Here is a 144,179-nt window from a genome sequence, read left to right on the forward strand (position 1 = left end):
GCTTTACTACTGACGTAACCTCTTTGAGCCTTATATTTCTCACTTGTAGAATGTGAATACAAATATTTCCTTATAGGGTTGATGGGAGTATGAAATTGAGACAAAATGTATAATGTACTTAGTGTGACTGGCACATGATGGCTCAGGAAGTGATGATTACTATTATTGCTGTTATTTTACAATGGCCTCTGTGAAGTTTTTTCCAGATGTATTTGAATCTCTTAGTGCATACTTTTCAGATTTATTTGAACCCCTTAGTGTGTGCTTCTCTGTTGGCACTTCACCTAGGCACAGAATACTTGCTTAGTAATTATTATTTCGTTAATTTTGATAAATCCTTAAGGACAGCAACTCTCTTGGTATCCCCTGTGCAACTTATACCTAGCATCTTGCCTTGTGAGAGAAAAAAGTAATTGGTAAATTTGTGACTGAAATTGATAAATAATAGATCATATTCAGTCTGAGTTCTTCTGTTCTTCTGTTGGCAGCAAGCTGATAAACAAATTTCCAGTCCAGGTTATATGAGCTTCAGCTTCTCCTACAGTATCACTTTTACTTGTTTATTTTTTAATTGCTGATACAGATGCATCCATAATAAATATTTGGTTTTTGTGATGCTGAAACACAGTCCCAATTACAAGGCAACTTAGAAGTTAAAACTGAAACTGAAATACAAACAGCTTAACACCAGAAGGAAGCAAAACTATGTATGTCTTTTTGCAACAGCAGTTCTGCAATTGTTTTTATACACTGTAACAACAAAGGTACCAACTTCCTTATTTCACAAATTTAAGTTTGGTTTATATATTTTATTGACATGGTTACTCAACGTCCACATCATTCCATCTGCATCTTCTTCCTACAAACAGTTTTTATTCTACTATTTAGTTATTTCTCCTTTTTTTGTTTCCTATTTCAGAATCAAATTTATTTTACTTGCAAAGTCAGTGGAATATGGTTTGGAACCAGTAGGGCCTCTAACTTAAGCCCAGCACCTGTCAAAGAGAAGTGCAGTATCATTGCTAAGACTTGAACAGTTTATCTCTCAGAATCTTCAATTCCTTTGAATTTCTCAGCTGTTAGTGTAATCTGTTTTATGTGTTTGTTGTAGACTTCCATTATGGATAGATTTCCAAAATAATTCGGGTAGTCAACTGGTATTTTAGCATTCTGGTAACTAACGTGTTTAAAAATCTAAGTCTCTTTTTCATGCAAAGGAGACTGATTTTTGCTTTCAAAAGCATAGGCAGGAAACCTTAGGTTCAAAGGTAGTGAATAATGATGAGCAAATTGCTAGTGATGATACAGCTGCAGCTTCCATAGTGTATTTGTTTGGCTCAGGTACTCTAGAAATGAGAATTCTTAGAATTACATAGCAGAAGTGATATGTTGCCTGGATACCACACTACCAGAGGAATAAAAATGTAGTCAGAGTAAGGGGTTTTATATTTTACAATGAGACAGTGTTAGTGTAAGAAGCATTCCAAATACACCAGTTCTCTTAAACCCATAGCAGACATTTATATGTTAATTCCTCAATGTCTCATTTCCCACCTTTTTTTAAAGGAAGACAATACTCAGGCTAAAACTTTCACCCAAGGATAAAGTCCTGGGGACTTTACAAGAATTTTGTTTTTTGTACTATGTGACGACACGATTGTGAGAATTAAATATAGGAGTGAAAAACCAGAGAAATGGGGCAAAATCCCAGATTAGTCTTTCCTCTTTAAGCATCGGCTTCCCATTTTAGAAACATGCTTTCATCACCACATTCAGCATTAACTTTTTTCTTTCCTCTAACCTGCTCTTCTTTTAAAAAGTATTCTGGGCCGGGCGCAGTGGCTCACACCTGTAATCCTAGCAATTTGTGGGGCCGAGGTGGGTGGATCACCTGAGGTCAGGAGTTTGAGACCAGCCTGGTCAACATGGCGAAACCCCATCTCTACTAAAAATACAAAAATTAGCTGTACATGGTGGCGCACACCTATAATCCCAGCTACTTGGGGGGCTGAGGAAGGAGAATCGCTTGAACCCAGGAGGTGGAGGTCGCAGTGAGCCGAGATGCGCCACTGCACTCCAGCCTGCGTGATGAGAGCAAGACTGCAGCTCAAAAAAAAAAGTATTATGGGCCAGGTGCAGTGGCTCACATCTGTATTCCCAGCACCTTGGGAGGCCAAGGGTGGGCAGGTCACTTGAGGTCAGGAGCTTGAGACAAGCCTGGCCAACATGGAGAAACCCTGTCTCTATCAGAACTCCAAAAATTAGCTGGGTGTGATGGCGGGCACCTGTAATCCCAGCTACTCAGGAGGACAAGGCAGGAGAATCGCTTGAACCCGAGAGGCGGAGGCTGCAGTGAGCTGAGATGGTGCCACTGCACTCCAGCCTGGGCAACAGAGTGAGACTTCACCTCAAAAAAAAAAAAAAAAGTTTTCTACTTTCCCAGAGATGATCAGTTGACATTTGTGCTAGAGTCCTTGAATGGCTGATTCAGCATTTGTGGTATAGGTATTAAGAGTAGTCAAAACTATTAAAAAGGCAAGTTATTGTATTGGAGGCTGCTGTTTTCTTTATTTCTGAAACATCTTTCCTCTCCCATTCATCAGCTCTTCAGCAGCTATCCTGGTGAGTTATTTTTGCTAAATCTTTCCAAGATACAACTAAAATGTTAGCAGGCACTAGCTCAGCCCTCTCCTGCCACCCACTAATTATTCTCATCTCTTCCCTAAATATTAGTACCCTTTTCTTCCAGCCCAGAGCTAGACTTCTGGAGGCTGAGCCTGGGAAAATACTGAATTTCTCTCATTTTTCACTTTTAGGAGGGAATGATTATGGCATATACTTGCAGTGCCATTAGAAGCATTGGCAATCCCTGATCTTTTTGATAATTTAAGGCTTAGAATCATCAAAAGTTCCAGGTTCACATCCTTCTCAAATGGAAGAAATGGAGGAAGTTCCAAGTGTGGTACAATACTGAACTTCCTTTTATCCTTTCTTGATTTTTTTTTTTTTTTTTTTTTTTTTGAGTTGGAGTCTTGCTCTGTCACCCAGGCTGGAGTGCAATGGCACAATCTTGGCTCACTGCAAACTCCACCTGCTGGATTTTCCTACAGGTGCCTGGCACCATGCCCGGCTACCTTCCTTGACATATTAAGAGAAAACTGATCTAATCTCCCTTTCTAGTCCACCCAGTCTTGCAATTCTGGTTTCACATGTTCTCAGAAAGAAAAGACTATAATGGTATATTGGGTAATCTTTCAGCATTCCTAGATCCCTTTTTCTCTAGAAGAATTCTTTCTAAGGACGTTGATAAATGACATGTTGTATTTTCTCCTTCCAGAAATATCTAGCAGGAAAGTCCTTAGAGGCATCTGATTTGAGGGGAAATCCACAATTGCTCCATTATATATTTCTAATGTTTGTCACCAATCCTCATAACATCATGAAGATGGAAAGCTGTTCACAATCCTTTGTCACAAATTTTCATCTCCTTTCATAGTTATTTTGGGCTCAATACAAGTAGTGAGATTAGTATAGAGTGGGAGAAACTCATTTACTCTTCTCCATCTCCCACTATTTCAACTCCTCTTGAAATTAATATCCAAACCTTATGACAAACGAAGTTAAGTCAGAATAAAAGACACATGTTTCCTTTTTTGGAGTTTCTTAGAAGTGGTTAGCTCAGTACATGGTGCAGACAGGTGTAATAAGGCTGTGGGTTCTGCTTGACTGTCTGAATAATTGCAATAATCCAATAAGTTTGCAGAAATGCATAGAAAATTTACAAACAGCATCCCATTTCCTCTTGAAAATTGTGAATCAAAGCACTGATACAAAATATCCCACATGAAAAGTTTTAGGTATATTCACCTCACCTTTCCCCAACCTTCTCACCACAGGTCCTGGTCAACAAATAGATTTGGACTCCTGCTTTCCCTTACTCTGGTCTAAAGGCACAATAAGATGCCTTTTTGGAGATGAATCAGCTTACATCCTTTTGTTTGTTTGGTATCGTAGAGGGAAAGTGCTCATCTGAATCTCTTCCGTGCAATGCTCACTGCTACTTAAATGACCTCTCATCTGGTTCGAGGGGGTTGTGTGGCTGGTGACTTGAGCTCCAATAACTAGGAGAGTCCAAAGGTCCTGACTCCTAGGAAAGCGTGGGAGTCAAGTCCATTGTAATTCAGACCGTTTGGAAGGCTCTGCTCTGGCTGGGGATCATGCTGGGTGTGGTTTCTGCTTTGGTCAGAGTAGCATGGTGGACTTTCTTTGGTTCAGAACCTCTCACCTCTGGCCCCACTAGGCTGTATGCCTGGGTGGCCAGCCCTGGCTGGGGTGCTGCGTCAGTTGACAGTGTCCGCTGGCTGCGTGAGGCACTATTTGCTGTGGAGCGAGTGGAGGAAGAACCAGAGCGTGAGCTCCGAGAGCCTGAGGAAGAGGAGCTGGGTTTCACAAGACGGGCTTTCGGAGCTTCAGCATCTTCTCTGAAGAGAAAAAACAGCAAAGATAAACTTTAACACTGGCAGATGTGTGATTGCTTCCACTATGATTGCCTCCTTCTGAGGTTTCCCAAGCTGTAAACCTCAGATAATACCATCGGAAGGCAACCATTTAGGGACAGAGGTACTTCCTTGTATCTTAAGACTTAATGCTTGGCTCACGCAAATGTATATTTTGTTAGCCCACAGGTCAACTCTATTATACTGGGAGGATAGGATCTTACCATTGAGATGGTCTAGACAGCACTCCTCCTGATTTAGGGTTTGTCTGCATAAACCCTTTCATGACCATGCCCATTCTTCGTTGTATGCCCATTATGAGTAGAAGTGAATCAGAAGTAATACTTTTTTTTTTTGAGACATGCTCTTTCTCTGTCACCCAGGCAGGAGTACAGAGGTGCAATCATGGCTCACTGTAGTCTCAAACTCCTGGGCTAAAGTCATCCTCCTGTCTCAGCCTCCTGAGTAGCTGGGACTACAGGCATGGGCCACCATGCCTGGTTATTTATTTATTTATTTTTCTTAAGTAAAGATGGAGTCTAACTATGTTGACCAGGCTGGTTTCAAACTCCTGGCCTCAAGTAATCCTTCCTCCTCGGCCTCCCAAAGTGCTGGGATTACAGGCATGAGCTACCACGCCCAGCCTAATTTAACTTTTATTTTTTATTTATTTATTTATTTTTTGAGACGGAGTCTCACTCTGTCGCCCAGACTGGAGTGCAGTGGCGCAATCTCAGCTCACTGCAAGCTCCGCCTCCCGGGTTCACGCCATTCTCCTGCCTCAGCCTCTCCGAGTAGCTGGGACTACAGGCGCCCGCCACCACGCCCGGCTAATTTTTTTGTATTTTTAGTAGAGACGGGGTTTCACCGTGGTCTCGATCTCCTGACCTCGTGATCCGCCCGCCTCAGCCTCCCAAAGTGCAGGGATTACAAGCGTGAGCCACTGCGCCCGGCCTAATTTAACTTTTAAGTGTTTGTTGAGGATAAGATACTTTCACAATAAAGTCCAGGTAAGCCATACCCTCTGTCCCTAGGCTGGAACTTCCTACCTACCAGGATAATCCTTTTAACAGATATATGGTTAAGAGAAAACTGGGAACATTTATGTTGGCTGGTCACTAAAGTGCTGGCCCTAAAACAGAAGCCCCGTAAAAGTGGGGATTTGGGAGGTTTACCGAATTTCATTAGGTCGCTCTTCTTCCTCGTATCTTTCTTTGTCTTTCCTTCGGATTAGCAGCCACACCAAGAGGAAAATCAGCAGGGCTCCAGCCACTATGCCTGTCACTGCTCCTGCAACCATGCCGATGCTTTGTACATCTATTTTCTCAGAAGCAAAAGCACAGGTAAAACCAAACATAAGCTAGGAAATACGTTATTAACTCGTTATTAACTCAAAAAACATAAGTTCTGGACAGAATGAGCATTTCCAGGTGTTTTTTTTTTTTTTTTTTTTGAGACGGAGTTTCACTCTTGTTGCCTAGGCTGGGGTGCAATGGCGCGATCTCGGCTCATCACAACCTCCACCTCCTGGGTTCAAGTGATTCTCCTGCCTCAACCTCTTGAGTAGCTGGGATCAGAGGCGTGCGCCACCACACCCAGCTAATTTTGTATTTTTAGTAGAAATGGGATTTCTCTATGTTGGTCAGGCTGGTTGCAAACGCCCGACCTCAGGTGATCCACCCGTCTCAGCCTCCCAAAGTCCTGGGATTGCAGGCGTGAGCCACTGCACCGACCTCCAGGTCTTTATATCTATCTTCCTGAGTAGTTCTGCATTACCCTCTCTTATTGTATGACCAACCCTCTTGATATATTTGCAGTTGTAGTTAGTGAATCACAGACTTCGCCAGCCAGTGGCCAGGGTTATTTTTGGTTGGTTTTTTTTTTTTTTTTTTTTTTTGAGATGGAGTCTTGCTCTGTCCCCCAGACTGGAGTGCAGTGACGCGATCTCGGCTCACTGCAAGCTCCGCTTCCAGGGTTCATGCCATTCTCCTGCCTCAGCCTCCCTAGTAGCTGGGACTACAGGCGCCCGCCACCAGGCCTGGCTATTTTTTTTTTTTTTTGTATTTTTAGTAGAGACGGGGTTTCACCGTGCACTCCAGCCTGGGTGACAGAGTGAGACTCTGTCTCAAAAAGAAAACAGGGTGGGGGTTAGGAAAATGTTAAAAGTGGTCCAAAGAGCATTTGAGAATTTAGAGACAATTTAACAAAGATGTTATGGAGACAATTTAACAAAGATGTTATGGAGACAATTTAACAAAGATTAATATCCATGCCCTGCCTCCTTTTATCTTTCAACTTGGTTTATCCTGCCTTTTTTCAAGACTCAATCTCTAGATGATAAGCCTGGCATACTATTTATTGCACCAAATAAATTTTAACACTGCAAACATGGCTTGCGGATATAGGATTTGGTTCAAAAGTCTGAAGTTACTAAATTGATTAAGGAGAAATAATAATAATAGTTAATGTTATTGAACACCCACTGTATGTCAAGCCCTGTTCCTAGGCAGTTGTAAGTAAATGTGTTCATTTACTAACTTTTCAGAAAAACTCTAAGAGGCCAGGTGCCGTTGCGCACGTCTGTAATCCCAGAACTCTGGGAGGTGAGGAAGGGTGGATCGCCTAAGTCCAGGAGTTCGAGACCAGCCTGGCCAATGTGGCAAAACCCTGTCTCTACAAAAATACAAAAATTAGCCAGGTGTGGTGGCATGTGCTTGTAATTCCAGCTACTCAGGAAGCTGAGGCAGGAGAGTCGCTTGAACCCGGGAGGCAGAGCCTGCAGTGAGCCAAGATTGCACCACTGCACTCCAGCCTGGGCGACAGAGCAAGACCAGAAAAAAAAAAAAAAAAGGAAAAAAAGAAAAACTGTATGAGATAGTTAACTGTTATTCTCCTTTATAGATTGGGAAATATGCCTAAGGTACTACAGAGTTAGTGGTAGCTGTGATTGAAATCCAGGCAGTTATGTGACTCCACAGCTGATGCTCTTAGTCGCCTACTACTGTCTCTCATCTGTACTTGAAGTAAATTGAATTCTTGATTATAACACGTGTACACATGTGTGTGTGCACGAGCACATGCACATACGCACTCACAAACACTCCGTGGAGGGGAGAAACCTCATCTACTTGCCTAGAATGGTAGGTGGCATGTAACTAGCTGCATGGTTTTGTTTGTTTTTGTTTTTAGGCATGGTGTTTATTTAGTACTCTCCTGCATATAGTGAATTTCTTTAGGGGGCTGGCTAATTCATATGTTTGTAAATACAGAGTCAACCGGTGTTTTTTTGTTTTTTTTTTGGTTGGAGTCTCGCCCTGTTGTCCAGGCTGGAGTGCAATGGCACCATCTTGGCTCACTGCAACCTCCACGTCTCAGGCTAAAGTGATTCTCCTGCCTCAGCCTCCTGAGTAGCTGGGATTACAGGCACGCATCAGCACACCTGGCTAATTTTTTGTATCTTTTAGTAGAGATAGGGTTTCACCATGTTGGCCAGGCTGGTCTTGAACTCCTGACCTCGTGATCTGCCTGCCTCGGCCTCCCAAAGTGCTGGGATTACAGGTGTGAGCCGCCACGCAGGGCTGATTTTGTTGTTGTTGTTGTTGTTGTTGTTATTGTTTTGAGAGGGAGTCTCAGTTCGTCACCCAGACTGGAGTGCAGTGGCGTGATCTTGTCTCACTGCAACCTCCGCCTCCCAGGTTCAGGAGATTTTCCTGCCTCAGCCTCCTGAGTAGCTGAGATTACAGGCGCCCACCACCACACCCAGCTAATTTTTGTATTTTAGTAGAAACGGGGTTTCACCATGTTAGCCAGGCTGGTCTCAAACTCCTGACCTCAACCGATCTGCCCACCTGGGCCTCCCAAAGTGCTGGGATTATAGGTGTGAGCCACTGTGCCTGGCCAGTCAATTGTTGAGTGGTCTTTGCAACTACTGAATTTATTTTGGTGATAGCCATATCCTTCTGGAGATAAAGATTTTGACCTTGACCTTACTCATAATTAGAATGTCTTAACATTGATCTACAATGCAAAAACAAAACAATGAAACTAAAACCTCTTTCGATGCTTACACTGTACAGTTACTCGCACCACACAGCTTTCCTTCCCCGCTTCGTTGCCTGCTGTGCACTGGTAGAGTCCAGAGTAGGACATGGTAAGATTCTGCAGCAGAACTCGCCCAGGGTGGTTGTAGTCTGCGCAAGCAGAAAGAACGACTGTAAATCCCTTTAGTGATGGTATCTATATTTATTGTTTACTTTATTGTATCACTGACCTGAGATTCTGTAATGCTATTTGATAAGAATGAAATGATAGAAAAGATATCCTTTGGGAACATGAGAAGAAAGGTAAACATTTTTTTTAAGTTGTAGCACATCCTCAAAAGATACAAAAGATTGTGAACATTTAAGGGATACTAAACATAATATTTAGATACAGTGGATTTATGTAGTACATTTCTTCCAATCTCTTTTACTACTTTTACATGTCATTTGAGGAAAGGAAAGACAGATTTTCTGTTCTAGTTAATAGATTTTAAAAATGGAAGTTCAGGAGGTTCAGCAGGGTATTTCAGGTCACATAGTGAGTTGCTGACAAAGCTGATTTAGAGCTCGTGGATAGAGGACTGTTTTGTTGGCTCAATAGATTGGTAGGAAGATGACTTACCAATCCTAGATTTGGGAGGCAGACGTTCATCCTCTCCCTCTTTCTCTCGGATTCGCTGCCAGTAATACACAATGGGCTCTGTGCCAGAGGATGATTCACACTGCAAAGTCAGGTCACTTCCTTCTGTCAGCTCTCCTTCCAACTCACACTTGGGCTTGGATGGTCTCACTGGCAACAGCAACAACAAGCAAAAGTGTAGTGATTCAAAGATCCCCAAACACCAGATTCAATGGAAAAATTATGTCCTATTGAGTTGCTTCTCCAGCCATCCGTTCTGGTCAACTTTTGAGTGGGGATTCAACTAGCCTTGCTTTACACTACCCCCAGAAAAACATCCACCTCCATCCCCTAAGCACACATATCCCCAACTCCAGTGGTGCTGTTTTAATTTTGGGGGCAGAGGCTGCCTCATTACTTCTCAAAGAAGACATTATTATTGGACATTTTAGGAAAGTTGAGCATGGTTTTACTGATACAGAAGTGTATTAATTTGGAAGCAATTAAGTAGAACTTAGTAGCTCTTGCTGTCAAAAAACAAGTGAATTTGAATCATATCTGAGAGACTTAAATATGAAGATGCCACTTAAATATTAGAGAATATGTTTTGTAATGGACAACTGTGGAAAATTGCTCTTTTATTTTCATCTTTTATTGTGGCTATAATACAGAAGATACACATTTCTTTCCAGGGAACTGGACGAGGTGATCTCTGAATGTATAATACAAAGTACTGAACATGATGTTTTGTACCACTGTGATGCATATGGCCATCCCTCTTAGATACCTTAGAAATAAGCTGTAGACATTCACTTTGGCATCCTGTCTTACCTAAGACTTTTAAGATGACATGGCTCCACACGTAGCGCCCTGAATTCTTAACCTTACAGGTGTACCGGCCCTCATCACTGGGCTTTAGAGGTTCAATCTGCAAGGAGGCGTCTCCTGCCAGGAAATTGGAAGCAAAGGCCACTCGGCCCTTCTGTTCCTCAGTCAGGTTATTGTAGACATGACGACTGGAGTAAGTGATCACCTGTGGGATAGACCAAGGCAGAGTCAAGTAGTGTAACTCTCAGCCTGCCTTTCCTGATGGTATGAAGACGAGGAAAGGGAGTACTCCCAGTGGCATAAAGTAGTCAAGCCTGGGGCTAAGAGTCCAAGAGACCTCTGTTCTAAATAAAAGTTAAAAGTACAGTACACTTGCGCCTAGGCCTTGCCTCTCCTTCCAAAAATAATAACACTTCATATTTGTGTAGCATTTTTAGTTATAAAGTATTATTAAATGCTCAGAACCACCCCATCTTACAGGTAAGGAATTTGAAGTTTGAGTTACATACTGAAGTTCACACAGCTAAGTCAAGGAAAGGAGGAAAATGTACAAGTGTAGAGTTATGCATATATTAAGCATAGACTTGGAAAAGAAACCTCGGGACCCCTCGGGAAGCCAAAGGGAAGGTCGAGCTTGGAACTATGTCTGGCAAACCTGCCTCACATTCTTTTTTTTTTTTTTTTTTTTAAGTATTTGAGAGACTTCTATGAGACAGGACTGTTTACTTGATTTTATTTATTTATTTATTTATTTTTGAGACAGTCTCGCTCTGTCGCCCAGGCTGGAGTGCAGTGGTGCAATCTTGGCTCACTGTAACCTCCACTTCCCGGGTTCAAGTAGTTCTCCTGCCTTAGCCTCCTGAGTAGCTGGGATTACAGGTGTACACCACCATGCCCGGCTAACTTTTGTATTATTGGTAGAGACGGTTTCGCCATGTTGGCCAGGCTGGTCTTGAACTCCTGACCTCAGGTGATCCACTCTCCTTGGCCTCCCAAAGTGCTGAGATTACAGGCATGAGCCACCACGCCTGGCCTGCCTTCCATTCTATTCCTGAGTAAGAAATAAGATAGCTACAAAGATGAAAAAAAAAAAGCTTACAGTACTCCTGCACAATTTGCCCACAAGGAGACTGCTTGTGGAGAAAGGACAGACAGAACTCACAATTATCCCTTTGCACACATGAGATAAATGCATATCTGATTGCTTCCTTTACCCTATTTCACTAAGCCGGACTAATTTTGTTTGTTTGTTTGTTTTTTTGAGACGGAGTCTCACTCTTGTCGCCCAGTCTGGAGTACAATGGTGCGATCCTGGCTCACTGCAACCTCTGCCTCCTGGGTTCAAGCAATTCTTCTGCCTCAGTCTCCTGAGTAGCTGGGATTACAGATGCATGCCACCACGCCTTACTCATTTTTGTATTTTTAGTAGAGCTGGGCTTTCACGCATCTTGGCCAGGCTGGTCTTGAACTCCCGACCTCAGATGATCTGCCTGCCTCAGCCTCCCAAAGTGCTGAGATTACAGGCGTGAGCCACTGCGCCTGGCCCTAATTTTTTATTTTAGTAGAGATGGGGTTTCACCATTCTGGCCAGGCTGGTCTCAAAGTCCTGACCTCAGGTGATCCACCCTCCTCGGCTTCCCAAAGTGCTGGGATTACAGGTGTGAGCCACCGCGCCTGGCAGATCTCTTCTTTGGTTCAAGTGATTTATAATCAAGTGAGATTAACAAGGAAAGACATACAAACAGAAAAAAAGAAACGATTTATTTGAAATAGTATCAAGGAGAGTGTCCCAGAAAAGTTAGTGGCATTTGAGCTAGGCTTTGAGAGGCAAGGAGAAAAGGCCTGGAGGGAGCATTCCAGATACACAAAAGGGCACTAAAAAGGGCATGCAAGCATATGGGCATCTCCCAGGCACATTTCAGCTGCAGCTGTTCCAAATTGTTTCACTCAAGCCCTCAACCCTGCCCTCGATCACGTGATGCTCCACAGCTCCTCAGATCCTTTACTGAGAAGGTTCTCTCAGTCAGATAAAACCTATGAACTCTGACCCAGAAAAAACTCCTATTATTTTGCAGATAATTCCATGGGGTTCCTAGCACTCAAGGGAAAGCCCTCTGCGTTAGGCACAGACGGGGAAGAGCTAGGATCACAGCCCTTCTCCTGGATGTAGTACTTGTTTGTTCTAAATGTTTGTGGGGGCCAGATGCATGGTGGCTCACGCCTGTAATCCAAGCACTTTGGCAGACCAAGGCTGGTGGTTTGCTTGAGCCCAAGAGGTTCAGGCTATAGTGAGCCGAGACTGCACCACTGCACTCCAGCCTGGGTGATAGAGTGAGACCCTGTCTCAACAAATAAAATTTTAAAAAAGAAAAAAAAAATGTAACTGGGTGTGGTGGCTCACACCTGTAATCCCAACATTTTGGGACACCAAGGCGGGCAGATCACTTGAGGTCAGGAGTTCGAGACCAGCCTGGCCAACATGGTGAAACCCCGTCTCTACTAAAAAATACAAAAATTAGGTGGTCTGGCACGGTGGCTCACGCCTGTAATCCCAGTCCTTTGGGAGGCTGAGATGGGCAGATCACCTGAGGTCGGGAGTTTGAGACCAGCCTGACCAACACGATGAAACCCTATCTCTACTAAAAATACAAAATTAGCCGGGCATGGTGGCGCATGCCTATAATCCCAGCTACTCGGGAGGCTGAGAAGCAGGAGAATTGCTTGAACCCGGGAGGCAGAGGTTGCGGTGAGCCGAGATCGTGGCATTGCACAGCAGCCTGGGCAACAAGAGCGAAACTCCATCTCAACAAAAAAAAAAAGAAAAAATGAAAAAAATTAGGTGTAGTGGTATGTGCCTGTAATTCCAGCTACTCAGGAGGCTGAGACAGCAGAATCACTTGAACCTTGGAGGCAGAGATTGCAGTGAGTGGAGATTATGCCACTGCACTCCAGCCTGGGCAACATAAGACTGTCTCAAAAAAATAAAATGAAATAAATAAATATTTGTGGCTGGGCGCGGTGGCTCACGCCTGTAATCCCAGTACTTTGGGAGGCCGAGGTGGCTGGATCACGAGGTCAAGAGATCGAGACCATCCTGGCCAACATGGTGAAACCCAGTCTCTACTAAAAATACAAAAATTAGCTGGGTGTGGTGGCACATGCCTGTAGTCCCAGCTACTAAAGAGGCTGAGGCAGAAGAATCGCGGGAACCCAGGAGGCAGAGGTTCCCGTGAGCCGAGATCACGCCACTGCACTCCAGCCTAGGGACAGAGTGAGACTCTGTCTCAAAACAAGACAAAACAAAACAAAAAAATGTTTATAGGGTATTGTTGGCCCCACATTCTGTTGTACTCCATAGGAAGGGTAGGTTTTGTTTCTTTTTTTTTTTTTCTTTGAGACGGAGTTTTACTCTTTTTGCCCAGGCTGGGGTGCAATGGCGTGATCTTGGCTCACCACAACCTCCACCTCCCGGGTTCAAGTGATTCTCCTGCCTCAGCCTCTCGAGCAGCTGGGATTACAGGCATGTGCCACCACGCCTGGCTAATTTTGTATTTTTAGTAGAGATGGGGTTTCTCCATGTTGGTCAGGCTGGTCTCGAACTCCTGACTTCAGGTAATCTGCCTGCCTGGGCCTCCCAAAGTTCTGGGATTACAGGTGTGAGCCACCATGCCCAGCTGGAAGGGTAGGTTTCTTGGCAGGTGGTAGAGCTGCCTTAGTAATGCAAAATTGCTGGGATAGTTGGAAAAGAAGGAAATGCGTTCACAACAGGAAAAAACTGGAAGCTCTAGAGTTTGTCTCCATTCAAAGACTGAAAGTAAGGGGGCCTTACACCTGGAGATAAGGCAGGTAAGCTTGGAACACTTAATAGGTGCTCTATTAATGTTTCTCTTTCTTTCTGATTTGTCCATATTTCCCCCAGATGCATAATCACCTACAATGAAGTCAGTTTGTACTTTCTAGGAGAATGAAGAGAGGCAAAACCTAGAAGACAGTGAAGCACTGGGTAATTTTTAGGAACTTTGGGGTTTTGTGGGCTTTGAGAGGTGGGTGACCTTTTTGGCCTGAGGGCTTTGGAATTTCTTTCTTGTTTATTTTATTTATTTATTTTTGAGATGGAGTTTCACTCTTGTTGCCCAGGCTGGAGTGCAGTGGCGTAATCTCCACTCATTGCAACCTCCACCTCCTGGGTTCAAGCAATTCTCCTGTCTCAGCGTCCCAAGTAGCTGGGATTACAGGCATGCACCACCACACCAGCTAATTTTGTATTTTTAGTAGAGACGGGGTTTTACCATGTTGATCAGGCTGGTCTCGAACTCCTGACCTCAGGTGATCCACCCGCCTCAGCTTCCCAAAGTGCTGGGATTCCAGGCGTGAGCCATCGCGCCCAGCTGCTTGTTTATTTTAGTATTTGGGTTAGCATCCAGAGATGCCTTTGTCTTGAAATGTATATTTGAGTTTGAAGAATCTTAGTAGCCGTGGTCCAAAGTAGAATCAGGCTGCTTTGGACTGCTAGAAGAACAGTACAGCAAGCACTTTCAAACTATTTTCAACAGACTCACATTAAGAAATACATTTTTCTGGCCCGGGGCTCATGCCTGTAATCCCAGCACTTTGGGAGGCCAAGGCAGGCAGATCACTTGAGGCCAGGAGTTCCAGACCAGCCTGGCCAACATGGTGAAGCCCTGTCTCTACTAAAATTACAAAAATTAGCCAGGCATGGTGGCGCACGCCTGTAGTCCAGCTACTCAGGTGGCTGAGGCAGGAGAATTGCTTGAGCCCAGGAGACAAAGTTTGCAGTGAACCAAGATCATGCCACTGCACTTTAGTCAGAAAAAAAGGAACACATTTTTCTTCATGACACAGCGTACACATATATAACTGAAACATAAGTTTCATGAGTATATGTGCAGTATGCTCTGATATTGTCTAGTCGATGTTAAAAGAAAACAAAATTACCGGGCACAGTGGCTCATGCCTGTAATCCCAGCACTTTGGGAGGCTGAGGCGGGCGGATCACAAGGTCAGGAGATCAAGACCATCCTGGCTAACACGGTGAAACCCCGTCTCTACTAAAAATACAAAAAATTAGCCAAAAAATTAGCCGGGCATGGTGGCGGGAGCCTGTAGTCCCAGCTACTCGGGAGGCTGAGGCAGGAGAATGGTGTGAACCCAGGAGGCGGAGCTTGCAGTGAGCCGAGATCACGCCACTGCACTCCAGCCTGGGCGACAGAGCGAGACTCTGTCTCAAAAAAAAAAAAGAAAAAGAGAAGAAAACAAGGCTGGGCACAGTGGCTCACGCCTGTAATCCCAGCATTTTGGGAGGCCAAGGTGGGCAGATCACCTGAGGTTGGGAGTTCGAGACCAGCTTGACCAACATGGAGAAACCCGTCTCTATTAAAAATACAAAATTAGCCAGGCATGGTGGTGCATGCCTGTAATCCCAGCTACTCGGGAGGCTTAGGCAGGAGAACCCGGGAGGCGGAGGTTGCAGTGATCCAAGATGGCGCCATTGCACTCCAGCCTGGGCAACAAGAGCGAAACTCTGTCTCAAAAAAAAACAACAAAACAAACAAAATTTCTTATCATTTAGGATCCACTAACTGGTTGTGATACAGATTTTGAAAAAACGCTAGGCCGGGCAGGGTGGCTTATGCCTGTAATCTCAGCACTTTGGGAGGCCAAGGCGGGTGGATCACGAGGTCAGGAGATCGAGACCAGCCTGGCCAACATTGTGTAACCCCCGTCTCTACTAAAAAAAAAAAGAAAAAAAAAAAAAATTAGCTGCGCCTGTACTCCCAGGTACTCAGGAGGTGGAGGTTGCGGTGAGCCAAGATTGTGTCACTGCACTCCAGCCTGGCAACAGAGCGAGACTCCGTCTCAAAAAAAAAAAAAAAAGAAAAAACACTGTGCCAGGCTGCAGTGATTGGGATTGCTGGCTGGGAAGTCAAATGATCTCCAAACGGAAGCCTCTCCACTGACAGCTGTGTGCCTGGCTCTCATCACTTATCCTTTCTAAGCCTTAAGATCCTGAACTATAAAAGGGGGCTGTGTTACTTCATAGGATTTTTGTGGGAATGAGATAGTAAGCACTCAAGTAGTAGCATTATCATTTTTATTAGCCTGGTTCTGGGTTCAGGAAGGCCCCTAAGGTTTTAAAAGTTGTTCGGCCCAATACCCAAAGAGTACTAATCATTCTGTTCCCGGAAAGAGCCGGGTCCGGTTGCATTTTCTCATGGCCCAATAACGAGAAGCAGACAAACTAGGAAAGAAGGGAATTTATCACTGTAACCGGATACAGGGAGAAGGTAGGAGATAATTCCACCAGACCAACTCAAAAGTGTACAATTTTCTTCGTGCTTATATAGGTTGGGGTTATGTGCCTATGTGCAGTATAGCATTTGCCTAAGTCTATAGGTAACTAATTTTGTTTCAACTAGAAGGTCAGTGGCCAAAAAAAATGCTTGCTAAGTCTGATTAAGCTGTTAGGGTCCCAGTTTCTTCAAGGCCTATCTACTGTGGTACTGGAGTGATTCATTCATTCATTCTTTCTTTTTTTTTTTGAGACAGAGTTTCATTCTGTCACCCAGGCTGGAGTGCAGTGCCACGATCTTGGCTCACTGCAACCTTTGCCTCCTGCGTTCAAGCGATTCTCATACCTCAGCCTCCCGTGTAGCTAGGACTACAGGCGCATGCCAGCACGTCCATCTAATTTTTGTAGTTTTAGTAGAGACGGGGTTTCGCCAGGTTGGCCAGGCTGGTCTCAAACCCCTGACCTTAAGTGACCTGCCCACCTCAGTCTCCCAAAGTGCTGGGATTACAGGCGTGAGCCACCGTGCCCATCTGGAGTGATTATTCCTATCTTATCTCATTTACAGCTTGGTCTGAAGAGCTGCCTTAGACTTTCCAATAAATCTATTCGAACAACTGCCTTTGTTACCTTGATTCGTCTCAGATTTTGACAACCCAAGACGGGTCCTGGCACTAGGAAAGTGAGACTGTCTCCGTTATTTTGACTTGCTCCAGGATAGGGAGAAGCCCATGCATGTCTCCTACTGACCATGTGTTTATATTTCTAGCTTTGATGTCTGGGCACCGATTTCCCTAGGTTTAATTATTTGCTCAGTGTTAAGGCAGTGCTGTGGAAATTTGTCTGTGTAACTGGAGTGCTGTGCAGGCCTGTCTGTGTGACTGTCATGCAGGCCCATCTGTTTGATTGTTAGGGAGAAATGGCCTGCCACAACTCCACACATTTGTATAGCAAAACTCCCCTGGCTGAAAATCTGTTTCCCATCACCTGTGCACACTGATGAAGGCTTGGCCTTCGGAATGTTACACCTATGCCCGTGCAGTCTGGACCATACCTCATTTTTGACTCCTGCCCTCACATCTCTGAATCTTGTTGTCCCCAAACCTGATGTTTCTTGACTCTGAATAGTGTCTTCTGATAGATCTCAGCTTTGATTATGCAGTTTTTTCTTTCTGAAATGCCTTTTCCTCTTCTATTTTTGCCTCAACAACACCTATATAAGGCCTCAAGGTCAAGCTCAAGGACCACTTTCTGTATATAGTTTTCTCGACTCCCCAGATAGGATGGTGACTCCCTGCTTCAACCTGTGGTGTTTGGGGCATACTGCTACCATAGTGCACAGTACATTCAGGTAGGTCTGACTCCATCTGCTTTTCCTCACTTTCCCTAAAATCTTGTCTCCACACACACACGCACACAAAGACACACACTTTTTTTTTTTTTTTTTTTTTTTTTTTTGAGATGGAGCCTAGCTCTGTCGCCCAGGTTGGAGTGCAGTGGCGCAATCTTGGCTCACTGCAACCTCCACCTCCCGGGTTCAAGTGATTCTTCTGCCTCAGCCTCTCGAGTAGCTGGGACTACAGGCACATACCACCATGCCTGGCTAATTTTTGTATTTTTAGTAGAGACTGGGTTTCACCATATTGGCCAGGCTGGTCTTGAACTCTTGACCTTGTGATCCACCCGCCTTGGCCTCCCAAAGTGCTGGGATTACAGGCGTGAGCCACTGTGCCCGGCCACATTTTTTTTTTTTCCTTTTTTGAGACAGAGACTCGCTCTTTTGCCCAGGCTGGAGTACAGTGACGTGATCTCAGATCTCAGCTCCCTGCAACCTTCGCCTCCTGGGTTCAAGTGATTCTTCTGCCTCAGCCTCCCAAGTAGCTGGAACTACATGTGTGTGCCACCATGCCTGGCTAATTTTTTTGTATTTTTAGTAGAGATGGGGTTTCACCATATTGGTCAAGCTGCTCTCGAGCTCCTGACCTTGTGATCTGCCCACCTCGGCCTCCCAAAGTGCTGAGATTACAGGTGTGAGCCACTGTGCCCGGCTTGACACACACTTTTTTTTTTTTTTTTTGAGATGTTGTCTCATGCTGTCGCCCAGGCTGGAGTGCAATGGTGTGATCTCTGCTCACTGCAACCTCCTCTTCCTGGGTTCAAGCGATTCTCCTGCCTCAGCCTCCTGAGTAGCTGGGACTACAGGCACCTGCCATCACTCCTGGCTAATTTTTGTATTTTTAGTAGAGACGGGGTTTCACCGTGTTGGTCAGGTTGGTCTCAAACTCCTGACCTTGTGATCCGCCAGCCTCATCCTCCCAAAGTGCTGGAATTACAGGTGTGAACTACCACGCCCGGCCATCACACACCTATTTTTAAGAGACAGATCTCACTGTGTTGCCCAGGCCGAGACTGTTTCAATATTTAATGAAGAAAAAAGGGATAACATACAGGCAAGCATCTGACATCTTTGGAAAGGTGAAATTATACAATTGCAAGATAGTCTTTTTTGCGGGGTGAGTATGGAGCTCACTCTGTCACCCAGGCTGGAGGGCAGTGGTGCGATCTCGGCTCACTGTGACCTCTGCCTCACAGGTTCAAGCAATTCTCCTGCCTGTCTCCCAAGTAGCTGGGATTACAGGTGCCTACCACCATGCCTGGCTAATTTTTTTGTGTTTTTAGTCGAGACAGGGTTTCACCATGTTGGCCAGGCCGGTTTTGAACTCTTGACCTCAAATGATCTGCCCATCTCAGCCTCCCAAAGTGCAGGATTACAGGTGTGAGCCACTGCACCTGGCCTATTTTGTTTTTTATCCTAAGAAATGTAGTGTTGAGACTAAGCAGTTCATCAGGGTGTGATGGGAGAAAAATGAGCATCAATTTAGTCCTTTTGCAAACAAATAGAAAAATTAAAAATATGAATTTCAGTGGTTTGGGGCTGTTTGTATTATGTCATTCCTGGTGGACCTGGAACACTTTGTTAGGACTTGTATAGAACAAATGGAGCAGCTCAACTTTCTGGCAGTCATTCTGCTGTGCCATCGCCTGCAGAGCAATCGTAAAACTGCTCTGAATGGAGATGGATGCAGATCTCTCTAGATGTTTTAGATCAGGATTTTTCTGCCATTCGGTGTTTTCTCGGAGAAGAAGCCTACATAGCACATATTACACTTTCACATTATTTATGAAGGTAATACAGCTAGTGGTTCTCAGACCAGGCACTGAGGTCAGGGTGCCTAATTTGTTTTTTGTTCATTTGTTTCGAGATGGTCTCCTTCTGTTACCCAGGCTGGAGTGCAGTGGCACCATCTCTGCTCACTGCTGCCTCGACTTCCCATGCTCCAGCCATTCTCCCACCTTAGCCTCATAAGTGGCTGAGATTATAGGCCTGCGCCACCATGCCCAGCTAATTTTTGTAATTTTAGTAGAGGTGGGGTTTCACCATGTTGCCCAGGCTGGTCTTGAACTCCTGAGCTCAAGTGGAACTCCCTCCTGGGCCTCCCAAAGTGCTGGGATTACAGGCATGAGCCACTGTGCCCGCCCGGCCCAGCCCAGGGTGCCTAATTTGAAAATGCAAATTAGGTGACCTTAGGCAATTTGTTCACTATGTTTGTGTGTTTTCACACATGTGGGCATACCTCAGCTCCTTATTTGTAAAATGGACCCATTAATCCTAGTTATGAGTATTACATTAACAAATTTTAAAAATTGTTTTAGAAATGGGGGTTCTCACTCTGTTGCTCAGGCCATCTGGAACTCCTGGTCTCAAGTAGTCCTCCCACCTTAGCCTCCCGAGTAGCTGGGACTACAGGCACAAGCTACTGCAACTGGCACATATTAAATTACATGAGATAATACATGCTAAACAGATTTGCACCTGGCATATTTATTGGTTTCTTTGTTCCTACCTTTCTACCTACCTCTCCCCCTCCTTTCTTAAAAAAAAATTATTTAAGAGATAGAGTCTCACTGTGTCACCCAGGCTGGTCTCAAACTCCTGGGTTCAAGCAATCCACCCACCTCAGCCTCCTGAGTAGCTGAGATTGCAGACACTAGCCACTGTGCCAGGTTCTTTGTAAAAAATTAAATGTCTTTTCACTATAACCTCTAAGAAGGCAAGGACTATGATGTTTTCTTCACTATTGTATCCTGGAACCTAGCATGGCATACAGTAAGTGCTAAATAAATTCGTGTAATCTGAATGATTGAATAAATGGACATCCTTGCTTCACAGTATCAACTAAAGACAAGTAGGGAATTGTGACTGCTTAAAGCCTTATCAAGGGCTTTTTGAAATCAATAATTAACATCCTAATCCTTATATTCATTTGGCTATATAACCAAGCAAGTCCTTTTTTCTTTAATTCAAATGAAAATATTTGGGTGAAAGTTAGATGTGTGAAACTGTTAATGAGAAAATTATCCAGTGAAACTTTTTTTTTTGAGACAGTCTTGCTCTATGGCCCAGGCTGGAGTGCAATGGCTCGATCTCAGCTCCAAGCTATTCTCCTGCCTCAGCCTCCCGAGTAGCTGGGATTACGGGCAGATGCCACCAGGCTTGGCTTATATTTTTGTATTTTTAGTAGAGACAGAGTTTCACCATGTTGCCCAGCCTGGTCTTGAACTCCTAACCTCAGGTTATCCACCCACCTCGGCCTCCCAAAGTGCTGGGATTACAGGCGCGAGCCACCGCACCTGGCCGAAACTTGTTAAAGATACTAAAACAGACTATTCAAGAGGGGCCACGGTAATAGGTATGAAGACCACTGTGCGTCAGAGATTGGGCTTGACTGATTCCAGCAAGGACAAGGGGAGTTTATAACCAAGGAGCAGGGTGGGGGTCATGAAATTACTAAGAGGGAACATCAGGGCTGAGGGGGTTTCTGGTTGAACCTGCTTGATAGGATTATTATTATAGGCAGGACAGGGTGATAAGATACCAAGAGTGGAGCATTTTCACTAACCTGACTTAGCAGCATTCTTGCTCAAAATGTGTTCTACGAGGGCAGAAAGGGAAGTCCAAGATTAGCTCTAGTCAGAAAGACCTCAGGAACCTGCCTCAAGTGTGATCAAAGAAGAGAATCTATCAGAGTCATTCTTGGATTTTTATTACAGGAACAGGGGCTGTAATAAACATGAACATCACTTCATTCAGAACTGACAGTATCAAATCTAGGCTGACCAAGAAGCTGTTAAAATAAACATACTCAAGGGTCGGGCACAGTGGCTCACGCCTGTAATCCCAGCACTTTGGGAGGCCGAGGCAGGCGGAACACCTGAGGTCAGGAGTTCGAGACCAGCATGGCGACACTCTATCTCTACTAAAAAAACAAAAATTAGCTGGGCGTGGTGGTGGATGCCTGTAATCCCAGCTACTCCAGAGGCTGAGGTGCGAGAATCGCTTGAACCCAGGAGGCGGAGGTGGCAGTGAGCTGAGATGGTGCCACAGCACTCCAGCCTGGGCGACAGAGTGAGACTTCATCTCAAACAACAACAACAAAAATTAGCCGGGCGTAGTGGTGCACGTCTGTAATCCCAGCTGCTCAGGAGGCTGAAGTGGGAGAATCGCTTGAACCCTGTGAGTGGAGGTTGCAGTGAGCTAAGATCGAGCCATTGCACTCCAGCCTGGACAACAGAGTGAGACTCTGTCTCAAAATAAAAAAAAAATCAATAAACCTACTCAGGTTAAAGTGACCTCGCTCTACAGAGAACAGATAGTATCTTAGGATGTTGCTGTATGAGAACAAAATGACAAGCAATATCAATATAATGAGGTGATGTAGACAGCTATTTAAGCAAGTTAAACTACAACAGTGATCCTGAAATCTGTTTTCAGTGAAAATCTTAGCTCTTCCCAACATAAACCATGTTATAAAATTAGTGGTATAGACAGAGAAGAGGAAAGGACAACTTTTTTCTTTCTTTTGCTTTTGTTTTGTTTTTGTTTTTTTAGAGACAGTGTCTGGCTCTTTTGCCCAGGCTGGAGTACAGTGGTGTGATCTCAGCTCACTGCGGCCTTGACCTCCTGGGCTCAAGCGATCCTTCTGCACTCAGGCAATCCTCCTGCACTCAAGCAATCCTCCTGCTTCAGGCCTCCTGAGAAGCTGGGACTATGGGCATGTGTCATCATATCTGGCTAATTAAAAAAAATTTTTTTGGTACAGAGGGAGTCTCACTTTGTTGCCCAGGCTGGTCTTGAACTCCTGGGCTCAAGCAGTTCACCCCACTCAGGCTCCCAAAGTGTTGGGATTACAGGTGTGAGTCACTGCACCCGGCCTGACAACTTCTTATTTATTTAGAGACAGGGTCTTGATATGTTGCCCAGGCTCAAGTACAGTGGCTATTCACAGGTGTGATCATAGCTCACTGCAGCCTTGCACTCCTGGGCTCAAGTGATCCTCCCACCTCAGCCTCCCAAGTGGCTGACACTCCAGGTATGTGCCACCACATCTGGCTAATTTTTCTTTCTTTCTTTTTTTTTGAGATGGAGTCTTGCCGTGTCACCCAGGCTGGAGTAGAGTGGCATGATCTCAGCTCACTGCAACCTCCGCCTCCTGGGTTTAAGTGATTCTCCTGCCTCAGCCTCCCAAGTAGCTGGGATTACAGGCATAGGCCACCACACCCGGCTATTATTAGTAGAGACAAGGTTTCACCATGTTGGCCAGGCTGGTCTCGAACTCCTGACCTCAGGTGATCCACCTGCCTTGGCCTCCCAAAATGCTGAGATTATAGGTGTGAGCCACCGCACCCAGCAATACTCTTTCTTCTCTGTAGTTTTGTATCTAAAGTCTTTCAAGTAAAAGCCAGATGAAAAAGGAATTCCAGCTCTTTCAGAGCCAACAAGAAAGACTGGAAGACTGAAGAAAGGCAAATGCAGGAGGACAAGAAGGAGGAGGGACTCCAGCCAGGTGTCTACTTACCACTTTTTGGTTCCCTTCATTATCGGTGAGCAGCCATTCAATATCCAGAGTGTCTTTTTCTGGAAGCCCCAGTTGATGGTGGCAGGGCAAAGTGACCTTTTCCTCTGCCACTCTCCTGATCTCAGTGTGAGTCCCCAAGGTTCCAACATAGTAGGAAACTGGAAGAAGAAAATCTTTAATGAGTAATGCAGAGACTGGATGGCAATGTGTGGGGAACAAATATGACAACAAAGAATTATGGGATGTTCCCATGGGCAAGGGCATGTCGAGGGGTTGCAAGAGTCCTAGACCAGGAGTACTAGAAGTCTGGTCTCACACTGGCTCCTCTGTTAACTGAATTCATCACGTCTTCTTTAACCACCCCAAATTACATCCTACTAGTGCCTGTCTTTCTTACCTTACTTGGTCTTTATGAACAATGAAATTGCTCATGTTAACTTTTTTTTTTGAGATGGATTTTCACTCTTGTCGCCCAGGCTGGAGTGCAATAGCATGATCTCGGCTCACTGCAACCTCTGCCTCCTGAGTTCAAGTGATTCTCCTGCCTTAGCCTCCCGAGTAGCTGGAATTACAGGCTCTTGCCACCACACCCAGCTAATTTTTGTATTTTTAGTAGAGACGGGGTTTCACTATGTTGGCCAGGCTGGTCTCGAGCTCCTAACTTCAGGTGATCCACCCGCCTTGGCCTTCCAAAGTGCTGGGATTATAAGCATGAGCCACCGTGCTCGGCCTGTTTGTTTGTTTGTTTGTTTGTTTGTTTTTAGAGAGATTGGGTGTCTCTCTGTTGCCCAGGCTGGAGTGCAGTGGTGCAATCATGGCTTATTGCACCCTCCACCTCACCAATTCAAGCGATCCTCCCACCTCAGCCTCCAGAGAAGCTGAGACTATAGGCACATGCCACCATGCTGGCTAATTTTTTTTTTTTTTGAGATGGAGTCTCGCTCTGTCATCCAGGCTGGAGTGCAGTGGCGCAATCACTGCAACCTCCTCCCCCCAGGTTCAAGCGATTCTCCTGCCTCAGCCTCCCAAGTAGCTGGGATTACAGGCGTGCTGTAATTTTTGTACTTTTTAGTAGAGATGGGGTTTCACCATCTTGGCCAGGCTAGTCTTGAACTCTTGACCTCACGATCCACCCTCCTCAGCCTCCCAAAGTGCTGGGATTACAGGCGTGAGCCACCATGTCTGGCCATGCCAGCTAATTTTTTGTAGAGATGGGGTCTTGCTCTGTTATTATGCCAGGTCCCAGGTTACTTCTGGGCTGAAGTGATTCTCCAACCTTGGTCTCACAAAGTGCTGGAATTGCAGGCATGAGCCACCATGCCTGGAAACAACTGTGTTTTTTGATCTTTCTGTCTTCTATTAGCAGAGGCTTCCGAGAAGATGATACTCATGGAAACTGCACTAAGTTGCCCAGAAACTCATGTTCTTAAGTTATAGAGTCATAGCCTTTTGAAGCTGGAGAAAACCTTAGAGATGAACCTTCTTACTTTCTTTAAGTCTAGTAACAGTTGTTGCTGACCAGTAGCATGTATTTAGAAGGATGAAAAGATAATTACACAAATAGTGTAGTATAAAGGGAAATTATTGATGATCAAAGGGCTATGCAAATTTAGAGGAGAGAAATTATAGGCAATTAATTATAGGGTTCAGGAAAAGCTGAAATCCTTCCAGGTTGTGTAAATATTAGAAACAGAGTATGTAAATCATCTAGTATAGTGTTTAGCACTGAGTGACTCTGAATAAAAGGCAATTTATTTTATTATGGAGAAGGTGACATTTGATATGGAGCTTGGAAAATGGAATTCATGTGGATAGAATAGAGGAGGAGGAAAGGTGTTAAGATGTTGGGGGAGATGACGGGATCAAAGGCACAGGATGGGAGAGGCGGTGGGGGCAGATATTCAGTGAATGGTAATAGTTCAGCTTGGCTGGTGTGAAGAAGAAATGTGGAAAAATAAAACAAATTACGCTGGAAAAGTGAAGCAGTTGATGGGATAAAAATCCTTTCTTGCCGCAGTGAGCACAGTGACATGATCTCTTGCTTAAGGAAGAGATAATTTAGGAGTTGTGTGTTGAATGCATAGGAAAAAGGGAAATATTGAGACATACATTTGTGAAAATGCTATTAAATTTTTCCAAGTAAGAGATATTGCCCTAGGATAGTGGTGAAGGTAGTAAAAAACAGATGATGGATTTGCGAGGTAATGTGAATAGTCAAAACTACGGAATACAGCAACTGACTGGATCTAAGAGGAGAAAGAAAAAGGATTCAAAAGCAAAGATTGGGCCGGGCACGGTGGCTCACGCCTGTAATCCCAGCACTTTGGGAGGCCGAGGAGGGCAGATCACCTGAGGTCAGGAGTTTGAGACCAGCCTGGCCAACCATGGCCAACATGGTGAAACCCCATCTCTACTAAAAATACAACATTTAGCTGGGCCTGTGTGTGGGTGCCTGTAATCCCAGCTACTACAGAGGCTGAGGCTGGAGAATCGCTTGAACCCAGGAGGCAGAGGTTGCAGTGAGCCGAGATCGCACCATTGCACTCTAGCCTGGGTGACAGAGCGAGACTCCCTCTCAGAAAAAAAAAGCAAGGATTGTTTTCAAGCTTGCATGACTGGTAGGATGGTGATCACAGTAGCAGTGATGGGGAAGCCAGGAGTACGATGTATTTTATTTGGGGGTGAGCTGGGGAGGGTAGGCACTGAGTTTAGATTCAAGTCCATTGTGATGCAGGCATCTGTCCAACAGGCATCCCTGTGTTCTTTCCCCAACCACGGGGCCTCCCTTTCCACTGCTGATGCTCACACAGCTCCGCAAATAGTGTCCACCCTCAGTTGTTGTGTTAGAGGAAGTCACAGCCCTGCTTTGCTTTACTTCTTCATTTTTCGTTTCTCTTGTGCCTCTAAATGAAGCTCTTGGAAATACTTCTGTTCCATCCGTTATGCCTGGGCTAAACTGTCTCAGGTCCCTTAATTTCTCTGCTTATTCCCAAAAACACTTTTTTTCCTCCCACTGAGACAGGAAGTCAGGGGTTGGCATCCTCCCCAAAATAGGCTTCAATACCAGGTCACGGGCTGGGTTCCAGGTTGCTCCTTAGAGCCTTCCTAGAGACAGGTTACTACCCTCCTCCCCCACCGCCTGCCCCCTGGCCCCCAACCTCTCTGTGAGTGCAGAAATACCTTGGGGAACAAGTGGGCTCTTACAAGGAGTTCCTGCCTCCCTTAGAGACACATATTCTTGTATTCTCCCAAGTTCTATCTTCCATTCTCTGTAGTTTCCTGTCAGATGGTTTCAAAATATGAAACAGCCTTTTTCTTTTCTTTCGAGATGGAGTCTCACTCTGTCACCCAGGCTGGAGTGCAGTGGCATCTCAGCTCACTGCAACCTCTGCCTCCCAGGTTCAAGGGATTGTCCTGTCTCAGTCTCTGGAGTAGCTGAGATTATAGGCGTGTGCCACACCGGCTGATTTTTTTGTATTTTTAGTAGAGACGGGGCTTCACCATGTTAGCCAGGCTGGTCTCGAACTTCTGAGCTCAGGTGATCCGCCTGCCTAGGCCTCCCAAAGTGCTGGGATTACAGGCGTGAGCCACCAAACCCAGCCTCCCTGTTTATTTTCTAATTCTCTAATTCCCTGTTTATTTACCAAAATTGGTTAGCGGCCAATCTGTGGGAAGGAAAGGGGCTTCCGGTATTCTTGCTTTCAGGGAAATGAGATGAGGAAGAATGGAGCAGGGGAGATTGTGCTTCATTCTACAGCAAGGCTGCTTGGGCTGAGACTGCAGGGGAGGAGCCCTCAGAGGCATCTGAAACGGCCTTTGCAAGTGTTATATCAATGGGAAAATTATAACAGTAAGCTAAACTAACCCACCCTGAATCTTCCCTTTCCCTTAATTATTCCTGGGCTATTGGGCCAAGCTAACTTTGGAAGACATTTAGCTTATAGTTTAAATGATAATAGGCCTTGCCCAAAACTCAACCGATTTTGCAAAGCTAATGGGAGGCCATCAGGCTGGGAAGGAGAGGAGACTAAATCCTGGTAAAGTACAGGCCTAAGCCATTGTCAGCCATTACTCCAGAGGTTATAAGATATGCAACTTCCAGGCCAGGTGCGGTGGCTCATGCCTGTAATCCCAGCACTTTGGGAGGCCAAGGTGGGTGGATTGCTTGAATCCAGGAGTTTTGAGACCAGCCTGGGCAACATGGCCAAACCCTATCTCCACTAAAAATGCAAAAATTAGCCAGGCATGGCAGCCCAGCCTGTAGTCCCAGCTACTTGGGAGGCTGAGGTGGGAGGATCACCTGAGCTTGGAAAGTCGAGGCTGTTGTGAGCCATGATTGCACCACTGCACTCCAGCATGGGTGACAGAGTAAGACCCTGTCTCTAAAAAAAGAAATATATATATGCAAATTCCCTAGTTATTCCTGCAAATAACACTATTGTAGAACCTAAGATTGGCCCTTTGAGCTATCTTTCCAGGTTTTTTTTTTTGTTGTTGTTGTTGTTTTAGATGGAGTGTCTCTCTGTCGCCAGGCTGGAGAGTGCAGTGGCACAATCTTGGCTCAGTGCAACCTCTGACTCCCTGGTTCAAGTGATTCTCCTACCTCAGCCTCCTGAGTAGCTGGGGCTACAGGCATGTGCCACCACTCCCAGCTTTTTGTATTTTTAGTAGAGACAGGGTTTCACCATGTTGGCCAAGATGGTCTCGATCTCCTGACCTCGTGATCCGCCCACCTCGGCCTCCCAAAGTGGTGGGATTACAGGTGAGAGCCACCGTGCCCGGCCAGGTTTTTTTTTTTTTTTTTTTTTGAGATAGTCTTGCTCTGTCACCCAGGCTGGAGTGCAGTGGCGTGATCTCCTCTCACTGCAACCTCCGCCTCCCAGGTTCCAGTGATTCTCCTGCCTCAGCCTCCCAAGTAGCACTTTTTTTTTTTTTGTATTTTTAGTAGAGACAGGATTTCACCATGTTGATCAGGCTGGTCTCGAACTCTTGGCCTCAAGTCATCCACCCGCCTCAGCCTCCCAAAGGGCTGGGATTACAGGTATGAGCTACCACACCCAGCCTCCTCCTGCCCAATTTTATGTGGCTTCCAGGATGTCTGGTTCTCCCATTATCCTGTAAGCTCCTTGAGATCAAGTACCATTCATTGCTGCCTTCTCCTACTACTCAGCCCAGGGTCGCACACTGCAGGTGTTCAATTAATATTTGTCGAATTTATTTGAGTGTAACTCACATGTTCATTTTTACCAATGAGCAAACTAAGACCCAGGGGTAAAAGAGACAGCCCAAGGTCCTACAACTCATTTAGCGGCAGAAATAACCCATATAATAACCCATCCTCCCAGAATTACTATAAAGCAGCTTTAGAATAGCTGGGAAATTGTTTGCACTGTACTAAGCTAAGCTTTGTTAAGAAGGAACTTTGTAAGAAGGAGCTCTGGCTTAACCCTGATCACTTTCCACCGGACACAAAAATGCTCAAATGAAACCAGTGCCCTACATTCCAGTCACAGCTAGAGAACCCAACACCAATTTAGTGCATACAATAGATACTTAAACATTCAATAACGAATGCCAAGAGCCAGCTATGAAAGTTGCCAATTTAAGCCACTAGAGGGAATCAAAGGCTCAGATTCGGCTGATGTCCCAAAAAAACCGGAACATTGTGGTGGGTGGTGTGCTTTGACAGTCAGCCAAGTCCTATTTATATCATATCCAGAATTAAATACAGCAGTGCAGGGAGGACCCCCTCTGTGAATACAAATGGCTTTATCAAGGCAGGGAGCCACGAGATCAGGGCGCATACACTTCTAGTCTTCCTTGAACTTCAGTTCGTTAGACTCCAGGAGGCCACTGAGATTTCTACAGATTTCTAAGGTCCTTCTCCTTCTGTCCTTTTTTTCTTTCTTTCTTTTTTTTTTTTTTTTACATTAAAGCTTTTACATTTTTTTACATTGCTCAAAGGATCTTCTGTACTTTTTTTTTTTCTTTTTTAAACCCACCTAAGCAGAGAGGGGCCTGGGTTCTGTCTCTCTTTTTTTTTGAGACAGAGTCTCACTCTGTTGCCCAGGCTGGGGTGCAGTCACGCAATCTCGGCTCACTGCAACCTCTGCCTCCCAGGTTCAAGTGAAGTTTGTGCCTCAGCCTCCTGAGTAGCGGAGATTACAGGCGTACACCACCATGCCTGGCTAATTTTTGTATTTTTAGTAGAGACGGGATTTCACTGTGTTGGCCAGGCTGGTTTCAAACTCCTGACCTCAGCTGATCAGCCCACTTCGGCCTCCCAAAGTGCTGGGATTACAGGCCTGAGCCACCATGCCTGGCTTTCTTTTTTTTTTTTTTAATCCAGATTCTCCCTCTGTAGCCCAGGCTGGAGTGCAGTGCTGCGATCTCGGGTTCATGAGTAACTGGGATTACAGGGTTGCACCACCTACTGAGCTATTTTTTTTAGTAGAGATGGGGTTTCTCCATGTTGACCAGGCTGGTCTCAAACTCCTGGCCTCAAGTGATCTGCCCGCCTCAGCCTCCCAAAGTCTAGGATTACGGGCATGAGACACCGCACCCAGTCCTGGGTTCTATTTTTTTTTTTCCCCAGACAGAGTCTCGCCCTGTCACTCAGGCTGGAGTGCAGTGGTGTCATCTCAGCTCACTGTGACCTCCACCTCCCAGGTTCAAACAATTCTCCTGCCTCAGCCTTTCAAGTAGCTGGGATTACAGGCAGGCACCACCATGCTCAGCTAATTTTTTGTATCTTTAGTAGAGACGGGGTTTCACCATGTTGGCCAGGCTGGTCTCGAATTCCTGACCCCTTATGATCCACCTGCCTCAGCCTCCCAAAGTGCTGGGATTACAGGTGTAAGCCACAATGTCCAGCCTCTGTCTTTAACTCCAAGGCTTAGCAGTGCTCATGGGGGCTGCTGAGCTTGTGTCTGCCATCTGATGGGTGAGAGGAAAGGGGCAGTCCGACCATCCTGTGGCTAGCCTTGGATTGTGTGGGCACTGGAAGATTCATCTTTGTTAGGAAAGAATTTAGAGATCATCAGTTTAACTTATGAGAAAATTGCACCCCAGAGAATTGAGATGTCACGTCACAAAACTAATTAGTGACAGAACTGCAAGTGAGGGAATAGTCTCTGCTAGGATTCTGTTGCAGCATTTACCTATGGGAAGAGGTGCTGAGTGGTGGCAGTGGTAAGGACTGCCTCCTTAGGCACAGGCAGAATGCCTTCACAGAAGCTGCAAGCTCTCCCTAAGTGGGAGCTTTTGCATGCACCTCAGGCACTTATCAAAGGACCTCTGGGAGCTGCAGAGAATTACCTTCTGAGCCTTAGTGTTTCCAGCCGCAAAATGGGAATTAAAGAAGACACAGAGGAAAGCAGCTAGCACCGTGAAAGCACATAGGAGTCTCCCACTAAAATGTTAGTTCTCTTCCCCTGCTCATCTCTGCTAGAAGGGACTTTTTCTCACATGACTGCTGCCTACACTCAGTTAAGAGTAAAGTTTTATCCTCTAGAAGGTATTTACATTTATTTCTTTTCCTTCTTTCCTTCCTTCCTTCCTTTCTCTCTCTTTCTTTTTTCTTTTCTTTCTTTTTTTTTTTTTTCGAGATGGAGTCTTGCTCTGTCGCCCCGGCTGGAGTGCAGTGGCACAATCTTGGCTCACCACAACCTCCGCCTCCCGGGTTCAAGCGATTCTCCTGCCTCAGCCACGTGAATAGCTGGGATTACAGGCATGTGCCACCACACCTGGTTAATTTTGTATTTTTAGTAGAGATGGGGTTTTGCCATGTTCGTCAGGTTTGTCTTGGACTCCTGACCTCAGGTGATCTGCCTGTCTTGGACTCCCAAAGTGCTGGGATTACAGGTGTGAGCCACCGTGCCAAGCCATATTTACATTTTCTTATAGATTCTCCTGAACCTTAAGACCCCTTCAAAGAGATGGGCAGGAGTAACTGTGGTTTTTGTTTGTTTTTTGTTTTTTTTTTTTTGAGACAGTCTTGCTCTGTCACCCAGGCTGGAGTACAGTGGCGCAATCTCAGCTGACTGCAACCTCCGCCTCCCGAGTTCCAGCAATTCTTGTGCCTCAGCCTCCCGAGTAGCTGGGATTACAGGCCCACGCCACCACACCTGGCTAATTTTTGTATTTTTAGTAGAGATGGGGTTTCACCATGTTGGCCAGGCTGGTCTCGAACTCCTGACCTCAGTGATCCACCCACCTCAGCCTTCCGAAGTGCTGGAATTACAGCTGTGAGCCACCATGCCCTGCTATTATGGGATTTTATTGTGATTTTATTCTATTTTTTTTTTTTTTTTAGCTTATCAGCTGTTGTTAGTGTATTTTATGTGTGGCCCAAGATAATTATTCTTCTTCCAGTGTGGCTCAGGGAAGCAAAAAGATTGGACACTCTTGAACAGTTTATTAAATTTGTATGCCTTTTCTTCTATTAATCTGCTTCTTGTCAGTGCTTTTCAATGAACCTTCAGCGGGCAGACGGGAAGTTTTCCCTTGACCCTGGCTACATATATAATTCTGTAGGAGGTGTGTGTGTGTGTGTGTGTGTGTGTGTGTGTGTGTGTGCGCGCGCGCATGCGTGAGTGCCTGCCTTCCAGACTGTTTATGGAACACTGTGTGCAGTTCAAGACACAGCATGATGCAATAGAAAGAGCATGAGCTTTGGAGTCTGAGAGGTCTGGACTTGAGTAGTGGCTGTAAGACCAATTAATTCCCTGATTGCTCCGAGTTGTTTACTTTTCTGTCAAAGGAAAATAAAAACATCAACTTTGGAAGTTATTGTAAGCATTATATATAATGTATGAAAGTGTCTAGCACTGGCACATGGTATGTAGCACACACTCAGCAAATGGCAACTACTATTAATAATTGTACTTGTGGCCGGGTGCGGTGGCTCACGCCTGTAATCCCAGCACTTTGGGAGGTCGAGGCGGGTGGATCACGAGGTCAGGAGATCGAGACCATCCTGGCTAACACAGTGAAACCCTGTCTCTACTAAAAATACAAAAAATTAGCCCAGTGAGGTGGTGGGCACCTATAGTCCCAGCTACTCGGGAGGCTGAGGCAGGAGAATGGCGTGAACCTGGGAGGTGGAGCTTGCAGTGAGCCAGATTGAGCCACTGCACTCCAGCCTGGGCGACAGAGCGAGACTCTGTCTCAAAAAATAATAATAATAATAATAATAATAATAATAATAACAATTGTACTTGCTGCATTTTTTTTTTTTTTTTGAGACAGGGTCTCAGATGCTCTTTCTGCCAGGCTGGAGTGCAGTGGCACAATCATAACTCACTGCAGCCTCAACTTCCTGGGCTCAAGTGATCCTCCCACCTCAGCCTCCCAAGTAGCTGGGACTATAGGCTTTCACCACCATGCCTGGCTAATTAAATTTTTTTTTTTTTTTAATTTAGACAGAGTCTTACTCTGTCACCCTGGCTGGAGTGCAGTGGCGTGATCTCAGCTCACCGAAACCTCTGCCTCCCGGGTTCAAGCGATTCTCCTGCCTCAGTCTCGTGAATAGCTGGGATTACAGGCGCATGCCACCACATCTGGCAAATTTTTGTATTTTTAGTAGAGATAGGCTTTCACCGTGTTGGCCAGGCTGGTCTCAAAGTCCTGACCTCAGGTGATCCTCCCACTTCGGCCTCCCAAAGTGCTGGGATTACAGGCGCGAGCCACCGCGCCTGGCTAAATTTTTTTTTTTTTTTAGAGACAGGGTTTCACTATGTTGCCCAGGCTGGCCTCAGGCTCCTGAGCTCAAGCAGTCCTCCCGCCTTGGCCTCTGAAAGTGCTGGGATCACAGGCATGAGCCACCACTTTGTTGCATTTTGAAAGACAGGGAAAACCAGAAAACATACCACATGGACAAACCAGGATTGTGAAAAGTTTGGAAGTCACTTTGCTTCATGACTGTTAGCATTTGGCTATATTTGCTCACTTTTGCGTGCTCTCTCCTATTTTTTTTGTTGTACCAGTTGAAATCAAGTTGTGGATGGCATGACACCAAGTCTAAATGTTTCGGTGCACATCTCCTAAAAATAAGCATGTTATTCCTCACAACAACAACATTAGCACACCTAAGAAAATTGATAATATTGTAAGAAGGTCGTTCCTGACAAGCGATTAAGGAAGACTGCAGTGAGTAAGGATGGAGGTAGTTCTGGAGAGACAGGCATGTTTTTCCCACACAGAGGGAGGGAAAAGAATTCTAGGCGGAGGGAGCACCCAGAAGCTAATAGCACCACCTGTCCTCTCCGATCAGCTCCCCCTAGCCTCCCTTGTCATGAACTAGTGAAGTTCCTCTGCCATTTGCTTTCCCAATCCCACACCCAGCCCAACCCCAGAACCTCTCCAGTCCACTCCTTTCATGAGAGTCTTCAGAAGAAGAAGACCATATTTACTATGAGCTGCTAAATCCCTGACATTTTACTGTCTTTTTAAATACAAACATATATTTGGTACTTAAACAGTTTAAAGCCTAAAGCCAAAGGAATGAAGCTTGCCAGTTATCAGTGGAATTTCAGACATCTGGGAATCAATACGGTGCCTAGTTATTTCCTCCCACCCCTCCAAAGAGGATATTTGTTCCTAGAGTCTTTAAAATTAGTGGTGTGGATACAAGGACCCAGGTGACAGCCTGAGCTTTGGGCTTCAGTCAGGGGGGCCGGATATTGAGCTTCTACCTCCTTCCCAGCCTGTGGGTTGGTTTTAGGGGAGGAGAATGATGGGGAAAGGGAGTGAGGGAAAAGGGAGAAGGTGAGGGAAAGGAAGGGAAGAGGAAGGGAAGTGGGGGATGGGAGAAGGAAAAAGGAGGAGAGTGGGAGGGAGGAGAAGGAGGAAAAGGGAGAACCTGACAGTGATGGAAGATAGTTGGAGAAGTTTTCAGATTAAACACAAACTGATTAAAAATGGTCAACTTGGCTGGGTGCGGTGGCTCACGCCTGTAATCCCAGCACTTTGGGAGGCTGAGGCGGGCAGATGACCTGAGGTCGGGAGTTCAAGACTAGCCTGACTAGCATGGAGAAGGAGAAACCCTGTCTCTACTAAAAATACAAAATTAGCAGGTTGTGGTGGCGCATGCCTATAAATCCCAGCTACTCAGGAGGCTGAGGCAGGAGAATCGCTTGAACCTGGGAGGCGGAGGTTGCAGTGAGCCAAGATCGCGCCATTGTATTCCAGCCTGGGCAACAAGAGTGAAACTGTCTCAAACAAACAAACAAAAAAACGGTGGAGTTGCCTCTCTTCCCCTCTGTGAAAAACTGTCTCAATAGGAACTTTGCAAGTGTTTATCCACATTAAAAAACTGCACTGAGCTTTTCACCTATCCGGCAAGGATGGTGCTAAGAATACAAAGGTGATGATAGTCTCTCCTACTCCTTCAAATCCTTCGAAGGAGGATCGTTGATACCTGATCTTAATTTAACAATGAACAATTAACTGATTCAACTGCATGATCTCTGTGAGCCTGTGACTCAAATGTTATCATTTGTTATCAATCTGAGCCCGTGAGAGCTAATGTTATTCTCTTTTAGAGAAGAGAAAGCTGAGGATGACCACACAGCTGAGGCCACACTGCCAATAGTCCACCTCTAGTTTTTATTATTTTTCCTTCCCCACACCAATGTCTTTTCCTTGAAACTGGCAGATTGGAAACACAGAGATCATGTTTGTAAATGTAGATGGCACAGAGCTAGGTAGCAGAGCTAGTCTGGTTGGACACACCTGAGGTACATAGTTATCCTGCTGGCTGGGATTCCGACCCAAAGCAAGAAGAAATTGAATGGAGGCAAATGTTAAAAGTTTCAGTGAGACACAAGTCCAGGGTAGGAAAGACCTGGAGGACCTGGGCAACTAAGAGATTTATTGACCACCAGTATGATGTGGCTGCATTTATAGAGGTTTTATGTTCCAAACACGGGAGTAACATCTCCATCGTACTTTATACTAGCCAACCTAGCATATCCAGAGCAACTGTGTTCAGTTTTAGATGCTGAAAACTGGGAGGGACATTGACAAAAAGGGGCATTCGGGGAGTCATGACCGGCAAATGATAGGGTCAGAAAAATATATGAGGAACAGCTAATGCAGTTATAGGTGAATAAATTATGAAGATGGAAAACCAAGGAGCAGCATTGTAGCTACCTTCCATCATTTAAAAGGCCACAAAACAAGTAATAGGTTTACTGCATTTTGTTCCTTTGGTCAGAATTACGGAATCAATATGGTGCCTAGTTATTTACTTCCACCCCTCCGAAGGGGATATTTCTTCCTGGAGTCCTCGAAATAAGTGGTGTTGCCCATGTGATGGCTCACGCCTGTAATCCCAGCACTTTGGGAGGCTGAGGTGGGCAGATCACAAGGAGAGGAGTTCGAGACCAGCCTGCCCAACATGGTGAAACCCCGTCTCTACTAAAAACACAAAAATTAGCTGGCCGTGTTGGCAGGTGCCTGTAATTCCAGCTACTTGGGAGGCTGAGATGGGAGAATCACTTGAACCTGGGAGGTGGAAGTTGCAGTGAGCCCTGATTGCGCCACTGCACTCCAGCCTGGGTGACAGAGCGAGAATCTGCCAGAAAAAAAAAAAAAAAAAAAATAGCCAGGTGTGGTAACTCATGCTTATAATCCCAGCTACTAGGGAGGTTTAGACAGGAGAATTGCTGGAACTCAGGAAGTGCAGGCTGTAGCGAGCCAAGATCACGACATGGCACTCCAGCCTGAGCAACAGACCGAAACTTCTCAAAGAAAAAAAAAATGGTGTTGGTACAAAGACCACGGTGACAGCCTGAGCTGTGAGTATCAGTCAAGGGGGCCGGGTATTGAGCTTCTACTTCCTTCCCAGTCTGTGGGTTAGTTTTAGAGGAGGAGAAAGATGAGAGAGGAGTGAGAGAAAAGGGAGAAGTTGAGAGAAAGGAAAGAAAGGGCTTATGCCATTTGGGCTTAATATGTTGACTGACTCTGTAACAGCCCTGTCTGATAAGAGAAAGAGCTCTACTGTTTAGTGAATTTTCCATTACTGGAGTCATTCGAATGAGGGTGTGTGAGGAGTTGTAAAGGGATCCTTATATGTGGATGTTAAACCCAATATTTAATGTCTTTTCTAACTATAATATTCTATGAACTACTAATAATTATGAGTGCTTAGTATATTCAAGGCCCTGTCTTAGTTGAATGTGATGCAAATATAAAATACAAGTGTACACTACTGTCAGTGTATTTTGTCACCATCAGTGAGCACTTACACAATTTATACAAAAGGTCTAGTTTTGTGCCATTGTGTGTATGGTTTTTGCTTGTGTGTGCCTCAGCTGGAGTGCAGTGGCGCGATCTGGGCTCACTGCAACTTCTACCTCCCGGGTTCAAGTGCCTCAGCCTTCCGAGTAGCTGGGATTACAGATACACGCCACCACATCCAGCTAATTTTTGTGTTTTTAGTAGAGACACAGTTCACCATGTTGGCCAGGCTGGCATGGAACTCCTGACCTCAGGTGATCCGCCCACCTCAGCCTCCCAAAGTGCTGGGATTACAGGTGTGAGCCACCATGCCCAGCCACAGTTTTGTTCCATTATTAACATGACTTTTCAAGACTGCTGAAGGGACTTTTCAAGATTGTTGAAGGGCTCTTTCAAAGAACTGAAAAGAACTGGCCCATCCAACTGCAGTGTGTCTTTCCTTTCTGTTGCTATTTTAATCCACAAGGGGGCAGAATTTACTTAGGGAGGATTAGCCAGGCCTCACCTTTAAGGTAGTTATTCTTAGTAACAAGGATTATAATGGACTAAGAATTACAGACTACTTTGGATTTAAGCTTATAAGCACTTTGCTGCCATTTGTGGTTATGTGCTAAATTTCCAACCATGTGCATTGAATGTTCAAAGGCCCATGGAAAAAACGAAAATCTTAGAAAATATGGTTAGGCATTTGAGAGGAACTTTTCCCAGGAAATAGTAACATACCCTATTTTAATAACTTAAGATCACTGTTTTAACTTATTCCAACTGAAGCGGATGTTTACATTGTTTGTCTAAGACCAAAAAAGACTTATTTATTTTATTTATTTATTTATTTAGAGATGGGGTTTCACCATTTTGGCCAGGCTGGTCTTGAACTCTGGGTCTCAAGTGATCCCCCCCGGCTCAGAAAAACTTATTTTAATTGTGGAATTTATTATGAAACGAATCAATTCGTCAAATGTGGTCAACTATGGCCTCTAGATAGTTAACAAGAATAGGCAACAAGGGAAGGAACAAGTCTGCCCCAGTGGTTTCAGGGAGATTAAGGAATTGGCAAAATAACTCTTAAGGCTCTTTCAATCTTGAAGTTTAGTTTTTGTTCTAGGCCAGTAAATTACGGAATCCTGGAATGCTCTGACTCTATGTAATGTAGAATCTCAAGCTTGGGCAGGCCCACAGAAGGTCATCTAGGTCACTATCTTGCCTTCAGACCCTATCTAGGTCACTTTTTCTCTTTTTTTTTTTTTTTTTGAGACAGAGTTTTGCTCTTGTTGCCCAGGCTGGAGTGCAGTGGTGTGATCTTGGCTCACTGCAACCTCCGCCTCCCGGGTTGAAGTGATTCTCCTGCCTCAGCCTCCCGAGTAGCTGGGATTACAGGCGCCCGCTACTACGCTTGGCTAATTTTGTGTTTTCAGTAGAGATTGGGTTTCACTATGTTGATTAGGCTGGTCTGGAACTCCTGACCTCAGGTGATCCCCCCACCTCGGCCTCTCAAAGTGCTGGGATTGCAGGCGTGAGCCACCGTGCTTGGCCATCTGCAGGCCAATTTCATATTCAAAACTAGTCAGCTGAAATGTATCAAGTTATTTACATTCTCTTATTGTCACTGGGGATCTGAAATCACGGCAAAACGGTTCCAAGATGTTGACAGGTCTGTTAGAACCCAATTTTTTTTTTTTTTTTTTGAGACGGAGTGTCACTCTGTCGCCCAGACTGGAGTGTAGTGGTGCAATCTTGGCTCACTGCAAGCTCCGCCTCCCGGGTTCACGCCATTCTGCCTCAGCCTCCTGTGTGGCTGGGACTACAGGTGCCCGCCACCACGCCCGACTAATTTTTTGTATTTTTAGTAGAGACGGGGTTTCACCGTGTTAGGCAGGATGGTTTCGATCTCCTGACCTTGTGATCTGCCTGCCTCGGCCTCCCAAAGTGCTGGGATTACAGGCGTGAGCCACCACACCCGCCCAATACCCAATTTTTAATTATTGTATATCATAACATATTCAGGGATACTGATGCTACAACATTTTCTTAAACACCCCTTATGCTTCCAGTTGTGGGTGCCACAAATTAGCAGGTACATTGACAAAATAGTTGGCACCCAGAGGTGAGTAACCTGGAGTGCATATTTGTTCAATAAATATAAGCAGCACCTGTTACCATCCTAGGTGCTGCCAGGGATACAGAGATGAATGACATTGTCTTTTGTGTATCAAGAGATCACAATCAAATAGAGACACAAAACAGGCACCCAGTTCAAGGCAGTGTACGATAATGAGTATTGTGTAAGAGTCAAGCTGTTTTAGGAATTTAGAGGAGGAAGATCACTAACGTGATCAGGGATGGCTTCATAGTAAAAGAAATGTTTATCCCAGACCTTGAAGAGTAGGTTAGAATTTTAGCAGCTATACATTGCAGGCAATGACCTTCCAGGCTGAATGGCAGCCCTAGTGATTAGCAAACCAGTTGCCAAGCTGACTTCCGCGACTGGCAGATTGGAACATCACTGTGGACCCTTCGTCCTGATAGGTTCTCAAAGTCTGGTGGTGGGAAGGAGGATGGTCAGTAATAAAACATACTGCGCCTGGAAGCTGCACCGCTGTTCTACAGACTGGGGGTTGACTATTAGGGAGTAATGTTTTGTGTTGATTTCTCCAGTAATAATTGTCAGGATAAGGATAACAATCTGGTCCACAAAGATCACTCCACCACTCAGAAATACAGCAGGTACCTCTCTGAATTCTGTCCTTGATAATATGCTATATATGTTCCATGCATGTATTCATGTTTACACAGGCAGAAACACACATACACACAACTGTTTGAAGACCCTGGCAAGAATGCCTGTGCCAGTACACAGATCAGGCAAGAATATGTGCCTTTGATTCCGAGACTCTCAGAGATCCGGATCCCACGCTAACCTATTTCATTGACATGTCTATTTATAGTCGCTGCCACATTCCAAATGTGAAGTCGCTTTCTAAATCTAAATCTTTTATTACCTTCGTCAGAGAGATTCGAACAGAGGCAGAGGGGGCGGGAATTAAAAATAGACACAGACTTACTATGAAAAAGAAAATAATCGATTGTTAGGGATCCATGGCCAGGAAGAATTGAGATTATGTTGATAATTAAAATCCACTGACAAATCCTCAATTCAGCCTTTAGTTTTATCCTGCCCCTTCCACTTTCCTATCAAAGCTAATAACAAAGAGAGAAGATGACTGGTTTGAACTTCATCCCTGCTCCTCTCATTCACTCTCCCTAGGGAAGGGCAGAAGAGCCATGAAACAAACAAATAATTGAAGGAGCCGCATTTTCTTTCCCTCCCTCCCTCCCTCCCTCCCATCCTTCCTTCCTTTTTTTTTTTTTTTGAGATGGGGGTCTCACTGTGTTGCCCAGGCTGGCCTTGAACTCCTGGGCTCAAGCAATTCTTCCTCCTTGGCCTTCCAAAGGGCAAGGATTACAGGCATAAGACACCACTCCCAGCCCTGCATTTTCTACTCACAGGAAAATCACGTCCTACATGATAAAAATCACAGATAGTACAAATTTGGCAACCTATAATTTTTAAAACGCCCAAATGTAGCACTTCTTAATAATAGTAATTTTTGAGGACTTATTATGTGCAAAGCATTGGTACTTGATTTATATTCATTTCCATTTCTTCATCTTCTCAATAATCTTGTGAAGTAAGCACTATTATATTCATTCTACAGACAGATACTGAAATGCAGAAAGATTAACTTGCCCAAGAGCACACAGATCATGAGGAATTCAGCCACTATTCTAATCCAGCCATTTAACTCTAAGACCTATACCCTGAACAGTATATTGGACTGCTACCCAGTATAGGTAACTAACACAAATTTTTTGCTCTGGATTCCCCTTAAAGCTTTCATCATCATGTTTTCTACTCTTGGTCATATACAAAAAAGTACATATTGAGACAGGGTCTCGCTCTGTTGCCCAGGCTGAAGTGCAGTCGTGTGATCATAGCTCACTGCAGCCTCAATCTCCTAGGCTCAAGCGATCCTCCTGCCTCAGCCTCCTGAGCATCTGGAACTACAAGTGTGCACCAGCACACCTGGCTAATTTAAATTTTTTTTTTGATAGAGACAAGGTCTTGCTGTGTTGTCCAGGCTGGTCTCCAACTCCTGGGCTCAAGCGATCCTCTTTCCTAGGCTCTCAAAGTGCTGGGATTACAGGTATGAGCCACGGCACCTGGCCTAGAAATGTTTTTCAATTTATTTTTCTTTACTTAGACTCACATTTTTTACATATATATAAACTCGCAGTCTTCTTTACTGTTATTTGGAATAGATTAAATATTATGATTAAACAATGGCATTTTAGAGTAGGCTTTCAGAAACTACATGTGATTAATGTAATGCCGATGAGAAACAAGTAGATACAAAAGAGTACATTCTATAGGATTCCATTCTATATGACTGCAAGGTACAGAAACAGAAAAAAAAAAATCTGTGCTTTTAGAAGTCTAGATAGTGGTTACTCCTGGAGTAAGCAGTAGTGAATAGACGGGAACATGGTGGGGCCTTCCAAGGTGCCAGTTCTATTTCTTGATTTGGGTGCTTGTTACTTGGGTGTGACCATTTCATGAAATTTGTTGAGCTCTACATTTATGACAGCTGCATTCTTCTGTATGTATATTATACTTTATATTATCTATTGCTGCATACCAAATTGTCCCAAAACTTAGCAGCTTGAAACAATAAACGTGTTATCTTACTGTTTCTGTGGGTCAGGAATCTGAGCATGGCTTAGCTGGGTGGCTCTGACTCAGGGTCTCTCATGAAATACAAACTGTTGGATGGGGTTGGAGTCTCATCTGAAGGCTCACATGAGGTGGAGGGAGATTTACTTCTAAGCTCGCTCATGAGGTTGTTAGCAGGTTTCAATCCTCACCACATGGACCTCTCCACAAGGCTGCCTCACCACATGGCAGCTGGCTTCCCCCAGGGTAGGTGATGCAAAAAAGAGCACAAGATGAGACATCTCAGAGGAGACATCTAATCTCTGCTGCCATATTCTACTTGTTATAAGCAATTCAATAATTCCAGCCCACACTCAAGGAGAGAGGAATATTAAGAGGCAGGAATCATTAGGTGCAATCTTAAAGGCTGCCTACCACACACTTTAATAAAGACTTAAAGGCCTGGTGTGGAGGCTCATGCCTGTAATCCCAGCATTTTGGGAGGCTGAGACAGGCGGATCACCTGAGATCAGGAGTTTGAGAGCAGCCTGGCCAACATGATGAAATCCTGTCTCTACTAAAAATACAAAATATTAGCCAGGCATGGTGGCAGGCATCTGTAATCCCAGCTACTCGGGAGACTGAGGCAGGAGAATCACTTGAACCTGGGAGGTGGAGGTCACATTGAGCCGAGATCACACCACTGCATGCCAGGCTGGGTGACAGAGTGAAACTCCATCTCAAAAATAAATAAATAAATAAAGCCTTAAAAATTATCCATACGTGTCCTCTGCCTCCCCACTCACAATAACAATCATTGTCTTCTTATAGAATTAAAAATGCTTTCACAATTCACTAGTTTTTTGGCAACCACAACATCTCGTAAGAGTAGGTTATGACATGAATTCTTCTTTCTGTTTTACAGAAATGTGATAAGCTTGATATGACCACTTTTATGTTTGCAAAGCACTTTTCAGATTTCACAATTCTTTTTCGTACATATTTTGAGTTTTATTATGCAGAATAAGTGAGAATTGTAGTTTAGTGTTATTTCCCTATGACAAATTCCAGGAAAATATGTTATCAGGGTGGCATGAACAGCCTATAGTTTATTTTATTTATAGAGGATAAAAGGTCTCAGCCAGGCACAGTAGCTCACGCCTGTAATCCCAGCCCTTTGGGAGGCCAAGGTGAGTGTATCACCTGAGGTTAGGAGTTTGAGACCAGCCTGGCCAACATGGTGAAACCCCATCTCTACTAAAAATACAAAAATTAGCCAGGCGTAGTGGTGGGCACCACCCTGAATACTCTGAAATATTATCTGATAATACTCTGAAAATTGTAAAATGCATATACCAGTCACTGTGCACTAAGGGATAGATATATAATTTCATTTAATCAGAACAATCTGACAAAGCAAAATTTTGCCTCATTTTACAGGGCAAAATCTGAGACTCAGAAAGGCCTATTTGCTAAGATCTAAGAGATAATAATTGGTAGAGCCAAAATTTCAACTAAGTTTGACTTGAGACTTTTTTTATTTTTATTTTTTATTTATTTATTAATTTTTAGCTAGAGTCTTGCTCTGCTGCCCAGGCTGGAGTGTAGTGGTACAATCTCAGCTCACTGCAGCCTCTGCCTCCTGAGTTCAAGCAATTCTCCTGCTTCAGCCTCCCAAGTAGCTGGGATTACAGACACTCGCCACCATGCCTGGCTAATTTTTGTATTTTCAGTAGAGACGGGGTTTCACCATGTTGGCCAGGCTGGTCTCGAATTCCTAACCTCAGGTGATCCACTTGCCTTGGCCTCCCAAAGCGCTGGGATTACAGGCGTGAGCCACCATGCCTGGCTGAGACCTTTTATCCGCTATAAATAAAATAAACTATAATGCTGTTCATGCCACCCTGATAATAAATTTTCCTGTAATTTGTCATAGGGCAATTTTTATAAAAGCTGTACCATCCTGATCTTAGCGGGAAAAAAGGAATTATCTTCAAAGATTATGGCAGGTAGAACATGAAAGGCAGTAATTCACTCTCTTTATGGCATTTGTGTACAGCACTAAAGAATGTGGCAGTCTTTCTCCAAGACACTGATGCTACTCACCTATGATCATTGGGGAGAAATCTTTGGAATATATTCTTATGAATGTGTTCATGGAAAGCTGACCATATGCATCATACCATTCATTTAATATACACTTTTTAAGTAGCTTTAAAACAACCAGTGTATAAGTTCTCAAAGACTGCAATAAACTTTTTTTTTCTTTTTTGAGATGGACTCTCTCTCTGTTGCCCAGGCTAGAGTGCAGTAGCACAATCTTGGCTCAGTGCAACCTCCGCCTCCGGAGTTCAAGTGATTCTCCTATCTCAGCCTCCCAAGTAGCTGGGATTACAGGCATGCACCACTATGCCTGGCTAATTTTTTTTTTTTTTTTTTTTTTTTGTATTTTTAACAGAGACAAGGTTTCACCATGTTGGCCAGGCTAGTCTCGAACTCCTGATCTCAGGTGATCTTCCTGCCTCGGCCTCCCAAAGTGCTGGGATTACAGGCATAAGCCACCACACCCAGCCAAGACTGCAATAAACTTTAATCTGCTTCTTACATCAAATGTGTGAGCAGAACTATAATCAAACTTAGCTCATGCTTGACAAAGAAAATATTGTAGCTTCTTTTCTCCCAGAGACAGATCAGGGCAATTAAAAATCTGGAGCTCGATCTGTATGCAACTAAATAATGGTATGCAGATAAATGGGCTAACCTAGACTTCCACTTTTCTCATTAAAGTGGCAAGAATAGACCTGGCATGGCAGTTTGGCTCCTATACCCAGTTTATATCCCAGAAGAAAATGTCGCGTCTCAGCAAGGGAGGATTTGTAATGCCAAGTCATTTCCCCTAACTTTACTTTCTTCCTGTCCCTCACACCCAAATGACTCAAATGGCTGCCTCACACTCATGTACTCATTCATTCACTCATGTATTTGCTCAAATGACCTAATTACGAGTCTTGAGTTTGTCTTGCCAGGGGATTGTCTTCCAGGTGATCTTTGCATTTTCTTTCTTTCTTTCTTTTTTTTTGAGATGGAGTTTCACTCTTGTTGCCCAGGCTGGAGTGCAATGGCACGATCTTGGCTCACTGCAAACTCCACCTCCTGGTTCAAGCAATTCCCCTGCCTCAGCCTCCCAAGTAGCTGGGATTACAGGCATGCGCCACCACACCCGGCTAATTTTGTATTTTTAGTAGAGACAGGGTTTCTCCATGTTGGTCAGACTGGTCTCAAACTCCGGACCTCAGGTGATCTGCCTGCCTTGGCCTCCCAAAGTACTGGGATTACAGGAATGAGTCACCGTGGCTGGCTGATCTTTGCGTTTTCATCAGAGCATCAAACCAGTTCTGGCTGACTGCCTTTCCTATAGACCTGGTGTTCTTCATGCTTACAGGGGGTAACAAAGAACAAGAAATCACCCAAGTACTTTAATATCTAAGATGGGCAGTTCACAAATCTAATTAATTATTAGCATCCCTTAAAAAGCTTTTAAAAACTTTTTTGAATAATGTAATGTAAGCATATGGTAAACATTCAAACAGAACAAACTAGTATACAATGAAAAGTAAGTCTCTCTCACACGTGGCCCTCAGTTTCCCTCCTACCAGTTCATATGCATTTTATGTCTCACATTATTTTTTTTTTTGAGACTGAGTCTGGCTCTGTCGCACAGACTGGAGTACAGTGGCGCAGTCTCTGCTCACAGCAATCTCTGCCTCCTGGATTCAAGCGATTCTGCTGTCTCAGCCTCCCCAGTAGCTGGGATTAGAGGCGCACACCACCAAGCCCGGCTAATTTTTGTATTTTTATTAGAGACAAGGTTTCACCATGTTGGCTAGGCTGGTCTCGAACTCCTGACCTCAGGTGACCCACCCACCCTGGCCTCCCAAAGTGCTGGAATTACAGGTGTGAGCCACACGCCTGGCCTAGGGTCTTATCTTTATTCCTGGAGTTGTAAAATTTTACTATGATGGGTTTTGGTATAAGACTTTTTCCCATTCACTTATTTTGATGTGCCTTTTAATCTAAAGACTCATTTAAATGTCAGGAAATGTTGTACTATTTAAAAATAATTCTGCTGAGTTCAGTGACTCACACCTCTAATCCCAGTGCTTTGGGAGGCAAAGGCATAAGGATTGCTGGAGCTCAGGAGATTGAGACTAACCTGGGCAACATAGTGAGACCCCATCTCCACAAAAATAAAAAAGTAATGATAAATAAAAATACAAATAATTCATATCATTTTCTCTTCTTTTTCATATACTCATCTTTCAGATGTCGGACCTCCTGGACTGATCCTCTATTTTTTTAGATCTTTTCTCTCATGTTGTTTGGTTGAGTTGTTCCAAGAGTTTGTCAAGGGATCTCTTGGATGGCCTTATAAGATAATTGTTAAAATCAGCAATTCAAATACCAGAAAAATTATTTTCTAGTTCTACAAGCTTGGGCAAGTTCTTTATCCTCTCAGTTTTCTTATCTATAAAATGGAGGAAATAATTGTATTCAATTATTTGATGATTAAATGACGATTATTAAAGCACGTTATGAGAATTGAGTTAGTTTTAATACATGTCTGAAACATAGTCAATGTTCAATAAATATTGCTATTATTGTTGTTATTATTATTCTATTCTTGTTTGATGGATACAGTGTCTTCCATTGTGTCTCTCAGAATATTAATCACAGGGTTCCTTGCATAGTCTTTGTTTCTATTTGCTTTTCTCTTACTTTTCTCAAAAGTCTTATGTTATATTGAGAGATACTAAAAAGCTGTTTGGGGCTGGGTGTGGTGGCTCACACTTGTAATCCCAGCACTTTGGGAGGCCAAGGTGGGCGGATCATGAGGTCAGGCGATCGAGACTATCCTTGGTAACATGGTGAAACCCCGTCTCTACTAAAACTACAAAAAATTAGCTGGGCGTGGTGGCGGGCGCCTGTAGTCCCAGGTACGCAGGAGGCTGAGGCAAGAGAATGACGTGAACCCGGAGGCGAAGCTTGCAGTGAGCCAAGATCCCGCCACTGCACTCCGGCCTGGGCGACACAGAGCGACACTCCGTCTCAAAAAAAAAAAAAAAAAAAAAAAAAAATGCCGTTTGGAAATGCTGTGAATGAGAGGACTGGTACAGTGGGCTTCTTTGTAGGCTGCTTGATTGTGGGATTCCCAATGTCAGTGTCTGTAGACCTTTTTTCTGAAGCTGTTGAATTACTCCAGAGAAAAATGCGTTTTTTTTTTTTTTTTTTTTTTTTTTTGAGATAGAGTCTTGTTCTGTCATCCAGGCTAGAGTGCAGTGGCACAATCTCGGGTCACTGCAACCTCCGCCTCCCAGGTTCAAGCAATTCTCCTGCCTCAGCCTCCTGAGTATCTGGGATTACAGGCATGTGCCACCATGACCGGCTAATTTTTGTATTTTTAGTAGAGACGGGGTTTCACCACGTTGGCCAGGCTGGTCTGGAATTCCTGGCCTCAAGTGATCTGCCCGCCTTGGCCTCCCAAAGTGCTGGGATTACAGGCGTGAGCCACCTCACCTGGCCAGAGAAAAATTTTAAAATCACATATCTGTCAGTGGGAGGTGGGTAATGGCTGCCAATGTTCTCTGAGTTGGGTGGGTTTAGTGGGTCAGGAGTATACCTATATAGGTTCCAGTCCTTAAGCCTTTTAATAAACTGGCTTTTAAGCACTAGGGTTTCAGCCACTGTGTTTTGGTAAGTCCGTTACCTCTCTTCCACCTGCTTTCATCAGCCAAACATTTGTTGACATTTCTCTTTCACCTTTATTTCCTCCCCCATTTTCAGCCACCTGAGTAGCTGGTACTGATTACAGGCATGTGCCCTTGCGTCCAGCTAATTTTTGTATTTTTTGTAGACATGGGGTTTTGCCATGTTGCCAGGCTAGTCTTGAACTCCTGGACTCAAGCAATCCGCCTGTCTACGGCCTCCCAAACTGCTGGGATTGGGAGCCACTGTGTCTGGCGCTTTACATTCACTTTAGTGGATTTTAGGGAGGAAACAGAGAAAAATACATGTGTTCAATCTACCACATTACCTAAAATATCAGTAAGTGATTTAGGGGGCAGATACTGTCTTCTAGACTATAGACATTTTCTCTGCTCCATTTTTATTTTTTAATTTTTTTAGAAATGGGGTCTTGCTATGTTGCCCAGGCTGGTCTTAAACTCTTGGGTTCAAGAGACCCTCCCAAGCTTTCCTAGTACCGGGATTATAGGCGTGAGCCACCGTGCCAGGTGCTCTGCTCCATTTTTGAGAGCAACAAAATATTTAATTTGCTCTATGGCTTTTTATCCTCCCACTTCCCCTGTTCAACAGATAGTCATCGTTGGCAGGGTTGTGTCTGTCGACTGCGATACTGACTGTGATATTGTTTCTCTAACCCTGGGACAGATAGGACAGTCCTCCGGGAAACAGAACAGCTTGTCTGTGTACTCAGGAAGCTCATGTGGGATACACGGTGGCCACACTCCTACTGGAAAGCTTTTCTGTTGCAACACCCTCTGCTCAGCATGATAGAAAAGGAGAAAAAGCTTCTATTTCCCAATAGGCTCTATCTTATCCCAAGAACCTTATCTGGGAAAAAGGTAGCAGAGAAATGTGAAAGCAAGTTTCATCAGGAATGAGGAAATTGCCACTCATTTTGCTAATTTTGACCTATGAAACCCAAAGAGAAAACGCGTGTGAGATTTTGTTTTCATGTCTTGTGTTTTTCTTGCTTTCCCCCTCTCTTCCTCCCTGTCTTCCCTTCTTTCCTTCTTCCTTTCTTTCTACTCACCAGGCATGTTGTATTTAAGCTATTTTGGTTCAGACTAAGGGAAATGAATCAAGGCTTTCGGAACAAATTAAAGAAGTACAGAAATGCTCAGGATGAAGCTATCATGTCCAATAGAAACGAAGGCCTGCTCTGCCCAAAATAGCTCATTCTTGTACCCTCATCCCTTTTGCTGTGTTGGCAGCTTAGAAACCCTACCAGACACTGAGTCCTTCTTAGAAAAAATATTTGTTTAAATCTTTCGTTTTCTCTGTGGTCTTTAAAAGCCACTAAGCCACTCTGGTTTCTAGTCCAGGAACAGCTTTTCTGGGCATATCATATTGGCCTCCAGCTGTGACCCTTCTAGGGGCGTGAACTCTGCAGAATTCTAGCAGAGATCTGAAGATTTTTTTCTTTTCTTTCTTCTTTCTTTTTTTTTTTTTTTTTTGAGACAGAATCTTGCTCTGTCACCCAGGTTGGATCACACTACTGTGTGATCTTGGCTCACTGCAGCCTCCACCTCCTGAGTTCAAGCCATTCTTGTGCCTCAGCCTCCCAAGTAGCTGGGATTACAGGCATGTGCCACCACACTGGCTAATTTTTCAATTTTTGTAGAGACAGTACTTCACCATGTTGGCTAGGCTGGTCTTGAACTGCTGGCCTCAAGTGATCTGCCCACCTCAGCCTCCCAAAGTGCTGGGATTACAAGAATAATCCCACTGTGCCTGGCCAAGGTTTTTGTACATGAGAAATTTGTGGCAAGTCCCATGAGGAAGTGCAGCGTACACACAGGCAGATTTCTTTGCCTGTTAGTTCCTGTGTCAATCAGGGAAACTGCAATGTGACCATGTATTATGTACAGCATTGTACAGAGATTTTGTGGAACATGTAAGAATAGACACAATCCATACACAATTCCTGACTCCTGTCCTCATGTAGCATCCAGTGTAGTTGTAAGGCATGTGAAAAAAATAGCAAATACTTTAAGACAGCACAAAATTGACACTACCTCTAATGCTGTGGCAGCTCAGAGGAGATGGCGACCCATAAATGATGAAAATCAGTGCAGGAAATGAGACATGAGTGACAAATGGAGGGAAAATGCAAAGGAGAAAGGCAGGAACGAGTTCTGGATGATTGGGTGGCAGTGAACTCATTACTCAGGGTTAGATTGCAAGGGAGAGAGAAAAGGAGCAGTGAGGAGAGAGCAATTCATTTGAGGGGAGACTTAGGAGAAGGAAACTTCTAGGTAAATATTATCGGAATTGGCCTACAGAGAACAGCCCTATTATATTTTTTTGGTTGTTATTTTTAGTTTAACAACAAGTGTCTGCTTTTATCTATAATTTTCTTTTTCTTTCTTTTTTTGTAGAGATGGGGGGGTCTTGCTATGTTCCCTAGGCTGGTCTCGAACTCCTGGCCTCAAGTGATCCTCTTGCTTTGGCCTCCCAAAGTGTTGGGATTACAGGCATGAACTACCATGCACAGCTTACGGTTTTCCCAGTTGAGTGGTTTGCTAATCTTTGAGATTAATCCAGAGGCAAGTAGAGATCTATTTCACCCCTACCCCACAAAACCCTTCTTAAATATCCAGGATTTTTGGTGGGCTGTGGTGTCACAGGTGAGTGAATTGAAATCATTAGGGAGTTGGATGTATTTCACTCAGCTTGCAGGACTATCTGGCAGCAGAGACTAGAAGGGCCAAATCCTACTCCTCTGGATTTTGCCTCTGCAATAATCCAACAGCCATCTGCTCATATCACTTTTTAGAATAACTGGTCATTTAATGTCATTCATTCATTTAATAAATACTTATTGAGCACTTGCTATATGTCAGTCACCATCTGCAGTGCTGGGCATACAGCAGTGGACAAAACAGATATTCTCCTTTTGTCCTTCTCAGAAATGTGTACATATCCCTGATGGTCTTGGGCAGTGAGACAGAAACATATAGCATTCTAAAATAATTATGTAATCAATATTTTCTTGGAGTGTCAGTTTACTAAATAAGTAATTGAAAACACTGCTCTGTATTTAAATATATATATGGAGTGGAATACAAAATTTATATGCATTTCTTTTTTGAGACAGGGTCTGGCTGTGTCACCCAGGCTGGAGGAGTGCAGTGGTGAGATCTCGGTTCACTGCAACCTTTGCCTCCCAAGCTCAAGTGATCCTCCCACCTTAGCCTCCCAAGTAGCTGGGACAATAGGTGTGCACTACCATGCCTAGCTAATTTTCTGTATTTTTAGCAGAGACAGGGTTTCACCATGTTGCCCAGATGGGTCTTGAACTCCTGAGCTCAGGCAATCTGCCTGCCTTGGCCTCCCAAAGTGATGGGATCATGAGCAAGAGCCACCACACCTGGCCTTATATGCATTTTCAAGCTAAAGCGAGACTTTAAAGAAACGCCAGGCTTTGGCAGGTTGTTCTGGGCTATGCCTCAAATCTCCGAGGTCCACATTCACACTCCTCTGCCTTTAGGAGCACTCATGGAGAAGTTTGCAAAGCGCTGCCCTAGTTAACCTCGAGTGGCCTTACCACTGCCTACAAGATAAAGAGGAGACTCCTGCACGAACACTCAAGGTTCTTCAGGATGTGAACTGGGGCCACATTCCCCAGCACTCACTCTCCTTGCTTGCTTTCTTTTCTTTCTTTTTTTTTTTTTGAGACAGAGTCTTGCCCTGTTGCCCAGCCTGGAGTGCAGTGGCATGATCTCAGCTCACTGCAACCTCTGCCTCCCGGTTTCAAGTGATTCTCCTGCCTCAGCCTCCCAAGTAGCTGTGATTACAGGCATGTGCCACCACGCCTGGCTAATTTTTTTGTATTTTTAGTGGAGACGGAGTTTCGCCGTGTTGGCCAGGCTGGTCTCAAACTCCTGACCTCATGTGATCCGCCCGCCTTGGCCTCCCAAAGTGCTTGGATTACAGGCGTGAGCCACTGCGCCCAGCCCATTTTCTTTGCTTTCTGCTCTCTCTTCCCACAGCAGGAGCACATAGGAATGACCCACTGGGCAACGTGCTGGGCTAGAGTATAACAAAGACACCTTCCTAGCCACACCCACCATGTGCTGCTCACGCTGCTTATTGCCTCACCTTCCCTGCTTAGAAAATCTTTTCCTCTCTTCCAAGAGGCCAGCCTGAATATATTGCTTTGCCTGAATAGCATGAATTTCTTTTTTATCCATTTTCCTATAATACTCTGTAGACACTTCTATAGTAGATCTTACATTTTGTCATGCCTATATAGTGTCTCATCTTTTCTCCTACTGCATGTTAAATTCCCCAGGCAGGGCCATTCTTTTCAATTCTTCTTTGTATTTACACAATGCTTGTCACCAAATAGGCCCTCAATGGATGTAAGCCGAATTAATTAAGTTTTCAGAGAGACATGCAAATTCTCTGGGAAGTTCATCTGAAAATATTAAGTAATGTATTAATTAATTTATCGATATATTAATCAACTATTTACCAGTCCTATTTTTTGTAGAGACGGGAGTCTCAGTGTGTTGCCCAGGCTGGTCTTGAACTCCTGGGCTCAAGAATGCTCCGGCATCAGCGTTTCAGTGTGTGAGGATTAAAGGTGTGAGCCACTGCACCTGGTCTCCTGCCTTTCTACTCTTTTTTTTTTTTTTTTTTTTGAGACGGAGTCTCGCTCTGTCGCCCAGGCTGGAGTGCAGTGGCGCAATCTCGGCTTACTGCAAGCTCCGCCTCCCGGGTTCACGCCATTCTCCTGCCTTTCTACTCTTGAGCTAAGTTTATGAAGACAGTAATAAGAAAACAGAACTAGGCTGGGTGCAGTGGCTCACGCCTGTAATCCCAGCACTTTGGGAGGCCGAGGCGGGCGGATCACAAGGTCAGGAGATCGAGACCATCCTGGCTAACACGGTGAAACCCCATCTCTACTAAAAATACAAAAAATTAGCCAGGCATGGTGGCGGGCGCCTGTAGTCCCAGCTACTTGGGAGACTCAGGCAGGAGAATGGCGTAAACCTGGGAGGCGGAGCTTGCAGTGAGCCGAGATGGTGCTACTGCACTCCAGCCTGGGCAAGAGTGTGAGACTCCGTCTTAAGAAAAAAAAAAAGAAAGAAAACAGAACTAGTCTATTCCCTCATGACACTTATAATTGTATGAAAAAGACTCATAGTAATAAGAGAGAGATAATTATAAGAATTTAATTATATTAAATGTGATAAGTTAAATATAATTAAGTGTATAAATGTGATAAATGCTATAAAGGAAAAGTACAGGAAACTACGAACATATAATTCCATCTTTAAATAATTTCTTTTTTTTCTTTTCTTTCTTTTTGTTTTGAGACAGAGTCTCTCTCTGTCACCCAGGCTGGAGTGCAGTGGCGTGATCTCAGCTCACTGCAACCTGCGCCTCCTGGATTCAAGTGATTCTCCTGCCTCAGCCTCCTGAGTAGCTGTGATTACAAGTATGTACCATCACGCCCAGCTAATTTTTTTTTTTTTTTTTGAGACGGAGTCTCACTCTGTTGCCCAGGCTGGAGTGCAGTGGCGCAATCTCAGCTCACTGCAAGCTCAGCCTCCCGGGTTCACGCCATTCTGCCTCAGCCTCTCCGAGTAGCTGGGACTACAGGCGCCCGCCACTACGCCCGACTAATTTTTTTGTATTTTTAGTAGAGACGGGGTTTCACCGTAGTCTTGATCTCCTGACCTCGTGATCCGCCCGCCTCGGCCTCCAAAAGTGATGGGATTACAAGCGTGAGCCACTGTGCCTGGCCATGCCCAGCTAATTTTTGTATCTTTAGTAGAGATGAGGTTTCACCATGTTGGCCAGACTGGTCTCAAACTCCTAACCTCAAGTGATCCACCCACCTCGGCCTCCCGAAGTACTGGGATTACAGGCGTGAGCCACGGCACCCAGCCCACCTGTTTTTATAATGGCTTCTTTTCCATATTAGTAATTAAGACTTACTGTGTGGAGGGAGGGAGGACTAAAAGGGGCAGTTTGTTTCACATTTAAAAGCCAGAACTAAACCTTTCGGAGAGGAGAAATGATAGTGATTCTACCCAAACTCTTTGAGAAAGTAGAAAAGGAGCACTTCCTTTTCATTTTATCAGCATTACTCCGATCCCAACACCCAGATAAAGATATCACATACACACAAGAGAAAATCACAGACCAATACCACTCATGAACTTACATGCAATCATCCCTTAACAAAATCAAATCAAGTAATAGACATAAAGAGTAATGTGGCTGGGCACGGTGGCTCATACCTGTAATTCTAGCACTTTGGGAGGCCAAGGTGGGCGGATTACCTGAGGTCAGGAGTTCAAGACCAGCCTGGCCAACACGGCGAAACCCTGTCTCTACTGAAAATACAAAAAAATTAGCCACGCATGGTGGTGTGAGCCTGTAATCCCAGACTCAGGAGGCTGAGGCAGGAGAATCACTTGAACCAGGGAGGCAGAGGTTGCAGTAAGCCAAGATCGCGCCATTGCACTCCAGCCTAGCGACAGAATGAGACTCTGTCTCAAAAAAAAGTAATGCATCAGACCAAGTAGGTTTTATCCTCAGAATATAAGGTCGGTTTAACAATAAAAAATCAATTAATCATAGTAATTCCCCATATTTATAGGATGAAGGAGAAAAGCAGTATCATTTCAGGAGATGATGAATGAAGAAAAAGACTAACAAATTCAATACCATTCATGATAAAAAAAGAAACAACAACAAAAAAAAAAACAACAAAAAAAAACAAAACTCAGCCAACCAGGAAGAAAGGGGACTTCTTTAAAAAAACAAAAACAAAGTAGGACTACAAGGCCGGCATGGTGGCTCGGGCCTGTAATCCTGGCATGGTGGCCCAGGCCTGTAATTCCGAGGTCGGAGGATCGCTCGAGCCCAGGAGTTTGAGACCAGCCTGAGCAACATAGCAAGATCTTGCCTCTACCAAAAATAAAAAGTAGCCAGATGTGGTGGCACATGCCTGTAGTCTCACCTACTTGGGAGGCTGATGTGAGATTTTCGCTTGAGCCTAGGAGGTAGAGGCTGCAGTGAGCTATGATCATGTCACTGCATTCTAGCCTGAGCAACATGGTGAGACCGTGTCTCAAAAAAAAAAAGACTGCAAGTTAAAAAGTGAAAAATAATTAAAAGTTTAATCATCAGTATATGTCAAACAACTAATTTGACCTTTTTTTCAAATTGAATATTAAAATATAGAAAGGTGGGAAGAATTTTATGAAACTTTTATACTAATAGCTACTTATATTGAACACTTGCTAAGAGCTCTGTGAACATTATCTTTTTTAATCCTTACACAGCCCCATACAATAGATATGATTTTTATTCCCATCTTATAGATGATGAAACTGAGGCTTAGGGAAGTCAAAGAAATTGACTGCAGAAATACAGCCAATAATTAGCACAGCCAGTGTTAAACTGAAGATCTGTCTGCTTTAAAATTTGTGCTTCTAGATATTGTTGAGGGCCAGGAGCAGTAGCTCATACTTGTAATTCCAGCACTTTGGGAGGTCGAGGCAGGTGGATCACCTGAGGTCAGGTTGGAGACCACACTGGCCAACATGGTGAAACCCCATCTCTAGCAAAACACAAAAATACAAAAAATTAGCTTGGTATGGTGGCGGATGCCTGTAATCCCAGCTACTCAGGAGGCTGAGGCAGGAGAATTGCTTGAATCCGGGAGGCGGAGGTTGCAGTGAGCCGAGATTGTACCATTGCACTCCAGCCTGGGCAATGAGTGAAACTCCGTCTTAATAGACATATATATATAAAATATATAATATATTATATAAAATATAAAATAAGATATATAAAATTATATATTATATAAAAATAAATTATATATATAATATATAATTAATTTCAACAATTTCAAATATATTCTAATTCAAAATTGAATATTCAATTTCAAAAATAATTGAAAATGTTATAATTATATAATATATTGTGATTATATAATATATAATAAATAATATATTTATATAATATATAATAAATAGTATTATATTTATATAATATATTATATAATATATAGCTCAGTATATAAACTATATATAAATATATTTACATAAAATAATATTATATATTATATATTTTATATACACAGTTCAGTACCACTTCTCATTTGACCACTTTATCTTATACATTAGGCAGCTAAGTGACAAGCCACACTGATGCAAGTTAATGGCAAAGTTGGGACTGGAACCCAGGCCTTCTGACTTCTGACACCTTGGTGCTTTCAGAAACGGTGTTTCACATCTAATCCACCTACTCCTTCCATTTTATCAAAACGCACTTTTTTTTTTTTTCCTGGAGGCTCCAGACCTGAGAAACTAGAGAAATAAATATAAGTTACAGAGCCAGGGATCAAATTTTGTCTCCCGCTCTGTTTAGCATTCAAAACCACTAAGCCACAGAGAAGACTCTGCCCACACTCAGAAAAGAGCATGTTAAAGCAGGATTGAGTGGAAACCTCTCTTCATAGGAATGCAGATGGTGAGAAAGAGTAAAAATATTCAAGGGAAAAGGAGGTAAAGAAAATTAGTGTTGGGGCTGGAGAACACTGTATGGTATTCATCTTTCAGAAATTTGAAACTCTGGGAACTGTACATGGGAGTCCAAGGGATGTAACTGCCCCGAGAGGCCTCAAACTGGCCCTTTTGTGGACGAAGATCACTTCCCATCATTGTCACTCAGAGTCACCGTGGTCTGGTAGAGCTCCCTGGGAGGCACTGGGAAATGGCCCCAGGGCCATCAGGGCTTTGCCCTGCTTTCTGGGCAGGGTTTGGCAAAATTAAGAAGGAAGAAAAATTATTTATCGTCCACCCAGTGCAAATTAAGAAAAATGGTATGAAATCTGGATGGTTTTTAAGCAAGTCAGGAGGGAGAAGAAAAATTTTATCACCCTTCCTTTGACACAAGCTGATGGCCCGTAAGTGATGGCCTCACCCAGATGGACAGAAGCCCACCTTCCCTGGCAGGCACCCACTGGGAACTGCATCGTTCCTGCCTCCTGCACATGCCAGGGAACGGACAGCAGGCATTCTGGGAGGGTGAGGGTTGAGCTGTGGAAAAGGGTTGGGGAAAAAAAAGTAGTTCAGGAGTCAGAAAATAGTTCACAAATTTAAAACTCCATTCAGAGTTGCTTCTAAACACCATCATAGCAAAAAGTGTGGTAAGTTCTTTGTTTTCCTTCCCCAAATGGAATTCTTTTTTTTTTCTTTTTCTTTCTTTTTTGGAGATAGAGTCTCACTCTGTCGCCCAGGCTGGAGTGCGGTGGCACTATCTCAGCTTGCTGCAACCGCTGCCTCCCGGGTTCAAATGATTCTCCTGCCTCAGCCTCCCAAGTAGCTGGGATTACAGGTGTGCACCACCATGCCTGGCTAATTTTTGTATTTTTAGTAAAGACAGGTGTTCACCATGTTGGCCAGGCTGGTCTTGAATTCCTGACCTCAAGTGATCCACCCACCTTGGGCTCTTAAAGTGCTGGGATTACAGGCGTGAGCCACTGTGCCCAGCCAGATTTCAAAAATAATATCTGTCATTCCAAAATAGTACTTAGGTGATCATTTTTCTTTCCCCCCAAATAGTATGACTGTTTAGTTTTAGATCTTTTTCTCATCCCTCAAATATAAAGAGCCTAGAAATTTCTCTTGCTCCATCAGTTCCACTGAGAAATATTTCCTGGTAGCCACAAAGATTAGAAAAAAATACAGAAAAAAAAGAAAAAATATAGAAAGAATATTTTGACAAAGAAATATTTTGACTCTTGGAGGGAATTTCTAACTCTTCTTACTTTAATTTTATATATTTAAGATTAGAAGCAAAACAAAACAAACAAACGAACAATAACCAAAAATAAGCCCCAAACTAACCTTTTCCAAACTCTTAAATACTGGGTTTCAAAACACAGTGTGGAAGATGGTTACTTGAGTGGGTTTGGGTCACATTCGGGTCCTGACTCTGCCCTTAATCTGTCTTTCCTTCTTTTTTCTTTTCTTTTCTTTTTTTTTTTTTTGAAATGGAGTTTCGCTCTTGTTGCCCAGGCTGGAGTGCAATGGTGTGATCTCGGTTCACTGCAACCCGTCTCCCGGGTTTGAGTGATTCTCCTGCCTCAGCCTCCCGAGTAGCTGGGATTACAGGTATGCACCACCATGCCCGGCTAATTTTTGTATTTTTAGTAGAGATGTGGTTTCACCATGTTGGCCAGGCTGGTTTTGAACTCCTAACCTCAGGCAATCCACCTGCCTTAGCCTCCCAAAGTGCTGGGATTACAGGCGTGAGCCACTGCACCCGACCAAGATCCTTAATTTTTCTAAACCTACTTTTATCATCTATAAAATGAGCTATCTTTTCACATGGCTCTCATAAGGATTAAATGTAATCTTGTTTAAAGCACATTGTATAAAATCTATCTTAGCTATTATAGTAAGAAGTACGAAAGTGAAGGAAAGTAGTAATCTTTGCAGGGGGGCCTATGTGTAAGAAACCTCTCAGGAAGGAGCGGAACTGAATCAAGTGCTGAGGCAGGACCTCTGTTCCACAAATAGCATTTTTTTTCTTTTTAGCAAATTGCAGAAGGATATGATTCCTAACTTCCTGCAGGCTGATTCAGTGCCATGCCAGGGCACACGGCCGGTGAGTGGGCAGCTGTCCTATTAAGGACTCAGCAAAGGAATGATTACTTTGGGGAACTGTCAAATATGGAAAGCTATTCAGAAGGTCCACATGGAGATGGCTGTTTCCTAAATCACAGTTTCCCCAATGTTTTCTATTCCTCTGTGCTCTGAGGTGATAACTGTTTCCTTTTTCTTCTCTTATTTTTGTCTCTCTCATTTTATTTTATTTTATTTTATTCTATTTTTGAGACAGAGTCTTGCTCTGTTGCCCAGGGCTGGGGTGCAGTGGTGCAATCTTGGCTCACAGCAACCTCTGCCTCTCGGGTTCAAGTGATTCTCCTGCCTCAGCCTTCTGAGTAGCTTAGATTACAGGCGCCTGCCACCACACCCAGCTAATTTTTGTATTTTTAGTAGAGATGGGGTTTCACCATGTCGGCCAGGCTGGTCTCGAACTCCTGACCTCAAGTGATTCACCCACCTCAGCCTCCCAAAGTGCTGGGATTACAGGCGTGAGACACTGCGCCTGGCCCTGTTTTTTATTTTATTTTTATATTTTTTTTGAGACAGGGTCTCACTCTGTGGCCCAGGCTGGAGGGCAGTGGTGTGATCTCCACTCACTGCAACCTCCACCTCCCAGGCTCAAGTGATTCTCCCACCTCAGCCTCGCAAGTAGGCGTGCACCACCACGCCCAGCTAATTTTTGTATTTTTTGGTAGAGGCAGGGTTTCACCACGTTGGCCAGGCTGGTCTCAAATTACTGACCTCAAGCGATCCACCTGCCTCAGCCTCCCAAAGGCTGGGGTTATAGGGATGTGTCACTGTGCCTGGCCTCTGAGATTATAACTGTCCACCACGGAATTCTAGAGTTGTTGGGATGACCTGGAGATATGTTCAGGGAAAGATGGGAAGTTTGCAATGACATCAGTATAGAATCCACAGGCTCTAATGACTGGAAATGAGGCTGGAAAGGGGTAATGGAGCAAAATCAGAAGTTCACATGAACACAGACTCCTTGACCGGGCTCTAGTCAAGCTCCTCTGGGTCCTCCTTTTGACTAGGCCCAACCTTTGGCTCTGTCTAGGTCTGCTTACTCCAGTTTTATCAAGAATCCTACTGAGAGAGTTTAGTGGAATCCTCCTCTCGGTCTGACCACCATCAACATCTTCTTACCCTTGCTTACTTTCAGCAGAAATCTTGCTAAGTCAGTTTAGCAAAGAGTTACCCTACTTCCTAGTGATTTTCCATCCATTGATTCCCCTACCTTGTTTCTTGGCTATAAATCTCCTCTTTCCCTTATTGTCCCTGGATTTGAGCCCCATCTCTAGCCCATACTACAAAACCCCATTGTAGTAGCCACTACTATGATGGGGTTCAGAACATCCTACCCCAAAATACGACACGTTGGCATATTGAGTATTTTAAGCCGAAGAAATCTGAGAAAGAGCAGGTGTAGGAAGGACTGTCTGACCTTCCCCTCAAGAAGGTCATAAGCCCCTGATATGAGAGGCAACCTCCCTATGCCCAGAGGAAGGAGTGTCCTTGTCTGTGAAGACAGGAGCACTGAGACGACTCTGAGTGGGCAGGCCTTGCTGGCTCCCCCAGCTTATTACCCTTAGATCATACCCTTTTCCCATGATTTTTTATTCTTCATCAAACCTAGTAAAAACCTATCTATTTTTCTGGGGCTTCATTTCCTTATGAAGGCTCTCATGTCACATAAGACTTATATTAAATAAATTTGTAGGCAGTGGCTCATGTCTATAATCCCAGCACTTTGGGAGGCCAAGGTGGGCGGACCACTTGAGGCCAGGAGTTCAAGACCAGCCTGGCCAACACGGTGAAACACTGTCTCTACTAAAAATACAAAAATTGGCCAGGCATGGTGGCACACAACTGTAATCCCAGCTACTCGGGAGGCTGAGGCACGAGAATCACTGGAACCTGGGAGGGGGAGGTTGCAGTGAGCCAAGATCTCGCCACTGCACTCCAGCCTGGGCGACAGTGAGACTCTGTCTTAAAAAAAAAAAAAAAAAAAAAAGTATGCTTTTCTCTTATTAATCTGTCTTTTGTTACAGAGCCCCAGCAAAGGACCAAAAAGGGTAGAAGGAAAAGATTTTTTCCCTCTCCTACACTCCCCTTGAATAGTGTATTTCTTACCATCTTTAACAAGTATTATGATTCATTTTTTTTTTCACAATAGCATACTAAGAAGATTAAAATTTGTCCCTGGTGCTTAGGCAAAGGGGAGCCACTGGGGTTTTTAAGCAAGGGCATTTCATGTTCATATTTGCACTCTAGACTGGGTGCGGTGGCTCACACCTGTAATCCCAGCACTTTGGGAGGCTGAGGCGCGGGTGGGGGGTCACGTGAGGTCAGGAGTTCGAGACCAGCCTGACCAACATGGTGAAACCCCATTTCTACTAAAAATACAAAAAAGTAGCCCAGCATGGTGGTGCATGCTTGTAGTCCCAGCTACTCAGGAGGCGGAGGCACAAGAATCGCTTGAATCCAGGAGGTGGAGGTTACAGTGAACTGAGATTGTGCCACTGCACTCCAGCCTGGGCAACAGAGTGAGACTCTGTCTCAAAAAAAAAAAAAAAAATTGCTCTCTAGCATGTGAGCTTGTCAGTGTGCCAGCACACCGTCAGGAGAGTGCTTGCCTTCATGGATACCAGCTGTCAGAAATCCAAGAGCAGCGATAAACAAATTGACTGGTTTTGAAAATTTTTTTCCTTATTTACTTCAAGAACAACAAAATAGGCCGGGCGTGGTGGCTCATGCCTGTAATCCCAGCACTTTGGGAGGCTGAGGCAGGTGGACCACCTGAGGTCAGGAGTTCGAGACCAGCCTGGCCAACATGGTGAAACCCCGTCTCTACTAAAAATACAAAAATTAGCCGGGCATGGTGGTGGGTGCCTGTAATCCCAGCTACTTGTGAGGCTGAGGCAGCAGAATGGCTTGAACCCAGGAGGCAGAGGTTGCAGTGAGCCGAGATCATGCCATTGCACTCCAGCCTGGGTGATAGAACAAGACTCCGTCACAAAAGAAAAAAAAAAAAACCTGAGAAAATTGTCAAATATCTTTGCAGTGTTTGTGCTGTTCTCAAAAGTTAGAAAAAAGAAGGTGGGGGGAGGGAACCCTGAGTTATAGAGCCTATATACCATATGTATATGCATATATGGTCAAAGCTAAGGACTGACAATGTCCCAAGAGGGAACAGTGAAAAACAAAGTCCTGAATGAGGTGTCTGTCATAGATATTTCAGGAGTCCAGGCTAGGAATTGGGTTGATTAAGGTAAGATGATTGCCTGTAGGTTTGCATTTCCACTGTAGTATTTCTATTTTTTTCACAATGAAGAACATTTTATTTACATAAAAAGAATAATATTTCACTAGGCAATAAATCCAGCATATTTCTTTTCTCTCCATATCTACATCCAATGGTGATATTTTATAGGCTAATTTCTAAACAGACGCAAATTTTTGCAAAAATGATGAAAGCCATGTTTTGCTCAGGAATACTATCGTCGCAGATACTAGCTTGCCTGGCTTCAGATGGCAAAATGCTAAGTTGTGAATTCAGTATTTTCCAGCTAGTTGTTTCTCCTTGCCCTACAGACTGGCAGCATGTACTGTTGAGAGACCCCTTATTGCTGCCACTTCTCTTCTCATAGTTGAATCCACTGTGAGAGAATATTCACGTCCTTAAGATGCAAGTTCGAGCAAAAAGCCTCCTACAAATCCACCGGATATCACAATGTGCTGCTGCTTGATAAATTCTATTGCTTCTTCAATTAAATTGCTAATTTCAGGTGCTGCTTTGTTCGCTCGTTTCTTCATCTGCGTTTTTGCTTTGTTTACATCTTTTTCAACTCTCTTCCAGTTAATCTGCACATAGCCACTATGACTAGCAATCTGACGGCAAGAAAGTCACCACCTACTGCAGTTGCTGCAAGTTTTCAAACTTTCTGGAACAAAAATGCTGCAAACCAGCCAGGAACGCCACCCATTACAATCTGGGTCGCTACTGCGTATTTTTCCACCATAGATCCCAAACTGTGGCCAAACACTGGATTCCACCACTGGTGTCTTTGTGCATACTCAGTTAAATCCAACACTTCGTAAGAGTCGTCATCACTTTCATATTCTTGGGGAGCAGGGTTCAGGTCGCCATGATACCGCTGGTGGCCAGTTCTAGGGTGGTCCCCCCCCCGCCGCGCCCTCCTCTCCCTGGAGCTTTAAGGGCCGCTCTAGGCCAAGATGGAAGTCTATGGTCTCTCCAGTGTAATATTTCATGGCTGGAACCTGGGTTATTACTTTTAAGTAATTTTTTTTTTTTTGAGACTGAGTCTTGGTCTGTCGCCCAGGCTGCAGTGCAGTGGCGCCATCTTGGCTCACTGTAATCTCCGCCTCCCAGGTTCAAGCGATTCCTGCCTCAACCTCCCAAGTAGCTGGGATGACAGGCACATGCCACCACGCCTGGCTAGTTTTTGCATTTTTAGTAGAGACGGGGGTTTTACCACGTTGGCCAGGTTGGTCTCAAACTCCTGAACTCACGGGATCCGCCTGCCTCGGCCTCCCAAGTGCTGAGATTGCAGGTGTGAGCCACGACGCCCTGTCACCTTTAATTTTGTGAAAGTTTAACTTTAGTAATTTACCATAAATGGAATCTTACTTATGGGGCTGGCTAATGGCATTTAGTTTTAGATGTGACAGGCTGCCAACATAGGCAAACAAGGTTTGTCCTCATTCCAAACTGGGTACGTAAACCTCCCATGTCCAGTTTCCCGAGCCCCATATGTTTCCATTCCACCCTTCTCCTCTAGGAAACCAAATTAACCTTCCACAATGGAAAGAATGCTGACTTTTCCTTGCAGACCTTTCTTTTTTTTCTTTTCTTCTTTTTTTTTTTTTTTTTTTTTGAGACAAGAGTCTCCCTCTGTTGCCCAGGCTGGAGTGCAGTGGCGCGATCTCGGCTCACTGCAAGTTCCGCCTCACGGGTTCAGGCCATTCTCCTGCCTCAGCCTCCCGAGTAGCTGGGACTACAGGCGCACGCCACCACGCCCGGCTAATTTTTTGTATTTTTAGTAGACCTTTCTTAAAGCTCAAAAGTGGTATCAAATTCAGAGGACTCCCATTTAGAAGGAGGAAGGCGGAGATGCGGAAGGGAAAGAGGAGCAAAGGCTGGTGGAGCCGACAGGGTCCCAGAGGGGAGATGGCCATCTCCTAAGAATAAACAGTTTCACCAGAGGCCGAGCTTGGACCATCTGCTCGCTGTTTGCTTTGGACGGCGCTGGCCAAGAGGTCTCAGGGTTAGGCTGTCCCCAGAGATGAGAGCTCCCCCAAGCAGGCTGCAGGCTGCCTGCAGCCTGTCGCCTGGGGCTGCCCTGATATTTCCGGAATTTTATAGAAAGGGGAAGGCTGAGCCTAAAACTTCTCTCGAAGGCGGCCACCCTGCTGGGCCCAGCTCCTCGCAAACAAAGAAGTCAGTTGGGCGCCCCGAAGCTGCTGGGCTTCTGAGTGGCGGAAGGCGCCAGGCTCGGTGATTAAAACCACATGTGCTGGAGGTTTCAAGAGCAGCGACCCAGACACCAGGGGACTGGTTGCGGCTGCTTTTTACGTCTCCTTTGTCCTTGGGGTTTCCAAAGTCAGATCCTCTAAGAGCCCTAGACCACCAGTATCCCAGCAGAAAGAGTAGTAATTTTATTTTTTTTTTTAATTTGACGAAATAGCATTTCTCCCCTCCCTCTCCCAAACCATAAAATGACCAGAAACCCACAGGGCCCGGGGCTGCCTCCCGGCGGCTTGCGAATTAAGCAGGGGCAGAAGTTCTGTCCTGGGCTTCTCCAGCTCTGTCCCTGATTCCCTCGGATGAGACAGCAAGGAGGGATGAAGTTGATTTGTGAGGGGTGAGGCAAATTCATTAAACTAGTATAAGATACACATGCACTCTTTTTAAATTTAAAACTTTAAAAAGTTACAGGACTAAGACATAAATATATTCTCATTATAAAACGCATGGAAACACTGCAAGGCCTTCCTTGACCTATTCCCATCAAGCCTCCTCCCCACCCCCAAGTAATTCCTGTTATGAATTTTATGAAGAACCTTCTGGATCTTTCTCTAGTGCTTATGTGTATGTATGTGTACATATAGAAATATGAAACTTTATCTTACATTTAGCAACAGCAGTATTTATGGTATGTATTGTTTGCAATTATTGCACTTTTCTGGAGGTTTTTAAAATTTTTTCCTGCTGGTTACAAAGATCTACTTTCTGATAGCAGCATATCAGCAATTTGGATGTAGAGTCCAAATCTGGTAACATACTCCCTGCTCCCCCACCCCCCGCCCTGCCACCATTTGGTGTGGTCTGGAGCTAAGAATAATTCTTATTTATTTATTTGAGATGAAGTCTTGCTCTGTCATCCAAGCTGGAGCGCAATGGCATGATCTCGGCTCACTGCAACCTCTGCCTCCTGGGTTCAAGCAATTTTCCTGTCTCAGCCTCCTGAGTAGCTGGGATTACAGGTGTGCACCAGCACGCCCAGCTAATTTTTTGTATTTTTAGTAGAGACAGGGTTTCACTATGTTGGCCAGGCTGGCCTCGAACTCCTGACCTAAGGTGATCCACCCGCCACGGCCCCCCAAAGTTCTGGTATTACAAGGCATGAGCCACTGCGCCTGGACTCTTCTAACATTTTTAAATGGGTGAAAAAAATTTAAAAAAAGGTACTGTTTTCTGACACATATGTTGTATAAAATTTAAATTCCATATATATAAATAAATTCTACTGGAACACTGCTACACCCATTCATTTATGTATTGTGTATGGCGGCTTTCACACTACAGCAGCAGCATTGAGTATTTGTGACTGAAATCATCTGACTTATAAAGCCTGAAATATTTACTTTCTGGTCCTTTGCAGAAAAGCTTTACAAACCTCTGAGCTACAGGAATAGTTTTCAACTCAATAGGAACCTCCTATTGAGTTGAAAACTATTCCTGTAGCTCAGAGGTTTGTATGTGAGATGTTCAAAAGGTTATTGGGCTGTCAGATGTCAAAAATAAAACAGAAGAAACAGGACTGGCCAGTGAGTTAGGGGCCTGCGTTCTGCAGCTGGTTCTGCTATTTAGAAACCTGGGTGGCCTTCAGCAATCAATTCTGTCTCTTTAGGGCTCAGTTTCCACATCTGCAATACAAAGGAGTTGGGCTGGATCTCTAAGCTTTGGTGGTAACATTTTAAGATTCTAAAATGGATGGTAGAAGGGCCAGGCGCTGTGGCTCATGCCTGTAATCCCAGCACTTTGGGAGGCTGAAGCAGGTGGATCACAAGGTCAGGAGTTAGAGACCAGCCTGCCCAACATGGTGAAATCTCGTCTCTACTAAAAATTAGCTGGGCATGGTGGCGCACACCTGTAGTTCCAGCTACTCGGGAGGCTGAGGCAGAAGAATTGTTTGAACCTGGCAGGTGGAGGTTGCAGTGAGCCGAGATTGTGCTACTGCACTCCAGACTGGGCGACAGAGCCAGACGCAGTCTCAAAATAAAATAAAATAAATAAAATAAAATAAAATGGATGGTAGAGAAGTACATAATAGATGCTGTCTGTCTGATGGCAATAAAAGGGTATTCAACTGGCTGTCCCCCAATTCATGTAAGTGTAAATAGTTCGGCCATTAAGATTCAGAATAGGCACTGACTCAATGGTTGGAATATTATGGTTTGTTGTTTAGACGTGTGAAGTACAGGAATAACTGCTAGAATGAGAATGGAGAATACAAGGGCCAGTACGCCTCCTAGTTTGTTAGGGATGGATCGTAAGATTGCATAGGCATACAGGAAGTACCACTCTGGCCTAATGTGGGATGGGGCGTTGAGGGGGTTGGCTAAAGCGCAGTTATCTGGGTCGCTCAGGAGGTCAGGTGAAAATAGTAGTAGGGTTACTAGGAGGAGGAGGAGAAAAATTAAACCTAAAATATCTTTGGTTGTATAGTAGGGGTGAAAGGTAATTTTGTCAGGGTCTGAAGAAACCCCTGAAAGGTTATTAGATCTTGTTTCATGCAGGAATAAAAGGTGAACAGGAATGAAAGGTGAAATGTAAAAGGGATTCTTATATTTGTTGCTAATGGAGATCAGTAAGTCAGAAGATAAGTTATCATTAGTTGGTGGAGGGAATCTTCCTCCAGATTACGATGTGGGGTGGTGTCCTGGTGTTTCTATTGTTCTTCCACCTGCCTCCATCTTATACCTCCCCTCTACCCCCCAACCCTCACAATCCCACACACAACCTTTGCCCAAAGCTTTCCTCTCTTCCTCTCTGCCAACTCTAGGCCAGGGATCCTCAACCTCAGCACTACTGACTTTTCTGGCCAGGTAATTCCTTGCTGTGGGAGCGTTTCGTGCATTGTGGGATGTATAGCAGCATCCAGTGTACAGTGGCCTCTACTCCCTACATGCTAGTTGCACCTATCCATACCCCCGATATGATTTAGATTTTTTGTAGCTCAGAGGTTTGTATGTGAGATGTTCAAAAGGTTATTGGGCTGTCAGATGTTAAAAATAAAACAAATCTCATGCTGAAATATGACCTCTAATGTTGGAGGTGGGCTAGTAGGAGATGTTTGGGTCTTGGGGGTGGATCCCTCATGGACATCTTGGTTCCCTCCCTATGGTAGTGAGTTCTGGATCGTCCGTTAGTTAATGTGAGAGTGAGTTATTTAAAGGAGCCTGGCATCCCTCACCTCTTGCTCCCTCTTTTGCCATGTGATATGCGGGCTCCCCCTTTGCCTTCCACCATGATTGCAAGCTTCCCGAGGCCCTCATTAGAAGCAGATGCCTAGCACTGGCTTCATGTACAGCCCAGAGCCATGAGCCAATAAACATCTTTTCTTTGTACATTATCCAATCTCAGGCATTCCTTTTTTTTTTTTTTTTTTGAGACGGAGTCTCACTCTGTTGCTCAGGCTGGAGTGCAGTGGCGCCATCTTGGCTCACTACAAGCTCCGCCTCCTGGGTTCACGCCATTCTCCTGCCTCAGCCTCCCGAGTAGCTGGGACTACAGGCACCCGCCACCTCGCCCGGCTAATTTTTTGTATTTTTAGTAGAGACCGGGTTTCACCATTTTAGCCAGTTTGGTCTCAATCTCCTGACCTCGTGATCTGCCCGCCTCGGCCTCCCAAAGTGCTGGGATTACAGGCGTGAGCCACCGCACCCGGCCAGGCATTCCTTTATAGCAATGCAAAATAGACTAACACAACCCTTCCTCCTTCCTTGTGTTGTGACAATCAAAAATGTTTTCAGATATTGTCAAATGTTTCCTGGGAAACAAAATTGGCCTCACCTGAGAACCACTGCTCTAAACCTAGGTCTCTTTCTAAGCCCAAATCAAGTTATCTGATTCTGGTTCAGAATGGGCTCCACTATCTGTGAAATGCTAAGGTGTTTAGTGTATATAGTAACTTTTTACTTAACTATATGAACTTAATTAATTTATTATTTTTAATAATGTTTATGAAGCCTCATTTGTACCTGCCTGACATTTAAAGTGAGAAGCTAGTCAATTGCGTGCATGGCCCAGGTTCTAGTCATTACTAAGAAATATATATTTGCAAGACTTCTTCACCAACTTACTTCCTCTGTTATATTTCATAAAGACTGAGGTCTAGGGTGTGTCTGACGCCTCAGCTTCTAGAAACATCAGCCTCTTTTAGAGGAGCACATTGAATGCTACTTCTACCCTGTCATGGGTATATCCTTACAGAGCATTCAGTCATTGCTTTTCAAGACAGGAATTAGAATCTGTTTTCTGTTTAGTCAAACCATGGGCTCAAGAAAGGAGAGATGGGCTGGGATGTGGTGAGGGGTGGGCAAAATATCAAAGGCCCTGAATTTTCAGGAAGTGGGTGTCTAAATTACCACCAGAGGAGATGGTTGTAAAGTATATGCCACATGTTCATCTGCAGAGCCCACAGAGCCATGCTAAGAAAGTGTTTACCGAATCTAGGAAGAGGCAGGAAAGAATTCTTCCCTAGAGCCTTCGGAGGAAACACAACTCTGCTATACCTTGATTTCAGATGTCTGGCCTCCAGAACTGTGACAGGATATATTTCTGTTGTTTGAGGCCACTCAGGTTGTGGTGATTTCCTGCAGCAGCCCTGGGAAACTGATACATTTTTATATCTGAAGATCCAGGGATTTCTGGCTTTAGGCATGGTTAAATTCAGGTGCTTATACATATCATGTCATCAGAAATATACCAGTGCTACCCAGGTCGGTCCTAGCCCGAGGTCAACTTTCAATAGCGAATAAAGGTGCCAGGATGCTGTCATAGCAACCCAGAAAGGGGGTAGAAAGGGTCTAAATGGGGAAAGCCTTAAGGATGAGACCCCTAACTTGATCATTACACATTCTATGAATGTAACAAAAACTTACGTGTGCCCTATAAATGTTTAAAATATTTTACCTCAATTAGAAAGAAAGGACCCGGAAAAAAAAGAACGTGATGTTTAGCTTCCCGAATTCTTAATACTTTTCCTGCGTGCATAAGAACGGGATTTACTCAGTGTAGAAAGGGCATGGGCCATTTTCGGCACTAACCAGGAAGATATTTCTCTCCCTATGGAACACATAAATTCCTGGAAAACAGACTGTCTGTTACCTGACTTTGTAGCTGTCACAATACTTACTTATTCAAACAAACTGATTGAGGAGCCCCTGATTGCAGTTCTATCCTGGGGGAATAAAAGAATAGTAGTTCAAGTGACTCGAGGCCACCTGGACGTTTTCATAGAAACATTACGAGGAGTACCAAGTCAGCCTGGGGTTTCGGGGTCTTTCCATCTTCTTTTTTTTTTTGAGATGGAGTCTCGCTTCATCACCGAGGCTAGAGTGCAGTGGTGCTATCTCGGCTCACTGCAACCTCTGCCTTTTGGGTTCAAGTGAGTCTTATGCCTCAGCCTCTCGAGTAGCTGGGATTACAGGCATATGCCACCACCCCAGCACATTAGAGATGGGGTTTCACCATGTTGTCCAGGCTGGTCTTGAACTCCTGGCCTCAAGTGATCTGCCCACCTTGGCCTCCCAAAGTGCTGGGATTACAGGCGTGAGCCACTGTGCCTGGCCTGGGTCTTTCCATCTTATCTCACCACTTTTCTGATACTGCCAGACTTGTTCATTCAACAGGTGTTTTGATGGCTCCTGCCACATGCCAGTCAGTGATGTGAGAATGGCAGCAGGAAGGAGGACCAGCACGCTGTCCGTGAGCTTATGAGAAAGGACTCCTGGACCACTACCAGGGCAGGGCCATGGAGAGGGAACCATTGGTTTCTACCTAGAAACCTATTCTGTGGAACAAGTTATTTCAGATCATCTTTGCCATTTCCCTGGCAGTTCTCTATGATAAAGTCCACATATGGAAAAGGCTGTTACCTGAAGTGACCTGGTATTCAGTCCTGGCTTTGAGTCTCTGGATCTTAGAGAGATGTCTTTCAGGATGGATTTACCTGACAGCTCTTGGAGCTGTCCTGGGGACAGCTCCTGTAAAGCCACTGGCACTTGTCCTTAAGGTCTTAGCCTCTGCTATTTATGCTCACTCATTCACCTGCCCACTCATTCATTCATTCCAAAGGTATTTATTAAGCGTCTAACTACAGAAGCATTTTGCTGTGTATCAGGTATACAAAAATGAATACAATGCTGTACTGCCACTTTTCCAGTGGAGGAACTCATACTCTAGCGGGGGAGACAATATATGAATACGTGATTACAGGGTAATTTACTAAATGCCTGTGAAAGACATGTGGGAACAGAGCTGCACCTTCTTCATGTTCCTACTTAGCAAAGGCAGGGAAGAATTTGATCAATTAATTCCTGCTGAGATATGAAGTATGATAGGAACCAAATGCATTACCCTTCCAGGGTCCTTTTTGCTTATTTCATAGCATGTTCGTTTTTAGCATGTTTACTATCCAAGCCAACATCAAGTTGTTGGTAGGGTTGGTTTCCTCTAAGGCATTTTTCTAGTTCTAGTACCACTCCCCTAATTCCAGCTTTTATCACTTCACTCCTGTTCTAATCTTGAATAGCTCCCTGCCTCCTTCCTCTTCCCTCTCCAGAGCATTCTTCACAAGCCTGTCAGATAATTTGCCTATAGCACAGTTCTGATTGCAGCCCTCGAATCTGCTGGTTAAGCAATTTAAACTCTCTTCCCCTCAATTTCCTATAATAATCATTATAGAATGATTCAAATAATGCCCTGATGCTTTCACTGAGCATTTGTAGTGATGAAAATGAGATCGTTTATGAAAAATCTTAATAATTATAAGGAGCCATACACATATATTATTACTGTTATGTTCACTGCCCAGCTAAAAAGTATTTGTGGTGGCCGGGCGTGGTGGCTCATGCCTGTAATCCCAGCACTTTGGGAGGCTAAGATGTGTGGATCATGAGGTCAAGAGATCAATACCATCCTGGCCAACATGGTAAAACCCCGTCTCTACTAAAAATACAAAAATGTAGCTGGGCATGTTGGTGGGTGCCTGTAATTCCAGCTACTCAGGAGGCTGAGGCAGGAGAATCACTTGAACCCAGGAGGTAGAGGTTGCAGTGAGCCGAGATCGTGCCACTGCACGCCAGCCTGGATGACAGAGTGAGACTCCGTCTCAAAATAAATAAATAAATAAATAAATAATAAATAAAATAAAAGGTAAGGAGAGAGGCCTTAGAGGAAACCAACCCTACCAAAAACTTGATCTCAGACTTCCAGCTTCCGGAATTGTGAGAAAATACATTTCTGTTGTTTCAGTCACCCAGTCTGTGGTACTTTGTTTTGGCACCCCCAGGGAAAAAAATACACCCCTCAAGGACAGGTAACTTTTGATTTAGGTAATTTTAGCTCTATATAGTTAAATATTTGCCGAGGACCGTGCCACTGTTTCCCTTTGGATCCACATTGCCCCCTGTATCCATTCCTATTTATATCATGCATGTCCCAAACATACTCAGGAGGGCCTGGTGCAGGATCTTGAGCACAGAGGTTGTGTGAGCAATATCTGGAGGGAGAGAAGGATGTTGGATAAAGTGGTTCAGCCACTGGCAGATACAAATTGCCCTCAAAGGAAGCTCATTGAACGTTTATTCTTTTTTTCTAAAGGTTTCCTTAGGAAACAACATCTCTTGCCATGGAACACATCTGGCTGGGCGAGTACAGAGCAGTGACATTAAATGTAATTGACATTATAGCATCTCTCTGGACCACGCTGATGGAACTCCCAAGGTTTCAGGGCCTGTGTTGCAGCAAGGCTGACATTCAAGCTTGCCAGTCGTCTGGAACACTGAACTCTTCTCCTCTCCCCCAGGCACAGAACAGCTTCCAGCATTGGAGCAAATACAAGTTTCAGATATTTTCTCTTCAAGACGGAGAGCCCAATAGAAAACTTTTATCTCATCTTTTTCTCTGAATTTCCTTTTCTCTCTTGCCAGCTTCTCTCCTTTGCATCCTATTACCATGACCGTATTTGTCCCTAAAGATTTACCTCTTCCACCTAAAATTTTGGCCCATGTATGGAAAAGACAAAATCCTCTTTCCTTGTGCCCCTTAATAAGGCTGAGGTGGGCTGCAGCCTTCAAAAGGAACTCTACTATGAACTAAAGGGAGGGACTCCCCCAAACACACACACATAAAGAGCATACAAATGTTGTGAAGTATTGGTTTTTAAACAACAGGCTCACTTAACTTACTTATAGGCACTAATTATTTCCATTGCATAGCCGGAGGGATTCCCTTTTAATGCTTTTTAATTTTAATATTTTTTTTTCTCAGATGGGGACTCACTTTGTCCCCCAGGCTGGAGTGCAGTGGCACGATCTCAGCTCACTCCAGCCTCGACCTCCTGAGTTCATGTGATCCTCCCACCTCAGCCTTCTTACTAGCTGGAACTACAGGTGCGTGCCACCATGCCTTGCTTTTTTTTTTTTTTTTAAGAGATGGGGTTTCACCATGTTGGCCAGACTGGTCTCGAACTCTTGAGCTCAAGCGATTCACCCGCCTCAACCTCCCAAAGTGCTAGGATTACAGACGTGAGCCACCTCTCCCGGCCTCCTTTTTAATTCTTAGGCTTTTCTTCCTTTGGTTCTTTTTTGTTCCCTTTTACAGAAGGTGTTGGGATTGGACACCTATCATAATGCTGACCTTCCAGCCAGTAAATGAGGTCGATGGCTCACACCAGGATGAGTATGGAGCCCTCATACTTCTCAGCTCTTGCTCTCCATGACAAGACAGAGTCAACGCCAAACCATGCCCTCTCTCACCCCCTCCTCCATGCAGGTAGGCTCAAGGATGACTTCCTTGCACCTTACTCTGACTTGACTCTTACTCGTCAATGAGAAGCTGGTATGGACCAGAAAACCTGAACATGCAAAACTTGCCCCCTATCCTATAGCTCTGCTAAATAGCTTTAGAACCTATAGGCACATTGGCTGGGGAGACAGCCCAGCATGGAGGCCACCTAGGCAGTGGCCTGTTCTGTGGTGTTGATAAGCCACATTTAGGGGTGTGGAGGGCTTGCCCACTTGTGTTAGTCACGCAAGTACGGCCTTGAAAAAGTAGATATTTTATTCTGAAGTTTTATACTGTTTGGCTAGAAGGGATTTAAACCTCTAATGTCAGATATCATGACATAAGAGATATCATGACATGGCATGTCATGTCAAATAAATAAGGTGACTACTTAGGATAGGGAATGATCACTGATTTGGAGTCAGGAGGTCCAGGATTGAGCCCTAGTTTTATCAGAAGCTAATCTGAATGACCTTGGATAAATTCCCCTCATTTTTCTGGGTCCCTAAAATAATAACTGCTTTACTTTTCACTGAAATGATTATAATTCATTGTGAAGGCCCAGATTTTCACTCACTGATCAGATGTTCTGATGGGCAGTTATACATGCTTTTGATGAATATAATGGGAAATGAAATATGTAGTTACTGTAATGTTTTGGTGGTCAGAACTATTTCAAAATATGGGGCTCATTGGGAGGAAAATAACAGAAAGAGCCTTGGTGGTTAAAAAGTTACGGACTACTAGAATAGATGATACAGAAATTGCTTTGTTTTTTGAGACAGGGTCTCATTCTGTTGCCTGGGTTGTAGTGCAGTGGTACGATCTGAGCTCACTGCAGCCTCGATCTTCTGGGCTCAAGTGATCCTCCTGCCTTAGCCTCCTGAGTTGCTGGGACTACAGGCATGTGCCACCATGCCCAGCTAACTTTAAAATTTTTTTTGTAGAGATATGGTCTCAAACTCCCCAGGCTGCTCTCAAACTCCTGAACTGAAGGAATCCTCCTGCCTCGGCCTCCCAAAGTGCTGAGATTATGGGCATGAGCCACCATGCTAGGCCTCAGAAGACCTTTCTAACTCTGGCATTCTAGAATTCTTGACTTGTATTACCATTGCACAAGGGAAGTGGTGAAGCCTGGGCAAGTGCTGAAGGTGGGAACAGCGAGGTGGTGAGAGACTAGGGAAGGCAGGGGAGGGAAAGAGTGTTTACCAGATGATTGCTAGTTGTGACACAGCAAATTCGTTCTCTCATTTGCTACTCACATCCATCCTATGAGGAAGGTATTATTATTTTAATGATGGAGAAACCGGCTCAGAGGGGTTCGTTTTGCATAGCTTACAAGTGGTAGAGCTAGAATTTTACTTTAGTCCCAGGTCTACTGGTTTTCAAAGCATACATTCTTTTTCTGATACCATAATGTCTTTTCATCCAGAGATGTGATAGCCAGCCTCCAAGATGGTCCTCAGGGACTCTTGCCTCCTGGTATTCATGTCCTTGTACGGTCCCTATATCGAATAAGACCGAGCTTTGTAACCAGTAGGATTTTGCAGAAATGATAGTGTGTGACTTCTGAGACTCAGTCATAAAACATATTATGGCTTCTCCTTTGCTCTCTTGAATTGCTCTCTGCGGGAAGCCAGGTACCATGACATGAGAATGACAAAGCAGCCCAAGGAGAGGCCCACATGGGGAGGAACTGAGGCTTCCTGCCAACAACCAAAACCTGTAAATATACCATCTTAGGAACTGTGATAGAATGAGTGTTTATGTCCCCCCAAAAATTCATATGTTGAAGTTCTAACCCTCAATGTGGCTATATTTGGAGATGGGGCCACTAAGGAAGTAATTAAGGTTAAATGGGTGGGGCCCTGATCCAATAAGATTAGTGTCCTTATGAGAAGAGACACCAGAGAGTTATCTCTCTCTCTCTCTCTCTCTCCCCTCACACGCAGGCACTGAGGAAAGGCCGTGTGAGGATGTAACAAGAAGGCAACCATCCACAAGCCAGGAAGACAGACCTCACCTGACACTGAATTTGTCAGCACCTTGCTCATGAATTTTAGCTTCCAGAAAATAAATGTCTGTTATTTAAGTCACCCAGGCTGTGTCATTTTATGACAGCCTGAGCATACAGGCTAAAACAGAAGCAGATCCTTTAGCCCCAACCAAGTCTTCAGAGGACTGTAGCCCAACCTCGGCTGCAAACTCAAGCCAGGACCGCCTAGCTAAGCTGCTTCCGAATTCCTGATTCATAGAAACTGTGAAATGATAAATGTTTGTTGTTTTACGCCATTAAGTGGTGGTCAGGGGGATTTTTTCTGTAGTAATAGATAACTGATGGAAGAAGTGAGGGAGAGGGTCTTTTGTCCCAAGGCATTAAAGCTCATTGCCATTTTGTACAGCTGGCATAAGGAAGCGTCATTTGTGAGTCTTTACCTGTGGTATGGAGATGCTTTCTTCTTTCAGCTATAGAAAATGGTGGAGAAATGTGAGGGAGAGATGCCCAGCTTTGCTCCATCCCACAGATAAAAACCCCACAAATGTGCTTCCTTCTTCCCAGAAAGCTTTGCTAAGCTTCCCCAGCAGCAGTGCACATGGCTGCAGGGAAAACCTCCATGGATATCAATCACTGCTTGGACACTTTCTTTCCAGGACTCTGCCTTTTACTTTGCTAAGCAATTATTTTGGTTAAGATTTCTATTCAGTGGCTGAGGCTTGTGACCAAAATAACATTTAACAGCATTAGGAACAGAAACACTGAGGGATACATTTACTTCCAGGAAAACAGAGGAATCCCAGAGGTTAAAACCCTAGGGCCAATTTATCAGCTGGCTCTGAATTCCAAAACAAAACTCAGAGGCACTTGGAGAGGTGACCAGCACAGAGTAGCCACAACAGGGTGGAATATTCTGAGTAGTTTTAGGACATTAGATGTAACCTTTAGTCATCCCAGTCCAGGAGAATACTTGAGTGTCAGAGCCAGGATATCTTAGAAGTCACCCAGGACAACCTGTTTATGTCACGAATAAAGAAGAAATGAGGGCCTGGCACGCTGGCTCACGCCTGTAATCCCAGCATTTTGGGAGGCTGAGGTGGGTGGATCACTTGAGGTCAGGAATTTGAAACCTGCCTGGCCAATGTGGAGAAACCCTATCTCTACTAAAAATACAAAATTATCCAGGTGTGGTGGCACATGCCTGTAATCCAGCTACTTGGGAGGCTGAGGCAGGAGAATCACTTGAACCCGGGAGGCAGAGGTTGCAGTGAGTCGAGATCGCGCCATTGCACTCCAGCCTGGGCAACAAGAGCGAAACTCTGTCTCAGAAAAACCCCCAAAATTAGCTGGGCATGGTGGTAGGTGCCTATAATCCCAGCTACTCGGGAGGCTGAGGCAGGACAATCACCTGAACCCTGGGTGGGGCGGGGGGGCAGAGTTTGCAGTGAGCCAAGATCTTGCCACTTCACTGTAACCTGGGTAAAAGAATGAAACTGTCTCAAAACAAAAAAGAGGTAGTGAAGGCCCAGAGTGGTGTTACCAGCCTGGGTTCACATCATGTAAGTAACGGAGCAGAGACCAGGACTCTGGTCTTTGGGTGTTAGGTGCAAGTGGTTCCATTGCCCTTCAGCACTGGGGAGAGAGTGGGGGGCCATTTTCTTCTTCTAAGTGATATTTTGGAACCAACCCAGTACTGCCCCATTGCCCTCCCCACAGCCATTTCTTTATTACATTATTTTTTTCCTGCTGCTTCCAACCCATTCTGTTCTACACAAAACTCCCAGTTTCGCTCTCCCAGGCTTTTACACACATTACTCGATCTACCGGAAAAGTACTCTACACTGCTTCACTCAGACTCCGACACCCAGCAAGCCTTTGTCAGGGCAGGAAGATGCAAAGTGCCCCTATTGCACAGTTAGGCTAGGGCTTTAATATTGGCCACTGGTCTACACTGGGATCTTAGGCAAGTCACGTACTGCCTCTCAGCCTCTAAGTGCCCTTCCAATTATAGTCTGCCATCCCATCAATCAGCGGAAGCAATCCTTTTTAATGAGTTACCCAGCTAACTCTCAATGCGTCTAGATAATAGAATGCTGCAATCTTAATAAAACGCTTCTCTCCTGGAGAAGGCTGTTCAATGGCTAGAACAGTGGTGGCGAATTCAGGATTGGTGGAAGGTTTGAGTGTCAGTCTCCTCCAATGCTAGAAATCAGTCTTGGGGACTCCAGGGACTGTGCTGCTCTGGCCTAATGCCTTTGCAGCCCTGGGTGGACCTGCCCTCCTCTCTGGGCCCCACTGTCTCCCCCTTTAAAAGGGCACTCTTCGTTGTTTTCCCACATGTGTCATGCTGTTGGGTGTATTATTTTAGTTTTGCAGTAGACAACAAAGCCAGGAGACGATCCGATTATTTACAGTCTCTAAAATCAGGGTTAGTTCAACTGTTGTCCTTATGCTGTGCTGAGTTAAACACAGGGGCTTTGGAACTAGACAGACCTGGGTTTGAAATCTGATTTGTCACTTCTTGGCTGTTGAACTTGGGCAAGTTTCTTCATCCCTGTGAGCCCCAGGTTGTTTTCATTTACAAAGGGTGGTACTAGTGATACACAGCACACAAGGTAGTGATTACTAAGATTGAATAATATAATTGCATCGAGGGTTTCGACGTGTGGCATAGAGAGAATATTCAGTGAATATTAGCTATGATCATTGCTATTATATGTCTAATGCATGAACCCCTTTCTATGTGCCAGGGATTGTGCTAGGCACTTGGGAGTCAAATATAAGTCAGACCTCCCTTAAGCAGTTCACGAAGTCGTTGCTATCCAGGCCTAGTTCTAAGACATTTAGAAAATGTGAGAAAAGCCAAAGATCTGTCAAAGCATTAAAGATATCATTGTGCTTAAAATTGATGTGTGTATGTTATCTAAAAAATACTCAAAACGGTGTTTGGAAAGCCCAGCAAAAACCCAGTCTCTCCTGGAAATGGTTTAACAGTTACTTTCAGTGAGAAGGTAAATATCAGCCTTCCAGAATGTGCTCATAGTAGATTATGGAATTAGCCCATGCGGGAGCCTGCAGGCTACTAAGACGGAACTGCGCTTGGCCCGGCGATGGGGCAAGCCTGCATGTGACAGGAAGGAGGAGGAAGAAACAGGTGTGGTGGGTGAGGAGGATACAGTGTGTCTTCTCAGGTCTCCTGTGGGCAGGCAGCCCAGGGTACCCTCCAGGCAGCGTCTGAGTGTGGGCAGCGTCTGAATGAGAACATGAGAACCTGTCACTTGCTGGTTGGAGTCAAGGAATGCATAAAATTGGTGTGCTGTGTCAGTTTTAATTTATGTTAGCCTTACTGTTTCAATCTTGGCATAATTATCTCACACTTAACAGAATAAGGGAGGGGCAACTGACACGTACAAGGCAGTGAGGTGGCAGGAGGCCCAGGGGGCACACAGGAAGGGTGGTTTTTGGAGGATGGCTGTGGCGCCTTGAGTCTGCAGGGATGTGTAGGTGTTTTCCGTAATTCTCTGCCAATCCTCTCAGTCAATAAATAGTTGTTGCTTTAAAAAATTATTTTCAATTTCTAGCCAAAAGGAAGAACAATGAGAAATGTATCAATTTTTTTTGTTTACATCTACCACATTGGTTTGTTTTTAAGACCTCCTGCCTGATGATGATGATAATTTTACTTTTGTAGCAAGCTGTTAAATGCTCGGAGAACCACAAAACAGATCCTGCTGGTAAGAATTTGTTTCAATAATCCCGGCTGGGTGCGGTGGCCCACGCCTGTAATCCCAGCAGTTTGGGAGGCTGAGGCGGGAGGATCACTGGAGGTCAGGAGTTTGAGACCAGCCTGGCCAACATGGTGAAACCGTCTCTACTAAAAAATGCAAAAATTAGCCTGTCATGGTGTCACATGCCTGTAGTCTCAGCTACTTGGGAGGCTGAAGCAGGAGAATCGCTTGAACCTGGGAGGCAAACGTTGCAGTGAGCCAAGATTGCACCACTGCATTCCAGCCTGGGCAACAGAGCGAGACTCTGTCTCAAAAAAAAAAAAAAAAAAAAAAAAAAAGAAAAAGAATTTATTTCAATAATCCAATTATACCCTGAAGTTTTTCCTGAGAAGATAAATAGATACGGACATTTTCAGAAGGACAGTGCTTAGAAGCATGTTTTGCTGCATGTCTTCACTGCACTTTTTAATGATTTCCTAAATGCCGGCTCACATGGATGCAGTTAATTTCAAGGGAAAATCAGAGAGTACAGCAGATATGCAACGAGAAACTTGGGAAAGGAGCTGAATTATGCAGAATTATTTGGATTGGCTCAAGTTGGAGACAAGTCTCTGACTGACTTATTTTCTAAGATGTATAATAGCTTGGTCCGATTTCCATTCTCTTCCTTTTGGAGCCTCTTCCTCTATAAACATCTCAGGCATGAATTCTTCAAAGAAGTTGACAAGGGGGAGGGGTGCGTGACTCATGCCTGTAATCCCAGCACTTTGGGAGGCCGAGGCGGGTGGATCACCTGAGGTCAGGAGTTCAAGACCAGCCTGGCTAACCTGGTGAAACCCCATCTCTACTAAAAATACAAAAATTAGCCGGGCGTGTTGGTGCATGCCTGTAATCCCAGCTACTCAGGAGGCTGAGGCAGGAGAATTGCTTGAACCCGGGAGGTGGAGGTTGCAGTGAGCCAAGATCACACCACTGCACTCCATCCTAGGTGACAGAGTGAGACCCTGTTTTGGAAAAAAAAAAAAAGGTGACGAGAAACTTGCCTTCCTATTTATTGATTGAAACAGGCAGCATTAGATTTCCTTGGCCTTCCTTTGACAGCAGCACTGGAAAGGGACAGGAAAGGCAATTACTTGTCCAAAGGTGTGTACTAGGTATGTACCGGGTGCCTACTAGATGCCCAGCCCTGGGCCTAGCCCTGGGTTCTGCCTAGTGAGATTTGTAAGAGCAGTGCTTTAAGACTTGGTTTCTAATCACAAGTTACTTATAATCTATTTGAGAGGGTAGAACTAAGATAGATGGAGCAAATAATTTAACCTGTTAAATATTTATCAAGCCCTTACCATGCACTAAACCAGTCATGCTCAGCCTGCATGTGAGAAGCACTGATGTTTTTTTTCTTTAAATGCAGAATGGGTTTGGGTGTGGTGGCTCATGCCTGTAATCCCAGCACTTTAGGAGGCCAAGGTGTGTGGATTGCTTGAGCCCAGGAGTTCGAGACCAGCCTAGGCAACATGGTGAAACCCCATCTCTAAAAAAAGAAAAAAATACAAAGAATTAGCCAAGCGTGGTGGCAATGTTCCTGCAGTCCCAGCTACTTGGGAGGCTGAGATGGGAGGATTTCTTGAGCCCGGGAGAGAAAGGTTGCAGTGAGCCAAGATTGTGCCACAGCATTCCAGCCTGGCAACGGAGCAAGATTCTGTCTCAAAAAATATAAATAAAAAAACAAGCAAATAAACAAAAATAAATACAGAATGGCTGGGCGTCACCTCTCAGAACAGCAGTCTCCCAAGAGTAGTTTTTGGACCAGCATCATCATCATCTGGTCACGTATTACACATGCAGACTCTTGGACCTAAACTCCCTGGGGTTGGATTCCAGCAATCTGTGTCTTCACAGGCCCTGCAGGTGCTAACGATGCACTGGCTCTCAAATTGGAGAACCACTTGATTCAGTAGGCCTCATGTACAATGTGAGGCTTTGAGCTCCTGAATACCTGCACAGAGAACCTTTATGTGCAGCTAGGATTGAGAACCCCTGTGCTGGCAACAGCAAAGATGCAGAGATGCAGAGAACATGGCCCCAACATGAAGGAGCTCACAGTTTACTGGACGATGTTAAACCAAATGCCACTGAGTGCCACAGAACAGCTCAGTCTAAGGGGAAGTTCCTGGAGGACACAGAGCTCATTTTAGAGTTGAGCAGGAGTCTAAAGAGCTACAGGAAGATTTCTCAGAGGGATAGATGAGCAGAAGGGCCGAGGCAGGAGAAAGTGGGAAGAACAGACAGCGACTCAGCTTTGAAGAAAGCATCCATTTATTCATTTAACAAACATTTCCTGAGAGTCTACTCTTCAGCTGATTATTTATGATTTATAGCACACTAGTTTCCAAAAAGGATTTGAGGTGGTTTATAATGTTAAAACACATCCAAAACAGGAATATGTATAATGTATAATGCATGTATAATGCAAATAGAACAGAGACCCATTAAGAAGAACTGGGAAATAAATCTTTCGGGCACCTGGGATGAATTAATTGAGGGCTTGCTGGGAGCAAGACACCGTCAGAGGTGCTATGGGGTTTGCTGAGAGAGATGAAGGAGCTTATAGTCCACAAGGGAAGATAAAAGTGTACATAAATGGCCAGGTGTGGTGGCTCACGCCTATAATCCCAGCACTTTGGGAGGCCAAGGTGGACAGATTGCTTGAGCTCAGGAGTTTGAGAACAGCCTGGGCAACATGACAAAACCTTGTCTCTAAAAGAAAAAATACCAAAAAAAGTAGCCAGGCATGGTGGCAAGTGCCTATAGTCCCAGCTACTTGGGAGGCTGAGGCAGGAGGATCACTTGAGCCCGGGAGGCTCAAAAGCTGCCTGTGAGTCAAGATGGCACCACTGCACTCCAGCCTGGGTGACAGAGTGAGACCCTGTCTCAAAAAAGAGAGAGAGAGAAGAAAACCAAAAAACAAAAAATCGACATAAATAACCATATTTAGGCAAAGAGCCATGGCAGATTCAAGGCAGGAGAGATCATTCCCAGCTAGGAAAGTGGGTACCTATACCTTGAAGAAGGGAGAGGGTTTGGGGGCTGAAGGAAGGAGTGATTAGGGCTACAGTTGGAAGCAGGAAGAAGAGTCAGGGGAAAGAAGGGTATCTACAAATTCCCTAAGCAAAGAGGCAAGGGAGACAAAGAACAGGATAAATCAGTGGGAATCCTGAGAGTTCCCAGTGAAAATGCCACGGCTAGATCTTAGAGGGTCTTCACTTCATTTGGAGAAATTTGTGTCTTGTTTGCTAGTCAGTGAGGAGTGACTGAAGATGTTTCAGCAAGGAATTAACACGGGGAAGTTATACTTTAGAAAGATTAGTTTAGCAGACACATGTATCATGGAGCAGAAAGACAGGCTACAGGTAGGGAGACCACTCAGGAGGCTGAAGCCTGGTCTAGACTCCAGAGGAGAAGTAAGCATGGCCTGAGCTGGAGATAGCAGGAGCAAGAGAAAGGAAGAGAGTTGAAAGAGGCGCTATGGAGCTGTAATCTATGGCTTGCTGTTCAAAGCGTGGCCTGGGGACCAGCGGCAGCAGCAGCACCTGGGAGCTTGTTAGAAAAGTAGAACCTAGAGCCCCACCCAGATCCCTACTGAATCAGAATCTGCATTTTGCCAAGAGCCTTCAGCAAAAGGGGAGAACCACTGGCCACTAGGGCCTGGCAACTTACTAAGTGTAGGGAGTAGGAGAGGGAGAAGGTCCTAAGGTAATGTCAGATCTTGCGAGGACTGGATCATAGGGGTTAGAGGTAGAGTCAGAATTAATTTGCATGGAGGCTGAGAGGACCAGACTAATGACCAGCTTATGGATTCTGAGGCCCACAGCTAGAGGGAGATGTTGGGAGCTAGAGTGTCTCTGCTTAAAGTTCAATCTTTACTGCAAATCATTGTACAGTGGAGCCACTTAATCACATCATCTACAGGTTCCCTCTGTAAAATGGAACAATGACAATAGTGCCCACATTTTGTTTTATTAAAAAAATCCAAATTAATTGACCAACTGTTTATTTTCCAATAGTGATGATAGTGATATTAACAACAACATGGCCTACCATTTATTTATCAGTGTTTGCTCTGTTCCAGGGGAAGTACTAAATAATTTGCTTCTATGAAAATCATTAGTAGTGCCTACCAAAAATTGTCCTTATCTGTTATATTTACCCCCCTTTGTATCATATAATTTATCTATTTCTTTGTCTGTTTGCCTTAATAGACTCCCCTTGGATTTCCTGATACCTAATATAGGGCCTCACAATTAGTAGGAACTCATTGATTTAGTTATTTTTATTTTTATTTTATTTTTTAAGAGGAAGTCTTGCTCTGTCGCCAAGGCTGGAGTGCAGTGGCCCACTCTCAGCTCACTGCAACTTCTGCCTCCCGGGTTCAAGCAATTCTCCCACCCTAGCCTCCCCAGTAGCTGGGATTACAGGCACGTGCCACCACACCTAGCTAGTTTTTGTATTTTTAGTAGAGACAGGGTTTCATCATGTTGGCCAGGCTGGTCTCGAATTCCTGACCTCAGCTGATTGACCCATGTTGGCCTCCCAAAGTGCTGGGATTAAAGATGTGAGCCACTGTGCCTGGTTTGATTTTTTTTTTTTTAATGAATGAAAAACCAATCAAGTGAGAGTAGCTATCTGTATAGCACTTTAAACACTGTGACACTTTAGCACACAGCATTGTACTTGTTTATACATCTGTCTCATATAGGAAGAGATGAGCTTATCCATTTTCCTGTTCCCAGTCTGAATCTAGTGTCAGCCTCAGTAAAGTAAGTGCTCAAAACATTTAGATGAATAAATGAGTTTGTAGTTTGCACTAACAGGTTTTTAAAACATGATAATACACTCCTAAAGTTAGTAAAAGTGACCTTAAAATCATTGGAATTGAAACTAACCAAACAATGTTATAACATAATCAAGTATATTCTAATATGTCCAAGAAAGAAAGGATGTCATAACAGAAGGGTCACGATCTCTACAAAGTAGAAAAAGGACTGTAAAAATGCGATTTTGACAGTATCATTCTACATTGTGCATGGGACAGGCTATGCTTGTGATAAAAATAGACACCTCTTCAGACCAGAGACAACTTTTCCAGTTTTTACCAGCCTGATGGAAGGATCCTAATATCCACCATAGCATCTTCTGATCTCTCAGCTGCCCTCTGACGACAAGGCATCCCCCAGGAGGCAGTGTTCCAAACAAGTAGCTAACCTTGGTATAAACAGGCTGCTACAAACAGCCTGAAATTAGGGAGAAGTTTGAATCCCAGCTCCACCATATGGTAAGCCTAAAATCTTGAGCAATTTACTTGACCTATTACAACTTTAGTTTCATTCATAAGGATGAAACTAATAGTTATGACATTAAAACAACAAAATAGTGTATATGAAGTCCATGATCCAGTATCTGGTACCTACCGCATAATATTAATACTCTAGCCCTGTTCCTGACCATCCCTTCCCTCCATGCCCAGATGTTCCTCTCATAGTTAACAAGGACATTATTATTTTTCTGCATTCTGGCAGGTGCACAAAGGCCCATGGTGTCCATGGTGACCATCTTAAAGTACTGATTCCCTAGGCCTTAGCAGCTCGCCACTAAAAGCTTTCCTCTTTTTAGCATCATTATTTTCAGTTTCCTGACTTGCAAGAAATTCACCGAGCTAGCTTCAAAAGCAGTGTTCTTTGTACCCAGCCCAAAGACTGTAGGGACCTTTCCCAAACCCTCCCTTAATCTTTCATCAGCCTAGGGACTAAGAGAGCACAGGGTCAAGCCAGGACAAGTGAGACCTAGTGCCCTCTCCCCAGGAAGATACCATGGGAAGCAAGGTGATGTAGAGAGGCCGGACTTGCCACAGTCAGCAACCAGATTGGACTGTCAACACTGTCAAGCCATCTTTCATTTTCCCAAGTTCTATTAAGGTTTTCTACTTCCAGTATGCTTAAAACAGTCTTAAATTTCAAGAGCAAATTTTAAAATTCAACGGGCATAAGATCTGAATTCTCTACTACAAAGCCATATGGACTCATCCTACATCAAAATGCCACTAAAAATTCATGATTTGCAGCCACAATCCTTCCATTCATTCCACCTTCCAACCTCCTTTCCGCATCGTGAGGCTTCTTACCTCACAGGCCTGAAGGGGGAGAAGTCGAGCCCAAGTTCTGGGACACTAGTAGTGTTTGGATGTAGGGAGGTTTCTAGTAGTTACTGTGGGCATCCCTACATCCAGGTGCTTCTTCTCCAGCTTTATCTATTTCACCAAGCCCCAGGGCCACAACCTCTTCAGCGGGATTGACTATAAATGGTCATGGGGGAAGCAGTCAGAATGCCAAGAGCTGCAAGCCTGACAGAGCTTGTGTATCAGCCTGACAGCTTCAATAGCCCAGAGTCTGCTGCGTGGAATCCCAAACAGCCTTGTATCTTCCTCCCTAACCACAGACAGCCTGCCTGCCTCCTGGGCATTGTTTAAACAAGATGAGAGCAGGCCGTGTTTGGACTAGAAGGCCCGTGACCCTTCCGCAGTGTGGGAGAACAGGTCAGCAAGACGTGGTGCAGCCTGAACGTCAGCTGCTCTCTTGCTTTTAGGTCTTCCTGACTTTCAGAAACTGGGGGCCATAAGAGTCCCACCATCTCAAAAGTCTGCTGCCAATAGGAGGAAATAGTTCAGGTTCTGTTGCATGGCAGGGTGACTACAGTTGACAATAGTGTATTGTATATTTCAAAATAGAAGAGAGGATTTTGAATGTTCTCACCACAAGGACACGATACATGTTTGGGGTGATGAAAATGCTTATCACCCTGATTTGATCATTACATATCATATACATGCATTGAAACATCTCATTGCACTCCATAAATATGTACAATTATTATGTGTCAATTAGAAACAAAATAAAACAAACAAAAAAATCTGCCACTGAAGGAGAGATATCCTTGGCTAATGTGCATCATTGTGTTCTGAGTGTGGTAATCAATCATTACAGTTAACATGCCAGGCATGGCACTAGCTACCTTGGGGTAATGGGCACATATAATGTTTAGCACAGTGCTTCACACATAGTAGGTATTTGATGAGTGATAGCGATTACTATCGATAATCTTATAGATCACCCTATGAAGAGGTATCATTATTATCATCCTTTGTTTTGGGAAGCCGAGGAAACACACATACAGAGAAGTTCAACTTGTTCAAAGTTTTGAAAACCTGACACCATCCAGTTAGAAAGACAGATGTCTTTTATTTATTTATTTATTTATTTTGAGACAGAGTTTCGCTCTGTCACCCAGGCTGGAACGCAGTGGCACGATCTTGGCTTACTGCAAGCTCCACCTCCTGGGTTCACACCATTCTCCTGCCTCAGCCTCCTGAGTAGCTGGGACTACAGGCGCCCACCACCACGCCTGGCTAATTTTTTGTATTTTTAGTAGAGACGGGGTTTCACCGTGTTAACCAGGATGGTCTTAATCTCCTGACCTCATGATCCGCCCGCCTTGGCCTCCCAAAGTGCTGGGATTACAGGCATGAGCCACCGCGCCTGGCCGAAAGACAGATGTCTTTTGAGTGAAGCTAGGCCAGTTTGGCTGCAGATATTGTGCTGCAGCCTCCGTTCCATGCTGCCTCTTACCCTACTAGCAAAGCAATGACCCTGGATTATAGTCCCAGCTCTGAATACGTCACCTCCTCACTCTGGGCTTGTAGTAGCAGTTGAAGTTAATGACCTCAAAGGACTTCCAGTCTCACCTGCTATGGCTTCAAGTTGAAGATCTCAAGGAAAGGGGAAGCTCTTCCCTAGTTGGGAACATGCCTCCTTCCCTGTCCAGGAGGAAGCTTGTGTGGATGAGGGAGGATTGTTGAGTTTCTGAGAAGCAAATGGAGAGAGTGCAGTCTCTCTTATCAAGCCCAGGAAGGAAAGACAGACAGACAGACAGACAGGCTACTTAGCATGAATGATATTTCCAGAAGCTGAAAGCTTGTTCTTAAACTGACAGAGGGATGCCAGCCTGCCATGGTCAACAAAGGAATTGGGACTAGAGAAATCCCGTCCTAAGAATCTGAGCTGAAAAACATGATTGGGGTTGAACATCTGCCACCATCACTTCCTCTTTCCACTTTTATTCACTGCCTGTCCCCCTACTCCCACCCCAGGTCCACTAAGTGGTACATATGCTTTTTTCACAAAGCAGGCTGCAGAGGGAAAGCCATGTATCTGGCCAGGGCAGGGCTGGGGCTGCAGCATCACACCCTAGAGCTGAGGCCACGGCACTCCAGCTTTGGCCAGACAGCATCTAGGGCAGCTAACCCCACTGGCTCTTCCTATCTACATCTGGATTCCACTGTCTTCTTTTTGTGGCTTTTCTCTGAAAGCCCTCTGTTCCTTCCAGATTTGGAAATAACTGAGATAGTTGGGCAAGTTAGTTGGGAATGAGGCAGGGATATTCTCGGGGAATGAGGAAGCCTTGGGGCTGCTTTTCTCCTTGCCACTCAATTGCCTTGCAGGGTCCCCTGGGAGCCGGGTAGGACAGGGTCAGCTAACCCTGACCAATAGTCAGAACCCTCCAAAACCCATCCTTTTCTTGTCAAAAGCCACCTCCGCCAAGAAGTCTTCTGCAATCGGATCCAGCAGCAACTCTTTCTTGTCCTGCCTCATCTCTGTGGAATTTACAAAGTTCGCATGCTGCTGATTACGTGAGGTGGATGCTGCATCTTAAGTGTATCCTTTTTGTTGTTCCTTCTCTATTTTGTATATTGCATTAGATTGGGAGTCCTTTAAGAACAAAATGTTCTGGGTCTCATTCCCCTCAACGCTCTTGCACCTGCCCTCCCTGGGTTATGCAGCATCTACTCCGGGCTTCACACAGTATGTGCTGCATCCAAGCATTCACTCAGGATTGGGGCATATGAGAGGGTAGTGGGGAAACCCTGCTCTTCAGGGACCCATGAATATGAAAGGCCACCATAAGAGAGGGAGGGACAGAACAAAGCTCTGGCCCCTCAAAGGACCAAGTGTCTATTTTTGCACTCTGAAAATGAGGTGTGAGGTCCCTGCTGGGGAATCCCTGGAGGCAGCTGGGCTCCCCAAAGCAGCTGGGCTCCAAATATCCAGAAGGAGATGCAAAGAGGAAGATTTTGCTTTGGCTCTGAGGGCCTCTGGGATTCCCAGAGGAATCCACAAGCCTCATATATATTTATGTGAACTTAAGATGCTAATGAATGTTGAGGAGCCGAGAGTCCTGCTGGGTTTGCAGTAACTGGGCCTACTCTCCACACAGTCTTCTTTGTCTGCAAGGCTTCAGGTTCAAATTGCAGATCTGGGTTTTTTAGCACAGCTGACATGGAAACCTGCCCAGGCCTATGGCAGAATCACAGTGGGCTCCAGGAGAAAGCTTCCACCCTGTTTCCTTGGACAAGACACTGAAGCCTAGGTCTGACTGAGGTCATCTTGTCCATCTTCCAGTCTCCAAGAAGGACAGTGTCCAACACCTCTTAGATAGGGAGCTTTTTATTCCACGCCTAAGACATCCCTCTTACCCCAATTTTTCATCCATTGCAATATAGTGTCAATAAAAAGAGTCAAGCTCTGTAAAATATTTGAAGAAACATATTCTGAACCAAATAAGAGTGACCATGGCTCTCAGGAGACCCTGACAACATATGCTCAAGGTGGTAGTGGCACATCTTGGTTTTATCATTTTAGGATACATTTAAGATGTACATTGGTTTCGTCCAGAAAGGTGGGACAACTGGAAGCAGGGGAAGCCGGTGTTGGGGGGTTTGTGGGCGGTGCCTCCAAGTTATAGGTAGATTTAAAATTTTTCTGATTGGCAGTTGGTTGAAAGAGTTTATCTAATGACCTGGAATCAACAGAAGTGTCTGAGTTAAGGGGTTGTAGAGACCAAGGTTCTTATTATGCAGATAAAGTCTCCAGGTACAGCTTTGGAGACAATTGGTTGTAAATTTCTTATCGGACTTAAAAAGGTGCCAGACTCTTAGTGGATTCTCTCTTCGATCAGGAAAAGGGTCTGGAAGAGGAAAAGGAGATTCTCTATAGAATGTAGACTTTTAACCCCAAGAGATGACTTTGTAGGGCAATTTCAAGATATGGCAAGGAAATATATTTGGGGTTAAAATATTTTCATTTCCTTCCTTATTTGTTATGTGATGTGCCTGAGTCAGGTTGGAAAGCAGGCCACATTATATAGGGTTAAATCAAATCCCTCTGATGAGACTTCATGGTTTGTAGGGCAAACTCCTCAGGCCCCTTAGGTAGTAATTTGGGGAAGAGAAGAAAGAAGGTCAGAGTTTAGTCCTCAATAACAATCTGTGGAAGTTCCTCCTTTCGGCTAACTTAAGTGTTGTGTTGCACATGAAGCCTGCTTTTTCTTGCCCCTGTGAGACATGAGGATCAGCTCATTGTCATCCTATAAAGACTCTTTGCTGGCATTAATACTCCCTGCTGCCTCCTTGGTCGCAGCTTAATAACCAGTTTCTTTATCTGTTCATCACGGGGCGAGGACTCTGTGCCAGGCACTGGGCATACCAAGACGAATGAGTCTCAGACTTCATCCTTATGATCATATGGTCTTATGTGGGGAGACGTTCGAATATATTTATCACAACATATTATGATATTTATTAAAACCAGGGCATGAGCAAGGTCTCTGGGGACCACAGCAAAAAGCAACCGGCTCTGGTTAGGGTTGACGGGCAAGGTTTCCCAGAGGGGCTAACCTCTGAGCTTGGCCTTAAATGCCAAGTAAGCATTTCCCAGGTAGAAAAATGGGGAAAGGGTGTCATTCTAAGTAGAGGGAAGAACATGCATGAAGAACAGAAGATCTGAAAGGGTCTGGCCTCTGTGGGGAACGGCAAGTCATACCAGGGACTCTAAAGGGTTCTCCTAGTTTAAAGACACCAAGTAGACAAAGTCTGCATTAAGCTAAGGGCTAGCTGGTCCCTTAGAGTCCACAGAAGGTAATCTTGGAGACAGCAGGCTGGAAAGGGGGTGGGACTGGAGAAGGGAGGGTAGTTGGGAGACTATTCCCTAAGTTTTTTTTTTTTTTTGTCTTTTCTTTTTTTTTTTTTTTTTTGAGACGGAGGCTGGAGTTACCCAGGCTGGAGTGCAGTGGCATGATCTTAGCTCACTGCAACTTCCACCTCTTGGGTTCAAGCAATTCCCTTGCCTCTGCCTTCCGAGTAGCTGGGATTAACAGGTGCGTGCCAACATGCCCAGCCAATTTTTGTTTTTTAGTAGAGACAGGGTTTCACCATGTTGGCCAGGCTAGTCTTGAACTCCTGGCCTCAAGTGATCCGCCCTCCTCGGTCTCCCAAAGTGCTGGGATTGCAGGCATGAGCCACCGCGCTTGGCCTTTTGGAAGACTGTCGTACTAATTCAAGCAAGAGAGAAAGCCATTTAAGGACGAGTGGCACTTAGACATTTAGATGTTTAAAGTAATACTTTAAAAATAGAAGTTATACATACTTGTTATACAAAACTTGGATAATAAGGACAAAAATAATGAAGAAAATAACAATCATCTGTGTCGGCTCTTAACACTTCAGTGCAGATTTCCTTCCAGGCTGTTTTCTAAGCATTTAAACATATTCACTGTAGAGATTTTACTATACTGTATATACAATTCTGTATTTTTTTTTTTTACTCAACATTATATTATGAGCATTTATGCAAGTCACAAAATTTCTTTGTCATCTGTTTTATGAGCAGTGCTATATTTGATTATATAGATTCATGAATCATAATTTACTTAGCCACTTTCTTTCTTTTTATTTTATTTTTCTTGAGATGGAGTCTCGCTCTGTTGCCCAGGTGCCTCCTGGGTTCAAGTGACTCTCCTGCTTCAGCTTCCTGAGTAGCTGAGACTACAGGCGCCTACCACCATACCTGGCTAATTTTTTGTGTTTTTAGTAGAGACGGTGTTTCACCATGTTAGCCAGGATGGTCTCGATCTCCTGACCTTGTGATCCACCTGCCTCAATCTCCCTAAGTGCTGGGATTACAGGCTTGAGCCACTGCACCCAGCCTACCTAGCCACTTTCTTATTTTGAGATGTTTAGTTTCTGCCAGTGTTTATGTTGCAATAAACTTTTATTGCTTATTTATTTGTTTTTTTTAGACAGGGCCTCTCTCAGTCATCCAGGCTATAGTGCAATGGCACCATCTTGGCTCACTGCAGCCTCAACCTCTTGAGCTCAGGTGATCCTTCCATCTCAGCCTCCCATGTAGCTGGGACTATAGGCGTGAGCCACTATACTTGGTTAATTTTTTTTGTAGAGACAGGGTTTAACCATGTTGCCCAGGCTGGTCTCAAACTCTTGGGCTTAAGTGACCCACTTGCCTTGGCCTCCCAAAGTGCTGTGGGATTACAGGTGTGAGCCACCACATCCAGCCAATAAACATTTTTTTACATTGTATTTTATTATGTCCTTAGCCTAGATTTCTAACAATGGAATTATTGGGCCAAGGCTATGAATGGTTTTAAAATTCCTGAAGCTGACTTTTAAATGTTTTTTAAAGAGGTTTGTGCTGTTTGCACCCCACTGATAATGTATGAGCACTTCTGGAGTGATGCTTCTATAAGGGCCGTAGTATTTTCCTCGTCGCCATTTTGCATGACACCTTTTCAGGATGCATGAGATGTCACACCTTGCACCATTAGATACAAACCCAGAGCTTCACTCTCAAGGTTAACATCCTCTTTTCCTAGACTTCTCTAGAACAATTATTAGTAAAGCAGATATGGTTTGCTTTAATCTCTTACGAAGAGCTCAGTTCTGGGACAGGATGGTAGGTAGGATCCCCTGATGGGAACAAGCCAGTGCCAGCTGCAGTGCTGATATAACAGCATGGGCAATTGCCCATGATACGAGACTGTTTTATGGCTGGAGCCAGCACATAGCCTGGGTTTTCTTGGAGAGTCCCTGCTCTATCCTGTTATTCCAAAAGTATTCTCATGCCAGTCAGACCACAAAGTGACTTCTATTTGTAATGCACAGTCTTACATGAATGCATTCATGGACACATGTAGATGTAGGCTGACATTCCTTTTTATGCATGCCAGATGGAAGTCTGCGTGTAACAACCACAAGGGAATGACTGCACAGTGTCTGGCTCATTACAAAATATTTTAATACATATGATCTCATCTTGAGGGTTGGGGTGATTAAGGAAAAGAGCACAGGTGTGGCAATAAGGTATACACTAGTTTGTGACTTTGGCCACATTTCTTAACCTCTAAGAGCCTCATCCTCTTCTGTAAAATGGGAGTTTGTGTCCTTGTTTTGCAGATGAGGAAACTGAAGCTCAGGAATAAGTGACTTGCCTAAGATCACAGAGCTGATAAATAACAGCACTGTCTAGGATGCCGTACTCCTTCACCACATCAAAAAAAATTCCAGGCCTGGGCTGGGTGCTGTGGATCAGACCTGTAATCTCAACAATTTGGGAGGTCAAAGTGTGTGGATCGCTTGAGCTCAGGAGTTTGAGACCAGCCTGGGCAATATGGTGAAATCCCATCTCTACAAGAAATCCAAAAAATTAGCTGGGCATGGTATGGTGGTGTGTGCCTGTAGTCCCACCTACTTGGGAGGCTGAGGTGGGAGGACCACCTGAGTCTGGGAAGTTGAGGCAGCAGTGAGCTGTGATCTCGCTACTGCATTCCAGCCTGGGCAACAGGCGGGACCCTGTTTCAAAAAAAAATTTTTTAATAAAACAAAAAATAAAAATTCCAGGCCTAGAAATTTAAACTTCTTAAGTTTAACCTTAACCTTTCCATCTTACATAGAGGCCAAGACATTGTCCTTCAGAGCAAGCTCTTCCTACACGTAATTACATGCTCCTTCTACTACACTGTGCTACCTCATATCTCCCTCCACATCCAGTTCTTTGGGAACAGGAAATAGCTTAAAAGTTTTCTGTTTCATAGTATGTATAATAGGAAATTCTGATTGTTTCCTTCCTTCTTATTCAGGGAAGCAAGAAGGTAAATGGGAAGGGATGACATAGGCAAAGATCATCTGGACTAGGCCACATCCTATCCTGAATCCAGCTTCTCTTCCATCTGGACACTAAAGGACTATCTCCCAAAATATAATATTTCACATCTAGGCCTGACATTGGGTCTCTTTGAGCTGTTTTGTTAAGCATTGAAAAAATAAATAAAAGAGCCTCCCACTTGCTGCCTCCTTCCTCCTTTGGAAGATGTGTCTGGTCTCTGGGGAGACTTTTGCAATAGCTGACCTTGCTGGTCTATCCATCTTCTAAAGGCCCTTCTGTCTAGAGGCAGCAACCTAAGGTCCTTTATATTCTCTCTTTTTTTAAGGCCCCATGAATTTTCTTTAATCTGGAAATTAGAAAGCACCTAGGATTTTTTAAATGGTTATCTAAGGGTTATTTAATTCATCGCCCTGTTACTCAACCCAGCATTCCTTCCCTGGATTAAAGCCATCTGGTGTGTGCTCATTGTGAAACATACTAGTGGAATGTTAATGCCTGTATTTTGGAAGTAGAGGCAAGGAAAGTGGGGAAAGGGGCTCTCTATTGCAAAAGTGGTAGCTTCTCCTTGGTGTTTTAGAGACAAGATCTCGTGCTATCACGCCAGCTGGAGTATGGTGATGCAATCATGGCTTGCTGCAGACTCAAACTCCTGAGATCAAGTGATCCTCCTGCCTCTGTCTCTCTAGTAGCTGGGACTGTAGGCCTGCACCACCATGCCTGACTTATTAAAAAAAAAATTTTTTTTTAAGAGACGGGATGTATTAGTCCATTTTCACACTGCTATAAAGAACTTCCCTGAGACTGGGTAATTTATAAAGAAACATTTAATTGACAGTTCTGCATAGCTAGGGAGGCCTCAGGAAACCAATAATCATGGTGGAAGGGGAAGCAGACACCTTCACAAGGCAGCAAGAGAGAGAAGAGCAAAGGAGGAACTTCTAAACATAAAACCAACAGATCTCACAAGAACTCACTCACTATCATGAGAACAGCATGGGGGAAACCACCCCATGATCCAATCACCTTCCTCCCTCAACATGTGGGGATTACAGGTCCCTCCCTTGACAGGTGGGGATTACAAATCGAGATGAGATTTGGGTGAGGACACAGAGCCAAACAATATCATGAGGTCTCACTATAACACCCAGGCTGACGGGCTCAAGGGATCCTCCCTCCTCAGCCTCCTGAGTAGTTGGGACTACAGGTGTGAGTCACCATGCCCCGCTTGCTTTTCCTTTATCTTTTGTGCAAAGATACAGTTTGAAGTATTTTAGCTTTGGCTCAATTATTATTTATTTGGGGCACTGCATTGGTTGACAAAGGCTGCAAGCTGATGAGTCTCAGTGTCAACTGGGAACAGAACTCAATGGGTTCCATATATTGAAGAAAACTTGAGAGGAAGATGTTTGTCATCTAGATCCTGCATAGAAGAGCTCACTCTGAAAGATCATATCCTGGCCTTTGCATCAGGTGGAAACTTGAAGATTCATAGAAGTTTTGACTCCTGCAGCTGTGAGTTGCCTTAAGAAATCTTATTTTAGTTAGTTACCAAGTGCTAGCGATTCCCTAGCACTAGAATATAAACTTAGGCCACCAGACCTTGACATTTTCATTGCCTCACAGGGGAGTAAGAAAAAATATAGATGATGTAATCTGCATGTGTATAAAATGAGATATTATTAAAATACTTAGAATAGTGCCTAGTGTACATTTAGCACTCACTAAGTGTTAGCTATTGGAAACAAAGAACTGTCCATGAATGGTTGCCAACTGCCTTTTTATTTTTGTTTTTGAAATTCTGCTTCTTTTTAGGAATAATTTTAACAGCAGGATGGTAGTTTGTATTTTTGTTTAAAACTATAGTTAATAATATTTTAAAAGTGAGCCCCTGATTTTGTGCCCAAATTTATTTTTGGAATTACACTAGTTCCTGAAATAAAAAAAATTGAGAAACACTCATTTAGGCATGTCTATATTTGAAATCACACTTTGTCTAATGTATAAAGATTCCCCTCTGAGTGACCCAAGGAAGCTTAACCATTTGGGCATTTTGTTCAAGGAATGAATATCTCTGGAAGGGAAATGGTAGGCTGGTGGCCCGCAGGCACCACTATTCCACAGGCTTCCTTTGAAGGTTGAGACCGAGCCAATGGGACCCTAGTTGCTGAGATTCCACCCCCATGCTGGTAACTATTCCCTCCCACTTTGAATGCCTGTTCTGTCCTGGCTCCTTAGCACCTGCTGGGGCTGTTGGAGGTGGGAGCTATATCTGCCCCTAGAAGCAGCCTTACCAGTGACAATCTGTCAAGCCAAGCCTTACCTTTGCTGAGAGTTAACAGTGTATGTGAAGGAGACAGTGTATGCATCTCCCTGGTTCTATTTATATTACACACAGAGAATCACCATTTTGGGTGTCATATACTAATCTTCATATGTGGCATGTGGTGTGAGAGACACAAAGGTAGTGCTATGCTCAGCTCTAAGTCCTGCCCTGAGGTTTAGGACAAGGTGGGTCATTCACTTGTCCATTCAACAAGTACCTACTGAGTAACCACATGTTAGCCACTACAGAGGATGCAAAGAAGAATCAGATCAGCACCATGCCTACAGACAGCTTATGGTCTAGAAAGTGAAAGAAGACGTGTGAATCACCACATTTTGAAGGGTAGCAGGTGCGGGTGATCGCTGCCATAACCGAAAGTTCATGAGAGCTTAGAGTAGACAGAGATTAATTTGATGGAGGGGAATATAGACAGTCTTAGGGTAAAGATGGTACTTAGGCCATTTAGAGGCCGCCCAAGAGCGGGCTTCTGTCTGAATTCAGAGCCCTTCCCTCAAAATCCTCACTGCTTTGGGGTGTTTTTGCTCCTTTGATGCAGTGTGTATTTGGGAGGTGCAGTCTTAGGAAGCAAAAGTGAGACAATAGGAAGCAGATGTGAGGGTGAGAAGCGGACACTGGCCCTGTGCCTTCTGCCTCCTGAGCATCTTCTTGGAGGCTCTGTTGGGTCACTTCATCCTTGCTGAATCAGGAACCCTCAGCTGGAGGACCAACACCTTTGGGTTACATTTACTTCATCTTTCAGCCCCAAGGACTTAATGGTAAATTTATTCTTGAACTCATATGAGGGGTTCATGGGAATCTGAAGAAGCCAAACAGGGCTGTAAACATGGATTCTGGGCCTCAAGATCAAAACAAATCATCAAACTACAAAGTTGTATGGGAATCCAGAAGCAAAGGGAGGATGACAGGTTCTATACAGTCTGGACTATAGCTGAGATTGCAGGCTTGAACCACTGTGCCCAGCCTTGAGATGCCATCCTTTTTGGGTTTATGACACATGTTTAAAACATCCTGATTGTGGTGATGTTTCATGGGCATATATGAAACTCAACCAATTATATAGTTTAAATATGTGCAGTTCATTGTATGTTAATTATATCCCCCAAAATTTTGTTTTTATTTATTTGTATTTACTTATTTTACTATTTTTAACATGGGGTCTCACTCTGTTGCCCAGGCTGGAGTCTGGAGGGCAGTGGCACGATCTTGGCTCACTGCAACCTCCGCCTCCCGGGTTCAAGCGATACTTCTACCTCAGCCTCCAGAGGAGCTGGGATTACAGGCACGTGCCACTATGCTGGGCTAATTTTTTTTGTATTTTTAGTAGAGACAGGTGTCACCATGTTGGCCAGGCTGGTCTCGAACTCCTGACCTCAGGTGATCCACCCGCCTCGGCCTCCCAAAGTGCTGGTATTGCAGGCATGAGCCACCATGCCTGGGCCAAATCTTGTTTTTAAAAAGTATACTTAGAATTGGTGTCAAATGACCCCCACAGAGCAATGGCCTCCATAGCTCAGGCTCTACTCCTCTGCCCAGATTAGACTCCCCTGAAGAGCCTCCTTTTGTGCTAAGTCATTCTGTAGGAGAGGTCAAGTGTGCCATCACCAGAAAGATGGTTTAAATGGGAGAATATCCAAGTGTGCATCATTCCTCACTTGGATTCCCATTGCCTTCACTCCATTCCTTCACTCTAGCATTTTTCTCATTTTCACAAAGACACCCAAGCTGAATCCTCAATTGACAGTCACTAATTGAGTGCCATTGGACAAACTGCTTCTCTGAGTTTCAGCAGTTTCCTCATCTATAAAATGGAGATATTTGATGGTTGTTATGGAGATTAACTTAGTCTACATATTGAGTGCCTGGGACATAACATGACCTCCATTCATGATGGTTAGCATTCTTGTGACAACTCGAAGGTTAAAGGGATAGGAGTGTTACATTTGTAAAAGAGAAGAGCAGGATGGGAGGTGCAAATGAAAGGACTCTCTCTATTTGAAGGGTTTTTGAGTAGCAGGAGGATGTGTGGCTGTGGTGTCTTAGAAAGGACACGGCCTCTGAAGCTTACGGGGCCTCTATCTTTGGGCAAATCATTTAAACTCTCTGAGCCTCAGTTTATGTATTGGTAGAATGAGGATTGGCGCTTTGTACTTCAGGGTGTGGTTGTCTTACATGAGGTGTCACATATATGAAAACGTCTAGCACAGTGTCTGTTACAGATAAATTAAAAAAGAATTTTTTTAGGGATGGTGTCTCCCTATGTTGCTCAGGCTGGTCTCCAACTCCTGGCCTCAAGCAATCCTCCTGCCTCAGCCTCCCAAAGTGCTGGGATTAGCAAACATGAGCCACTACACCCAGCCTGATAAATGTTTTTAAAACATCGCTTTATAAATTGGAGGACCCTTTACTTGTAAGGCAGTTAGGGCCATTACTAATATTTATTACCTCGGTTGGTGGAAGATGCCAGGAAGAGAAACTCCAGTTCAGAGGAGAAAGTCCTTTCTCATGGAAGGAGCTGCCTGAGAGTGGAAAGGGCTTTGCAAGTATTGAGTTTCCTGTTGTTTGCTCAAATGGAGGGTGCATGATCATCTTTCAGAAAGAGATTTCTATTGGGTGGAGGCGGGACAGAGAGATTTGTAAAAGTTTCCAACAGGTCTAGCTCTGATCTTTTGTGTCAGAAAGAAAGGAACAAGGAAGCCTGGGGAAGGGTGGAGGCCGCACAAATGAGCTGACACTCATTATAACAAATACTGTAATGGCAAACTCTAGAGCAGCTAGAGGAGTCTTGTTCATGAGGCAGAGAGAGTGGAGATTACATACCTCAGTGTTTGTGCTAGGAGGGGGTTTGGAAATTCTGGGGAAACCACTCTTGTCTCTCAAAACAAGAACTGTTGTGCCCTGTAATGGGAAGGCCCAGCGGCAACCAAGTACCAGTGATCCACAGGGTGCAGAGGCCAGTGTCCTGGGCCCCCTTTGCAATTACCAATACAAGATGTAAGTATGCCTTAAAATCCTTGGGCTTGCCGGGGGTTCAAAGAGCTTTGGGCTGGGAGCCAGGCCCCTTGGCTGGAGTCCCAACTCTGCCACCAACTAGCTTAATAGTTTAAGGAAAGCCACCCTAACTTCGCTGAGCCTCTGTTTCTCTCCTTCCCTCCCTCCCTTTCTTCCTGAGAGGCATTTTCCATGGACCAGCAACACTGGCTAGGAACTTATTGGAAATCCAGAGTCCTAGGCCTCACCCTAGACTTAAATCAGAACTTGCATTTTTAACAAGATCCCCAGGTAAATTCTAAAACTCTGAGAAGCAGGGGCTTAGATGGCTTGAATAACATTAATTTATGGCACCAGCTCTCAAGTCAGACTGCCTGGGTTCAAATTCAGACTTCATTGCTTACCAGCTGTGTAACCTTCAGTGAGTACATGAGCATCTCTGTGTCAGGCACTGTCCTAAGCACTAAGGATGCAGAAGTAAATGAAGTAAATGGTATAGACGAAGTCTTGGCTATTGCAGAGACAGGCAGTAAAAAAGTACATGGCACATTCGGTCTAATGTGTGTGTTTCCCACAAAGCTCATATGTTGAAATCCTAACCCTCAAGGTGCTGGTATTTGGAGGTGGGGCCTTGGGGACTGATTAGGTCATGAGAGCAGAGCCTTAGAAAGGAAGCCCCAGAGAGCTCCCTTACCCCTTCCACCATGTGGCTCTCTATGAACCAGGAAGCAGGCCCTCACCAGACACCTTGTGTTGTGCCTTGCTCTTGGACTTCCCAACCTCCAGAACTGTGAGGAATAAATTTCTGTTGTTTATAAGTCTCCCAGTCTATAGTAATTTGTTAAGCAGCCTGAGCAGACAAAAACAGAAATGCATAGGAGTTAAAAAAAAAAAAAGGACAGTGATAAGTGTTAGGGAGAAAATATAACAGGGCAAAGTGATAGTGACTAGGCAGAGGCCCTCGTTAGCTGGGGCAGGGGTGAGAGAGGGTTTCAGGAAAGCACTCACTGAGGAGGTGGTGTTTGCATTGAAACCTGAAAGGCAAGGAGCCAGCCTTGCAGCCATCTGGGGCAAGAGCATTCCTGGGCAAGGGAAAAACAAGCACAAAGACTCTGAGACAGAAACCACTTTGGTATCTTCAAGGGCAGAGGCTTGGGCAGAATCAGACTGTGTGGGAAGCTGGATGCCTGGAGAGAAGGTCTCTATTCTTAGTGATAGGAAAGCACTGGGGCAGAGCCAGCAGCAGCAAGCAGACTGGGGGCCCGGGGTGTGTGCATGTGAGAGGGTCTCTGCCTCCAACCTCAGTGTCAAGAGCATCAGCCACGCTGCCTGCAGGGGAAAGAACAATGCGCGATCCAGTCTATGGCTCCCCACAGAGGAATACCACACAGCGTGACCTCTGCAGCAGAGAGAGAACCTACACCCTTTCCCTTCCAGTCTCTCCTCCGGCAGGGTGAAAACTGAGACCCAGAGGTGAGTTGCTCAGTCACTTCCCAACACCGCCACGCAGCCTGAGGTGGTCTCCAAATTGGCCTATAAACTATGAATGTGTTCTGTTTCCAGAGTGAGACTGAACAATTTCACAGCTGTCTCCACCTCATCCCCACATGTCCTTTCTCCTGCTCTCTTCCTAGGTCCCAGGCTCTCTGCAGCCTCTGCCCTGGCTCACCCCAATGCAATGCCCTCAAGCAATTGCTTTCACCTCGTGGTAGGTATTCTTGCTCCACTGTGAGCTGAAGTTAAGTTCTTCCATCTCCCTTACTATCTTTTCCCAAAACTTTTGTTTCACTTATTATCTGTACCAAACATTTTGGCAATGACTTCCACTCTGTCCTACTTTGTTCCCCAGTTTCTCTCCTCTGTCAATCTGCTTCCCGACCAGGCTCTCGGGTCATGTACGGCACTATCTCCACTCACAGTACCAGGCAAGGGAGTTGCCCTGTAAGTGAAATCTGTGTTTTCTTCTAAGATCCACCCCCAGCTAGCCCTTTGAGATCCCAGGGAAAACAATACGCGCAGAAGAAATTGTTGTAAAACCAAACCTAGGTCAGAAACATTTCACCCCATTCTGAGAAAAGTGACAGTTTGATTTCTTGTTGTCTGTGTGGGATTAATATCACAGCAGAAATCAGCTTTGTCTGAAACAGCTCCAACCGAACGGATGAACACATTCATTTCCAGGCCTGCCTGTCATTCCCTCCCCTGGGTTGCCCTTATTTTGGGCTCCCTACTGGGCATGTGACTTGGAATAGAGAGAAAGTCGACAAATGTGGGTTATGCTTCTTTTAGTTCAAGGCTGCTCCACAATCCTAGAAATACAAATGTCTTTTCCTACGTTGCTTGGTGCCTGTTATTTTAACATCTGACAGTCTGGTTTTAGAGCAAAAACATTAACAAAAGATGATACTCAGCACCCATTTAAAAGACTTTTACAATGACTTTGACCCAGGATGATACACAGCACCGATTTAAGAGACCGAACAACTGCTCTGACCCAGGTTTGCTTTGAGATAAGCCGAGGCCCTAGAGAAGTTGTTGAAGCATCCTGTGAAGAGCTGGCCAACCACTTTCTCACCTGGAGCACAAATTCCATCACTTCTGTTTCCATCCAAGCGAGGTCATCACCACAGGGTAGGACAGGCTGGGAAACCATGAATAACTCATTTCCAAATCTGGGTTAGACTCTTGCAGCAGGGAAGGGACCTACAAATTTTCCCTTCTGATCTCTCCTTGGGCAGGGTGAAAATGAGACCTAGATTCAGAGCCAGGCATCAAACAGGAAAACATGTAGTCTTGGAATACCTCTTTGGTGGCCTAATTATTTCTTCAATTATAACTACTGAGGGTCTACTCTTCACCAAGCGTGGTTCCTATTATACGATTTACCCTCTGGGTGTTTATTTCCCTTTCTCAATCCTCAGGCCCAAGAACACAGGCTACTGCTGTCCTCACACACAGTCTGGTTTATTTGCTGTCCACTGTGACACTCCAGCCCGACCTCAGCAAAAGGGTGTAGGCCAGTGAATCCAGAAAACTCCAAGGCCTTCGTAAGAACATCATCATTTCAAAGACGCAAGAAAGGCTTAACCGTGAAATAACTCTATGCCCACACACCCTCACCCAGCACTCACGCACCCTCCAGCCTTTCATTCCACTTGGACTGAATGTGGACCCTTAACTCCTTTCTTCCTCAGTTTACAAACCTAAGTCTTTTTTGCCAATGTGCATCACCTGAGGTATATAGCAAAGCCATAACATATAAAATGCATGCTTAGAAAAGTGAGGCTGTCACCTCTCTCAGGTCAGATGATTCAGGTATGAATCTTCATTTCCATAACTTCTGTCAAATGTGCCTTCAGTACTTGCTCTTCTATAATGTTTTTTCCCTTCCATGGGGATCTTGCTAAAATGTGCATTCTGGTTCAGTAGGTCTGGGGTGAGTGGGTCTGAGATTCTGCATTTCCAACAAGCTCCCTGGTGAAACCACTGCTGCTAGTCTGAGGGTCACTTTTTGTTTGTTTGTTTGTTTGTTTGTTTGACAGAGTCTTGCTCTGTTGCCCAGGCTGGAGTGCAGTGGTGGGATCTCAGCTCACTGCAACCTCCATCTCCCGGGTTCAAGCGATTCTCCTGCCTCAGCCTCCTGAGTAGATGGGATTACAGGTGCCCGCCATCATGCCTGGCTAATTTTTGTATTTTTAGTAAAGACAGGGTTTCACCATGGTGGCCAGACTGGTCTCGAACTCCTGACTTCAAGTGATTCACCTACCTCGGACTTCCAAAGTGCTGGAATTACAGGTGTGAGCCACTGCACCTGGCCTGAGGGTCACTCTTTGGGTAGCGAAATACTCTACTACTAGGGTGACCAATTAAATGGCTTTCTTGGGACTGTCCCAGTTTTAGCACTGAGAATATGCATTCCACGTCCTGAGAAACCCACAGGACATGGGCAAACAGGATGGTTGGTCACTGTATGCATGAAACAAATCTCAAGGCTTCCCAAAGAAGACAGCCTTACCTGGCAACCATCTTTCAGGGAAAGCTCACTGAATGCCCACTCGATGCGCTGGGGTGGGGATGAGACACAGAAGCCATAAGCCAGCACAGAGCCCTACTAAGTGCAGTGGGGTGCGGCTGCCACTCATAATGGGGCTCCTGGTCATGTGGGGCAGTAGGATGAGTAATGATTCAGGAGCCAGAAGACCTGGCTTCGAGTTTTGATTTGACTAACTGGCTGTGGTAACACCAGAAAAATTTCTTAACCTCTCTGATCCTCATCTGCAAAATGAAGGCTGTCATCTGTCTCACAATGTTATCTTGAAGATTAAATGTGCTAACATATGGACAAGCACTTAGCCTAGAAATCATATTCTAATTAATTAATTAATTATTACTTTTTTTGATTAATTTCACTCTGTCGCCCTGGCTGGAGTGCAGTGGTGTGATCTCAGCTCACTGCAACCTCTGCCTCCCAGGTTCAAGTGATTCTCCTGCCTCAGCCTCCCGAGTAGCTGGGATTACAGGCACATGCCACCACGCCAGGCTAATTTTTGTATTTTTAGTAGAGATGGGGTTTCACCATGTTGGCCAGGCTGGTCTCGAACTCCCTGACCTCAGGTGATCTGCCTGCCTTGGCCTCCCAAATGCAGGAATTACAGGCATGAGCCACCGTGCCCAGCCGAAATAATATTTTTAAAATCCCACCAAAATTTTCTGTGCTCATTAGCTGACTTGTGTTTCTTCTGTTCATGCTGCCTCAGTGATACCCAGGCAAGGTTAGTGAGAGCAGGGTGAACCTGGCGAGGAGGAAGCAAAAGAGGAAAGGAGAGGAAGAGGGCCTTAAACTCCATGCACCACGGAAGGAGCTGCTGAATTGGCTCAGAGCCCATACACGACTCTTGCCATTCTCTGCAGAGGACCTAAAAGGGCCAGAGAAGGAGTCAGTCAACATTGCTGGAAGGGCTTTGACCACTAATAAGGCTAAAGTTCAAACTAAAGCTGAAAGGAGAGGCCACATGTCCTGAAAATTACTAAATGAAAAGTGAATCAGCCAACCTTCCCCTGGAAGGGGATTTTATATGCATTCACTTGTGCATTCATACATTTGTTTGTTCCCTCATTCATTCATTTGGCAAGAATCTAACATGTGCCAGCTGCTCACTGGGCTTGGTATTCCTGACAATACGACACTGTTCCCTGGTCACAGTCACCAGGAAAGACAGAGAACCCCAAACTGTACCATAACATGCCACAAGCTATTCATGGACAAGGTGCTCTGGGGGCTGAGAGGGGCGAGCACAGCTCTGTGCCTGGAGAGTCAGGAAAGCCTCTGTAGATGAGGCAGTGGATGGGAGGGAGCTGGTCAGGGCAGAAGTGGTGAAGAGGTGGCTGGTCACAGGGGATGGAAGGCAACAGCGTGGAGGTCTTCAAGAACAGGGTGGGGGACCAGGGGACAAAGCACCACTATTAGCTTAGGCTGAGGAGAGCAAAAGCTTTCAGGACTGGGTGCCTCGCAGAGGTTGTGGAGTGAGAATTTGGAAGAGTGGGGGAGGGAGGGAGAGAGGAAAGGGGGCAATACATGAAAGATGAGCTTGACGGAGTTCACGCTGGTCTTTGTTCTCTCTCTGTCTCATTAAGTGCCAGATCTGAGAGCAGGCCAATTTGGCGCCAGGGGAGAGACAGAGAGAGCAGGAGGAAGGTCAGGCTGAGGCAGCAGCATGTGGGGACGGTCACCTGGATTCCTCAGGGCTTGGGAAGCTCCAGGGCTCCAGGAACAGGGTGTGAGAGGCAGTGGAGCAGAGAAGGAGGCTGCGGAGAGGTGGCCTCGTTTCCGGCCTCCCCTCCCGGGGGATGGAGCAGAGGAAAGGCGGGAGCCGGCTGCCCTTCGCTATTGGTGGGAGTGGAGTGGGGTAGAGCTCCCCCAGGGGAAGGCAGATGGGGACCAGGCCTCCGCTGAAAACCCGGACTCTGCCTGCCTGGCCCAGGACTTCATTCTGAGTGGGAATTCTAGGCTTGCAGGAATCTGGGACACCAGTTTAGCCCTCTTTAATGAGGAGAAAAAATCGCACTTTGCTGTTCAGGTCAGTGGGAAGAAAAAAACAAACATTTTTCTTCTCACCTTGAGGTTTTCCTTTCCTCCTGTTTAAAAAGGAAACATAATTCAACACATCTTGAATTTGGGTGTGGGGCTCATTGGAGTCTAATTTTGATCAGGACAAATGACTGCCTGGAAACTGGGGATGAGGAACTTGCAGCTCCTTGTTAGGCCAAGCCCCCACAGGCCAGGCCTCCCAGTGGCCTCCTGTCTGTCTGTGTGTCACTGTACCTATGTGACCTGGCTGCCTCATCATGCCTACTTCCCAGATCAGTGCTGACGAGGGCAAACTCTGCTCGCGTCTGCTGTTTTGCTCTATTCAAGCTGTACAGCCTAGGATGGAATACCTTACCTCTTATGTCTCACTTTTGTATCCTGTAATATAGGGACAATGATACCAATCTCACAGGTTGTTGTAAGAATATAAGAAATTACTTGTCTGGAAGTCCCTAGCACAATGCCTAGTCCATAGTACTTGCTCAGTTAAACATTACTTAACACTGAAAGCAGAAACGAACCAACCAGTTATAAGCCCAGGCTGGGGCAGCCTAAGTTGGCACAGGCACTCGGGGGCATGAGTCAAGAGAGTAGAACCCAGGAAAAGAAGACTCACAGCTGCGATATGCCAAGCAGCATAGAAGGGCACCTCTTGCCTAGGGCAAAATAACATAAAAAGTTGCTCTCCCAGAGCAGCTGTGGAGAGTTGCGGCACAATCTGTGAGCCTTTTTTTTTTTTTGAGATGGTGTCTCACTCTGTCACCTAGGGGCTGGAGTGCAGTGGCGTGATCTCAACTCACTGCTGCAACCTCCGCCTCCCAGGTTCAAATGATTCTCCTGCCTCAGGCTCCCAAGTAGCTGGGATTACAGGCGTGCGTCACCACGCCCAGCTCATTTTTATATTTTTAGGAGAGACAGGGTTTCGCCATGTTGGCCAGGCTGGTCTCGAACTCCTGACCTCCAGTGATCCACCCGCCTCAGCCTCCCAAAGTGCTGGGATTACAGGCATGAGCCAGAGCCTGGCCAGAATCTGTGAGCCTGTTGTGGACCTGGAGCAGGGCAATATTCCCTAAAGGACACTAGGGACTGGCCTATAGGGTGAGGAACCACAGTGGCCGAAGCCCCAAATGCTGGTGCTGATGGCCTGGTGGTCGCTGACTTCAAGCAGACCCTCCAAATACCCATGAACTGACCCTCCCCCAGAAAGGAAACTCATGATAATAACAACAGACATTCATTTACTATTTATTACGTACCAAGCAGAGCGTTAAAACTCTTATGCATCACCTCATGTAATTTTCACAAAAAAACCTCTATGACATTGTTACTAGATGCAGTGGCTGATGAGAAACCTAAGGTTAGGGAGGTGAAGTAACTTGCCCAAGGTCACACAATTTTCAAGTAGACAAGCCTGGCTTCCAGCAGGGTCTGGGGACCCCAGGGGCCGATTCTTACAGCGGTTGCTCCACGGCTAGTCTACGTGGAAGCCATGTGCGCCTTCCCTGCTGTTCCCTTGAAGAGTGATTGGAAATAATTGGAACTGTCATTGGAAGTAATGAGAAGTGACAGAGGTTGGGTTAGAAGGCCTATTGCTCTAAGTCTGAACGATCCCCACAAACCCAAGCCTAAATTTAAACAATGAAGTCACAAAGCAATTTCCCTCTCAGGGATTTCATTTTTCCCTCTTTCCTCCCCCACCAAGAAAAGAAGTATGACTATATTGGGGCTGAGTCTCTGCTTAGCACAATGGATTTCTCCTGGAACAGAAAAATTCCTCTTTGGCTTGATCCTATTCATTTTCCATGTGGAGTAATAAGATGCAAGCCTGGAGTGAGTAGATGGCCATTCTTAATTCAGAGGTCCAAATTCACAGATACATTTTTTTCTTTCATTTTTTTTTAGAAAACATCCCATGAGGGATGAGGACTTAGGGGTAACTGTGTCACTGGCAGGTTGTGATGAAGAATGAGACCATAACCTTCAATAGGCAAGGACATTGGGAGTCTCAATCTCTCCAGGAAGCTCCTGGCTGAATGCCAAAGATGCACTGATTAATTCTACTCCTTTCTGACGCTGATGGGTGATCCATCAACCCACCGACTGCTTATTTAGCGCGATCTCAATAATGAGCAAGTGCTGTGAGGGGCACAGGAATATCAGACACAGTCCCTGAAGACCTGCCTGAGAAGAAATACACAGCAGCCAGCACATAATGAAGCAGCTTCCTCTTTGGGACTCCTAGAATCCTTGGTACTTTCCTCCAAAATAGCCTCCACATGTATCTGACATTCCTTGTTTGTGAATACATCTCTCCCACTGAGCTGAATTCTTAGAAGGTAGAAAGGGTGCCTTTTGTATGATCCGGGTCTCAGAGCCCAGCTAGGGGCCTGAACTCTAGCAGGCGCACCCGCTCTGTAATTGTTTTGTGTGAGACAGCGTGTGCCTGAAGTAGGAAATGTTACAGCTTGGAGGTAAGCCCTAAAGAAGATCTTAAAAGGGACATCAGTGAGCTGCTCCCGCCATCCGTGAAATAGAACGTGCTCAGAGGCTGCTCTGTAAACACCAGGAGGTCAGCTTAGCTTAGCTTTTTCATCCTCTACAGTCTCTGTGCCTTCCTCCTCCTCTTCCTCCTCCTCTCCTTTCTTCTCCTCTGCCACCGTTCATGACCTGAACTTTCCACATCCCCCTTGCTGCCCCTCTTTACAAAAACCCCCAATATTCCACACCCACTGAGGGACTATTCTGAAGATAGTTGCCCATTTTCTCTTCTCAGTATGGGCACAAAGGAAACAGCTTTCTCCCCTGCCTGCTCTTGAAACAAAGCAGCATTCAGTCTTATCACCGCCAGGCTTTGGCTGAGGCTCCACACGCAGTGACCCAACTGACTGCTGCTAACAAAATAAAGGTTTCATTTCGGCATTCTTCCCCATTTTGGTCTGTATGGTGCCAAAGGAAATAAACTTTTATTTTTCCAGAATCCAGACATTCAGATAACCAGAACTTGAAGGGGAGGAAGGTATGGTTTGCATTTTTTCTTTAGGAAACAAGTAAGTCAGAACTGCTGAAAACAGGACTTTAAGTAGAAAAAGCAACATATGAGGTGAGTCATACCCAATCCATAAACCTCATCATCCACAGTCTCAGGATAGTGCTAGCAAGGGAAGCTCATGCATCTGACCCCAAAGCATCTGACCTCTTGGACACTAGAAGGGTCTTCTGACGTATTAGAAGGAACACTAGTAATCCATACACAATGTATGTAGAAATAGTTCTCAGTTATAAACAATAGTCATCCAAACACATTTCTTAACCATTGGAATGGAGTGGGGGAAGGGGATGGGTAATAAATGTTCGGCAGAACTTTCCACTTTGGGGTTTAAAGATGAAGCCGCTGCTTCAGCCTGATCCACTCTTCTTAGTAACACAGAGCCTTGATTTCAGAATAACCATGTGTCTCCTGGTAAGTGGAAAACACACGTTCCAAAAACTCCTGGTTTTTGGAATCCAAAGTCCTGGGTTGGTGTCCTAGCTCAGCTGTTTACTCACAGTGTATTCTAGAGAAAGAAGCTCACTTTACTTCTCTGAGCCTCCATTTATGTGTCTGTGAAATGGAGTAATAATAATACTCTCAAAGAGTGATTTGAGGTGAGCTAAGGTGTGTTAATATACCTCGTAAACCGCTAAACCTTGTACAAATGTTAGAAATTGATTATACTGTCATAATATTCCTGCCCATATAATCCCCTCTCAGAGTACTACAAGTGGGCTGGTAATATACATTTCATATTTCAAAATCCAACCACAAGTTCAAATCTAGGCAAGGAATCCATTAAGCTGTACATTTACTAGGTACGCTTTATATGCACATTATGCACATTATGCCTTAGAAGAAAGTGTCCAGGCGTGGTGGCTCATGCCTGTAATCCCAGCACTTTGGGAGGCCGAGGTGGGCAGATCACTTGAGGTCAGGAGTTTGAGACCAGCCTGGCCAACATGGTGAAACCCCATCTCTATTAAAAATACAAAAAATTAGCCAGGCATGGTGGTGGGCGCCTGTAATCCCAGCTACTCAGGAGGCTGAGGCAAGAGAATCGCTTGAACTTGGAAGGCGGGGGTTGCAGTGAGTAGAGATTGTGCCACTGCACTCTAGCCTAGGTGACACAGAAAGACTTTGTCTCAAAAAAAAAAAAAAAAAAAGCTTCTGCTTACAAATAGTTTTATACCATAGCCCCTCTGCACTGAAGTCTACCCTAGGTGTCCATGCTTGAGGCTATTCTATAGGTAACCCTGCTTAAGATGAGGTCCTTTTGGTGAATATTTCAGTTACTGAACTTCCTGGGTGGGGGTGTGGGGCCATCACCCTGAACCTGAATGGTGCTTCATGGCTAACAGTGCCACAGTGCAATTCCAGGATGGAGATTACTACTGTTCTCTTCCAATTAGTTCATTGACCCTCCTTGGTTTATCATCATGTGCTACCAATTGCCATGAGTGAACAGTGCCTGAAAAAATCAATAAGCATGGTAACACCCATCTGTTCCTGATCACAACCACATCTGGACCAGCCAGAAAATTCTCAGAATCAAAAAAAACCTCAAAGGATGTTATTAGTATAAGGAAACTTACAGATAACCTTAATCTCATATTTTCATTTTACAAAGGAGAAAACTAAGGCTCAGAGTGGTATGATTTTCCTAGGCTCACCCAGAAAAATGATTAAGGAGCTACAGCTATTGATTTCCAGTCCTGTTCCGTGTACACATACACCCACATCTTTGGGACTTTGAGTATTAATTCCTTTCTCCTGAATACACCAGACATACATGACACTGCAGAGTTCCTAGGACTTCCAATTTCGTTGGCAAAATTGAAATGTTATGACGCCTGCCTGATTTTTCAGGCAATTTCTCATATAATAAAAACCAATGCCAATTATTCAGCATTTAGCTCACTTAACTGAAGCATCACAAGAGCAGCTGTGATCTTGAAGCTTAAGTACATGAGCTGAAAAGGAAGGAGAGACATTTTTCTATTTCAAAAATGTGTAATAGGATCATGGAATTCGGGTTCCAGTCTTGGCCCTTCTACTAAGCTAGCTGTATATAACCTTAGCCAAGCCTCTCTGAACTTTGGTTTCTTCTTCATCCTAAAAGAAGGCATAGATTTAGATCAAAGATTACTTGGGTTCCAAGGAAAAGTATCGGGAGGTCTCAATGAGGTCTTAAATATTATTGGCAAATTTGATGTATACATGTCTTTTTCTAAGAAGTGGTTTTGTGATTTTCATCAGATTCTACAAAGGGTCTGGGACTCAAAATTTTAAGAACCATTGATTTAAACAGTCTGTTAGTTTTCCTCCAGTTCTGGCAATCTTTGACTCTACCTTTAAAAAATATCCATCATCATTAGATAATTCATGAAATAATACTCATGTGTACCCTGCCCAGATGAGCACAAGACAAAAATAGGATGTGACTAGATACAAGCCTACAGGGAATATATCATTATTATGACCATCACCATTAAAGTGGGAAGATAAGGGTGGGACATGGAATCCCACTGAGACCTGTCATTATCTTACAGACCAATGGACTATGCATTCATGCCTTCTTCACACTCACTTTCCGTGAAACCAGGCTCCTTCCCCATCTTGGCAGAAGTTTCAACAGGTAAGTCTATTTTTAATCCGGTACTAGCACACACGATATAACAAAATAAATTTGTATGACAAATATATTATCTGGTCCCTATCCCTGTAATGTTCTTTGTGGAATTTTTTAAAAATAGGACTGGTCCTATTTGCATTAATAGACAAGGAAGCTCAAAGCAAGCTGAATTAGAACTGGGCTCCTTGCTGTTGGGTTATCCCGCAGTCGAAGGTTAGTGATCTTCCAAATTTTTCACCTCTCTTGACCTTAAACATTTCAAATATTTCAAAAACCCAACTATCTCTTAACAAATAGTTCACACGTGTTTATGCAAGGTACTGAACGTGGTTCACAGGTGAATGAGACACTGTCCCTGTCTTCATGGAGCTTCCATTCTAATGGGGTGTTAGATAAGCATTTGGAACACCATAATACAAAGTAGCATAAGAGGAAGGCTATTGGGATTCAAAGGTCAAATAGACTACTCAAAAAAAAAAAAAGTATATTCAGCTGGTGAAACCATGGACAGGTGTATGGAGGAAGTGGCATTTAAGGTGAGACTTGGGGAATGAACATGATTTTGATCTGCAGGGGCAGGAAATAATGAGGCAGTTTTGGTGGAGGGATTATCATAAACAAAAGCATAGAATTAGAAAGAAGCATGGGACATGTTTTGGGTGCATGAAGTAATTCAGGTTCCCTACGGAGTGTCTGGGGGTGAGGAGAGGAAGAGCTGTGAATGACATTATGTAAAGTCTTTGATGTCAGAATGAAGTGTTTGTACTCAACACTAAAAGCAATGAGACTACTAAACGTTTTTGGAAGAAGGGAGGAAAACCATAGAATTATAGAAATTTTGAATTGAACATTCTCCCACCCCTATGCCCATTGTACAGACAAGGGAGTCAGAACAAGAACCTGGAGAGGTTGGCAGACTCTTAAGTCCCAGCTTCATGCATTCTACCAGCGGCCTCACAGGGTTACTTGGGTAGCAGTGTGCAAGATGGAGGAGACAGGACAGGCAGGACAGGAATGTGGCAGCTAATATAGTTGTCCAGGAGAGAAGTTAAGGTGGCACAATGAGAACCGGAACGTTAGGGGAGTAGGGCAGGATAGTGGGTCAGAAGAGGGGCTGAGCCAGAGCCCCTTCTCTCTTCTCCATGGGGCTCAGAGCACTACTTGTTCATTCACATCAGAGAGGTGGGTTATTTGACCTCACTCATTGGCAGGTCCAGGAAACACTCTCCACCCTCCCAGCCCTTGTTTGATACTATGCAATCCTTAGAAAAAGAGAGGCCAAAAATCATGCCAGCCGTGATCAGAAGCAGCCCTGGAACTGCCCCTTTAAAGGACCAGTATGATGATTTCAGGATTCAGACAACTTGGTGTGTTTTCTTTCTGGCTTTGCTGAACAGTGTCCGAGCATTCCATGGCTCCAAACCATTTCTTAAATAAGGACAGGTGCTCAAAAAGTGCGAATTTTGTTTCCCTTTCCCAGACCTCTGTCCTATAGGTCACGCTGACATCTTACATTCTATGAAGAGGATGGTGAGATCAAAGAGCCAGCCAGGTGTGGTAGAGGGTAAGCGCTTTGAGAATCTCTGCAGCCACAGGAGGCTGTAAAGTAATGTGCTTTAGCAAGCTCTCTCTGGAAGCAGGCAGCTTGCGCTCAAATTCCATCTCTCCTAATTATGAGTGTGTGGCCTTGAGCAAGTTATCTGGCCTTTTTACACCTTGGTTTCTTCATCTGTAAAATGAGGGTAGCCAACAAGGATGACTGGGCAGCCAATAGGCTTGGTGTGAAGAACAAATGAATTACCAAGATAGTACATATAACGTGTTCATATACCAAGGACTATTAGCTGTTTTTAATAAGGGAACTCTGAAGTTTCATTCTACTAAATATCTGGTGATTGGCAACCTAGTGGTAGAGTCCAGTAAAGGGAATAAAGGTGCCATCCAGCTGCGCCAGATGTGCACAGGAACAGTATTGCAACATTTGGTTAAGTCTAAAAGAGTTTAGAAAATAACCCCTCCCCACCTGCCCTACTTGAGCAATAGTTTGGCTCAGCCCACCTCTTTCATTTCTCTAACTTAAGTGATTATCAGCCTGAGGCTGGCCAAGATGGGTATGCTATAGTCTAATTGGTTTGTAAAGTTTCAAAAAAGACAGAGAACTCTAACCACGTATTTCAGGGTTTGGTGGTTCTTCTAGACACCAGCCTCCTTCAAACCTCTGGTGTTGTAGGCTAGAAGGGACTTAGGAACCATCTAGTATTCTCTTTCCAGAGCTAAAGACGTGGAAGCCCTGGATAAGGAGTAAGTTGTCTGAGGCCACCCAGCTAGTCAGTTCAAAACCAGGACCAGTTCTCCCGTGGCCTGGTGTTCAGGGTAGTGCTCACTCTCGACCACTGGCTGGCTCTTTGATTTTCTGATCTCCAGCTAACTGTGGGGCCTGTCTGCAGTGGATCCCATGCTTCAGGGTGCATAGTATGATGTGCCCTTGGCTCTCCCTGCCTGCCTTTCCTGCCCTGGCCCCTCAGACATTCCCAGTCACTCTGGTGGGCTCCTACCACCCACATCCCTGATGTGCTCTCCTGCAAACCTGCCTCTGCCTAAGGGCCTCTGAGGCCCCAAGAGTCCTGCTTGGGGGACCCCAGGAAGGGACGCTCAGGAGGACTCTTCCCTTTGCTCTGGAGCCTGTTTCAGGAAAAAGTGGTGCTTGCTCTATTTCCCTCTGTTCTGGTTCCTCTGCTCCGTTTTTTCCAAGTCTTCTTCACTCTCTGTGCTCGGTCTCCCCCAGCCTTGCTCTTCTGTTTTACATTCCTGTTCTCCTCTTTTTCTCTCTCCCTCCCAACCCTTCTCCTTTCCCCTTTTCCTTCCTTCCCTGTGTGACCTGGGGCATTTGCATCTTCCTGGTGCTCCTTGGGCCCTGCCCTTTTTCCCTCTCCCCTTTCCTCTCCAACCCTGCCTATCCGCCACTCTGCTCACCCTTTAACACATCTGTTTCTAATCTGAGCCTCCGAGGCGTCTGTTTGAAACAACAACAAAAAACCCCCACCCTCAGGAACCTGGCACAAAAATTCCTGGATAAACCTTCCCTCCACCAATTCTCCACTTTTCCCAGACACACCAGAAACTAAACACCGCCTTAAAGAGGACCCTGCACATCAAACGGTTCCCCAAGCCTGTTCAAGGGTCCAGATGTGCGAGACAATCTTGATGGCCGACTGGGCGGCCCTCGGTTGCCAGATGTGCTTCTCCGTGGCCAAGAGGCAGGAACGGAAAAGCCGGCTGACTCCAGGGGCTGCAGGGACACCCGGTCAGAACCAGCGTCTTTCCCGGACGCAGGGCTGCGTTTGCCCACCGCCATCCAAACTCCCGCCCTCCCAGAGGCACTCACCTAGCAAGAGGAGAAGGAGGAGGGACATCCCGATCCTCGGACGCGGGCTCTTCCCGGCTCAGCCGCTGCCTGGCTCCGGGGCGGCCGGGCGCCTCCGACGGACCTCGGGCGAGCTGGGCGCGGCGCCTCGGGGTGCGCGCGAGGTGGCTGCAGCCATGTGCCGGGCGGGAGCCGGCCCCGTTCCCCGCGCCCCCGGGAGCAGATGGGCTCCCCGCGCTCGCCCCACCAGCTGGCGCCCTGACGGGAGCCGGGACCAGGGTCAGGGAGGGAAACGCGAGGCGGAAAGGCGCTACCGCTTCTCGGAACACTTTTCCCTGTTTGGAAAGAAAAAGGAGTGAAGAAAGAGAGAGGGAAAAAAAAAATTCAGCTGGAACCACATGGTTGCCTCCTACCGCAGCCCCTCCCTCTCTCTGGCTGTTCCCTCCTTCCCTCCCTCCCTCCCGCGCGGCGTTTGGGGTTAGCGGTGGGGGCCGGTCGAGGAGAAGCGTGAGCTGGCCGGGCAGGGAGGCCCGGGGGAGACCTGGGGCCGTGCAGAGGCGGGTGGGTTGAGAGGCGCCGGGCGTAGGATTGATTCTTTGCAGGAGGCATTGGTGACACCTCGACTGAGAGCCCGTGGACGAGGCCTTGTCCCTTCCTAGAGCTCTGCTCTCACTTTGTCCTTCTCTCCACTTCTCTCTCGCTTCTTTTTTACTCTCGTTTCTCTCTGCTTCCATGTCTCTCACAAATCTGGCGTTTCTCTCTTCCATCTCTTCCTCTCCAGGTCTTATTCGCATTCTTGCCTCTCCCTCCTCGTCTCCTCATGCCCTCTCCCCTCTGTCCTCTGCCCTCTTCTCGCCTCTCCCGTCCCTCCACGTCTGGTTCTCTAGTGTGAAGCCACCAGACTGACCAGGCCGACGGCGGGGCGCGGAGGTGGGCGCGAAGGCAGCCAGCGCCCGGCCGATCAGGGCTTTCCCCACCGACTGCCTGCTTTGGCACGCGGCGACCCCCCCTTGGCCTGGCTTTCCTGCGGCCTTTCGCGTTCGCTCGCTTTCTACTGTCGGTATGTGCAGCAGCGCTCCCTCAGATCCCAAGCAGAGCTAAGCTAGCCAGCACCCAGGGGAAGGGGACCCACAGCTCCGTGGAAAGAGGTCTATCGAGATGCTTTGCAGCAAAGTGCTCTGCACGTGGCCCTAGCCAAAATGTGCACCACCCCCTTTCAGAAAGAACAGAAAGCAGAGGGAGCAGAATCCCCCTGGTGCCAGGGCCTGCGCGCCCGGGCTCCGGGAACCCGGCCCAGGAGGCTCGCGGAGGGCAAGGAGGCTGGCGGCCGGACCCGGGCGGAAGGTGGGTTCCGCGGAGCCGAGCAGCCCCGCCCCAGGGTCGGCCCCTGGGAGTCTGCCCTTCACTGCCCTGCTGCTCAGCGGCAGCGGGAGGCAGCGAGACCAAGAAAGGGCAGTGAGGGTGGCGCTCAGACCTCAGCTGCCTGGACCTCCTGCCCTGACCTTGTGCCCAGGGCCTCTCAGAAACTCTGGTCCCAGTCTCTGAATGTCCCTGGAGGGCTTCTCCCTCAGCTGCCCAGAGGCATGATGACGCAATCGCTCACCTTCGGCCTCGCCAGAGGCCAAGTTGGAAGCTGGGGCCAGCGCTCTTGAGAAGAAAGATGAACCCCGCCAGGGCCGGTGGGCTGCCGAGTCACACGTTTGCAATGAAACGCAAATGTGTAATGAAAACCCGTCCCATTTCGCAGACTAGGAAAGCAAAGGCCTGGAGAGGTTATGGAAGTTTCACAAGGTCACTCAGAGGATTCGCAAAAGCAGGGGCTGTTCCTAGGGCTCGCGGATCAGCTGGGGCATTGCTTTAGAAGAATTGCAGCATTTCTCCACTCACTCCCTCACCCCTTCCATACCGATGTGTTAGGCATCCACACTGTGCCAGGTGCTTTTTTAGGTGTGAGGACACAAAGTGAGTAGAATTTGGAAGCTGACATTTAACAAAATCTGGGAGGAGTATGTCATGAACACCAACTATGGGCCCAGAATCATGTTATTGACCTTTTTATATCATTCTTGTTATACGGCTAAGGGATAGTCATTGAAAAAAATCACCATCCCTTAGCATAAATAGGAAGACAAGGAAACTGTAACTTAGGCCTAAATATCTTCCTTAGATCACAAAATATTAAAATGCTTCTATTCCAATATTAATATTCTAATATTTAAATTTTTTTTTTATATTGAGAAGTGTTTAAAAGGTCTCTTTGACTCCGAAGTAACTTTATTTTCCATTTTATACTAATTGTCTAATAGGAGAAATAGATACATTCACAACTATAATTTGTAAATGAATATGTTGAAAAAACCATCTTTTCATTTTTCTTTTCTTTTCTTTTTTTTTTTTTTGAGACAGAGCCTCACTACATCACCCAGGTTCACTGCAACCTCTGCCTCCTGGGTGCAAGTGACCCTCCCACCTCATCTTTCCAAGTAGCTGAGACTACAGGCTCACACCATCATGCCCGGCTAATATTTGTATTTTTTGTAGAGATTGGGTTTCGCTGTGTTGCCCAGGCTGGTCTCAAACTCCTGGGCTCAAGCAATTCACCTGACTCGGCCCCCCAAAGTGCTGGGATTACAGGCATGAGCCACCATCTCCAGCCAAAAACAGTGATTCTTAAAGGCTGGAGAAAGTGGCAGAAAAACTACATACAGTGGGTAACTTTGTTGTTTCTGCTTTATGATTCAAAAAATTTTTTTGACATTTTGGGCTTACAAAAAAGTTGAAAATAGTACAAAAATTCTTCACCCAGATTCCCTCTTTTTATTTCTCTGTAGAGGTGGGGTTTTTGCACAAGCTTTAAAGCCCCACCTCCATCCCCCCACTGCTGGTGGCCTTTCTCAAGAATTTAGTAATGCCAGTGCTGTTTATTGCTTGAGGGCTGGTGTGCGCATGAAGACAGATGTGTGTGGGTGTAGGCAGATATGTGTTTAAACCCAGTCGCTCAAGCCGAAGGTAACAGGAGCCTTTGGCTCTAGGTCATTAGTCACCAGCACAGGAAATGATTAGACTGAGATTGGGTCACAAGCACTCAATTTTCCCAGCCCCAAGTCTTGTAGCCAATATGGCACATATTTTTTGGAAGAGAATCTTTGGGTCTCTAAATCTGAAACCTCTTTTCTATTGGCATGGGTCTCTGGGCAGGAAGAGCAGAGAGAGAGTGCTTCTGCGGTGGTTTGGAACTCACATCCCACCCCTACCAGTGCTGGGCCCTGCTCTGGGCTGGGTGCCTGGGAGGATCCCAAGATTATGAGACAGTCCTTACCCTGAATGGACCTCTCAGTTCAGAGGGAGGAAAAACACTAACATGGGAAATGTTTCAACAACAATACAAGAAAGTTAGTGAAATGCCACAGTAAATTATCCTGACAGTAAAAAACAGTGGGAATTCCAAGAAAGGAAGGAGCACCTTAGGCTGGGGTAATTGCGGAGGAGAGCAATGATGGAATCAGCCCTTGGGGGATGAACAGAATTTCATTAGAAGAGAGGAGCTGGGGAGGGCCATGAGTGGGGGCATTCCTGGACAAAGATGTGGAGTTAGGAATAGCTTTGGCATATTGAGGGGCCTTAAATGAAATGAAATGCTTGAAATAAAAATCGTTGTTGAAGCAAAATGCCCTGGGGGGCAAAATTGTGACAAGTTCTGAAAGTGAGGCAAAGGATTCTAGAACCCATTCTGCAGTGTCTCTTCCAGGCTCTTTGAAACAAATTTAAGAAAAATCACCTTGATGAGAACCATATTTTAGGAAGTGGAAATTGACAGCTTCTGCCCAGAGGTGACTCCAACGGTTGGCCAGGGTGGAGAACTTTCGCGACAGTTTCATATCTATCAAGCTGCCTTTGTCTCAATATTTTGTAGAGTGATATACATATGCAGCTTCAAGACACTTCCCTTGTCCTTCCCAACTTCTGGGGAGCCAAAGAGTACCACCTTAAACCTCTCCTTTACAGGAATTCTAGAGCCATCAACGGGAGTGTATGATGCATTGGAAAAGAAACCTGAAGGACAGGAACTGTTTAGGACCTATTGCATTAAATAGGCAGATAAGATGAGGGTAGTGAAACGGTGTAGAAGACATTGGGAAAAAAGATTAGACAGGGTTAAGTACATAACAATCACTGTGGGTGAAAGGAGTGGAAGAGAAAAGAGGCACCAAATCTGAGTATAAATGACTGAATACATTGTTACATATGCCAAGATTGATACCGACCATTTATCTACCTCCTGGTATATTCCAGAGATTATAAGCATGATTAATAGGTATCACATTATCATACTACAATGAAGAAACTAAGGTTAAGGTTTAGCAAGATTAAATAAATTACATGTCATCCCATGGTTAGTAAATGATTGAAGCAGGATATAAAGTCAGGAGATTCAAACTTTTACACCTCACTGTCTTTTGATAGTACTGCTGACAACTAGGGAAGTTGGGTAAGTTAACTTGTCAGGAATGGAAGGATAAGTTACCCAATTACTTGGAGACATGGTAACTGAAGAGCTGATAAATCATCATCCATCCATCCATCCCTCCATCCATCTTTCCATTCTTTCTTTCAATCAATAATTCAGCAAATCTTTGTTAAGCACCTACTATATGCCAAACACTGGAAAATCAATGGTGAACAAAGGAAAAGTTGTCCTTGTCCTGCAGAAGCTTCTGGTGAGTTAAGGGAAATGAACAACCAATAAGCAATGACAACGTGGAGTGAGAAACGCTCTGCTCGGAGAAGAGCGGAGTGCTGTGGAGATCACAGCAGGACCTTACACCTAGTGTAGGAGATGCCAAAAAGACATCTGGGAGAAAAGTGCTGTGAACTGAGGTGGAGATGGAGGCCTGTGCTCTTCTCTCATCTCATACCTGGGAACCATGGACCATGAATTTTTTTTTTTTTTTTTTTTTTGAGACAGAGTTTTGCTTTGTTGCCCAGGCTGGAGTGCATTGGCACAATCTCGGCTCACTGCAACCTCCGCTTGCTGGGTTCAAGCAATTCTTGTGCCTCAGCCTCCTGAGTAGCTGGGATTACAGGCACCTGCCACCATGCCCAGCTGATTTTTTTGTATTTTAGTAGAGACGGGGTTTCTCCATGTTGCCCAGGCTGGTCTTGAACTCCTGAGCTCAGGCAATCTGCCTGTCTCGGTCTCCCAAAGTGCTAGGATTACAGGCATGAGCCACTGCGCCTGGCTGTGGTCCATGCCTTTTAATCTTTCTGAGGTCCAGAATCCACCTTTTGAGGTCCAGACCCATCCTTACAGATGATACAAGCTCATGAGGACACTTAGGAGAAGGCAGCTATGGAATGATGGAAAGGGTTCCAGGTGAAAAGGCAGAAAGTCTGGGCTTCCAGTAGTTCTGAATAGGTCCCTTGACTTCACTGAGCCTTTCTTTCTTCTGAGCCCAATACCGGTGGGAGGAAGAAATGGAATTATAATATGATGGAGGCGTCTGCTGCAGTGTCTCGCACATAGGAGGCTCAGTAAATATTTGTTCCAACTAAAACTAAAGTTGAGTTCATAGGATTCCATTCCCTGCAGTAAAAGAGCCAATTTCTGTCTCATTTCCTTTTTTCTATTAAAACAAGGTTATCTTTATATAGTCTTTCCTGTCCTGCAAGGGTGCTTCTTGGCTTGGCTATTCAGTGTGTTATTTCTCTTATGGCTGGACAGTAAGAGGCCCCAGCTGGCTTTCAGGGTCTTGACTGGATAACGTTTTTTTAAGACTGTGACTGAGAACCCTGTGTGCTAATAGAGTGTAAGGCACACGTTGTACAGTCACAGTCCCAAGCACTGATCTATGTGGTCGGCGGAGGCGGCAGGGACTTTGTGGGGTTGATGTTTCCTGCAGGACATTTGACGGTGAAGAAAAGATCTCAGCTTCCATCCTCCCGCCAGCACTCAGGATGCATAGACCCATCCCTCCAGCCCCGCAGGCCTTCCAGGAGGCCAGTGGAAGGCTAAAGAGTCAAGACAAAAAGCAGAGAAGGTGTCTGTAGCTCCTGCAGAGCCTAAGGCTTCACAATAGGATGGTGCTGCTGTGTGTATCAGCTTCATGCCTGGCATCAGCTAGGTCTGGGCTTTTTCAGGTTCTCCCACATGCTACTTTTCATTCCTGCTAAAGTTATACCGGCAGAGGTGGTTCTGGAGGAAGACAGGCTGATTTTGAATTCTGGCCACTCTCCTGACTGTGCCTAACTTGGGTGTATTTCTTAACCTCAGCCTACGTTATTTCATCTGTAAGATTTCTCATATGGTTGTTGAGAAGATAACAGGAGACTATATAAAGAAAACACCTAGTAATCTCAGCACTTTAGGAGACTAAGGTGGGTGGATCACGAGGTCAGGAGATTGACACCATCCTGGCCAACACGGTGAAACCCCGTCTCTACTAAAAATACAAAAAATTAGCTGGGTGTGGTGGCACGCACCTGTAATCTCAGCTACTCAGGTGGCTGAGGCGGGAGAATCGCTTGAACCCGGGAGGCGGAGGTTGCAGTGAGCCGAGATTGCACCACTGCATTCCAGCCTGGGCGACAAAGCGAGACTCCATCTCAAAAAAAAAAAAAAAAAAAGAAAGAAAGAAATAAAGAAAAAGCACCTCGTATAGGGCAGGCACATTGTTGCTCAGCAAATGATGCCCTTCTCTCTTCCCCCTTAAATAATGCAACAAAATATGCCATGACTCCAGGATACATTGTAACCAGATCTTCAGGGGTCCTTTCCCCTCTCAGAGAAAGGGGACGATAGCATCTCCTTCCTTTAGGTGGGGAATTGAAGTCTAGTGACTTCCTTAGAAACACACAGCAAAAGGAGTGGTAAAAAGTGTTTTCGTGCTCTCTCCTCCCTCACATTGGTCCCCAACTCTGGGTTGAGATCGAAAGCAGGCTTTTCTTTGGCTAATGATACTCAGAATTGCCCACTAGACAAGCTGTCTTCATAAGGGAGCCAAATGAGACAGGAATAAGAACAGGCAATACATTTCAGATTGTTAGATGAAGGGGATATCAGAGACATCTGATCTAACCTCCATATTTTACAGAAAAGGACACAAGTGCAGAGAGGAATGGCAACGTGGCTAGGGCCACCTAGCTAGTTGGTAGCACAAAAGGTATAAGAACCCCAGCCTGACTCTTCGTTCAGCGCTCTTGCCACTGTCTTGTGCTGACCTGCTGTGATCCTGAGCAACCTCTCCCCGGAGGGAGAAGCCATCAGGTTGGTGACCAGACACATGCCTGGCTTCATTCTCTAGCCAGACACCTTGTGATGTTTCTGAAAACCCAGCAGCATATTTCCCTTTGTTGACATGTAAGCACATGGTAGAGAACACAGACCACCAAACTACAGACAGGAATCTTCCTATCTTCCCAGCTGGACAAGGGCAGCTAGCTGTCCTCAGCTAGCATAAGCGATCCTGTCCTTTTCATTCATTCAGCCTCAAAAATGTGTCTCCAGCCTGTAAGTCTGCATTTGTTCCACCTCTGTGCAGCTGCTATGTCCACTATCAAGCTGGGCAGGACCTTAGAGTTCCTTTTGGTGTAACTTCCTCACTTTGTAGACTGAATCCCAGCCAGGAGATGTGCTATCTCTGGGTCAAACTCAAGTTAGAGACAGAGTCAAGCTGGAAACCAGGTTGCCTAGCGACCAGCTCCCTTCTCCTTCTAGAGCGTGGAAGATTACCACACAGAGTGACCCTGCCTCTTCCTAAAAGGTCAGGAATGAGAAGAAAAAAACTCACGGTGTCTGCTGGCAGAAACAGGTGGGACAGGGCCCAGGGAAGAGCCGAGATTTTTTTTATTTTTATTTATTTTATTTATTTATTTATTTATTTTTTAGTATTGGATGAGACTCAGTAGAAGCCATAAAATAAAACTAAGAAGAATCTATGCGAGGCCTCATTATGCCACTGGTATCCTGCCTGCGGGGAACTCATTTATTTTGTGGCTGAGATGCTGGGAGCTGTCAGCAGCTGCTTGCAGCTGCTCAGTGACAAGACTGATGGCAGCGATGGCCAGGCTGAGGAGATGGGAGGGGAGGAGAAGCATCCCCCGTCTTCCCACCCACCACAGGCACGCGCACAGATGCGTGACATACACTCAGAACAGTCTTGCAGCCTCTTGCATTGACGTGCACCTTTCCTGATGACACTTCCCCAGGAGGTGGAGTGGGGGGTCTGCCAGCCATGGCCTGAAACCAGTGTCCAAGAGGCAGTGGAGGATGCTGGATAGAGCATGAGGGGCAGCATCAGGAGACCAGGATGGAACCTCTCCCATGCTGTCACCTACTGAGTCAGCTTGAATAAATGATGAACCTCTCTGCGTCTCAGTTATGTATCTGGAGAAAATAGGGAAGCTAGTGCTTTGTCAACTAAGGTTCTTTATGAATGTGAGGTAAGCATGATAAAGGAATGTAGATTGCAGGAATTGGCAGGACCTGACTTGAGTCGGTCATGCTTCTCTGTAACCCATGTTGTAGAGAAGCCATTTCAAACTGGTGTGGAGCCCCATGACAGACACAGCAGACACAGAGGGAACAGGAGCTGGGCTCAAGACTCGTGGTGGGGCCTCTCCCCTGACTTCCCGGAGGATGCGCCCAGCACAAAGACAGATCCGAAAGACACTGTTCATTGGCTCACTCAACCCTGTTCCTAATACCCTCTCTTGCCTACCTCCACCATAGAAGCTAAAAGGTCAAACATCTGCTTTCCAGGCCTCCTTTGCCCCAGGGAAGGCCATGTGACAGGATTCTAGCCAATGAGTCTTATCAATGGATAAGAGAAGTCAGCTAGGGAGCTTAGGGGAAGTATTTGCTTTATACTTCATGCAAACCAGAACTGGATTTAGTCTCTAAAGGCTAATTTTCTTAGGATATATAATGCACTCTTAAATAACCATAAATCTAAGACAAAACACAGCCATTGCCTTGATAAAGGCACAGGTGAAGAGCTATTGAATTTCAAGGATAACTATTTCTTCCTATGTAGCGATCAGGGACTGCTTCACGGAGGAGGGGGCATTTGAGGTTGATACGACTTGAATACCCAAGGCTGAGAGATTCAGACATGATTCCCAGTCCCAATCTCAGATGCCCTGAGCTCCTTCACTCTTCCAAACCGCATTATGGGGAATCTGATGATTCTTGCCAGGTGATGTAATAACTCTGGAGATGATCAGATATCATCTGCCTCTTAATTACAGAGCACCATCTTCTGAAGCCCTTTAAAGATACAGTCTAACTCATGCCTCTGAATGAGCAGAGATAGATAAGGAAGCCACCTCATAGACACAGAGGAACTTCCCAAAGTTCGAGAATTGTTTGAAAAGAGAAACTGCTGATCCTCTCAGCCATGTAATCCTTCTTGGAACACTCCCTCATCTTCACCCAAGTAGACCCGCACACCTACCCACCAGGTGTGGTGGGAGATACCTTTATGTAACATGAATCTGTATGATGAATTCTTGCTCATATTGAAGACATGAAATTCCTATGAGTAGGATATGTACTTTGAGTTCATTATCCCTAAAAGCAAGTCATGGATATGCTCAAGTTCTCTGAGTGCTTTCTCTGGAGACCAGTGGCATGCTTCGGTGAGATTTGTGCCTGGGGTTGGGGCTGGCATGTCAAGTAGAAGCTAACCTGGTTTCACTAGGATTATTTTATTTTTTTTCTTTTTTTCTTTTTTCTTTTCTTTTCTTTTTTTTTTTTTTTTTTTTTTTTGAGACAGAGTCTTACTCTGTTGCCCAGGCTGGAGTGCAGTGGCATGATTTCAGCACACTGCAACCTCTGCCTCCTGGGTTCAAGCAATTCTCCTATCTCAGCCTCCTGAGTAGCTGGCACTACAGGTGCACGCCACCCCACCTGGCTAATTTTTTCGTATTTTTAGTGGAGACGGGGTTTTACCATATTGGTCAAACTCCTGACCTCAGGTAACCCACTGGCCTTGAGCTCCCAATGTACTGGGATTACAGGTGTGAGCCACCACACCTGGTCCACTAGGACTATTTTCTAACTAATCTGAATGAACCAACTTGGATAACCTCATGTTTAAAAAACATTCATTTATATACCCACCAGGATTGCATATATATATATATATAGAGAGAGAGAGAGAGAGTAACAAATGTCAGCAAGGCTGTGGAAAATCTAGGACCCTTGTGTACCTTTGGTGGAAATGTAAAATTTGTAGGCACTATGAAAAACAGTAGTACAGGGATTCCTTAAAATATTAAAAATAGAATCACTGTATGAGTCAAAAATTCTATATTTTGGTATATACCCAAAAGAATTGAAATCAGGGTCCCAAAGAAATATTTGTACATCCATGTTTATTGCAGCACTATTCACAATAGCCAAAAGGTGGAGGCAACCCAAGTGGCCGTATACTGATAAATGAATAGCCAACGTGTGGTATGTCTTTACAATTGGATATTCTCAGCCTTAAAAAGGAAGAAAATTCTGATACATGCTACCACATGGCTGAACTTTGAAGATGTTATACTAAGTGACATGAGCCAGTCATGAAAGGACAAATACTGTATAATTCCACTTATATGAGTTACCCAGAGTAGTCAAATTCACAGAGTTGAATGACGGTTTCCAGGGGCTGAGAGGAGGGGCCTGGGGAGTTATTATTTAAAGAGTACAGAGTCTCAGTTTGAGAAGATGAAGAAGTTCTAGAGAGATGGTGGTGACAGTTGCACAATAATGAGTGTACTTGATGCCTGTCAACTGTACATTTAAAAATCATTAAAGTGCGGCTGGGCACGGTGGCTCACACCTATAATCCCAGCACTTTGGGAGGTCGAGGTGGGCAGATTATGAGGTCAGGAATTCAAGACCAGCCTGGCCAACATGGTGAAAATCCGTCTTACTAAAAATACAAAAATTAGCAGGGTATAGTGTGTGCCTGGATTTCCAGCTACTGGAGAGGCTGAGGCAGAGAACTGCTTGAATCTGGGAGGCAAATGTTGCAGTGAGCTGAGATTGCACCACTGCACTCCAGCCTGGGTGACAGAGCGTGACTCCGTCTAGAAAAAAATAATAAAAAAATGATTAAAGTGTTAAATTTTACATCATGTGTATTTTACCACAAAAAATTATCTATAGCATCACTTTATTTTAGAAAAAAACCTGTTTCTAAACTGTCCAGCTCAGATGTGATCTCTTTTATACTTTGGGGGATTATCATAATAGAATTAAAAGAGCTAGGTTTACAGTCGGAAAACCCAGATTGAAGTCTCAGTTCTGTTGCTTGTTGGCTGTTTGATCTTGTTCTTATTGAACTTCATTTTCCTTGTCCTTGGTCAAGTATTATGATATCTATTTTTGCTCCTTCACCGGATGGATGTGAAGATCCAATTAGATAATTTATGTGAATGTGCTTAGCAAACCACAGAACACTAAACAAATATAGAAATTTTTTCGAGAAGATAATGAGGTTCTCTCTGGGACCTATTGTAATATTTTCCAGCTTTTCTTGCCAAGAAGTTCCTTCTATCACACCTAAATTCCGTCGAACACAGCTTCAGCCAGCTTGGAAATAGCCTTTATGTTGGGACACTTCCAAATCCTAGGTTTAGAGGTTCTTCCATCTGGCAGGTGTCAAAGAAGACAACAGGAACCATTAGCAGAACCATTTGGAACTGCAAACTCTTTGGGCCAAGGACAGACTTCTTCTCCAGGTCTGGTTTGGTTTGCAAATTCCTGGCTGTCATAGCAACCCGAAAAGCAAAGGAAGACTGTTTAGTGTCGTCTTTGACTGCAGCCTGGGCTCGGAATGTGCTCAGGTTGGCCCAGTAAACAGTGTTCACTGGTAACCACTCTGTGTCTCTCCCTCTGGGCCCAGGGATGCGTGAGGCAGGGAGCTCACCAGGCTCAAGTCATCTGGCCGCACAACTTCTCACCTAGTGTCACTTGGCTCCCCTCTGCTGCTCTGTCTCCCAGTGGCTCTGCCAGATCTAACATGGGGAGGAAATTTCCAGAAGAGGCCTACTGGGAGATGGAGTCAACTCCACAGTGGAAACAAATGCCTGCCTCCCACATGAAGATGTGTGAAGATGACTTGGGGAGGGGGAGCCGACAGCATTTCCATGGTAACCTCCAGCATCCCTGTGAAGTCATCATTGTGTTCTTCTGACCTATTCAAACCCTGGCAACCAGAGCTGTTTATCTCTAGGGATTGAGTTCAAGATCTAAAAATGTGAAAGACCTAAACTGAAATGAATAAGCACCTCACTTGCTAAGAAGTAGGTCTACAAAGACATGTGATGTCATGTTCATTAATCGTTACACTGATTGTTACAAGATTTTTACACATTTGACAACAATTTACAGGCGAGTTTTTTTTCTCATTGCAAGAATTCCTGATTATGCACAGCGATTGCCGAGAAATCATTGTTGGGCCAAATTTCAAAAGTAAAATTATAAAAAATACTGCAGTATTTTTATAGTTAAAAAAAGGGATTGGGTGTATTTTAATATGCTTAATATGATGTGTGGGGGTTCAAAGGACCATGAAGTCCTCAAAATGTCCATGCTTGTTGCTTGTAAGTTTGTTTTTTTCCTACCTCCCCTCTTTTCCCTCCCTCCCTTCCTTCCTCCCTTCCTTTCTTTCTTCTTTCCTTCTTTCTCTTTCCTACCCTCCCATAATTTCTCAATCTCTCTCTCTCTCTCTGCTTTCTGCCTTCCTACTGAGGCGCGGTGGCTCACACCTGTAATCCTAGCATTCTGGGAGGCAAGGTGAGTGGATCGCTTAAGGCCAGGAGTTTGAGACCAACCTGGCCAACATGGAAAAACTCCTTCTCTACAAAAAATACAAAAATTAGCCAGGTGTGGTGGTACATACCTGTAATCTCAGCTACTCAGGAGGCTGAGGCACGAGAATTGCTTGAACCCGGGAGACAGAGGTTGCAGTGAGTCAAGATCATGCCACTGCACTCCAGCCTCGGTGACAGTGAGACTGTGTCTCAAAAAAAAAAAAAAGAAAGAATAAAGAAACATACCCTAACATGGTCTGGTAAGGGAGCTATGAATATAATCAATAACTTCAGTAAGAACAGTGTGGGAGAACTGTCATTAGACAAGTACACTCATCTTGGGGTCCAGGAGCATGAGGTCACCTCTGTCAGGAGTGACCATGGAAGTCTTCATGGAGAAGGTGACGTTGAAATTGGGGCATTGAATGATAGGTACAATTTCTGCTCAAAAGTAAGAAGGGGATGGAAGCCCAGTAGACAAAGAAGCTATTAAGAGTTTTTGACATGGGGAGCAACACAGCCAAAGGAAGATTGATTGGATTTACCTGTAAACACCTAAAAGAAAGGAATGGGATTGGAAGTGGGGGAAGAAGGGTTGGGGGAGGGTGGGGAGAAAGGCTGGGGAGGAACTGGAGATGGAAAGTTTATCTGTAAGGCTTTCAATATTCTAGGTGAGAGGTAAAGAGGCCATGTGCCTAGAAAAAAGAGATGACAAATGTAAATTTTTGAATAGAGAGTAAAGAGATTTTTTTGATTTATTAGAGGGGGGCATAGGAGGTGGTGGAGGATGGAGAGAAGTCAATCATGACTTCGATTTTAAGCCAGGATGACAGGAAGAATTATGGTTCTGGCCAGGCACAGGAAACAGAGCTCTCCCTCCTCTCCATCCCCAACCATCCAATTCGCTTCTCAAAAGGCAATCTCAGCTGGGTGCGGTGGCTCACACCTGTAATCCCAGCACTTTGGGAGGCTGAGGCAGGCGGATGACTTGAGGTCAGGAGTTTGAGACCAGCCTGGCCATAGTGGGTGTCTGAGGCAGAACAGCAGTTTGAACCAAACTTTTAGAGTGGAGATATTCTTCGAGGTCAGACTGGCTGCCTTAGCAACCTGAGACTGAGCACTGGCCTGCTGCAGTGGTTCCCACACCTGGCAATGCGGAAGTCACAAGGGGAGTCTCAAAATGACACTTTCTTTCTCCCCACACCAGGTCGGCTTCATCATATCTGGGGTAGGGCCTGGACATCTGTTTTTAAAGTTTCTCTTCTTCTCCTGGTCTTAGCCATTCATCTATCAGGGAAGAAAGGCTTTTGTCTGCTCGGAATTGGTCCTGGCTACTGACAGTAAGGCTGATCCTATAGGCAAGAACCTAGTGGTCCTGGTTTTCTTCCTTTACTTTATTTGGAGTTGGGGGAGAAAACTATGTGGGAGGCTGGGCCCCAGTCTGGAGTTGGGCAGCGAGGTAAAGGCAAGAGTCTCTGGCATGGAGCCTTCTGCAGAGAGGTGATGGTGAAGCTCTGGTCATGGGCAAAGGACAGGGCAGAGCAAAAGAAAGCTGGGCACGAGCCCCATGCATCCTGCTGTGTGGCGATTCTCTCACACTGCCTCTGTTTTCAGAGAGAACATGAGAGCAGGGATTCCACGAGAGCAGGGATTTAAAAACAATCTCTCATGGAAAAATTTTAAACCTAAAAGGAAATAGAAAGAATAGTGAAACCTCTGTGTTTCAACTCCTCACTTTGACAATTATCTGCACCAGGCTGATCAGTTTCATCTGCTCCATCTTTATCCGGAACCCCCTCCTCAATCTCCATCATTCTGAAGCAAATGAGGAAAAAATAACAGACTGGCCATTCTGAGCTCCTATTTTACAGTGCAGCAGCCCCTTTGCTGGCAATAAAAATAAGCTCCAAGGATGGGAAGAAGGGATCAAGGAAGACTCATCAGTTTACCTTTAATTCCAATTTTATGCATTTATTATTATTATTTTTAAATTTAAAGATGGGGATTTCTCTATGTTGCCCAGATTGGCCTTAAACTCCTGGACTCAAGTAATCCTCCCTCCTCAGCAATAGAAAATTTTGGGATTTCAGGCATGAGCTACTATGCCCAGCTTAATTCCTCTTTTTTTTTTATTTTTTATTTTTTTATTTTTTTTCTTTGAGACGGAGTCTCGCTCTGTCACCCAGGCTGGAGTGCGGTGGCGCGATCTCGGCTCACTGCAAGCTCCGCCTCCCAGGTTCACACCATTCTCCTGCCTCAGCCTCCGGAGTAGCTGGGACTACAGGCGCCCGCCACCAGGCCCGACTAATTTTTTTGTATTTTTAGTAGAGACGGGGTTTCACTGTGGTCTCGATCTCCTGACCTTGTGATGCGCCCGCCTTGGCCTCCCAAAGTGTTGGGATTATAGGCGTGAGCCACCGTGCCCAACCAATTCCTCTTTTAAACACAAAGAAGCAGTCATTTATTTTGCCCCTTAAAATTGTCACCAAGTCTCCGTGCAACATATGCAGACTCTAACAAAGGGCAATGCAAAAGAAGCTCATCCCTGGATCAGTTAAAAATAAAAGGGCTGCAATCTGTGCTTCCTAGAGTATGTTCTGCATCCAGCAGCCTGATCCTAATGATAAACAAATAATATTCTACTCTGGTGGGTAAAGCTCTGGAGAGCAGAAATATGTGCACGGTTCAAGAGGCTTAGTGCAGTAGGTAGGAGCTGGGAGGCCTGGAGTCTGGGTGGTCTGCAAGTCACAGATTGTGGAGACTGCTCTGGCTCCCCAACCCCCCTTCTCATGGATATCCCTCTGTTCTGAGTCTGCAGCTCCCCTTCCCCCTTGCTCTGCCCCCTTTATTCTGCTCCACTTCCATGCCCAATTATGGAGCAGAAAAACTAGAGGGGCAAAGGAAGGAGGGTGAAGGAAATTTGGAAAAACTCAAGTAGTCATAAATATCCTTAAGCCAGTCAAGAAGAGGTGAGGCTGAAGGCACTTGGGTGGGAGTGTATGCAAAGGGAAACGGCTGTCGAGAAGTCTGGGCATGACCGTGGCTGGGGAGTGGAATCTCTGCTCCAGGCATGTCTTCTTTTGATCCCCATCCAAGGATTCCCAGTCCCTAAAGTGCCAAGAGGGCCTCAGCCAAGTGTGGACTCTTTTGTGCCTTTATCATCGAGGTGTCATGAGCAATGCCACAGAAAGGTGCTAATAGCGCAGTGCTTTTCAGACTGGGATACTTCAGCCTCTTGGATTAGGGGAACCACAGAAGAATAATGGAACACCTTGATGGGATTCAATTTTACCAAAGACTTTTTTTTCAGGGGGGATTGCTATTTTTAGTATTAAAATAATTGTGAGTATATGATGAAATAGAATGTAAAATTTGAATGAATTTATGAAATTTATGAAGATAAACACAAGAATTTAAAGAAGTGTCCCAATTCTAGTGGCCTATTTAAAGAGATATTTTCTTTCTTCTGTCCTTAGGAGTATTTGGGGAGAATGTGACGGGAGCTGCCCGATGTTCCCGGGGGTAGATGAGCTCTTAGGGTTCTGCGATCCCGCCCACCTGACTGGTCATCTCTCATTTCCTGTCAGCCCATGAGGCTGGCTATTTCGTGGTCTCCTGGGATGGGCTCACCCTTTCCTTTCTCCAAGCTTTTGTCCAAACAGTCACTTATGTTTGAGACAAGCTCTCACCTCCTGACAACCACATCATGTCTCTTCTCTTTACAATGAAATCGAAGGTCATTTTTCCCAGGAAGATTTCTCCGACTAAGCTAGGAGAACTGACGCTCCAAAGAGAATCTATAAGAATACCAGGCTGGGATGCCAAAACTACATGCTGATACAAAGCATTTGTAAAGGTTTATAAAACTTATTGCACAAAACTCTCAAATGCCTGTCTTATTTAGTGATCACTAAAACCCCATGAATTATACAGGGCAAGGATTATTTATAATTCTCATCTACCAGCCAAGTGATGGAGCATGGCAGAGGTTAAGTAACTTGCCCAAAACCACACAACTAGGAAGTGGTTTTTTTGACTCTGTAAAGAAAAATTATCCAAAACTTGGAAATAAAGGCGGAGAGTGACTGCGTGTTCTCTCAATGTCACACTGGGGCACTGTTTAAAAACTCTTCTAAAGATTATTTAGTTCTGTAGGCAAAGTCAGCTTCTTGGGCATGCAACCTGTGCCATCATTACCCTAAACTCAGAACCGTGAGTTTAGGGGGGCCCTAATTTGTTTAATGCTCAGCTGTTGCTGTCTTGAAATTCTAAATTTTTTTTTTTTTTTTTTTTTGAGACAGAGTTTCGCTCCTGTCTTCCAGGCTGGAGTTCAGTAGCACCATTTCGGCTCACTGCAACCTCGGCCTCCCAGATTCAAGTGATTCTCCTGCCTCAGCCTCCCAAGTAGCTGGGGTTATAGGAGTCTGCTACCACACTCGGCTCATTTTTATATTTTTAGTAGAGACGGGGTTTCACCAATGCTTGCCAGGCTAGTCTCGAACTCCTGACCCCAAGTGATCTGCCTGCCAAAGCCTCCCAAAGTGCTGGAATTACAGGCATGAACCACCATGCCCGGCCTAAATTCTTCATAATTTTTGAACAAAGGCCTCTGAATTTTTTTTGCACTGGATCCAGCAAATTGTGTAGCTGATTCTGTCTCTAGGATAATAAATATCCCAACTGACCTTGTTACTTGCAATTAAGGGCTCAGCTCTGTGAAGTTGCCTGTTAACTTGTAGATATGGATCCGGTAGGGAAGCAAATGATTTCTGTCCATTAGCAAGGGTAATCTATACTTTTATTGCCCTGTGGAACATTAACTAGATTTGTCCCTGACTTTAAAAAACTTCCCGTGGTGCGCCTTTCCCTACGGGCTATAAAAACTCTGCTTCCTCAATTGCTCTTGGCGTCAGCTTTCCCATCTTACTGATTCCCTTTATGGATTAATAAATTAAATGAAATCTTTGACAAGTGCTCTTTTTATTCTGGAAGAGAATTATGTTTTTAAGTCTTTTCTGGAAATTATGCTTTGAAAGCTTTGTATTCCAAGCTCCTTCCATCATATTATGCTACTGAAGTGGCACTTTTGTCTTCCATCTGCTGATCGGGAGCCCACGCCGAGTCTGTTCGCGCACTGATGTTTATGCATTTTAGGCACAACTATTATTTTTGCTTGTCTTGTCACTCTTTGTATCCTGTAAATTCTTTTAAAATTGTATTTAATGATTTTTAAAAAGTAGATACTACATCCACATGGTTCAAATTCAAAAGTTCAAAGGGTATATAGTGAAAATTTCGCTCCCATCACTATCCCAGGCACCCAGTTTTCTTCTCCAAGACAACATGTATGACTTCTACCTTTTAATTTTACATATACCTTCAAATATGTGTATATATTCTTTTTGTTTGTTTTTTTTCTACAAATAGGAGAATGAATATTCATATCATTGTCCTGCAACTTCCTCCTTTCACTTAACAATATATTCTGGAGGTTATTGAATTTTAGTGCATAAAGAACAAAAAACTAAAAAAAACCCTCCCTCATTGTTTTATGGCTATATACTATTCCACTGGATAGGTTTACCATAATTTAACCATTATTTTATTTGTGTGTGTGTATGATCTAAATGCCTCAAAGTGGATCTTATTAATAGATATTTAGTTGTTCACTATTGTTTGATATAATGAGCAATGATGCATTGAATAACTGTGTACATATATCATTTTGCGTGTGCGTATATACATATATGTGTATGTGTATATATATGTATATATACATACACATATACACACACACATATATAGTTATATACATACATACGTGAGATAAATGCCCAGAAATGAAATTGGTTGGTCAAAGAACATACACATTTATAATTTTTGACGTTTTTGAGAAATTACTCTCCAGCAAGTTTGTATCAATTTATTTCCACTTCTGCCGGGAATGTTCCAGAGCCCTTGCCAACACCACAACAGAGTGTATTTTGACATTTTTCAACTTCGAGATGGGAGATGGTATCTCATAGTTTTTACTTACATTTCTTTAGTTAATAATGAGATGAAGCTTTTAAAATATATTTGAGAATAATTTCTTTTTCTGGGAACTGCCTTTTCACATCCACTGCCAATTTTTCTATTCGCTCACTAGTCTGTGATATAAGTGGTAAATATCATCTTCCCCTAGATTGTCTTTTTTAAGAAATAAAAAACTTTGTTTATGGTGGTTTTACTATGTGGACTTTTGTTTGATGTTGTCGAATTTGTCAATATTTCTTTCTATGGCTTCTAGTTTTCTGTCATAGTTAGAAAGGTTTTCCCCAACTGGGAGGAAGAGAAAGAACCCTCCCAGGTTTCTTTTGGTAAGTTTATGGTCCCATGTTTCACATATAAATCTTTGATTCATTTGGAGTTTATTCTGGTGTTAGATACAAAATATGATTTCAACTTTATTTTTTCCCAAATGGTTCCCATATTGTCCCTAAGCTGTCTATAAAATACTTTTTCCACAGATTGCAGATCCCAGCTTGATTATTCACTAATTTGCCATATGTACTTGTGTTTGTTTTTTAAGTTTTCTCCCCATGCCATGATCTGTCTGTTTATTGCATGAGTCCTGTATGATTTATGTTAATGTAACTTTAGAATATATTTAGTATCTGGTAAGGCAAGTGCTCTCCTTATTATATTTCTTTTCCTTTTTTTTTTTTTTTTTTTTTTTGAGATGGAGTCTCGCTGTGTCACCCAGGCTGGAGTGCAATGGCGCTGATCTCAGCTCACTGCAACCTCCGCCTCCCGGATTCAAGCAATTTTCCTGCGTTAGCCTCCCGAGTAGCTGGGATTACAGGTGCACACCAACATACCTGGCTGATGTTTGTATTTTTAGTAGAGACAGGGTTTTGCCATGTTGGCCAGGCTGGTATTGAACTCCTGACCTCAGGTGATCTGCCCACCTCGGCCTCCCAGAGTGTTGGGATTACAGGTGTGAGCCACCACGTCGAGCCCCTATTATATTTCTTTTAAAACATTTCCAGGACAAAACTTAATGTTTCTTTTTCCATGTCAACTCTAGAATCAGCTTGACTAGTTAAAACAAAACAAAACAAAAACAAATTGATATTTCATTGAGAGTGCACTGCATTTATGGATATGTTGGGGAGAATTGGCTTCCTAATAATGCTATGCTTGGCAACCAGAAATCATGATAAGCCTTTCCATTTAGTCAAGTTTCCCATCTAGTTTAGTTGCAGCATTTTAATATTTTGTTCATCTTGCATAACTCTGAAGTTTATTGCCAGGTATTGTTTGTTATAAAATAGATGTTTCCTTTCATTTTATCTTTTTGTTGTTTTCATATATGAAAGTTACTGAATTCTGTGTATAATTGCATATGAGCCAGCTTATTGGGTTTCCTTGTCCTGTTAACTGTAACACCCCACACCAAGCTCCTAAGATAACTAATTGTTGACTGAGTGACCCTTTATCTGCCTTCTTGGGAGTTGGGGCTTCTTCTTCTTCTTCTTTTTTTTTTTTTTTTTTTTTGAGATGGAGTCTTGCTCTGTCGCCCAGGCTGGAGTGCAGTGGCGTGATCTTGGCTCATTGCAACTTCTGCCTCCCGGGTTCTAGCAATTCTCCTGCCCCAGCCTCCCAAGCAGCTGGGACTACAGGCACACACCGCCACCCCCAGCTAATTTTTTTTTGTATTTTAGTAGAGACAGGGTTTCACCGTGTTACCAAGGCTGGTCTTGAACTCCTGAGCTCAGGCAATCCACCGACCTCAGCCTCCCAAAGTGCTAGGATTACAGGCGTGAGCCACCATGCCCAGCCGGGAGTTGGGGCTTCTTAAGGTTTCAAGACAGTTAATGCTGAGGGAGAAACAGGAAACACTGATTTCATCTATCGTTCCAGGATAAAGAGTAGATCATTAGCAATTTCTTGGCTCATTTTTAGGGATTTCTTTGAAAGTTGGCTTTTAGTGCCAGTGTTAGGGCTTCTGAATGGCTGCTGAGATCTGCTCTGTGGTCCCAGGAATGACCTTTTTTTTTTTTTTTTTAACTTAAAACACTAAAAAAATTACTTTAGGAGTGACTAGGTAAGGAAGGTTATCCTCATCTAACCAGAGATCCAGCCTGAATTTATGCACACAGTGGAGACAGAAGAATTGGGTATGGGGAAGAGCCACTGTGGAACATTATTGAAGCTCCATGGAAGTTTCACAACAGGGATCCTTTTATGGGGTCAAATAGGGATCATGCTGTCTGTCTGAGATCAGATGGACCCATTACGAAAACAATATTAAGGCTGGGTGTGGTGGCTCAAGCCTGTAATCCCAGCGCTTTGGGAGGCTGAGGCAGGTGGACCACTTGAGGTCAGGAGCTTGAGACCAGCCTGGCCAACATGGTGAAACCACGTCTCTACTAAAAATACAAAAATTAGCCCCGTGTGGTGGCGCACGCCTGTAATCATAGCTACTCAGGAGGCTGAGGCTGGAGAATAGCTTGAACCCGGAAGGTGGAGGTTGCAGTAAGCTGAGATTGCCCCACTGCACTCCAGCCTGGGTGACATAGGGAGACTTTGTCTCAAGAACAAAAACAAAAACAAAACCACACACACATTTTGGGAGGCCGAGGCAGGCAGATCACCTGAGGTTAGGAGTTTGAAACCAGCCTGGCCAACATGGTGAAATTCTGTCTCTACTAAAAATACAAAAAATTAGCCAGGCGTAGTAGTGGGTGCCTGTAATCCCGGCTACCCAAGAAGCTGAGGCAGGAGAATCGCTTGAACCCAGGAGGTGGAGGTTGCAGTGAGTCAAGATCACACTACTGCACTCCAGCTTGGGCGACAGAGGAAGACACCATCTCAAAAACAAAAACAAAAACAAAAAACAAAACAAACAATGCCCCCCCAATATTAGTCATTAGTCTATAAGAGTTCCAGAAAAAGTTTGTTACATCCATTTTGGGTTTTCAATTTAGTATCATTGGAATTCGACTGGAATTCTAAAGGGTTAAAAGAAATCCTAGCATTTGACCTAAATACTCATAGAAGGCTCTCTCTCTCTCTCTCTGGCAATGTTTAACACCTCAAAATGAAAATACATGAGCTCATTGGAATTGCTAGAAAAGGGCACAGCAGTTTTTCTCACTTCTTTTGCCAGCAAGATAGCACTTTAATTTGAGGCTGATTTTTTTCTCACCCTGGAGGGGAGGTGGGGTTACTCATTGGAGCTCTGGGGCCTCCATTCTGCCTGCTTCTTTGGTGGGTATTAGCGTGAGAAAACACAAGAGTAGTTTGACTTCCTATATTTTTCCGATGTTGCCTGAGAATCTGGGGCTCAAATTGCAGCATCAGGGAGTAAAATTATATCAAAGCCTTTGTCCATCACTTTCTCTCATCCTTATTCTTTATTAAAAGTCTAGCTAATTAAAAAAAAATCTAAGTTCAAAAGTTCAGATAAACTCCCTTAAGTCTGTGACCTGATTTTCTTCAGCTTGAATCGTGTTAGGTCCTGGATATGGAGTTTTTAGTTCTTCTTTATGATTTTGTCGGAGGCATTTGAACCAGAGTAACTTCGTTGTGGATAGTGGCTGGGTAAAATGAGGCAGAGACCTCCTGGGCTGCATTCCTAGGAGGTTAGGCATTCTTAGTCACAGGATGAGATAGGAGTACAGCACAAGATACAGGTCATAAAGACCTTGATGATAAAGTGGGTTGCACTAATGAAAGCCAGCCAAGACCCAAAACCAAGATGGCCATGAGAGAGACCTCTGGCCATCCTCACTGCTCATTATATGCTAATTATAATGTATTAGCATGCTAAAAGGCACTCCCACCAACACCAAGACAGTTTATAGATGCCATGGTAACATCCAGAAGTTACCCTATGTAGTCTAAAAAGGGGAGGAACCCTCAGCTTCAGGAATTGCTCACCCCTTTCCCAGAAAACTCGTGAATAATCCACTCCTTGTTTAGCATATAATCAAGAAATAACTGTTAAGTATCCTCAAGCCAGCAGCTTCAGCTGCTGCTCTGCTTATGGAGTAGCCATTGTTTTATTCCTTTATTTTCTTAATAAACTTGCTTTTGCTTTGCACTGTGGACTTGCCCGGAATTCTTTCTTGCACAAGATCCAAGAACCCTCTCTTGAGGTCTGGATCAGGACCCCTCTCCGGTAACAGCTTCCGGAGACACAGTGCTGTGTCAGACGAGAGCATGACGAGGTGGGTATGTTTTCATCAGCTGATTGCTGCAAAGAAAAACTTGCCAACAAACCGGGTCTGGGTCACTCTCTACTGTAGTAGCAGCATAATTGCAATCTGATTGGCTAACCAGAGATTCCTGGCTTGCTTATTTTTCCTGGGTTTATTTGCCTCGGTGCTCTGAGGCATCCGTGTTATGCCTTTCTGTTTATACTCTTCTTGACCAAAACCTTAGAATATGAAGTAAGACGAAAGAAAGCCAGCTGGAGAAGCTGTCAGTTCAGCAGGTTTGGGCCATGGTCCCATAAGACACTATTCCCTGAATCATGCCTGGTGTGACCCATTTCCTTCTGTCTGCCTGCTGCTCCATCCTCTGTGCTTGAGGCCCGGCTCTGTCCTCCAGCCAACACCAGGACGACTGGGTATGTGGACCCTGACCCTTACAACCTGACTCACCACAGCTCTGCAGGGTGCCCTGAGAGCCCTCAAGGCTCTGGGTGCTGGGGAGACAAAGGAGACAGGCACCCTGGCCTTGAGGAACTCTCAGAGGTTTGCCCTCAGCTCCTTTATTTGAAAGAGTGAACTTAACTGGGCTCCCACCTTTGAGGAAATCTTACCAAGAATTTAAAGAAAGCCCAGAAGAGGCCAGGTGAGGTGGCTCATGCCTGTAATCCCAGCACTTTGGGAGGCCAAGGTGGGAGGATCACTTGAGGCCAGGAGTTCAAAACCAGCCTGGCCAATATGGTGAAACCCTATCTCTACTAAAAATAAAATAATAAAAGAAAAGAAAAGAAAAGAAAGCAAGCTGAGAAGAGAAATATGATCGATAGCTTATAAGGTGGTCTCTGGTTCTTCTGAGAAGGTGCAGAAGAACTAGACACACTTAGGCAAAAAATAGCCACCTGCAGGAGAATTGACAGCTTCCTTCCCCTGCCTTCTCTGGTGAGAGAATCCTTTCAGCCCATTTCCTGATTCTCACTTATCATCATACCTGGGTGGTCTAGAAGTGTACTTGGGTATCGTGCTGTGCTGGAAAGAGTCTGGGACTAGGAGGAGGCAGCTTTGGGCTCTAATTCAAACCATTGTGTGACCTTGGGCAAATGCCTACAGGATTACTTTCTTTGGGAAATTGCCTACCCTACCTCATCAGGATAATGTGAAAAATCAGTATGTATCTATAGATGAGTGTGGATTTACATAGGTGGAAATATACACACACAATAAAACATACACATACATAAATTTAAAATTTTCACAATAAATAGTTATCATTTATTGAGCAGCCCTTAGTTATTAGGCATTGTGTTACGTCTTTTACATACATTAGCTTGTAGTTACTCACAATACAGGTGATAGCAACCTCTCCTCGCTCCACTGCCTCCACCACACACCATATTATAGATGAGGAAACTGACGCTTAGAGAGGCAGGGAAGTTTACTCAAGCTCACAGAGAAAGTTTCTTTTTTTTCTGAGACAGAGTTTCGCTCTTGTTGTCCAGGCTGGAGTGCAATGGCACAATCTCGGCCCACTGCAACCTCCGCCTCCCGGGTTCAAGTAATTCTCCTGCCTCAGCCTCCCGAGTAGCTGGGATTACAGGCATGTGCCACCACACCCAGCTACTTTTGTATTTTTAGTAGAGACGGGGTTTCTCCATGTTCGAGACAGGCTGGTCTCGAACTCCCAACCTCAGGTAATCCACCCGCCTTGGCCTCCCAAATTGCTGGGACAGGCGTGAGCCACCGTGCCCGGCCTAGAGAAAGTTTCTTTTGGATAGTAGTCAACACTGTGCCATGCAGCAATAGGTCCTCAGTAATGATGACTTCAAAGGCAATCATGATGCTTTTCCATTGAATTCTTTCCAATGGCTCCTTCTTCCCATATCTGGAAGATTGTTTCTGATTGCAACATAGGCTGTCAAGCTCCTAGACACCTTTAATCTGTTGTGGGCTGCTCACACTGTGTTCCATAGGAGAGCTATGCAATTTAGGGGAATTCTGCCAGTGGCTTGACGTCCCCAGCCTGGGCCTCATTTGGGTTTCATTCATCATCCAGCATTCATGAACATTTCCATCTCAGCCCCTTACCCTCCTCTTTCCCCACTCTGTGCCTCAGCAAGATGAACTTTGCTCTGTTTCAAGTCCATGCCCCAGGCTTTCCCACTTTTCTGCTTTTGCTCAAATTCTTTGCTCCATTGCTCCATCTGGAATGCCCTTCTGTCTCCTTCTTTGCCAAATTTCTAAATATTACTTATCCTTATGGTCTTCTGTAAGGTCGTTTTTCTTCATTAAGCCTTTCCTAATCTGTTTAGCTGGAAATGGTTATAGGACATTCTTTATTTCTTTTTAGTGGAACGTTCCTTATTTCTCCTTGTAAACATATGCTTTCTGAAGGTTAAGTTCATGTCCAGTTCATATTTGTACTTCCAGTCTGTAATACATGTCTTTATATGTAATAGCCATGTATTCATTTACTCAATGAATAAATCAATCAGTAAATGAGTGTATAAATCTTGAGGGAGTTCTGAATTGTGTGTGGTGTTAAAGATGTGCCAGGAGAATTCTACTTGTTTATTTATTAAGCACACACTGGGTTTAAGATCCTCTGCCAATATTTATTACACAATTTTTTTGTCTTAGAATTTATGGTCTCTAATAAACAAATATGAATAACAAAGAAAAGAGCACACACCAAGAGAAATACATTAAACCAAATTTTAAAAAATGCATTTTATGTGATGACGAAGAAGGGAAGGGTAATTGTGAAAGAGATTGCGATTAGGAAAAAGAGTTCCAAGTTCTGACAAAGGGGAGTGCCATGGACTGAATGTTTATGTCTCCCCCAAATTTACCTTGTGAAATCCTAACCCCCAGTGTGATGGTATTAAGAGGTGGGACCTTTGGGAGGTGAGAAGGTCATGAGAATGGAGCCCCTATTAATGGGATTAGTGCCCTTAAAAAAGATATCCCGGAAAACTCTTTAGCCTTCTTTCCACCATGTGAGGAGACAAGGAGAAGACAGCAGTGAGCAACCTGGAAGAGGGCCCTGACCACAGTGGCACCCTGATCTCGAACTTCCAGCCTCCAGAACTGTGAGAAATAAATTTCTGTTGTTCTTAAACCACCTAGTTTGTGGTACTTTGCAATAGCGGCCCAAACAGACTAAGACAAGGAGGGAAGATGAAATGACGGAGAGAAAAATGGTGTTTGAATACGGATTGAGAAGCTACCAGATGACACTATACAAAACATACATTTGTTTTCTAAGACCCTCTATGTTTTATAGGACATCTACTCAACCTGTAAACATCTACTGAGAAAGCACCTTGAACTAGAGATTGGGGTTACAAAGGTCAAAATGGCCTACTTCCAGCCCTTGCATTCTGCAGAAGTTTGTTTTGGAATGCTCTGGGAGGAGAGAGGATGAACTCTTAGTGTGCAGGGAGGTCTCACAGAGGTGATGACCCTCAACCAAGGCCTGAGGAAGCAGTGTGCTGTTTCGGAGTATAGACTCTAGAGTCAGACAGGAGGCTGATATGGTTTGGATTTGTGTTCCCACTCAAATCTTGTGTTGAATTGTAATTACCAACGTTGAAGCAGGGGCCTGGTGGGAGGTCATTGGATCATGGGGGCAGATTTCCCCCTTCCTGTTCTCAAGATAGTGAGTTCTCATGAAATCTGGTTGTTTAAAATCATGTAGCACCTCACCAGCCTCTCTCTTCCTCCTGCGCCAGCCATGTTAGACATGCCTCCTTCCTCTTCACCTTCTGCTGCGATTGTAAGTTTCCTGAGGCATTCCCAGCCATGATTCCTGTACAGCCTGCAGAACTGTGAGCCAATTAAACTTCTTTTCTTTATAAAGTACCCAGTCTCAGGTAGTTCTTTATAGCAATGCGAGAACAGACTAATACAGAGGCGGACTGCTTGGACTGGATCTAATCCTGCCATTAACAATTCCTATGGTTTGAATGTTTGTTTCCTCCTAAACTCATGTTGAAACTTAATCCCAATGTAGCAGTGTTGAGAGGTGGGGCCTTCAAAAGTTGATTGGGTTGTGAGGGTTCTACCCACATGAGTAGAGTAATCCATTCATGGATTAATGGGTGAATGGATTGTCATGGGAGTGGGAATGGTGGCTTTATAAGAGAAGAAAGAGAGACCTGAACTAGTACACTCAGCCCCCTCACCACGTAATGTCCAGCACTACCTGGAGACACTGCAGGGTCCTTATCAGCAAGAGGGCCCTCACTAGATGTGGCCCCTTGACCTTGGACTTCTCAGCCTCCATAACAGTAAGAAATAAATTTATTTATATATTACCCAGTTTCACATATTCTGTTATAAGAACAGAAAATGAACTAAGACAACTATTAATGTAATTCTGACTTTAAAATGTGATAGTTATATTACCTATACACAGAGTTATTATGAAGATTAAATGAGAAAATCCCCAGCCTCTAGGTAAGACTGCCTCATCCCACCCCAGACTGACTCTTCTTTCAAGATTCAAGTGAATTGGGAGGCCAAGGCGGGCAGATCATGAGGTCAGGAGATTGAGACCATCCTGGCTAACACAGCGAAACTCTGTCTCTACTAAAAATACAAAAAATTAGTCAGGCATGGTAGCATGCACCTGTAATTCCAGCTACTCGGGAGGCTGAGGCAGGAGAATCGCTTGAACCCAGGAGGGGGAGGTTGCAGTGAGCTGAGATTGCGCCACTGCACTCCAGGCAGGGCGACAAAGCGAGACTCCATCTCAAAAAAAAAAAAAAAAAAAAAAAAAAGAAAAGATTCAAATTAAAGTGTCTCCTGGTTCACTCAGAAGTTGATTCTGTTCATTTTTTGTTTCATCAAAAGCGATGGAAGGACAGGCTGGTTAAACAGATAACTTTTCTCTAAAGAGTATTAAAGTTAAGCTAAAGGATTTTTTAAAGGTTGTGGATCCAGATCCCCAAATTAGCACTTACATAAAATGATAGCTTATAGAAATATAAGACAGCCCAAGGCTGGCAATGAATAGGCTTATTTTCTAGCATGTTATTGGATGAGGAAGAGGAGACAGAGGACTCTTTATCCAGCTGCGGGGACTCTAAATTTGGCAGGTTAGTTCTGTGTGAGGAGGATGAGGGGCTCCTGAGAGCATTTGTACCCTGGGCCATTGATTATTGGAGAGTAGATCTTTCTTTTGCTGGTATTTTTTTCACTGGCATCCTATTGCAGTGGAAGTATCTGACTGTTTATTATAGCACATATGAGCAGTGCCTTTAAAACTAGGGAGAATGCACCTATGTTTCCAATTTCTGTCTTCAGCAAAAATTGCTTTCATATAAACTTTATGGTACCAATTATATAAATTGTGCCTATATAAATAGTAGGGTTAAAAGCAGTTAGAGATTTAGAGATTATTAAAGTTATATTTTTGGGGGTGGAGTTGTATTTTCATTTAGTCATAGTCTCCTGTTACAAATGAACATTTTGTATTTCATTGCTAAGATAAAATAATAGAAACAAAACAGCAAGATTGGAGAGAGAAATGAACAGAAAGGATTGATTGAGTGAGGAGGAAGGCGGGAAAGAGGGCAGCAAGTAGAGAAAGATTGGAAGGGAGAAGTGGGTAGAGAAAGGAGGTAAATACAGAAGAAGGATATATGGTTTGACAGAAGAAATGACAGTGTTGATAGATTAGTGGGGTGACTATAGTTGACAATAATCGATTGTACATTTCAGAATAGTTAGAAGAGAATAATTCAAAGGTTTCTAGCATAGAGAAAAGACATATTTAAGGTGATGAATATTTCAAGTATGTTAATTTTATCTTTACAAATTATATGAATGTATTTAATTATCATATGTGCCATGAAACTATTACATTTATTATGCATCAATTTAAAAAAAGACAGGCTGGATGTGGTGGCTCACACCTGTAATCCCAACATTTTGGGTGGCTGAGGTGGGCAGATCACTTGAGCCCAGGAATTCAAGACCAGCCTGGGCAACACAGCGAGTCCCCCATCTCTATGTTAAACAACAATAACACCATAAAAATAAAAATTAAAAAGCACAGAAGGAAAAACAATGTTTGATAATTGGAGTTGAGCCTAGGGGTAGCTGTGATATCTGAACAATGTTAAGCAGGTCCAAACAAATAAAATCTCCATTCAAAAGTTTCCCTCATTCATTTGGAAAACCATTCTGGGAGGGCATTTGAAACTTTACTTAGTTCAGACACTCTTTATAACTATAGATCCCTTTGCATATATAATGTGTACCAAACAATGTCGCCTGGGGGTTTTCTCTAATTTTTTTTTGCAGTAAATAAATCTCCCTGGGTAGATGGCGGTATTGTGCAGACAAGGTCCAAGGCCCTACCTTCCTCTTGCACTCCCTCAGCAGTGCTTCCAACTCTTTGCACCACTCCGCACACACACCCAGAAGGTGGGCAAACACAGGAGACGGCACCTCTGATAAAGGCTCCTGTGTGGATGGTGGTGGCTGGAGGTGGAGGTGGTCAGGGACTCTGCCTGCTGTAACACCCCACATGCTGGTGCAGAGGGACATTCGGTGGATAGTTTTGTCTTGGCTTGACCTTCTTCGTATTTCCTGCCAAACGATGGCCCCATCTTCTTCCAACATGAAGAAGATGTTTTTCTTCTCTTGGAAGGCTCCTAGATGTCGATATAAATTAGTAAAAGTTCTGTTAAGCTGTCATCAGCTTACTTTTGATCAACCTGCATGTTCCTATTGAATTTTTATTTGTCAGTCTCTTCAGCCTGCATGCTCCTAGAAGGCTTACAGGGCCCTAACTTTTGTACCTCTTAACATGTCAGTTTCTGGTATGGTTGTCCTTACAAAGAACAAACATAATCAGAACTCCCTCCTCTTCTCCCCTCCACCTCTAAATTTTCTGGCTGGCGCTCATCCATTCCTTTTTCTCCATCTCAGGAGGTGGGCTCTTTTCTTGTTGAACGCGAATGCCTCCACCTCTGCTCTGGGGCAGTTCCTTCTGTTCCCCAGGGACCTTGTTCCATCCATTGTCTCCAACTCTCTTTCCATCTGTTCTTCTCCGATGGATCCTTCTCTTGGCCTGTGCATTTGCGCATTTGCTTATTTCTCTTATTTAAAAGAAATCCACCCTTCCTTAACCCAGACCTCCTTTTTTTTCTATTCATATCGAAGCTCTTAGAAAAAAGAAGCCATGCTCAAAGTTAATTGTTTCATTATCTGTTTTTGTAATAAAAGATCTTATTCATCCTTATTTTAACTTATTTATTTCAAATCAAACATCATCCTACTCATTTTTTTTTTGCTTATAAAAGTAGTACATTCTCATTCAAAAGTTTAGACAACACACAAAGAAAATCAAAAGTAGTAGTAATCGATAACCCTCCAATTTAGAGACTACCGCCATAGCACTGTGGGCCCTGCACCAATAACCATGTTCTTCCATCTTCCTTTGTGGCAAACTTTAGGTGTCGACCTCAACTCACATGTGTCGCAGTTACAGACATATCCGGAAGACCCTTTTATGTTCTTAAAGTTAGTAAAGACCTCCAGGAGCTTTAGTTTGTGCACGTTACATCTATTGAGATTTATCATATTCAATGTTAAAAGAAAGTTTAAAATATTTTATTTATTAATTCATTAAGAATAACAATAATACATTTGTTACAGGCTACCACAAGTAATATTTTAATGACAAAATAATAAATATACTTTTCAGAACAAAAAATATTTGGTGAGAGGAATGGCATGTTTTACATTTTTACAAATTTTTAAATGTCTAACTAATAGCTGGACTTTAATGCCTTCTGCATTCAAATTGTTATGGTATGTTGTTAAATATATGAAAAAATATGATCTCACAGACAAATGCTTTAAAAAGGAGGAGCATTTTAATAATTTTAATAACATTTTAGAGCAATTGTTGATATTCTGATTTGGTATAACATCAAAACTCAAGAAGTGGTTGTTTTATATCTATGAACTTTTTGTACTTTCCCTACACTTGTGAGAGAATGAAAATAAAAAAGGCAAAAAAAAGTATTATTATGGAAATAGTTGTGACCTCATAGGCCCCCAAGATAGGGCCTTGAGATCCCCCAGAAATCCCCATAGCACACTTCGAGGGCCACTGGTCCAGGCCACTGATACCATTTCCTTTATCGGTGACTTAGGAAGGACATGTGACTGAGTTCAGATGTAGGAGACATAATGGGATTTTTCAACCTACTTGAAAATGTTTCCTCAAACAGAAAAAGGGCCCCATACGAAGACAGAGCATGCTTCTTCTGCTTGTCAGTGTCATGTTTTCGTGTGCATCTTGGCTTTGAAAGGGAGGCTGCCTGAGGATGGCTGAGCAGATGCCATTGAGCCACAGGGCTGACCACCTCGAGTTACCTTGACTCAGGACTTAAAGTTCTGTGAAATTAACTTTACTTAAGGGAAGAAGGAAGAAAGGAACAAGGGAAGAAAGAAAGGAAAAAAGGTAAGACTTTTTGGTAGATATCCCTCTAGACTTTTTTCTAAATGTTTATACTGTATAGGTCGATATTCATGCATCTCTGTGTGCCAAGCACTTAGCTCAGTGTAATGCCTGGCACAACTCAGTGATTAATAGATATTCTTCAAAGGAATCAATAATTGAATATGTGGCGTTTATTGACTGACAACGATTTCCTCTTATTCTGTTCTTTGTCAGGATGAAGAAAAGCAGATCACTGTAAGAATGACAGGTTTCCTGGGTGCTGTGAAACATACCTAAACAGATAGCTGCAAAGAAGGATCTTTTCTCTATTTCAAGACATGAACACTGTCCCGTCCCCACTCCTGGTATTTTGTACCCTAAACAAAATTGGGTATTTGCCTGATATAACCCGAAAAATGTAGTGCATTATACTTTACATAGTGATTTATAGTTTACAGGTTGCTTTTACGATGGTCTCATTTAGTTTTCCAAAATCAAGCTGTGATATAGTGCTATTATTCCCCTTTTTAAAAAGAGGAAATGGGGGACATGTGAG

General features: G+C 44.5%; 1 protein-coding gene across 3 annotated transcripts; it reads right to left on the bottom strand.

Moving 5' to 3' along the window:
• Window positions 1-517: 517 nt before the first annotated feature.
• On the bottom strand, window positions 518-112,718 carry CLMP (CXADR like membrane protein). 3 transcript variants are annotated; one of them, XM_055273540.2, is made up of 8 exons: window positions 112,704-112,718; window positions 112,184-112,497; window positions 23,208-23,365; window positions 9,987-10,188; window positions 9,159-9,326; window positions 8,564-8,686; window positions 5,672-5,813; window positions 4,049-4,481 (listed from the first exon to the last, which is right to left on the bottom strand). In XM_055273540.2, the coding sequence occupies exons 2-8, from the start codon at window positions 112,209-112,211 to the stop codon at window positions 4,181-4,183; spliced, it is 1,122 nt and encodes a 373-aa protein (XP_055129515.1). In that variant the 5' UTR covers window positions 112,212-112,497; window positions 112,704-112,718; the 3' UTR covers window positions 4,049-4,180. The 3 variants fall into 3 exon arrangements, with proteins under 3 accessions (XP_063492679.1, XP_055129515.1, XP_055129514.1); XM_063636609.1 differs by lacking the exon at window positions 112,704-112,718 and having other exon boundaries at window positions 518-4,481; window positions 112,184-112,519; XM_055273539.2 differs by lacking the exons at window positions 112,184-112,497; window positions 112,704-112,718 and having other exon boundaries at window positions 23,208-24,177.
• Between the last annotated feature and the right edge of the window lie 31,461 nt (window positions 112,719-144,179).

Source organism: Symphalangus syndactylus, chromosome 3 (assembly GCF_028878055.3).
Source record: "Symphalangus syndactylus isolate Jambi chromosome 3, NHGRI_mSymSyn1-v2.1_pri, whole genome shotgun sequence".
NCBI classification, from domain to species: Eukaryota; Metazoa; Chordata; class Mammalia; order Primates; family Hylobatidae; genus Symphalangus; species Symphalangus syndactylus.

Bases quoted from the DNA above. Each gene is read 5' to 3' on its own strand.
- CLMP (XM_055273539.2), bottom strand. From the start codon at position 23,471: ATGCCCTTGCCCATGGGAACATCCCATAATTCTTTGTTGTCATATTTG. The intron at 9,327-9,986 runs GTAAGACAGGAT...TGCTGTTGCCAG, and splicing joins TGTCATCTTAAAAGTCTTAG to TGAGACCATCCAAGCCCAAG. The intron at 5,814-8,563 runs GTAAGCATCGAA...CTGAGAAAATAG, and splicing joins GGTGCGAGTAACTGTACAGT to ATGTACAAAGCATCGGCATG.